General features: G+C 33.5%; 6 protein-coding genes, 1 non-coding gene and 1 pseudogene across 14 annotated transcripts; 7 read left to right on the top strand and 1 right to left on the bottom strand.

Moving 5' to 3' along the window:
• Window positions 1–3,984: 3,984 nt before the first annotated feature.
• LOC127252892 (beta-amylase 1, chloroplastic-like) lies at window positions 3,985–6,827 on the top strand. Its single transcript, XM_051277266.1, has 4 exons — window positions 3,985–4,702; window positions 5,239–5,449; window positions 5,524–5,634; window positions 5,730–6,827. Exons 1-4 carry the CDS (start codon window positions 4,086–4,088, stop codon window positions 6,522–6,524), a joined length of 1,734 nt encoding a protein of 577 aa, XP_051133223.1. The 5' UTR covers window positions 3,985–4,085; the 3' UTR covers window positions 6,525–6,827.
• Window positions 6,828–29,916: 23,089 nt separating this feature from the next.
• On the top strand, window positions 29,917–42,791 carry LOC127253085 (wall-associated receptor kinase-like 22). 4 transcript variants are annotated; one of them, XM_051277516.1, is made up of 3 exons: window positions 29,917–30,119; window positions 38,777–38,870; window positions 40,408–42,791. In XM_051277516.1, exon 3 carries the CDS (start codon window positions 40,438–40,440, stop codon window positions 42,655–42,657), a length of 2,220 nt encoding a protein of 739 aa, XP_051133473.1. In that variant the 5' UTR covers window positions 29,917–30,119; window positions 38,777–38,870; window positions 40,408–40,437; the 3' UTR covers window positions 42,658–42,791. The 4 variants fall into 4 exon arrangements, 2 of the variants coding, with proteins under 2 accessions (XP_051133473.1, XP_051133474.1); XR_007839205.1 differs by lacking the exons at window positions 38,777–38,870; window positions 40,408–42,791 and adding an exon at window positions 30,209–31,523; XR_007839204.1 differs by lacking the exons at window positions 38,777–38,870; window positions 40,408–42,791 and adding an exon at window positions 30,204–31,523.
• A 4,514-nt stretch (window positions 42,792–47,305) lies between these two features.
• LOC127252921 (secreted RxLR effector protein 161-like) lies at window positions 47,306–47,898 on the top strand. Its single transcript, XM_051277310.1, has 2 exons — window positions 47,306–47,490; window positions 47,610–47,898. The coding sequence occupies exons 1-2, from the start codon at window positions 47,306–47,308 to the stop codon at window positions 47,896–47,898; spliced, it is 474 nt and encodes a 157-aa protein (XP_051133267.1).
• A 9,388-nt stretch (window positions 47,899–57,286) lies between these two features.
• Window positions 57,287–58,543, top strand: LOC127252920 (putative wall-associated receptor kinase-like 11; annotated as a pseudogene).
• A 7,533-nt stretch (window positions 58,544–66,076) lies between these two features.
• On the top strand, window positions 66,077–66,183 carry LOC127253131 (small nucleolar RNA R71). Its single transcript, XR_007839224.1, has one exon. It is a non-coding gene; the product is annotated as a small nucleolar RNA R71 (small nucleolar RNA).
• Window positions 66,184–69,598: 3,415 nt separating this feature from the next.
• LOC127253115 (wall-associated receptor kinase-like 22) lies at window positions 69,599–71,946 on the bottom strand. Its single transcript, XM_051277556.1, has one exon. The coding sequence runs from the start codon at window positions 71,878–71,880 to the stop codon at window positions 69,790–69,792; it is 2,091 nt and encodes a 696-aa protein (XP_051133513.1). The 5' UTR covers window positions 71,881–71,946; the 3' UTR covers window positions 69,599–69,789.
• Window positions 71,947–98,145: 26,199 nt separating this feature from the next.
• On the top strand, window positions 98,146–98,858 carry LOC127252919 (late embryogenesis abundant protein D-7). Its single transcript, XM_051277309.1, has 3 exons — window positions 98,146–98,250; window positions 98,560–98,694; window positions 98,775–98,858. Exons 1-3 carry the CDS (start codon window positions 98,203–98,205, stop codon window positions 98,856–98,858), a joined length of 267 nt encoding a protein of 88 aa, XP_051133266.1. The 5' UTR covers window positions 98,146–98,202.
• A 9,970-nt stretch (window positions 98,859–108,828) lies between these two features.
• Window positions 108,829–142,729, top strand: LOC127252883 (uncharacterized). Of its 5 annotated transcripts, XM_051277249.1 has the most exons (19): window positions 108,831–109,252; window positions 112,355–112,413; window positions 112,744–112,825; window positions 112,921–112,988; window positions 113,328–113,397; window positions 113,633–113,714; window positions 121,197–121,261; window positions 121,644–122,849; window positions 122,975–123,037; window positions 123,123–123,169; window positions 123,947–123,992; window positions 124,091–124,170; window positions 127,051–127,095; window positions 128,095–128,205; window positions 140,132–140,213; window positions 140,592–140,717; window positions 140,984–141,064; window positions 141,964–142,089; window positions 142,161–142,729. In XM_051277249.1, the coding sequence occupies exons 1-19, from the start codon at window positions 108,956–108,958 to the stop codon at window positions 142,224–142,226; spliced, it is 2,802 nt and encodes a 933-aa protein (XP_051133206.1). In that variant the 5' UTR covers window positions 108,831–108,955; the 3' UTR covers window positions 142,227–142,729. The 5 variants fall into 5 exon arrangements, with proteins under 5 accessions (XP_051133210.1, XP_051133211.1, XP_051133206.1 ...); XM_051277251.1 differs by lacking the exon at window positions 127,051–127,095 and having other exon boundaries at window positions 142,161–142,727; XM_051277252.1 differs by lacking the exon at window positions 112,355–112,413 and having other exon boundaries at window positions 109,125–109,252.
• Window positions 142,730–144,179: the final 1,450 nt, after the last annotated feature.

Genomic DNA, 144,179 nt, shown 5'->3' with positions numbered 1-144,179 from the left:
CCTTTCGAAAATGGGTGCATTGACTTGTATTGTAAGTGAAGGAATTATGCCACTTACAATATGATCTTCCTTTAATCTCTTCTTTGGTAGCCAATCTTTGCCCTTTTGGAATTCGGATCTGGCCATCAGTCAACAGAATATCAAAGATTTCGTCAGCCTTTGAACTGTCGAATGTGGGTTGGTCTCTTCCTTCAGTTCCTGGCAATGGCTTTAGTTTGGGGCACACCTAAGGCTTTCCAGAGATGATTTCGGCTGCCATTTCCTCTGTTTGATCCAAATCAAAACCGTATGTTTCTGTTTCCATGCTAGGCATATGTTGAATTTTATTACGTCTGAAATTCTGATCTTTCTCCCTGAAATGAGATTCTACACGTCCAGCCTTGGATGCGAGACTTGCCAAATCTTCCACATCATGTGCAGTGAGCGTCTCTCTTAGGCGACCTTGCATATTTCGGACCACTAAATTGGTCATCTCTTTTTCGTTGATTATCATAGGACATCGCCCTTTAATCAATCGTATCCTTTCGATACACTGTGAGGCTGACTCTTCTGGATATTGTGTCATTTCCAATAAGTCGGTAAGAGAGACGGTTGGTACAAGATTGAAAAATCTAGTATGAAACGCCATCTCTAAACCTTCCCAAGTTTGTATTTGCCCAGGGGGCAGATTTACAAACCATGAAAAAGCTGTTCTGGTAAGAGACAAACCAAATAGCTGCAGTTTATAAAAAGGGTTATTACCAACTTCTCCTAACTGCGCTGTAAAATGACCCACATGCTCTATGGTAGAGGATCCATCTTCTCCAGAGAAAGCATGAAAATTTGGTGGCCTGTAATTCCTCGGGAGAGGATACTCATTAATGATTCTCTCTGGAAACGGCCTTTGATAGGCCGGGCGGTTAGCTATCTGAGGATTCAGACCGAAATGAACCCTCAACACGTGCGCAATTTCCTCAGGATCTAAATGAAGGTGTTGATGATCAGGGATATGGATGGGATCCTGCACATTTCCTCATTGCCTTTCTTCCCTTATAACGTTCTGCTGAATGTTGTCAACTCTTGGTCCCAAAGGAACATTATTTGGGAAAGTTAGCGGAGTCTTTCCCCTATCTGTTCGATTGAAAGTTGTGGCTCTTGGAAATGTAATATCAATGTATGATGGCCTTGCAAACGTTGATCCTGGAAAAGTCGCCTGAAAACGAGAAGGTGACAAGGCTGGAGGCGTATTTTAATGAAATGTGACTTTGGCCAACGCCTGATCCAACATGTTCTGCATCAAATTCTGTTGATCGTGCAACATTGTTTGCATAGTAGCCATTTGTTGATTGTTCAATTGCTGAACATAAGTTAACCATTCAGGTTGCACTTGAAATGTTCCTCCTGTAGTCGTAACAACTGTGGTCGGATTTGATGTTGTTGCAGAAACTCTAACACCGGTGGTGTTGTTCTGAGATTGAGTGATTGCCATTGTGTTTCTACTTATGATCCACCTAGAGCGTAAACGTATGAAATCGTTATTGAAAGTAGGATTAGCAATCTTGCTTTCTTCTCCCACTGTGGTCGCCAATTTGTTGTTGTAATTTTTCAACAATAAAAAGTAAAATCCGAAAATAATTTCGAACTTGAATAAAAATCTATTTGTAGCTAAAACAGTAAAATACATGAAAATTGAAATTTGACCCCCAAAAGAAATCTGCAAACAAGTTGATTTTTCTGAGATTTGAAGATTCCTTCTACCATAAAATCCAAATCCTTAAATATTCCTTTAAGAAGATGCTTGGAATCGTCATCTGAACGGTTACCATAACTACTCTCAAACACCCACCAATTCCTCCTTCAATGACACGTGTCTTTAACCGCTCCGCCAACCGCTTATACCAGTTCCAGAATTCAACTGGATCGACCGACCACCTCTGGGCGCCTTACTTCTTTAAATGGACGGCTAGTCCTGAACGAATGCTCTAAACGCCCAACATGCTTCAGACAGACTGCAGGCCGACCGACTGAACCTACTGAATAACTCAACAATTTACCAACCGACTGGTCGCTAGACCAAACGACTACTCAGTTGCCCACTCGAGCGACCACCAATTAGTCCTCTCAAATAACTGGACAACCATCCGTCCAGACGATTCACTGAGCGTCTGATCTTCTCTTGTCCGACCTTCATATCAGCCGTCTCATCCTCTTTTGCCCGACTTTTGTCCGACCTATGTGCCATCTGACCTGCTCAACCGACCGTCCGACCTCATTTGGTCTAACCTCTGTATCAACCGACCAGCTCAACCGACCGTCCGACCTCATTTGGTCTGACTACGGACCAACCGACCTCGGACCAAATCGACTTCGAACCAACCGACCAGCTCTGTTTGCTTTATCTCCTTAGATGATGGACAACTGGTTCAACAGAGTATCCTTAAAAAAACCCCTAATCAATCTGGTGGGCCCAACGACGGGCCCACATCTCATCTTATCTTGGGCTTTTTATCCTAATTATAAAATTGGTACGTAACAAATATAAAGAACCAATAGAACATATGCTAAATAAAAGAAACTTGAAAAAGGACCATTATTTTTGCATTGAAGAGCAAATAGAATTTGTGAAAAATACATTTATTCAGTAAACAATGATTTTTCTCTTTACATATTTTAAATTTAAAAAATTTGTAAAAAATAGTAGTAAATAACAAAAATAAATAAATCACACAAATAGTAGCCTGTAAAAATATACATTCATTCAGTAGACAATGGTTTTTCTCTTTACATATTTTAATTTTAAATAATTTGTAAAAAGAAAAAATAGTAAATAAAAAAATAAATAAATCACAAAACTAGCCCGTCACACTAGCCATCCTTACGGGTTGTTGATTTGGTTCATTGGTTTAGCCACATGTGACGAGACACGGGGGAATGGGGAATAATTAATAAACAACAAATACCAGTCAATTTTTATAAAATAAATAAAAGTATTACATTATTCAAACATTTTTCTCTATTTATTACATAGATAATTAATACATTTAAATTTCACCTACAACTTCATTTCATATTTATTATTTGTATTACATGAGAAATGTTAATAGGTGCTGAATTTAGAAATCAGCGGCACACATAAAATATAGAAGCAACACACGTTTTTATTATATATAATATATTTTATTTGTAATAAAAGTATATGCTGTTAGTTCATAATTATAGTGTACACTGTATGAAAATATATCGAGTATTAAAATCAAATATTAATTGTGTTGTTAGATCATCTGTTTGTATTTATATTATATTAAAATAGATTTTATGTTGTTTATTGCAATACTTTGTGTTGTCACGCAGCACGATGTCCTATTTTGTACAGCACTAAATTTAGCCGCTGCCTTGTATACATACGTAATATATGTATTTGTGTAAAAGATACCTTTATAATAGAAACTGAATATGCCACTTTCAATAGATTTAGGGATATTGGGACCCTTAATGGCAATGTAAGGAACCATATTATGCTTTGTTTGATAAGATATTTTTGATACAAAAATCCCAACACTCTCTTGTGGCCATTACGGAAACAAATACATTAATTAATCAATTAATTAGTACATCCCACACAAATATGTATGTAAATATGTTTGTATGTATGTATTATTGGCATTTAGTTTAAAGTAAAATATGAATATCACGAAATGAAAAGACACTTTTGTGGACTCTATCTCAGCCATAGAAAGCAAACAGCCAAACACGCCCTAACTCTGGGCCGTACACATGGCCACTAATTTGTCGCCACGTTTTCCTACGGGAAGCTTCACAAGCAATCATATCTCCACCGTCCCCTTCACGTGAACCCAATATCACAGCCGTCGCTGACTGCACCGTTGGAATTTCGACACGTAGCATTATGACACGTGTCGAGATCCTACTGTCCCTTATTTGGGGATATCTTATCGTTTTTGGACTCTCGGCTACTATATATATGTATACATTTCTGCTCGTTTAATGTCTTACAAGTTAAAACTCTTGGGCTATATTTTCTATCAAGGCGTAACCGATTTCTGTTAATCTTGTTTTAGGAGTGTTTGATTTTTGTGTGTGTAGCGATGGCGATGAGTTTGCCGCATCAGATCGGAGCGATTTCTGGATCTCCTTTGCCTGCGGATTCGGGGACGATTTCCGGCGAGGCGCCGTCGTCGGCAACCGTCAGCGCGGTGTGGAGGCCTCCGGCGGCGACGAATTTGCGTGTTTCGGTGCGCAGGAGTGGCGCGGAGATCGACCGCGTGTCTCCTTCGCCGCCGATGAGTCCGGTGCGCGGCGGCGTGAGGGCGGACTTGTCGGTTGCGGCTCAGGCGCTGGTGTCGGAGGCGGTTACGAGCGAGGATTTGAAGGATAAGGAGTACGCCGTGGGTAGAGGCGTGGCGCCTGTTAAGGAGAAGAAAGGTGTGCCGGTGTACGTCATGATGCCGCTGGATAGCGTGACGTGGAATCACACGGTGAATCGGAAAAAGGCAATGAACGCGAGCCTGCAGGCGCTGAAGAGTGCTGGCGTGGAGGGGATAATGATGGACGTGTGGTGGGGATTGGTGGAGGGTGAGAACCCTGGCGAGTATAATTGGGGCGGATATTCGGACCTCCTAGAGATGGCCAAAAAGCACGGCCTAAAAGTCCAGGCGGTGATGTCGTTCCATCAGTGCGGCGGAAATGTTGGGGATTCCTGCACGTAAGCTAACTTTTCATTTTCACCTTTTCCAACTCCTAATTACGTAAATTCAATTGTGTTAGATGAATTATCTGTTGTTGATTTTGCTGCAAAACCGCTTCATCTCAATTCTATTATGCGAATTTGTTGAAATTGTTGGTTAAAGTAGTCCTCTAATGGTAGTACGGTCAGAGTCATTATTTTGTTTCCAATGTGATGTGTTCACGAGGATTTCGAGATCTGAAAAAGGAGGTAGATAGCTTGCTTTATGCGTGTATACTTTATTCTTCATTGATTCATTGGATCTGATGTTGGGAAAGGTGAATGAATCTTCTTGATGAAAAGGCTACACAGAAAGTACAGTAAAATAATTGGGTTTGTATATTTCCCCAACTCCTGTTGGCTAAGTAAAATCTAATTATATATCTGGCAGATAGCTTTGAGATTAATTAGTGAATCAGATTAAATGACTGATATACTTTCTTGGTTAGCAAAATATTAATCTTCTATGCTGGTTTAGCAATAAATCATTCATGCAAAACGGTTATTTTGTGCAGAATTCCTCTGCCGAAATGGGTAGTTGAGGAGATCGACAAGGACCCTGATCTTGCCTACACAGACCAGTGGGGCAGGAGGAACTATGAATACCTTTCACTTGGATGTGATACCCTCCCAGTGCTCAAGGGGAGAACCCCTGTCCAGTGTTACTCAGATTTCATGAGGGCATTCAGAGACACATTTCAGCATCTTCTTGGGGATACCATTGTAGTAAGTTCCCCAGCAATGGTTTAACATGGATTATGAAATGTGTTTCTTTCTCAACTGACCCCTATTTCCACCAGGAAATTCAAGTCGGCATGGGTCCAGCCGGTGAGCTTCGCTACCCATCGTATCCCGAGCAAAACGGTACCTGGAAATTCCCTGGAATCGGCGCCTTCCAATGCTTCGACAAGGTAAACAAACCACCCCCGAATAAGTGTATCATCCTTTAGTGTATGGAATTTTGAAATGATTTAGGCACAGTCACTCATAGCAAGTTGTTTTGCAGTACATGGTGAGCAGCTTGAAAGCATCTGCGGAAGCTTCGGGCAAACCTGAGTGGGGACACACCGGCCCGACTGATGCCGGCCACTACAACAACTGGCCGGAAGACACCAACTTCTTCAAGAAAGAAGGCGGGGGATGGAACTCCCCGTACGGCGAGTTTTTCCTCTCGTGGTACTCCCAGATGCTCCTCGACCACGGCGAGAGGATCCTCCAATCCGCCAAGACCATATTCCACGACACCGGCGTTAAAATCTCAGTCAAAATTGCCGGCATCCACTGGCACTACGGGACACGGTCCCACGCCCCCGAGCTCACCGCCGGCTACTACAACACCCGCTACCGCAACGGCTACCTCCCGATCGCCCAAATGTTGGCCCGCCACGGCGCCGTATTCAACTTCACCTGCATCGAGATGAGGGACCACGAGCAGCCGCAGGATGCACAGTGTATGCCGGAGAAGCTCGTGAGGCAGGTGGTTTCGGCCACGCAGGAGGCCAAAGTCCCCCTGGCCGGGGAGAATGCGCTGCCGAGATACGACGACTACGCCCACGAGCAGATCTTGAGGACTGCTGCACTGGATGCCGGAGAGGGGGAGATGTGCGCTTTCACGTACCTGAGGATGAACCCGGATCTGTTCCAGCCGGAGAACTGGCGGCGGTTTGTGGCGTTCGTGAAGAAGATGAGGGAAGGGAAGGATGCGCACAAGTGCTGGGAGGAGGTGGAGAGGGAGGCCGAGCATTTTGTGCACGTGACGCAGCCGTTGGTGCAGGAAGCTGCGGTTGCTCTTATGCATTAGGTGCTGAGGATGGAAATAAGACACGCCTAAAAAGCTTGTGGTAACTACTAATGAGTACGATGAACAAGTGTCTGTGTGTGTAGTTGTATTTTGTGGTGTTGTGTGGATCTTTAATTGTAATGTAATGTAATGTGATGTTGTAGTGTGTGGTAGAATTATAGGTATCTGTCTGTTTGTATTGTTTCGTTTTGATTACCGACTGCTACCATCGAGGCGTGTTTTTGGCCTTGATGACGAACGAACTGGGGACAAATGTTATCCTTGTATTTGTATTATTGTTTGTATAAATTTAGAATTCTGAAAGTACCGTGTTACAGGTATAGTGTGAGGCTGAAATTTAATGCTGAATTTTAAATTATAATAAAAATTAAAATACATTATTACGACTAACATCCTTTTAATACCATAACAATTACATATATAAAATAGAATATGGGAAATTCTTATTTATAGGATGTTATGTGACATGCTAACTCAACACATTCCTTCTTAATATACGTTTTCTTGAATTTAAGTTTTTTCTTAAAAAATGCGAACTTGTCCTTTGGAAGTGTTTTTGTAAAAATGTCCGCAATTTGATTTTTGCTACTACAGTGCTCTATCACAACTTCATGGTCTTGAACAGCGTCCCTAATGAAATGATGTTGAATGGCGATGTGTTGTGTTTGACTGTGAGGAGCAGAATTTTTTATCATTTCAATTGCAGACGTATTATCACAAGCTATCGGTGTTGGTCATTTCTGCATGTCACCAACATTCTCCAATATCCTTTGAAGCCAAATCCCTTGTGACGTTGCCAAGCTTGCTGCAACAAATTCAGCTTCCGCAGATGACTTTGCCACAATTTGTTGTTTCTTTGACACCCAAGAAACGAAACCTGTCCCAAGGGAGAAGCAATGGCCGGATGTGCTTTTCAAATCATCAAGACGTCTACCTGAATCGCTATCGCAGTAGCCGACCAAATGGACGAAATTGATGCCATAATTTACTGTCCATTTGATGTACTGTAGAACTCGTTTTGCGGCACCAAGATGTGTTTGGCTTGGATTCTGCATAAATCTGGACAACAGGCTTGATGCAAACATGATATCCGGTCTCGTAGCCATAAGATAAAGAAGATTTCCCACAATGCTTCTATATAAAATGTAATCACACCTTTTTTCTCCATCACCCTTAGTAAGTTTTCCACTCACAACAAGAGGCGTCGACACGGGATTACAATCAAACATACTGAATTTTCTAAAAGTAAGAGTCAATTTCACTATACCATGTCTGCAGTGCTTGCTTTAACCCATACAGTGCTTTGTTTAACTTATAAACTTTATTTTCCTCGCCTTCTTTAATAAAGCCTTGAGGTTACTCTACATATACGTCTTCCTTCAATGTGCCATTTAGAAATGCAGATTTGACGTCAAGTTGGTATAATTTCCGACCATTCTAAGCTGAGAAAGAAATAATTGCCTGAATTGTGTCAAAACGAGCAACAAGTGGGTTGTTGTGAATACCCTTTGCCACAAGTCTTGCCTTTCTTTTGTGAATTGATCTATCTAGATTTAACTTGGTCTTGTACACCCTCTTGATGCCAACAATTTGCTTATCTTGTGGTTTTTCTACCAATTTCCACGTATAATTCTTCTTAATTGCAGAAATTTCAACCTCCATTGCCTTTCTCCACTCCGTATCTCCAAATGCCTCGTCAAAATTTTTCTGGTTCAAGAACACAACATATTTACAAGTAGCATAAACATCACCTAACCGTCGAAAGTTCTGCGAGGACAAATCTGGAGTGCTGGAAGCTGAAGTACTCGATGATAGAGTGCTTAAAACTAGATTGCTTGGAGCTGAATCTGCTTGTGATGATCCATCACTCCTATGACCATCATTTTCCACTCCATTTGTTGCAATTTCCAGTTTGTCATCTCTCCATGAAACTTGTCTCACAACTTTGTTTTTAACCTAACTCCATATGGCTTCTTCATCGAATACAACATCTCGACTAATGATGATTTTGTTAGTTTTCAGATTAAACAATCTATATCCCTTAGTTTTGTGAACAATAATCAACAAAGAGACATCGATCACTTACTTTATCAAGCTTATACCCCTTCTACTTGGGAATTCGAGCATAACACACACTCCAAAGAATTCGTGAGTGCTTCACTGAGGGCTTCTTTCCACTCCATGCTTCAATTGGAGTTCAATTCCAAACAACCTTTGTTGGGCATTGATTAAGCAAGTAAATTGATGTATGTATAGCTTTAGCCCAAAATTCTGTTGGTAAACCTTTGTCATGAATCATCGTTTTCTCCATCTCCAACACTGTTTGATTTTTCCTTTCGGAAACTCCATTTTGTTGTGTTGTGTAACTCACTGTTAATTGCCTTTTGATCCCCTCTTCTTCAAACAACTGCTGAAATTCATTCGATGTGTATTCTTTCCCAGGATCACTCCTCAATATTTTAATGAGTCGGCCACTTTGCTGTTCCACCATACTCTTGAACTTCTTAAAGATAGAAAATACTACAGATTTTCATTCATGAAGTATACCCAAGTCATTCTAGAATGATCGTCAATTAAAAGAATGGAGTATTTGTAAACCTCCATGAGATGTTGTTTTCATGGAACCACATACATCCATATGTACAGGCTCCAAAATAGTTTTGTTCTCTCCATACAGCTTCCTTCGGAAAAGGTAGACGATGCCCCTTTTTGAGCGCACAACCCTCACACACCATTTTTTTCCTCAATTTGGGTAACCCATATACCATATCCTTTTGTTGAATCACTTTGAGACCATGAAAATTTAGATGCTCTAATCTCCTATTCCATATCCAAGAGTCACCTTATGTTGGACTTTCAGTGCTTGATTTTCTCCATCAACAAACTTTATTGGGAAGCTTCTATTCGGTTGCATTTTAATTGTGCCCAATAGTTGTTCCTTTGTCATAGATATGACATTCATTATTGTCAAAGTTGACCGTGTAATGGTGCTCCAGCAGCTGTCCAAGGCTTAAGAAATTTTGGCCCAAGTCAGGTACGAATAAAGCATCACGTATATATTTTCTACTTTGCTTTGTTCGAACATCAATTGTCCAATCCACGTGGTGCTGTTGTAACTCTATTTCCCATTTTCACTTTTGTTTGTACAGATTCATCCAATGGTACAAAGCTTGACTTGTCTTTGGCGATGTGATTGCTACATCCGCTATCAAGGTACTAAACATTAAGGTACCAAACATCGTCTTTTACGTTGGTAGCCATATGATATGTATAAAATAAGGTACCTTCCTCCTTTTCATCCAAATATTGTGCATGCTGATTTGTTTTGAATTTGTCATTTCTCTCAATATGGTCATATTTTCTGCAATATTTACACTGAGGCCTATCTTTTTGCTAACAGTCTCGATCAACATGATTGATTAATTTAGAAAAACCACAAGGTTGTGAATTTCCAACATGAGAAAAATCTTCGAGGTGTTGTTCTTCCTCGTCCTCTTGAATTTCAACCTCTGCCTCGGTCTTGTGTGTAACGTCCACCTCGTTGTGTGTCTCCTCCTTTCTGATAGAATATGAGAGGTATTCGCTCCATATGATTTGGAATTTATTGATGCCTTTGATTGAAATGTTCTTTTAGTTGTCTCCTTACTATGCCGAGCTATTATTTTTTTTTTTATGAGCCTTTAACAATCCCATCAAGTCCTGAACTTTTAAAATATTTTCAGGACTATATCTGAATAAAATATATGTAATATGAATATCATTTGGTAGATAATAAAATTTTATATAATACAAATAAATAAAAAAATTATATTTATTTATTTATAATTAATTTAAAACTAATTCTATAAAAAATGAAAAGTTTTAAATATAGATAAAATATTTATTTATTGAAGAGAGATAGAAATAAAGAATTTTTGAGTGGGCCTTACATGTAAAAAGTTATAAATTTAATTAAATTGATTTATATTTGTTAAGTATCACTACAAAAAAATATCAATTTTGTAACCAGATTTTTTCGTTGTTAAATCCACTTTTTCTGTTACTAATGATATTAGAGACGGAATTTGAGATGGAATTACGTTAGCTACGTGAACTTTAGTAACGGAATTTCGTTACGAATAAACTATTTTTTTGTAGTGTATAGTTAAAATGAATAAATTTACTAAAAATAAAAGAATAAAAAAGAAAAAAGTGTTATTATTTTTTACAATAAATGTTATTATTATTATTATATTTTTATTTTTATTTTCTTTAATTTTAGTTAAATTTGTAAAAATACATTAAATTATCTTTTTTTTTTTATTACTTTTTAAATAAGATATTCATTTTATTTAATTTATGTGCCGTATTCAAATATTTTAAATTTACTGCACAAAAGTGTACATTAAAATTGAAAAATAATCACTCTCAGAGTGTGTTTGTTTGAGGGTTTTGATTTTAATTTGAGATTTTAATAGTATATATTTTGAATTTGAGTAATTGAATAGTATGATATAAATAGGTATTGACCAAGGTTGTTACGGCGAGTATTTATGCATGGCGCTATTAGACTACCACATCGCCTAGGCGTGGCGCCCAAAATGACGACAATATGGCGATACGGCGACATGCTTATTATAAGTTTCTAAAATTCAATTATACAATATAAAATTATAATATCAAATCACTAAATTTTAAATCAAACATCAAAATACCAAACATAACAATCAAAATACTAAAATACCAATATGTCAATATATGAAAGTTCCAAAACACAAAAAAAGGCCCTCAATTTCTCAAATTCACATTAGTCTTTAGTGTTCATATCATCACCATCTTCATCATTTTCTTCATCCTCATTTGCCAAACGTCTGTTAGAAGGGCCATGACGACGATCATACACGATGGGCGGACCTGAAGATTCACCAACACCTCTACTACGAAGGTTGGAACTATTGAGATTACTTGAAGTACCTATGGCTTCATCAACAAGATGTCACTCAAGATCTCCATCTTCATGAACCAAATCTTTAGAATCATCAACCCATTCATTGTCCCATTAAAATTCTTCAAGAATTAAGGGATTAAAATTGCTTCTTTCTTCCCGCTGCATTTGACAGGGATGTGCAATCTTCCGATTATATTGAACATACACCAAATCATTTAGCCTTTGGTGCTCTGGTATATTTCTTTTCTTGGTATGAATCTAGAAATAAAATTTTATATCCAAATTTGAAGATTAATAGAAAAATATTAATATAAGTAAATTTTGAATAAATTTACTTACAAATTCAAATGTGCTCCAATTACGCTCACAATCGGCAGAAGAGCAACATAGACTAATAGTCCATACGGAAAGTGATCGAAGTTCTTCTATTACGTATGAAATTTATAAATTAGGTTAAAAAGCCCAACTTAGAAGAAGATGTGGGCTTGTAATTGGGTATGTTAGACTTTTAAGGGGTATTTCAAGATAATCGGGTGAAGTGGACGTTTTTCTGAGGAAATTGGCGAGTCCGCAAGTCGGACGGTCTGCGGGTCGGATGGTCCGCAAGTTGGACAGTCCGCAGGTCGGATGGTTCATAGGTCGGACGGTCCACAGGTCGGATGGTCCGCAGGTCGGACGGTCCGTAGGTCGGACGGTTCACAAGTCGGAAGGTCTGCGGTCGGACCAACAAGTCGGATGGTCTGCAAGTCGGAAGGTTTGCGGTCGGGCCAACAAGTCGGAAGGTCTGCGATCGGACCAACAAGTCGGATGGTCTGCAAGTCGGAAGATTTGCGGTCAGACCAACAAGTCGGAAAGTCTGCGGTCGGACCAACAAGTAGGATGGTTTGTAGTCGGATGGACAAGTCGGTTGGTTCACGATCGGACAGGCAGGTCGGTTGATCCGCAGTGGAATGAGCAAGTCGGTTGTTGTGGAGGTCGGACGCTGCGGAGAGTGAGTGAAAGGAGTAGCTTGGTCGGTTGGGCTGCGCGGGTAACAAGACGGTTGAGAATACGTGTCAGCAGAAGAGGAATTAGCAGACGGTTGAGAGAAGGCGTTGTAACCGTTCGGGCGACGGTTCCAGGTACTGTTTCAGAAGAATATTTAAGGATTGAGATCTGCAACTGACAGGGCATCTTCAATCATCTTCAAACGACAACAAAGTCAGTGATTCGGGGATCATCATTTAATTTTCAGTCTATAGCATTTATTTTTCCAGTATTTTCTTATGTACCATACAGTGTTTAGAGATTCCTAATCTCAGGCACTAATTATACCAAATTCGAAGATAATTTCCTATTTTCGGATTTTACTTTTTTATTGTTGAAAAAACACATCAACAAATTGGCGACCACAGTGGGAGAAAGGCAAGATTGCTGATCCTACATCAACAGAGAATTTTATACGACTGAGGTCCGGCCTAATCATCAGAAAAATAAGTATGGCAGGCTCACAACCTCAATCATCATCAACACAGTGGGAGAAAATATTTCACCACCAGTCATGCTGAATCCAGGGGAGATTCCCCAACCACCTACCGATTGGTTGTCTTATGTTCAACAATTGAACAATCAGCAAACTTGGGCTATGCAGAATATGTTGCGTGAGCAACAGAACATCATGTTGTGCGAGCAACAAAATCTCATGCAAAACATGTTAGATCAAGCTTTATCCTTCAACCCACTCAGACGCCGCTAGGAATATCACCATCAAGATTGCAAGCAAATTTCGCAGAGCCATCATACGTTGACAACACATTTCCAAGCGCCACAACGTTCAACCTAACAGATAGGGGAAAGACTTCTCTAACTTTCCTTAATAATGTTCCTTTGGGAACAAGAGTTGAAAATGTGCAGCCAAACACTGTCAGGGAAGAGAGGCAAGGAGATCATATACAGGATCCCATCTTTATCCCTGATCATCAACACCCTCGTGTGGATCCTGAAGAGATTGCGCAAGTTTTGAGAGTGCATTTCGGTTTGAATCCTCAGATGGCCAATCGCCCTGCTTATCAAAGACCTTTCTCCGAAAGAATCATTAACGACTATCCACTTCCAAGGAATTATCGACCACCTGATTTCCATACTTTTTCAGGGGAAGACGGATTCTCCACCATAGAGCATGTGGGTCGTTTTACAGCACAGTTGGGAGAAGTTGGAAATAATCCTTTTTATAAACAGCAATTATTTTGATTATCTCTTACCAGAACAGTTTTTTCATGGTTTGTAAATCTGCCACCTGGGCAAATACAAACTTAGGAAGGTTTGGAAATGGATTTCCATGCTAGATTCTTCAATCCTTTACCAATTGTTTCTCTTACCGATTTATTGGAATTGAAGCAATATCCAGAGGAGTCAGCCTCACAGTTTATTGAAAGGGTGCGGTTGATGATAGGATGTTGTCCTACTGTTATCAATGAAAAAGAAATGACCAATTTAGTGGTCAGAAATATGCATGGCCGCCTAAGAGACGCACTCACTGCTCATGACGTGGAAGATTTGGCAAGTCTCGCTGCCAAGGCTGGACGTTTAGAGTCTCTTTTCAGAGAAAAAGATCAGAATTTCAAGCATAATAAAGTTCAGCATATGGCGAGTATGGAAACAGAAACATACGACTTTGATTATGATCAGACAGAATAAATGGCGGCCGAAATCATTTCAGAAAAACCTTATGTGTGCTCTAAATTAAAGCCAGTGCCAGGAACTGAGGGAAGAGAGCAACCTACATTTGACAATTCAAAGGCTGATGAAATTTTTGATATTTTGCTAACTGACGGCCAGATTCGAATTCCAAAAGGGCAAAGGTTGGCTACTAAGGAAGAGATCAAAGGAAGACCGTATTGTAAGTGGCATCACTCTTTCACACACAACACAAGTCAATGCAAACTCATTTTCGAAATGAGATCCAAAAGGCCATTAAGGCAGGTCGGCTCAAATATATTACTTTGGGTGTAGAGCAACAACCTTTTCCAAAAGTAACCTTTTCCAAAAGTGGCCGACCAGAAGAAAAACTCAAGGTTTATGAAAAAACAGTGGTTGAAAAATGGGATAACCAAGATGGTTCTTTTAATGTAGAGTTAAAGGAGCAAGTTTTGGTTCAGGACCACCCGACTAGAAGGACTGGCTTGGTCGGAAGCAAATGGGCTCGAAATAAAGAACCTTTACCAATTGATGTGGATCCTCGTTTTTCAAGCATGAATCGTACTCAGATTCGGAATGCCAAGCGCAGGTATGCTGCGAGGTACAGGGATAAGGTCTCTTCATCAAAGCAGCCGAATGATAATCAAGGTGCTATTAATTCTCCGGAATGAGGTCGATCCATACAGGTCGCCTCATCAAAGCAGCCGAACGACATCCGAGGCGCTGCTAATTATACTGAAGGGGGTCGGTCCATTAGGGTCGTCTCATTTGAGCAGCCGAATGATGTGCAAGGTGCTATTGATTCTCCGGAAGGAGGTCGGTCCATAGGAGTCGCCTCATCAAAGCAGCCGACCAATATGCGAGGTGCTTCCAATTATCATGAAGGAGGTCGGTCCATAAAAAACTCCTTCACAAGGCAGCCTAAGTATGTGCAAGGCGTATTTGAGTGCAATGAGGGAGGTCGGTTCATACAAAAAAGGGGTAAAGGGGTATCATATGAAAGAATTGAAGGTTTCAGATGTCAGTATTATGAGCGGATTAACATCAATCCATCTTTGGAGGAGTTTCGTTTGGAATCTCTGATAGTTCAACTTGAAATTGATACCAGGGACGAAATTCTGGAAGATGATTCAAGGTCTATCAAGTCTCGACTAGGGCCACAAGTTCCCTTCCGAATGACAGGAATTAATTGGATTGAAGAAGAACCCTTGTGGGCAAGTCTGGTGGATGATTATATATAAGGGCCAGAATGGGCAAAGATTTCAGATACTGATTTACAGTCAGAGGTTCCTCCAATAGTCTTCCCTCCCATTCCAAAAGGCACGGCGTCTCATTTAAAGCCTCTGTATGTTAATACTCATATTTGCGGGAAACCAATCACAAAGGTTTTTATAGACAATGGAGCAGTCTTCAATGTGATGCCATTAAAGACTCTCAAGAAGTTAGGGAAGGGAATTCACGATTTATGTCCTGTGGATTTTGAGATGACTAGCTTCACAGGGCAGCCGACCAGACCAGAAGGTATGATGGTCGCCTCAATTGAAGTCGGTCCTAAAAAGATTTCTTCTATTTTCTTTGTGGTGGATGCGGATACTACATACTCAATCCTACTTGGACGAGACTGGATTCATGCATCTAAGTGTGTACCATCGACACTGCATCAACAATTAATGTTCTGGGAAGGCAATCAGGTCTTAAAAATGGAAGCAAATGACAACCTTTTTCGGAGCATCAGAAACAACTTGAAGAATCAGTTTTTTATTCCGGTCATGTACCTCAAATTCTCAGTTTTTAATGGCTAATGAATACCCAAAGAAGGGTTTTAAATTCATCAGCCAGAATTCAATGTTATTTTAAAAGAACAGTTTTACTGTATGGCTCTTGAAGAAGCCAAACCTACTTTTTATAATATATCTTTTATGGAATGTGCAAATTTACAAGATTGTAGTGTACTTATTAATCAGTTTTATTTAGACCCGCTTTTGAAAAAATTAGAAAAAATCAAAAAGATTTATGATCTTCATTTCCAAGAAGATAAACAATTTCATTGGCCTGACTTATTAGAGAAGACAGAACCAGCTTTTTCAGCATAAGATCCTTTATTGGAATTTAATTTAGGAACCGACTTGGTTCCAAAAACAATCAGGATGAGTGGTTATTTGTCTGAAGAGCAACAAATATTGATGCTCGAGGTTATAAAAAACAATATTAGCTTAGGATTATTCAGAGATGCCTGGTCTAGAACGAAGTTTGATAGAGCCTCGGTTGCCTATAAAAAAAGATTTCAAGCCCTATAAGCAACCTCCAAGGCGCATGAGTCCTGATTTGATGCCTCAAATCAAAGAGGAGATTCAAAAACTTCTTAAAGTAGGTTTCATCCGACCTTGTCGTTATGCAGATTGGTTGGCGAATATTGTACCAGTGGTTAAAAAGAATGGTAAGATCAGGATATGCATTGATTTCAGGAATCTTAATATGGCCACTCCTAAATATGAGTATGTGATGCCTATGGCTGACATGTTAATTGATTCAGCAGTAGGACATAAAATTCTCAGTTTGATGGATGGTTATGCAGGATATAACCGAATCCTTTTGGCAGAAGAAGACATTCATAAGACAGCATTCAGATGTCCAGGAGCTTTAGGTATTTACGAGTGGACGGTCATGCCTTTTGGTTTGAAGAATGCAGGAGCAACTTATCAGAGGGCTATGAATTCAATCTTTCATGATCTTATTGGTAAATCTATGGAAGTATATATAGATGACGTTATTGTCAAATCTTCTAGTTTTGAGAAACATTTGAGAGATCTTAAAGAGGCCTTCAAGCGGATGAAAAGGTACAAGTTGAAGATGAATCCAACTAAATGTGCTTTCGGTATATCAGCCGGGAGTTTCTTGGGATTTTTGGTACATGAGAGGAGAATAGAGATCGATGCTAATAAAGCCAAAGCAATTCTTTCCAGCCGACCACCCAAGACGGTTAAGGAAATACAAAGTCTTTTGGGGAAGGTAAATTATCTCAGACGGTTTATTTTCAATGCTACTGGCAAGGTCAGACCAATCACTAAATTATTGAAGGCTGGAGGAAATGCTTTTGAGTGGGGACCAAATCAACAAACAACTTTAGAAGCTATAAAGCAAGCATTGGCTCAACCACCTATGTTGATGCCTCCTAAAGAAGGTCGGCCCCTCAAACTCTATTTAGCAAATACATATGAAGTGGTCAGTTGTCTATTGGCACAAGATGGAGATGATAGAAAGGTAAGGGCAATTTATTACTTGAGTAAGACTCTTACAGGACCAGAATTAAATTATACTATGCTAGAAAAAATGTGTTATTCATTGGTGTTTGCATGCACCAAACTTGAGCATTATATGCTGCCCAGGAGAATTGAGGTTATTTCAAGGATTGATCTCATCAAATTAATTTTGCAAAGACTTACTATGCAGGGCAGACTTATTAAGTGGGCCATTAAATTGGCTCCTTTTGATTTATGTCACTCTCCTTTGAGGGCGGTGAAAGGCCAAGCAATAGCAGACTTTTTGGCACACTTTGCAGGTTATGAGCAGGAACCGACTGGATACGTGTCTTATGTAAGTACCCGCAATTGGTTAATGTTTTTTTATGGTTCTACTTCAGGAAACAGATCGGGTGCTGGTGTTTTGTTGGAAGGACCGGATGGTCAAAGGATCAAGTTGCAGTTGCAATTAGAAGCCATGACTCATAATTCGGCAGAGTATGAAGCTTTAATCTTGGGATTAGAAGCTTTGATAGCCAGGAACGTTCAGTCCGTGATCATAAGAGGGGATTCTCAATTGGTAATCAACCCAGTAAACAAACAATATATTTGCAATTATCCTCATCTACACAGATCCAAGGATATTGTAGGTCGGTTGCTATAAAAAATCTCCGAAGTAATAATTGAGTTCATCCCTAGGAAAGAAAACCAATTTGCAGATGAGTTAGCTCAAAAAGCTTGTAAAGGAATCCCAATAGATATATGTGCAGAGGGCAGCTCTGAAGCAAAGGCTGGAGCCAACTGGAGAACGGAAATTAGTATGTTTCTACAAGATCCGGGAACGAATGTACCGATAGGAATACGGCTGAAAGCTTTGCGATTCCAGTTGATAGAAGGAGTATTATACAAAAGGACATTCAAAGGATTACTTTTGAAATGCTTGGGGTTCGAACAGGCTTTGGAAGTGATGACAAAAGTACATAGCGGAATTTGTGGAGCTCATCGGGCAGGTTTGAATATGAGATGGGCTATTCATTGTATGGGTTTCTTTTGGTCAAAGATTTTCGAAGATTGTATACAATTCGCTAAAGGTTTCCAAGAGTGTCAGAAACATGGACAATTGAATCACTTTCCAATCACTAAATTGCAGGCTATGGTAAAACCATGGCCCTTTAAATCTTGGGCTATGGATATCATTGGTAAAATTCATCCTCCATCATCTAAAAATCATTGCTTCATTCTGGTTGCAACAGATTATTTTACCAAATGGCTCGAGGCGGTTGCTTTGAAAAATGTAGATCAAAAAGAAGTGATAGATTTTGTGTTGAATCAGATCATCTATAGGTATGGTATCCCTCATTCAATAACAACCGACCAAGGTCTGGTCTTTACTGGGGAGAAGTTTCTAAGCTTTCTGGCAGAGTTTGGTATTAATTTGAACCATTCTTCGCCTTATTATCCCCAAGCTAATGGGCAGGCAGAGGCAGCTAATAAGATTATTATTGGAATTATTAAGAAAATGATTGAAGGGAACCCAAGAAAATGGCACTTGTTGTTATCTCGAGCTTTATAGGCGCATAGGAATAACATAAATTCTGCCACAGGGTTTTCACCATATCAACTCACCTTTGGCCAAGATGTTGTGTTACCAGCCGAAATTCAAGTGTCATCTGGACGTACAAGTCTTACTACTGACGAGTTTACTGAGGAATATCAGCAAGTTATGTTGTAGCGATTGGAAAGTTTGGATGTCAATCGACTCCATGCGATAGATCAGATTGTGAAGCAAAGTGAGATCAGGGCTAAAACTTATGGAAGGAAGGTTTTTTATAGAACATTCCAAGAAGGAGACCTGGTCTGGAAACTATCCTTCCTACATATAAGAAGATTGATCAATTAGGGAAGTGGTCTCCGAATTGGGATGGACCATTTATAGTTCAAAAAGAGATCGGAAATGGTGCATTTATTATTATAAAACAAGAAGGTAAAAGGGTACACGATTGTATTAATGCTAAATATCTGAAAAGTTATTTTCCTGCCTTTTCAAATAATAAAAAAGCATGAAATAGTAATTTTATTCAGAACCCGATTACTAAGGGTTCGGACCTAAAAAAGGGATCACTTATTATCAGATGTTGAGTCATGCAGAGGATTCCTTTCTTCTGAGTCAGAATCTTCATTCCAGTGATTAGGGATTAGTTTTGGTTCTTCATCAATAAGGTCTTCTAAGTCGGGTCGGTACTTTTCCCATTGATCTTGCATCTTCTCTAGATCATAGTCGGTGCGAGCTTTCATGTCTGTCACGACTTAACGCTCACGATCAACAAGAGTGCGTAATCTCGAAAAGACTACACACTGGTTGGAGAATGTATGATCTCAGCCAAGGTCTGGGAGTATGGCTGTCACATGGTGTTCAATCAAATCCATATGTTGATCAATGTCAGGAAGACGATTCTGTATATCCCGAAGAGTCTCATATCCTTCCAGTATGTTTTCCATCAGGCGAATAACACGATGAATGGTTTTTCTGCCTCGTTAGGAAAATCTGAATTTGAAATCTAATTGCTTGAGTATGTATAATAAGTCCTGATTACCCACGAAGAAGGGTTGAATAACGCCTTGACAATTGTTTACAGGAACATGAGGACGATTGTGTGGCATTTTAATAAATATTTCAGGCGTACCCAAATTTCAGTTTGTGGTTAAGCGTTTGTTTGTTGATTTGCATGGGACTGCAAGTGTTTAAAAAAGAGATAAATTTGATCTGTTCCCTGGAGGGTCGGAGTTTTGGAAAGTGATCCTTAAAAATATGAGAAAAATTTATTTACTAAGTCAAGGTTTCCAAAATTTTACAGAAGAGACTCTAAAGCGGGTTTTATCTGGGACCATCTATCTTCTGTCCAGGAAAGTCACCTGGTGTTAGCAGCCGACTGATACCGTATTATGAGTTGAGATCGGGCATAATCTTTAGTTCTTGGCCCAAGTCGGCTTCGTTCTTCTTGTACCGCTCAATGAGGCGTTGCTCGTTGCTTATGTGGTCTTCCAGGACAGACTTTTCTTGATGAAATGCTCTCAATTCTGCCTCTTTCTGTTGAATTGATTCTTCTATTTGTGTTTTGGCGGTTAGAGAGACTTTCCAGTCTTCCAGTCGCTTGTTGAATTGATTCCATGGTTTTAGTCAAGGAACCCTCCAGATTTATTTGATCCAAATTGGGCAGGGGTGTTTCAGCTGTCAGAAGTTGAGCGAACAAGATGTCATTTCGGAGTTCGGACAGTCGCTCCATCAGCCGGTGAAGAATGGGGGTAGCAGCCGATTCTAGAGAAATTTGAAATAGAAGGCCATCAATGGCTTGAAGAAGACTGTCAAGCAAGTCTGATCCCAGGTCGGGAAAAGGTTGGTTAACAACCTATGCAATTATAGTTCGGACGTCCGTCGGAATTGGAACAGCCGGCAAATGGGCTAAATCAGGACATCCCTGGAAGAATGGATGTTTATTTTAGATTACATGAAGCACAAATATCAAGAATTAGTTGTGAAAGTTGTACTTACTTCTGGACAAATCGTGGTCACAGAAGGTGCCAGGATTGTTATAGGTCTGGAAGGATGGGCGACTGGTATTTCAATGGCCGACTCATCGGCTTCTTCAAATGGATGTTGTGGTACGGATCTGGGTCCCTGAATGATGGAGATATAGTGTATTTAATATCATGTAAACACTAGCTTGTAATTTGGAAAAGGGAGTTTCAAGCATCTACCAGGTTAACAAAGGTCTCTGAATCAGATGAGGGGATTTCTTGTAGCTCTTGTAAAAGACCCCTCGGTCGAGTAGCTGCGGGTTCTTCTTCCCGTCTGTCTGCTTCTGGGGGAGGATCTGCTGCCCTTGGGTCGGCAGCCCTCAGGTCTGCTGCCCCTAGGTCGGCTGCCCTTTGGGCGGATGCGTCTAGGGCGGCTGCAGCTGCTCCGTCGGGAGCAATATAGACGGCCGTATCAGAGATATCAATGTCAATTGGGGCAACCGCTGCACCAAAGGCGACTGCGGCAGAGGTGGATGCAGGCGTGGCAATTGGCTCCATGTTAGGAAGAGATGGGTCTGAAGCGACATTAGGCAACCTACCCATCTGTGAGGCAGTCGCCTCACTGTTGGATGAAATCCATGTTGTTGCCAGTTCAGCTGGTGAAGACGCTTGCATTAAGGTCCGTCGTTTGGTCGGGGGTTCAGGTTCGTGAAGTTGGTCGGTTGGTCTCTGGTGATTTTTTTGGGTTAGAAGCAGCCTGGACGGTCACTCTAGCCGGGGTCGGACCTGAATATAAGAATGATGACTAATAAAATGTTAAGGAAAAAATCAGATTAAGTTAGAATTATGGGAACATACCTGGATGAGGTCGGGTCCTTACAGGCGCCGGACCTGATGAACGGTCTCTCAAAGTCTGTGGATTGTCTGCAGAGAAGGGGATAACTTGAGTCTGGGAAGCTCTTCTTTTCCTCTGTGGGGCGCCCGATCCAGTGCCTGGGGTGACTAGTTTCCTTCGGGTGTTGGTCAATGGGGCCGCCCCTAATATCAACGCAGGCTGGGGTAGGAGAATGCCCAGCAGGCGATCCTTGTCAAGGGCAATTAAGGCCCAGGTGATTGACCACCATTCGCGGAAGGATTCAGTTGAAGCTGAAGAGGTTCGGAAAGGAATGTAGGAGTTGGAAGTTATGTAATTGGTTAATTGGGATATGTAAAGAGAAATCAATTCAGGGATAACTCTCCCGTCCGGACTTTGGATTATTAGATGTGGACAGGCGATGGGGCCAGGTAAACCTTGTTGGCATCCAAATTGACGTGCCAAAAACTGAGGCTGATAGCTGAAGGTATAAAACGTTTTGTGGCCTTTCTTGTCAATTTTCTTACTGACAAACAAATACCTGGGTTTAAGAGCAGCATCCCAGGAGAAGGAGTAAGTTGGATGTGGAAGTGGGTCTGGTTCAGTCAAAGGTGAAGATACAGGGAATGGCCAAAACAGGCCGGACGTGTAACCGACGTACTTTCGGTACATGTAAAATCGAGAGTTACTACGGTTATCGGTTAGAATAGCAATTATGATAGGGTCGGATGCTTAAAGGTTATTACGACCTAAGCAGAGTCGGTTGAGGGCTATTCCTAGAGATTTATCAGGTGTTGGAGCAACAGGGGGTTGGCCAAGTTGGAACGCTTCGGGGAAATAAAGACGGAACCACAATTCCAAGAACCAAAAAGGGCCCGACGCAGCGGTATCTAATTTTTTGCCATCCTTATCAGTAAGGCGGGTTCTAACCCTAGATAGCCCTTCAAAAAGATTGGCAAGAAAGAGAGTACCCGGAGAAAATAAACGACCTGAGGCTATATGTATGACCAAGTCAAGTGAGAGGGAATGACGCATTTCGAAGGGGAAATTATGACATACCGACATAGCCAAAAGAGTAGGAAGGCAGTATGCTCACGGTCGGTCACAGGGGTCCCGTCTGCTCCCTGCTGGTCGTTTAAAAATTTGGTCCAACCCTATTCCTTAACGCCAGCCAGAGACCAGCCCAAATGGTCTGCACTGGGCTCTTGCCCATCTAGGGCACCCATTACAGGGTCTTCTCCCACAATTGGCAGATGTGCGATCATGGCCACATCCATGAGTGTGGGGCCGATGGGGGCTGTAGGAAGGAGAAAGGCGCACATCTCAGGGTGCTAGAACGTCGACATTGCTAAAAGAACTTTCTCATGTAAATGACATGGGAGAGTAGATAGAAGTATAGCCTAGTCGATTTGTTGGCATTTCCATTGATCTTGAAAACGTTCTGCTACCCTTTTGTACCAGGTGTGGTAGGAATCTTTGGGATCCATCAGATGCGTTTTGATACTATCGTGGAGACGGATAGCGTTGTAGTTAGGATTGTTGACAGCTAGTGGATTTCCTGCCTCCAAGACCTTTCTCATTCGATTGGAGTCTTCAGGAGTGGTACAGTATGGGCGAATGGTAGGAGTGAGCATTTTCGTCACTACAAAAGCTGTTTCAGGAACTGATCCGTCGAAGGGAAGTGCAGGTATGTATTGATTTGCCATGATTTGGGTTTGCAGAAATTGAGAATAGCGAAAGCCAGTAGTTAAAATGGAGAGTTTTGTGGCACACAATGTGTTGCGGTAACTGGCCGCAGTTGCAGAGGCGGTTCCACAGAAGGGGTATTGTTATATATAGATTACGAACTTCCAAACGGCGATTGAGGATTGGCGTTTGAAAGTCCGATGGCGGCGGGCAAGTTGTTACATATGAAATTTATAAATTAGGTTAAAAAGCCCAAGTTAGAAGAAGATGTGGGCTTGTAATTGGGTCTGTTAGACTTTTAAGGGGTAATTCAAGATAATCGGGTGAACTTGACGTTTTCCTGAGGAAATTGGCGAGTCTGCAAGTCGGACAGTCCGCAGGTCGGATGGTTCATAGGTCAGACGGTCCGCAGGTCGCATGGTCCGCAAGTCGAACGGTCCACAGGTCGGACGGTTCACAAGTCGGAAGGTTTGCGGTCGGGCCAACAAGTCGGAAGGTCTGCGGTCGGACCAACAAGTCAGATGGTCTGCAAGTCGGAAGGTTTGCGGTCGGACCAGAAGGTCTGCGGTTAGACCAACAAGTCGGAAGGTTTGTAGTCGGATGGACAAGCCGGTTGGTTTGCGGTCGGACACGCAGGTCGGTTGTGTAATACCCCGATTTTGGAATGTATAAAATAATATTATTATAACAAATAAATATTTTTATAATATTTTGGGATCAAGAAAATTAATATTCTGGAATAAATTTTATTCCTATTTTATATATTGATTATGATTGAAAAAACTGTTAAACGGATAAATATCGATAAAAATAAAAATAAAATATAATATATATATATAATAATATTATAATAATAATAATAATAATAATAATAAGGATGGATGATGACGAAGATATAATAAAAATAATAATAATAACGTTAATAATAATAATATAATATAAATAATATATATAATAATAATATAATTATATATATAACAAACCTTACGCGAAGGAAGGCAGAAGACGAAACGCGAAGGAGAAGAAAAGAAGGAAGAAAAAGATTTAGCTGTTTGATTTCGATTCCGATTTCGGTATTATATTCCTTGTTATACGTAGAATTTAATTATGGATTTTAATATGAATTTCAATATTGGGAATATTAAATTAGAAATTCTTCAAAAATTTATAACTGGCTATTTGGCTATTTAATCGACGAATTTCTTTAGCTAATAGCATATTCGTAGTTCTAGCATTATATTCTGAGAATTTCGTATCAATTTGAGCCGAATCGAAAACGGCAGTGTACTGCACCTGCCTGTTTGTTCATATCTTTAAGTATTTTTATTTAATAATCAGGCGATATAAATATTATGAGGTATAAGAGTTTTATAGCTAGAATATCGTAGTCTACTAAATATAAAAGTTTGAAACCCAACGAGCTAACTATAGAAATTAGCTTTTGAATAAGCAAGTAGCTCTTATGTATAAGCATATAGCTTAGCTGATTTGAGTAAATAATGGGGCAGGTGTACGTTGGAAAAGATTTGGGTGAAATTTCGGAAGCTAGGGAGTGTCGATAAGAGGTAAGCAGTAGGGAATTAAATCTAATTTTAAGAAATTAGGTATGCATGTTGCATGCGATTCTGATGAATATGTTAACGTGATATTATGTGAATCATTTTGCTAATGCAGGTATATATTTATATATATGTGTGCGTATGCATGTGGGAGACTTCACGGTTTATGATATTTGATATACGTATTTGATCGCATTGGTCAATTTATGAAAAGGAGGATAGGTGAGTTGTCTCACCATTCCTTTTCGGTAAATTCACTTATTTGGCATGTTGCACACATGTTGCACGGTTTATCGGACATGTTTTATGGATCTATCGTTTAGTCGCCGTGTGCGGTAGTGCTAGGCGAGGGCATCATTTGGGGTTAGGATATTCGAGCCCGATGTACCGTAACACTTTGGCGATAGTGAACGATAGTAGTCGGACAACTGGGTGACTTAGTCGCACGGTCATTCAGGGATTATACCCATTATAGTTGAGACGTATTTTCTAATCATTCGTGTTCGGTGTTGTTCCACTCATTGGACTGATCACTAGTGAGGTCTACCGGTAGTTTAGGATTATATGCCAAACTCCAAACGTGATCCCGTTAGGGCGCGCGAGGAGGAGTAGAGTTTTCGGGTTTCCCTTGGGTGATTCCAGGTTGCACGGATTCTACTACATTACACGGGATAGGGCTAGTCTGGGGGTCCTATCTTCAATATCACGGACTATGGGGCGTCTTGTGGTTAATGGCGACAACGTTCGGCTATCCATGTATTGATTGTGGGAGTCGTATGGTGGGTATATGGAAGTGACCGGATGACCGTTATATTATTATGGGTTTATCAGGTCCTTCCTTGAGCCGAGGATTTTCCGGCTATTTATTGATGATGGTCTAGTGAGCTTGTTATTACGGGGCCGAGGGTATTCCGGCTGCTCACTTAGACAGATGTAGTGACCCTATGATTATGGAGCCGAGGTTATTCCGACTGCTCACTTTGGCGGATATATATATGGGTGTGCATTGTTGTCGAGTTTGATATATGTATTGCATCATTTCACTATTGGCATGACATGACACGTATATTATGATTAACGGGAATTAGACTTTATTTTAAAAAGGTGTGAAATGACATATTTCACGTTAGTTCTTAAAATGGATTTAATTATGGATTGCTTTTAAGGAAATATTTGTTTCAGGTATGCATGGCACATCCGAGACAGGGGACGTCTCGAGATATAGAAAGATGGGCTGAGTGAGTGAACTTACGTCTATTGTATTATATGTAAATTTTTAATCGTAAAAACCTCTTGTTAAGAGGTGTGTTTTGTAAATATTTATAAATCAGATTCTGTTATATAATAATGCGCTTTTATGGTAATTTTAGCCTTAACACTGTATTGTGGGGCCCGAAGTTGGAGGTGACGACCTCATGATGCAGTGTGGCGGTAGCATTTCCAGTCTGAGCCAACTAGGGGTGTTACAGGTTGATCCGCAGTGGGATAAGCAAGTCGGTTGTTGTGGAGGTCGGACGCTTCGGAGAGTGAGTGAAAGGAGTAGCTTGGTCGGTTGGGCTGCGCGGGTAACAAGACGGTTGAGAATACGTGTCAGCAGAAGAAGAATTAGCAGACGGTTGAGAGAACGCGTTGTAACCGTTCGGGCGACGGTTCCAGGTACTGTTTCAAAAGAATATTTAAGGATTGGGATCTGCAACTGGCAGGGCATCTTCAATCATCTTCAAACGACAACAAAGTCAGTGATTTGGGGATCATCATTTAATTTTCAGTCTATAGCATTTATTTTTCCAGTATTTTCTTTAAGTACCGTACAGTGTTTAGAGATTCCTAATCTCAAGCACTAATTATACCAAATTCGAAGATAATTTCCTATTTTCGGATTTTACTTTTTTATTATTGAAAAAACACATCAACATCTTCATTATAACCACTATATGAATCCCGCCAATCAACTAAAAAATATATATAAAAAGGAATATATTCAATATTTAAAATTAAATTTCAAAGAAAATAAATATATATATATATATGTTAAAGAAACTTACGAGGACTCTTTGCATTTGATGTTTTATTGCCAATTGACGGCCAAAGTTTCCTTGCATTTTATCGTAATCATATGTTTGACCACTAATCTTATCCATCAACTCTTCACCTTTAACCATCTTTTCTAGAACATCATTAAACAGCTGACATTGCTTACGAGCAAATACGAGATCACTCCTATTCAATTCAAAATATTTTGAAGGATTTAGGAATAGTGTAGCCACATATAACTTCACCTCCATTTGATCGCTCCATCAATCCTCAATTATTTCCATCAACTTGGCCAACAACCTTGTTTTGTTATTCCTTGTAAAAGATTTAGTTATTTTCTTCTTCGTGTGATTCATAGCCGAAGAAAGCTCAAGCATGGCTGGTTTTTCATCACCATCAAATAACCTCAAAACAATCATATGAGGAAGTGTTGCCCGTAAACAATTTTCTACCTGATCCCAAAATTTCGATGAAATAATGGTTTCCATCACTTTTTTGCCTTTTGGCGTTTTCGAAAGTTTATTATCGCTTCAATCATCACTCACAAATAACCGCCTCAATTCATTCTTATGTTTGTTTAAACTCTGAAAAATGAGAAATATGGTAGCAAGTCGTGTAGTCGCCGGCCTCGCTAGATCTCTACCACCGGTCTTTTCCCTCATTGCACTGAGAATTCTCCCATGTCGATAAATAAAAGTGGTGACATCCCTAGCCTTTTGAATGTAGGGTTTAAATTCATGCATTTTTTCAATGTTTTATAGCATGAGATCGATGCAATGAGCTACACAGGGTGTCCAAAAAAGACCAAGAATGCGTTGTTCTAATAATCTTCCCACCGTTTTATAATTTACTCTATTATCCGTCACAATTTGCACAACATGCTCCTTGCCAATTTCTTCAACCTTTTCTTCAAGCAGGTCAGCCAACATTCTTGCATCATGTGACTAAGCTGATGCATCAATAGACTCTAAGAAAAAAGTTTCCTCTGGACTATTGACAAGAAAGTTTATCAAGTGTCGCCCTCTTTTGTTTGTCCACCTATCTGACATAAGGGAACACCCATATTGCTTCCAAGCTTCCATGTGCCTTTTTTTCAACTTAGTTGTTACATTTACGGAATCCTTAAGAAATGGTTCCCGCACTGATGATAACTAGTAGGTCTCAAACCGGGATCATATTGTCCGATGGCCTCAACCATAATCTCGTAACTTCTTGATTTGGACGAATTGAAAGGAATGCCATTTTCATAGAAAAAGTTGGCAATACGCCTTTGCACTTCTTTTGTTTCCCCTTTTCTTTTTGTAGAAGCTTCGATGGGTTTTTGAACATAACCGCTTATATGTCTTTCTTCAACAATCTCTTCAGGAGTCTTTCGAATCATTGCAACAATTGACTTACTTTGTTTTCCAACTCTGAGATTCAGAAAACTTTAAAGTTGATTGAGCCATCTTTCTTTTGCTACTTGTTCCTGAACTTGGATGCACTAAAGACTTGGAGGATGAATCCGTAGCACCTGTAGATTGATTTTCTTCTAACTCCTCATTGTCTTCGGTATCCTCGTAATAATCAAATTCGGTAGTACCCCGCAATGCTTTATTCATCACTTTTTTGCTCATAAATTGATGTATTTCCTTACGATTTTCTTATGTGGTGTTAGGGCATTTAACCACATCGTCGTAACTCTCAACTAAATGTTGTTTTAACCTCTTGACCCCAGAATGCATTTGTCTATGACAAAGAGCGCATTCAATTAAATCTTTGTTATTTAAATCTGGCCAAAATCCATATTTCCATCCCCGATAAGATGATTTGGCCTTTCTTGCTGGATCCTTTGATAAATATTAAATATTTTCGTTATTAACCATTAAATTAGAATTAGTAAAAAAAAATATATATAAAATAAAATGCATAAATAATAAGGCGATTATTAAAATATGAATAGAATTAATACAAAAACCAACTTACTTAAAAATAAATCATTAAAATGAAATAAGTTAAATTAGAATTATAAAATCCATTCACAAAAAAATAGTTTTATATAAAACACTTATTTATATATATATATAATTGCCTACAAATTCAATACATATATATAGTTGCCTACCAGTACAATCCAACTAATATATTAATATTATATATAACACACCAACGAAACAATACATTATATATATTGTTTGGTAATTGAGTAAAAGATATAATCACGCACTTTGTTATTCTATAGCTTCAACGTAATATTCACTAGCATAGTTCATGAATAATAATAAAAAAGTTAAACTATTTTTTTAATCCCATAACTTGATCCCTTTATCATTTTAGTCTCGTAAGTGGAGTCTGTCGCAAACTAGTCCTATAAGTGAAAAATTTTCGCTGTTTTAGTCCTCCGGTGTCGGAGACCCCCACGTGGCTCGCCGGAGGTGACGTGTTCGCCAGGTCAGCGACATCTGACGGACACGTGAATTTATTTATTTTTTCATTTTTTTTATTTTTTTAATTTTGTTTTAATTAGACAAAATAAAAAAATACAAAAAAAATAAAATAAAAGAAATGGACACGTCACCTCGCCACGCAGGCATCTCCGGCGCCGGAGGCCTAAAACAGCGAAAATCTTTCACTTACGAGACTAGTTTGCGACATGCTCCACTTACAAAACTAAAGTGATAAGGGGTCCAATTACGAGACTAAAAAAGCAATTTACCCTAATAAAAAATTCTGAACTAAATATATACACTCTTCACGAGAGAAGAATAATTATTAATATAAAGTACTAACCACTAAATTCTGCATAATATATAATAAAAAATTGTATGTATATAAATATATATATATATCATATACTAACATAACACTATGCACTAGAAACTAATCTAACACACAGCACTAGAAAAAAATAATAATATAAAATATTGCACTAACTCCTCTCCACTAATTCCTCACCAGCACTAGTTCATTAATAATAATAAAAAAATTATATATATATATATCATATACTACCCTACAACAAAATTAAACCCACAACTTAAGGTTCTTATCCAACGATGGAAGCCGGACGGAAGACAGAGGCGGATGGCAGCGGCAACATAATCGGGTGGGACTAAGCTAACAGAGGTAAGATTGGATTTAAATAAAGTTGAATTTAGGGCTTGGTGAATTTAGAATATATTTAAACTCTAATATGGGTTTAAGAATTAGATTAGGTTGAATATAGTGCCTTAAGCTTGGGCTTGTCGATATATGGCGATACGGTGTCGCCAAAGGGACGCCCGGATGCTGTTCGGTGAGGCTACCTTTTATGGCCGGGATGATACACCGCCAAGACGATTAGGCATCGCCATGACAACTTGATATTTTGTATATAAAATTAATATTTAGTATAATATTAAAAATAAAAATAAAAATAAAAAATATTTAGTTTGAACGACAAAAATTGAAGGGGTTTGGATTTTGAGTTGGGATTTGAATAGTAAAAATTTTGAATTTAAACATAAATAAGTGTTGATGTTATGGTTTGAATGTAAAATTGATTTTTAGTATAATATAAAAAATAAAAATTAGGTGTCTGATTTGATGTTTTTTTAGAGAAAAAATTGAATGAATAGTGTAAATTAAATCTAATTCCCCCGTGGATTGAATTGATTTTGCCAAAAAAAAACGATGTGTTTCCTCTTGATATTTGATTTTCGATTTTACTATTTTAATTATTTTTTAAAACAAAAATATTGAATCTACTATTTATTTTTTATTTATTATATTATATTAAAATTAAATTTTATATTCAAAATATCATATCAATACATATCTATATCATATCATACAACTATTTTAATTCACATTTTACTATTCAAAATCAAAATCCAAAACCAAAATCTTATAAGTCACACATGCATGTGTTTTTGGGATAACAAGGTATTTGATAATGAATTGTTCATTGATTGAATATAACTAGCATGTCTCTTGTGCATTGCACAATTTATATAAATTATTGAAATAATATAAAATAAATAATTGATTATATTGATAAACATTTTATAGAAATATACAAATATTTTTATGATCAATCAACAATTAATACAAAATTTCCTATGTAATAATATATATGTAAATTTATAAGCACAATTTATAAAAATGTCAATAAATTTCAGTATTAATGTGTATCATATTCTGTCGTATATTTAAAGAAGATATTAGTATCATTTTTTTTGTCATGTAATTAACAATTGAGATATTAGCATGTTAAAATAATTAATAATGAAATACTTCATCCGTCTGCCTCACATTTAACTTTTACATCATTGTACTTAAACATTAAAAATATTCTTATATTTGTACAATTTTTTTGTACAAATATCTTTTTATTAGTATTACAAAAGATATTAACGGAAGTATATTTTTAATTTTTTTTTTTAATTTGTACTACGTTTAAATATAATAATTAATATTTAAATATCAACACGTAAAAAGTAAATGAGATCCTTAGAGTCGGACGGACATAATAATATATATATATATATAAATTTATACATGTAAAACATGCATGATCAGTTGTTTGTACGAAAACTTTAAATTTGTACGATTTTTTATTGTCAAATTAATATAATGTGTATTTTTTGTATTTTGGTTTGAAAAAAAAATGTAAAGTATAGAAAATTATGTAAATAATATAAAAATAATAACTATATGTAGTATATTAATTTTTTTTTGAATAATATATTAAAATTTTTTTGTAGAAAAAAAAAAAACTCCTTAATATCTATATTGAAAATTGTATTTCTATATAGATGAATGATATATTTGCAGTGCAAACATACAATCTTTGTAAATTGATTTTCACATAAATTTATGCAATTATTACATATAGAACTTAAAAGAATTTAAAAATCAATATGATCAATTCGCCGAACAATATAAATTTTTTTTTGCATTATATAAGAAATAGAAAAATTAAAATTATGAGTTGAAAATCTTAATTATAAAGTAAACATATGTTGTATGATAATCATATAACAGTTTATTTAATATAATTATTCAAAAAAATATCAGATATAATTAATTGCACACAAGAATAACCACTAAAGTAAAATAGAAAATTAGTTTTTAAAGTTTACTTTTAATATATTTTCAAATGAGTAGATAATGATTTGTTTTAATTTCATATTGAAGATTTTATGAATACGTAAAAAGTGATTTAAATATAATATTTCTTATCTTTCGATTATCGTGTTTCGTTTACTCTAAATACGAGAATATAAGAGGAGTATAATTAATAAATAATAAAAAATGTATTAGTAAAAATAATTATCGTATAATAAAGATAATTTTAGATTAAAATAATTAATTAGTCTAATTAAAACTAAAAAAATTAAAAATTTAATATGTGATTAAACTATATAATTCTTTTTTAAAAAAAGTGACAAAATAAGCGAGACAGATTAAAATTAAAAGATAGATACGGTGAATGGTACAGAGGGAGTAATTAGCATTTATAATCATAAAAATATCAACTACAAATTATTTAAATTTATTCTTTTAAATGAAATTATAAAATAAAATTATATATAAAATTATTACTCCCTCGTCCCATAACAAGGTGTCAATTTACTATTTACATCATTATATTCAACATTAAAAATATTCTTATATTTATATAATTTTTTTTAGAAATGTCATTATATTAGCATTATAAAACACTAATAGAAGTATTTTTGTCATTTTTCTTTGATTTGTAATACGTTTTGATAATAATTAATATTCAAATGTCAACTCGTAAAAATAAATGAATACAAGAGAGGGAGTATATGTTTTTTAAATTAAAAACAGACTATTTTTAAAATTTAAAAAATTGACTAAAACTGCTTAAGAGTATTCCAATATATATAATTGAATATGATATACATGATAGATAAAAGTTAATAAATTTATATTAAATATTTCATTCGTCCTCTTTTAAGGATCACATTTACCTTTTGCGTCATTGTACTTAACATTAAAAATATTTTTATATTTGTATAATTTTTTTTACAAATATCATTCTATTAGTATTACAAGACACGTATTTTTGTAATTTTTTTCTTAATTTGTATTATATTTTGATATACAAATTAATATTTAAAAATCAACATACAAAAAATAAATAAAATACTTGTAGCCCAACGGAAGTAGTATAAATCAATAAAATAATATATTTTAATATTATCGGATTGAATATCTTTCAAAACAACGATAAGATCCAAAAATTCAGGAAAAAAATCATATAAAAAAAGAAAATGAGATTTGAATAATTTAGATATTAATCATTATAAATATTAAATTTATCAATAAAAAATATTACATGTAAAATAACTTAGATCTTGCAAAATATAAAAAATATCATATTAAATTATTTATATCGCAACTTATACAAAAATATCAAAATATAAAAAAATAAAAAATAATTTCCAGTAAAAAAAAAATTACATGCAAAACAAACAAAATTCACAATATTTATAAAATAAAAAGTAAAATAAAATTATATCAAATTATTAATATACAATAAAAGATATAAAAAAAGTCTACAGATTTTCTATATTTTAATACTCATTATACTTGAATATCTTCTCCAAAATGATCGGATCAAACAAATTTGAAAAGCAAAAACATATAACAAATATAAAATAACATCAAATTCTGCGCCAAATTATTTATATGTAGTAAAAGTAGAAATTAAGACTAGATCGATTTCTTATTTATTTAATATTGTAATTGAATATCTTTTTTAAAATATTGAGATGCAATAAATTTGGAGAAAAAAATTTATATAATAGCGCAATATGAAATTTGAGTACTTCAGAATTAACATCAAATAAATACAAATCAAATTAAAAAGTAAAAAATGCTAGAGAACTAATTAAATAATTTTTTAAACTTATAAAAAAAATCAAAATAGTAAACTTACACTTACGTTCTCCTTCTTTTGCTGTGTATTTTTTTGAAATCAAAATAATATAAAATAAAAAAATAATAATTTATCGAATTTGATGATTGATGTTATCTTCAATAGCATATGCTATAATTGACTGTTTCGATGAACATATTTGGACATCCAAATTGTAATTTTCTCCGAGAACTGTCAATTAATCTTGGAAATACAAAAGTATTAAATAACATAAATAGATTGAATAAGCTCAAACACAAAACAAAAAAACAAAAAAATGAAAAAAAAAGATTTAAAGATAAATTAAATTAGCAATATAATTTTCGATAAACATCTTTCAGCAGAGCGGCAACAATATCCTCAACTAGTAACAGATTCCACCTTTAGATGTATTGCACTTGAATTAAAAATCATGTATAAATAAAGTATATTGCAAAAGAATAGTAGAAAAAATAAATACACGTTCCGTCTCGCAAGAAGGTTGTCATGGTCTTTTTGCGTGTTGATATTTGAATATTAATTATTATATTAATATGCAACAGAAATTTAGAGAAAAATGTAAAAATACGTTTATTAGTACTTATAATACAAATACAATAATATTTGTCGAGTAAATTATTTAAACATAAGGATATTTTTAATGTTAAGTATAATGACGTAAAATCAAATGACAACCTTCTTGCGAGACGGATGAAGTAAAAGATTTCAAATATTAGAGAAAAATTCAAGAAAATATGAGCAACAAGAACGATCAATTTGTGAAGAATATATAAAAACAATAAGAACATGAGTTTCCAAACGGAATAAAAAATAAATTATAAATAAAGTGTATAAATCTAAAAACTGTATATACCCACTAAAACTATTTAAAAAGAATCGTAAAAATTAGTATTAATTGCAAAATACTAAGATCCCGTTTGAATTGACTTCTGAAAAGTATCTTTTTGCTTATAAGCAATTCGATTTTGTGTTTGGATTAATCATTATAAAAACAGTTTTTGATAAAAAAAATTATTTAAATGTACTAGAGTTGAAAGTTCTTTTAAACCGGTTAAATTACTCAAAACATGCTGTTAATATAGTTGTATTTTTCAACAAAACTTTTATAATTTATTTTAAATTTTATTAATTATATTTAAATATTTTAAATTAATGTATAAAAAAATATATTTTTAAAACTAGGTTAATTATTTTAAAATTTTATAAATTATATTTAACACTTCTGGTACAATTAAAAAATTTAGATATTGTTGTTTAAATTTGGTATTTTCAATTACAAATTTAAATTTTAATTCAATTATAACATATAAATTATAAAAAATGTAATATAATTATATTTTTTATTTTTTATTAGAATATAATACATAAATTAATTATTTTTACATTATTATTATTATTATTATTATTATTAAGGATAAACCAATAATTTTAACTAAAAATGCTTAAATTTATTTAAGAAGTTATCCTCAATATGCTTATGGAAACAAAACAAAAAAAAAAAAAAAAAAAAAAAATTCAGTGTCAAAGTTATCCTCAATATGCTTATACAAACAAGTACAAAGTGTTTTTTTAAAAAATAGAAATTAAAAGAATCTGCCAAAATTCAATCCAAACGAGGTAGTACTTTTAGACAGAAATCAATGCAAATAAGAAGTGTTTTTTTAAGAAATAGAAATCAAAAGCTCATGCCAAAAGTTAATCCAAGACTTTCAGGTACAATTTTACTATTTAAATTACAAATTTAACCTTAATAATAATAATAACTAATTAAATAAATAACATAAAATAAAGATAAAAATAATTCATTTATATAAAATTTAATTAGAATTGTATTTTAACTATTCATTTATATATTTTATTTTAATTAATTGAGAAAATTTATAATTGAAGATACCAAAATTTAAAAATATAAATTTTAATTATATAGTGGATAATTTAATATTTTTAAATATAATTTATAAAGTTAAAATAATTTTTAGAGTAAATTTTTTTTTATATTTAATTATATTTTTAATTTTCATTTTTATAAAAATAAAAATAAAAATATAATTTATACATAAAATTTACTAAATATATTTTTAATTATTTTAGATAATTTAAAATTTTTAAATACTCCTATAATTTATAACATACTAAAATAAATTATAAAAGTATAATAAAATATACATACTTTACTATGTCCTATATGGTAATTTAAACCGTTTAAAAGTACGTTCAACTTTATTATGTCGAAACAGTTTTTTACAAAAAAAAAAAAGTGCTTTTATAATTATATATTCAAATATAAAATGCTTGTTTTTGGCTTTTGATTTTACTTTTCACTTATATTTATTTTTTAAGCCAATCCAAATAGCCATGAATCCCCAACTATCATATAAAAATAGTAAAACAAAAAGAATTATCAAAAAATTAAAACTTATGTGTAACTTCAAAACTATAAATACCTCACTAATATATGCAATAAAAAAATCGTAAAACAAAAAAAAAAATCGCAAAAATCAAACAATGTAGTAATTAAATATTGACGTCAAATATATATATATATATGTATAGACATATAGATTATAATTTAGGCCAATCAAAAGGATCTTGCAAGATAGCGGACGGAGACTGCTTAGACCATCCGCATCCATAAAACTCTTTATGAGCTTCTTTTATCACTCTCCTCTCTTCCACGTCATATTCTTTCTCTGCCAACTCATGTAGAAATTTTTTATATTCACATCAAAGAAATTCTTTATACAAATTTTAATTTCCTTTTTATCTATATTATTAAGTTATCAATTTTTAAAATAATTTGAATAATAATAAGTTTATCTAATATACATATTTATAAATATTTATTTAATAATTTAATTTATAAATTATAACAAATATTTATTAATATGATTATTATTATTTTACTATTATTATTATTATGTTCTTGTTTTTAATTTTTTTCTAAGATTCAATTACATATTTAGTAATTATATATATTTTTAATTATTTTTGTAATTTATTGGATAAATTATAAGGTCATTACAAAATTAAATTATTTTTAATATTATTATTAAATAAGTATATTTAATTAAAATTTATTAAATAAAAATATATTAATATTTATTTATCATAATAATTAATTAGATTTGATTAAAAATATATATATATATTCAATATTGGTATATTTTTTTAAAAAATTTAAATTTTATATAATATAAAATAATAAAATGTTAATAATATAATTTAAATAAAATACATAAAAAATAATAAAGAATATATTAATTTTCTTTTTGTCATGTGTCCCAATTAACAACAACAACATTAACCACAACAACTTGGTGTCAGAAGTGCTGGACAAAGTTCCGGTGCTTTACTTCCTTATTTTGAAATTATTATTATTATTTTTAATATAAAAGATGACGTGGGACTTTTTCTGCTACAGAGAACCCCCGATGCAGATGCCCTTAAGAACATATGCAATGATTTTTATGCTCTTTGAGTTTTCTTTCTCCGTCACATCATACTAAGAACTCATCGATAATTTACCTAATTTTTTACTTACATTATAGAATAGAACTTTCACATTCTCCAATTTTTTTTATTCCACATTTATAAATTTATTATTTCATTTAATACAAATTTATATAATATACTTTGTAATATTTTATTTAATCGAATAATTTTAATATATTATTTAGTTATATAAAATTTTATGCTTATTTTATTATTAATGCAATATTTTAATTTATTTCTAATTAATGTATATTTTATACATTATATTTTATTAAATTAAATATAATTATTTGATAATAACATATATACATTGATAAAAATAAATTTATTAAAGTTATTATTAAAAGGTATAATTTTTTATAATACAATATTTAAAATTTAATAAGTTATATTATTTATTTGTAAAATTAAAATAATAAATTACACAATTTTATATATTATTTAATATGTTATCTAAATAAAAATTAATTAAGGATTCCTTATTTTTATTTACACATATATTTTTGTATTGTTTCTAAATATTTTGGATATCTTTATGCATATACCTATTTGTATAGATAGTTACAACATTGGAGTCCATGATAACTCATATAAATTTATATGTTACATTCCTATCAAATCTATAAAATATTATATAAATTAATAAAAAAGTAAATCAAACTATTAATGAAATTTATGAATTTTTTCGTTTGTAAGATTTAGATTAAATCTTACTATTTATCCAAAAATTTCCCTCTAAAAATATCAAATCAAACACTTATTTTTCATTTTTTATATTATATTAAAAATCAATTTTACATTCAAAACATCACATCAACACCTATTTATATCACATCATACAACTATTCAAATTCAAATTTTTTACTATTCAAATCTCAACTCAAAATCTAAAGCCCCAAACAAACACACCCATCTACCGGACGTTTTAAAATAAAAGAAATCAAATAAAATTTAATTGAATACTTTAGTCCACACGTCATGTAGGCTTGATTGGTCTTCTCACGTGTTTTAATTTATTTTTTTGATTATATGAAAAAACAAATATAAGTTGGAAAAAAAATAATAATAAATTCATCCCAAAAAAAAAATTCACAAATTGATTAGGTCATCTCCAACCTATTATTTTATTTTTACAACAGCTACATGTAGTTGATTTTAAGTAATTTTACTCCAAACACAATCTTTCATTTTTATTCTAAAAAATATATTATCTCTATATTCCTCTTTTATATCATTTTATATAACTTTTTATATTTATAAATTACACCATAAATTTAATTTGTTTTTACATTATCACTAAAAAAAATATAAAATTCATATTTTATTTATAAATTATACTATTACTTTTTATAAAATAAACAAGTTTTGGGGATGAGACGGCCGCGCGCAAGGACCTCAATTCTCATTAGGAGGTCAAACCAAGGACCTATGAAAGTCGTAGGTTGTCCACCAAGAAGGTGAAGTTCCCTTGATTGAAGGTTTCATTTGTTTTATGTATTGTGATTTTCATTCGTAAAAGACAAAGTTGTACTAATTTGGAAACATTGGGCAATTTACTAGCCTTGCCAAGGCTGAGGTTGAGGGTTCAAGTCCCTCCCCTCCGTCGTCCCACATAATTTGTAATTTTAATTATATTTTATCTAAATTCTCAAATTCTCCTATCTACAGTAATATGCCTATCTCTAAGAATCTCATGTAAAAATACATGTTGTAATACTAATAGGAGAAAATTTGTAAAAAAAATTATACAAATATAAATATATTTTTAATATTAAATATAATGATGCAAAAGATAAATATTCTTTAAAGGTGGACGGGACGGAAAGAGTTTAACTTTTAAAAATAGAAAATTACACAACACACTAAAAAAAATACAGAAAATATTCAACTCCAGTGGAGCTACAGTGTTACTCCAAAAATAAAATAACAATATAGCTATCTTCCAAAATGGGGTAAAAAAATGGGGTTGGATTGGAGCCCCAATTCTTTATAACTTATTAGAATTTCAAATCGGTTCTTTTTATATCCAATAATATGATTTTAAAATTAGAATGACTTCAAATTACTTAGCAATATGATTTTTTTTTTCTCACAATATATGACATTAAATACGTAAATATTACTATTTCGAAAAAATTTAAAAACTCTTGAACTTCCAAAATTTTTATTTAAAGAACCTAAATTCCTAAAAATAAGCTCAATTTTCTATCAATAGAGAGGGAACATATATATATATTCCATTAACAGTGATATGGAATTAAAATAATGGGTTGATAAAGATTACCATTATCCTAAAAAAAAAAACATATATTCATATTACTCAGCAAATTTCAATTCCTCAAAAATTCTAGTTCATCCGAAAATTTTATTTTCTTAAAATTAAAATATCTAATATTTTCAGTAGCATACTTATGTAACTATAAACCTTATCTAAGATAATAATATATTTTGTCCAGTAATAGAAGATATTGGGGTGTAAGAGTGGATTTGTAACTGTAGCCATGAGTTAAAATCCTAAAGCATTCGCAAAGAGGACAATTCTACTATTTGGCATATTGATTTCAAATTCACACAATATATATCCCTCGCCAAAAGGGAACATTTTTTTAAATAACAGACAATTAAAAGAAAAACGAGTACATTTCTGCATGAGATAAGGAGTGTTTGATTACCAAATATCCAATCAACCAAACATAATTTAGATATTAATTTCAATTCCTCTGAGAAATTCCAATTTCTTAAAAAAACTTTATGCGAACCAAACGGGCCTATGACTTCCTTCACACCTTAAATTCTTGCAAAATGTGGAAAAATATGATGAAAGTGACATAGGAAGCACCAAACTAGTGTCATTATTTCAACTTCAACATTCAGTGTGATGACCAAGTCTATCATTGATTAATTATTTCTAATATGCATGCAGACTGTTTTTTTGTTATCAGTTTATAATCTCTTTGATTTGTAGTTTTTCAATGGCTTCCACTGTTTCTGCAGTCTAATTTTTTCGAAGAAATTTGCCAAGAAATGATGGAGATGAGGAGGCTGCCCTTCACACATGGAGTTTTTTACATTTTGTGTCTGTCTCCCGCCATGACTCAATCAATCTCTTTGTCCAAACATGGCTGCCAACAAAAATGCGGGAACGTCACCATTCCTTATCCTTTCGGAATTGGTTCGAGATGCAGTGCAAATTCATCCTTCACAATGGTGTGTAATAACTCCACCCATCCTCCAAAGCCAATCTTGAGCAGTATTGATAATCTGGAAGTGCTGCAGATCTCCCTTAACGGCACAATCATTGTAAACCAACGTGTGTCGCCGCTAAATTGTTCTTACAAAGACTCAACACAACACGCTCAATCAATATCACTTTTGGGAAGTCCTTTTTACATCTCATCGAGGTATAATGCATTGATTAATCTGGGCTGCAGAAAAACAGTCTGGCTACTGCTCACCAGACCCAACAATACCATTAGAGGATGCATTACCCGTTGTCGAAGAAATTCAGCAGATACCACTTGCAATGGTGACAACTGCTGCGACATACCAATTCCTGCGCGACTCCAGGAGCTTCAGTTTGCATACCAAAGCACTCAAACTGTCGATGGTACTTTCTGTGGGTATGCCTTCCCTGTACAAAAAAAGAGGTTCTTGCGTAATGATCCTTTATTGAATTTATTCGACACTGATATAGGCTTTGCACCTCTAGTAATTGAGTGGGAATATTATGATCCAGTTGGTGCAATCTCTGGAACTATTTGCAATGATTCTGTCGATGTTGGTGAATACCTTGTTCCTTCCTTATCTAGATATTGCTACTGCAAGAATGGGTATGAAGGTAACCCATATTTACCTTGGGGATGCACTGATATCGACGAATGTAGCAATGCAACACTAAAGGAGAGGTACTGTGGAGGGGGAACTTGTGTCAACACTAATGGGAGTTACAAATGCTACAGGGAGTGGGATCATCATAATCTTAGTCCAGCTAACTTCAGAAATCGAATCACGATCACATTCACTGTGATTGGTAGCGTTTTTGGAGCACTCTGTTTGCTCTATGGGGTGTGGAGGTGTGGCAAATTTGTGAGTGAGGCAGTAAAAGGCATCCGTAGATACATGTTCTATAAGCGCAATGGCGGGTTGTTATTGGAGCAGCACTTGGCTTCGACTGAGAATGGGCTCGAGAGAACCAAGTTGTTCACTTCAAAGGAGCTCACACGCGCCACAGATCATTACAGTGAAAATCGTATACTTGGCCGTGGTGGTCAAGGAACCGTCTACAAAGGAATGCTGACTGACGGAAAGATTGTGGCTGTGAAGAAGTCGAAAAAGGTAGATGAAGGTGATGTTGAGGTGTTCATCAATGAGGTTGTTATTCTCTCCCAAATAAACCACAGGAATGTGGTCCGGCTGCTTGGCTGCTGTCTCGAGACAGAAGTACCTCTTCTCGTCTACGAGTTCATCCCAAACGGCACACTCTTCCACCATATCCATGAGCGGAGCGACGACCTCCCATTGACATGGGAAATGCGTATGCGAATTGCATCTGAAGTGGCCGGAGCACTTGCATACTTGCACTCTGCTTCATCTGCACCTATCTATCATCGCGATATCAAGTCGACGAATATACTCCTGGATGAAAAGTACCGAGCCAAGGTTTCAGATTTCGGGGCATCGAGGTCGGTCTCTATTGATCAAACACACGTCACTACAAGAGTGTTGGGCACATTCGGTTATCTCGATCCAGAGTATTTCCAATCGAGCCAGTTCACAGAAAAGAGCGACGTATACAGTTTTGGCGTGGTTGTGGTGGAGCTCTTGACTGGGGAGAAAGCAGTGACCTCAGTTAGAGCAGAATCGGGAAAGAGTTTGGCCACACATTTCTTGCATACAATGGAGGAGAATCAATTGTTCGACATCCTTGATTCAAGAGTCCTCAAAGAGGGTAAGGTACAAGACATTGTGGCTATTGCTGAACTTGCAAATAAATGTTTGCACTTGAATGGCAAGAAAAGGCCAACTATGAAGGAAGTTTCTGCTGATCTCCAAGGAATTCGAAGAGGAATGAACGACGACACGGTTTCAGTGCAACATCTTGATCACAACAGCATACTTAACCAATCAGTTGAGGTTTCGGATGCGTCATCCGACTTCTCGTTGTCCATCTACGCGAGCTCACAAGTCGATACGATCACCAATTACACACAACAGGTTGAAAGTCGAGTGCCTGATGAGCCTTGAAGAATGATATATGTTATATATATATATATATTCTATACTATAGCATGTTTAATTTCCATTTTTAAATTTTGTCGGATGCTGAATGATTGTCTCACCTAAAAACTCAAACCGGTAGGAAAACTTACCGTTATTCATATATCCGCAAACGGGAGTCCAACAGATTTGTTCTTTTGGGCTTTAAAGTGTTAGTATAGGTTAATTATAGAATGGCTTCTGTTTCAATTTACAGTGCCTTTGTGTAGGGACGGCCCTAACCGGGCAAAAAGCGCGCTCACTCAGCACCCACCATAAATAAGGGTCATTGTACATATATTTGCAGATATATATACATATGTTGATATAAATTTTATATATATAGAATTTATTTTAAATTTATAAGAGAAATTCATGTTATAATTTATATAGCAATTAAATAATTATTATTTGTTATGTTTTAGTATAATAAACTTTATTTCTACAAGAAACAACACAATTAAATTTAAAACTTTTGTATTGAATTGAACCAAAAATAACACATAAATGTAAAAGAAAGTTTGACTCAGCCCTTGACACAACTTTAGGATGAAGATTGAGATTGTAGAAAGGAAATGCAGGCACGAGCTCGGCCTAAGAACAACTATTACTAACCAATTAACTCCTCTAATCGTTTTTTCTAATTAGACTTCCGAAAACCACCTCAATATATCACGAAACTAAATCACACTTATATCACCCTAACTACCTAACAAGCCAACTAATGGGCCAAAGGTTAGGACTTAGGGTAAATGATTTGGGTGAAGGATTTGGGTTAAGTCCGACGGGCCGGGCTAAGCATGGGCCAAACACATTATATCTTCGAAGGATCGGTTGGGTTAGACCTCCAACAGCTACAAAAATCAATATACTTCACCTATTTAGGTTGTTATTTAATCAAATCCCAAGTATATTTTTATATACACGAAGATTTATTACATGAGTTTGGGGTGTTTCCATGCATCCGAGAGAATGAGATATAGGGAAATCATTGGAAGAATTCTTGTGAGTTCCGATAACCTTCGAGTGAAATAAAGAGAGTTTTCGATGGCCTATTTTCGGTGGGTGTCGAGGTTTAGAGTGAAGCACCGGTTTCTATCTTGCGCCGTGATGACCATGTACCTTAATTAGAGGTCCCTTCTTTGGTAAAGAACAAGGAGGAAGATCGGAGAAAGAATTGGGAAAATTAAAGTCCATCGGAGGTTGTTTGAGTCCTTCCAACCTGTTGTCAAATATAATTTGCAATACCAAAATAAAAAGAATAAGGATTCCAACGCACCAATTCTCAAGGCAGTGAAGATTCAAGAACAGACTTTTACTATTCTCAATGTGTTAATAAATTTTACCTACTACAAATAATTTTCCTATAAATACCCATGTAGTATGCGCATTTGAAAAACAAGAAAGCATCAACGTTTCTTTCAAATAAAATTTCCCTCTACTATAATTCTCTTCAACAACTCCTTATTTCCAACAAATTTGGTATCAGAGCATTAGGTTTTATTATTAAAAAAAAGAGAAGATGGCTTCATCATCAAATTTAATTTTCAATTATACCGGTGCCCAAATTCCCATTTTCAATGGAGAACATTTCGATTACTGGAGTTCGCAGATGGAGACCATTTTCATCTCACAAGATTTGTGGGATGTTGTGGAAGATGGTTATGAAGAACCACCAGATGCAACAACCGAAGATTGGACAGAAGAAATGCAGAGAAATTATAAGGAAAATGTGAAGAGAAATGCGACAGCGTTGCGGTTTATCCAGCAAGCTGTTGGTAAACCTATCTACCCCAGAATTTTTGGCATTAAGAAAGCGAAAGAAGCTTGGGAGATTCTAAAAACAGAGTTTCAAGGATCAGAAAAGGTGATTACCATAAAGCTGCAATCTTTGTGGAGACAATTTGAAACATTGTCTATGAAGGAAAATGAAATGGTACGCGATTTCTTCTCAAGAGTCGGTGAAATAATCAATCAAATTAAAAGTTGCGGAGAGGAAGTTCCAGAAAAAAAAGTAGTGCAGAAGATTCTGAGAAGTTTGCCGCAGAAATTTGAGCACATCATTGCTGTCATCATTGAGACGAAAAATCTCAGGACACTCACTCAATTCGAACTTATGGGAACCTTGGAAGCCTATGAGCAAAGAATGAGCAACTACAACAACCAACCATTAGAACAGACTTTTCAAGTAAAGACACACATTTCCAAGAATTCATTGCAACAAGGAAGAGGGGGAATCTTCCTTCGGTCAAGCACCCGGGAGAGGGCGAGGCCAAAAATTTCAGAACAGGGGTAGAGGGAAAGGTGAATTTGAAAAATCAGATGTAGAGTGTGTTACGTGTGCAATAGAAAAGGCCACGAATCAAGAAATTGTTGGTGGAGATGCAAGATATGCAAGGTGCCAAACCATGCCGACAAAGATTGTTGGCATAAACAAAAGAACAAACAAGGAGAAGAACAGAAAGAGACACACTTCTCAGCAGGGGATGAATCATGTAAGCTATTTATCTCCCGATCAGATAGTACAAAATCAGCCACGATGTGGTACTTGGACTGTGGCTGCAGCAACCATCTATCTGGAAATCAAGAAGATTTCCATGAAATTGATAGAAGCTACTCCTCACATGTTGAGCTCGGTGATGGAAAGAAGGTGATGATTGAAGGAAAATGAATTGTTGCCGTTCAAACCAAAAAAAGTGACAAATTCATCCATGATGTAAATTTCTCGCCTAATATATCACAAAATTTTTTGAGTGTTGGGCAAATGATGAGAAATGGATACAAGCTGATTTTTGACAATGGAAGGTGTGAAATTTTTGACAAAAATTATGGAGACTGTGTAGTACAGGTGGAGATGACGGCTAACAATCTTTTTCCTCTCAAAATGGAGTCGCATGTCGCATTGAAGACTGCTGCCGAGGATGACACTTACCTTTGGCATTTAAGATATGGACATCTCAATTTCAAAGGCTTGTAGCTTCTACAGCAGAAGGACATGGGTGTCGGTCTTCCAAAAATCAGAAATTATGAAAAATTTTGTGAAGGATGTATATATGGAAAAATGCATCGGCTCCCATTTCCGAAAGTTGCAGGGAGAGCATGTACACCTCTTGAAATTGTGCACGCAGATATTTGTGGTCTAACAAGAACACCGTCATTGGGAAATAAAAAATACTTTCTTTTATTTGTTGATGACTTTACGAGAATGATGTGGGTGTACATCCTAGAGCATAAGTCGGAAGCATTTCAAAGGTTTATGCACTTTAAAGCACTTTCTGAAAAACAAAGTGCCTTTGCAATAAAGTGCTTAAGAACTGATAGAGGAGGAGAATTCATCTTCAAGCCATTCATGAAGTTTTGTAGAAAAGAAGGGATAAAAAGGCAGCTCACAGTCCGACACACACCACAACAAAATGGTGTAGCAGAAAGGAAAAACCGGACGATTGAAGAAATGGCGCGAAGCATGCTTATTGGAAAAAATCTCCCGAATGAATTCTGGGCAGAAGCTGTTCACACCGCTGTGCATATTCTGAATTTATCTCCAATGAAAGCTGTGCGAGACAAGACACCGTACGAATCATGGCACAAGAAGAAACCCATTGTAAATCAATTGAAAGTTTTTGGCTGCATTGGCTATGCTTTAATTCCATCCAAGAATAGGGAGAAGTTCGATGGAAAAGGAGAAAAACTTATCTTCATCGGATATAGCGATGAATCAAAGGGATATCGCTTATTCAATCCATCAACGAAGGAATTGGTACTATCAAAAGATGTTGCCTTTGATGAAACCGCAACATGGAAATGGGATAAAGAAGAAACAAAAGAAACCTTCATTGAGCTCGACCCACTTCTTCCACAACAATCATCCCAAAGAATTATTGATTCATCAAGCAGTAACTCTCAGCAAGAAGAATCGGATTCGGATGAAGAGCCACACATGTATCGTTCTTTAGATGAAATTTATAACTCATCTAATGTTGCATTATTTGCATGCGAGCCACAATCTTTTGAAGAAGCTATGAAAGACGAAGCGTGGAAAAATGCGATGGACGATGAAATGAAAAGTATCGAAAAGAATCAAACATGGAAGTTGGTGGATATTCCCGAAGGAAAAGAAACGATTGGATTAAAATGGGTCTTCAGGACCAAGTTCAATGAAGATGGAACTATACAAAAGTACAAAGAACGACTTGTGGCAAAGGGATACACACAACAGCCTGGAGTGGATTTTACGGAGACATTTGCACCTGTAGCTAGAATGGAAACAATAAGAGCTATTCTTGCAATTGCAGCACAATTGGAGTTGAAAGTGTTCCAACTTGACGTAAATTGCATTTCTGAATGGTGAACTAGAATAGGAGGTGTACGTCAAACAACCACAAGGATTTGAAGCGAAAGGCAAAGAAGAAAAAGTGTACATGCTGCACAAAGCATTGTACAGGCTGAAGCAAGCGCCAAGATGCTGGAACAACACGATTGATGCATATTTCCGGCAAAATGGATTTCTGAAAAGTCCTTCCGAACCATCTCTCTATGTGTAGAAAAGTGAGAATGATTTTTTGATGGTTTGCCTATATGTCGATGATCTAATTTATGCAGGAATAAATGATGCAATGTGAAATTGTTCAAAGAAGCGATGATGAGAAAGTTTGAAATGACCGATCTCGGAGTGATGAAGTATTTTCTCGGCATTCAAGTAAAGCAAGAAAATGGAAATATCTTCATTTTCCATGAAAAGTATGCAGCAGACATGCTAAAGAAGTTTAGAATGGAGAATTGCAAGCTTGCTGCAACACCCATGGCCCTGAACGAAAGATTAAAGTTTGATGATGTGGTGCAGAAAAATTCGACCCAAGCATTTATCGGAGCCTTGTCGGATGGCTCATCTACCTAACACACACAAGACCGGATATCTTACATGCTGTAAGTTTGATTTCCAGGTTTATGAGCAATCCAAGCAAGTCACATTTTGCGGCTGCAAAAAGGATTCTCCGTTACATTCAAGGGACAAAATGTCTTGGCATCAAATATTTGAGGGACGAGAACAATGAGTTGATTGGATTCACAGACAATGATTGGGCTGGAAGCCAAGATGACAGGAAGAGCACATCGGGATACATTTTTTGCTTGGGATCAAAAGCAATTTCGTGGAGTTCGAAGAAGCAAAATTCAGTTGCTATGTCATCCGCGGAGGCAGAGTACATTGCTGCGAATGAAGCAGTTCGATAAGGAGTTTGGCTTAGAAGAATTTTGAAGGATTTGTTACAGAGAGTTGATGGACCCACTCCAATTTTCTGTGATAATATGGCAGCAATTTCCATGACAAAGAATCCAGTGTTTCACGGAAGAACAAAACACATCGAGCTCAGACATCACATTATCCGTACAAAGGTGCAAGAAAAAGAAATCTTTTTGGAGCATGTTAGGACCACAACACAGCTTGCCGATGCACTCACGAAGGCAGTCACCGAAGAGAAGTTTCAACAATTCAAGAAAGATATTGGAATTACAAATTAAGAGGGGGTGTTAAATATAATTTGCAATCCCAAAATAAAAAGAACGAGGATTCCAACGCACCAATTCTCAAGGCAGTGAAGATTCAAAAACAGACTTTACTATTCTCAATGTATTAATAAATTTTACCTACTACAAATAATTTTCCTATAAAAACCCATGTAGTATGCGCATTTAAAAAACAAGAAAGCATCAACGTTTCTTTCAAATAAAATTTCTCTCTACTATAATTCTCTTCCACAACTCCTTATTTCCAACACCTGTTTAGGGAAGAAGTTGCTGCCTGAAGCTGCTTGAAATCGATGTCAATTATGCGATGCGTTGCTGGTCCATCGAAGAAACGCAATTGTTGCTGGAGGAGATAGATTTGGAGTTAAGTTGTGTTGCTACTTGAATCGGGAGTTGATTTTGTTTGTTGTCATTGTTTATGCTTTGAAGTTGGATATTTGGTGTATTATTTTGATGCTTTGGATTTTGTGTTTAGGATTTAAATAGTAAAAATTTTGAATTGAAATAGTTATATTATGTGATATAAATAAGTGTGATGTGATGTTTTGAATGTAAAATTGATTTTTAATATAATATAGAAAAAAAAAGTTTCAAATTTAATATTTTTGGGAGAAAAAATTTGCTATGTTGTTAATTTTAATAACTGTTTGTTTTGATTCCATATTTTAATTTACAGAATATGTGTTTGAACTTTATTTTCAATCCGAATAATTTCAATTTCGATTCAATTTATTGTATTAAATTGAGTTTATTTGATTATTACTTTCGCTAATTAAATCATATTTTGTTTACAAAAATTTGTTCCATAAATTCAACCATCCGCAATATAAACTACGATATTATTTATGAGCAAAATTTTTAGTATTAACAATTAAATTATCTTTGCTCAAGACTATTATGACAAAAGGAAGAGTAAATGATAGACCAATTTTCTATTTAACTTATTATTTAATTTTTTCAATACTATTTTACCGTTGTGAACAGGGGTGGCAAAAATAGGCTCGGCACGTAAAAAATCGTACTTTGGCCTTAAAAAATAGTCTCGAATTTTTTCGGGCTATGCCTGGCCCGGCCCAATTTATCAAAATTAATACTACGTCCGGCTCTAAGAGTCTCATTTACTTTTTGCGTCTTAATTTTTGAATATTAATTAGTATATCAAAATATAGTACAAATAAAGAAAAAATTGCAAAACTACTTCCATTAGTGTCTTATAATACTAATAGAATGACATTTGTACAAAAATATTATACAAATATAAGAATATTTTTAACATTAAGTAGAATGATGCAAGAATTAAATGTGACCCTTAGAAGCAGACTGAAAGAGTATATAATATTTAAAATATTTATATATATATTAACTAATGAAATAATTACAAAAATTAAGACATAACTTGATAGTAAAATTCTTAACATGTTATATATGTGGTAATGAGTTCAAATTATTTTTTCGGAACAAGAAGGCAAAAATAATATTTGAAATACATATAATGTCCTAAATTGCAAAAGTAAAAAAAAAAATAAAAAATTCCACATCAGCAGTCCGACGACCACGCAAACAACAACATAGCAACAATGACGTCCACGTATGCGCCGGCCATGCCACGAAGGCAGACGTGAAGGTCACGTGCATTTTTCTTGCAACGGAGGACAAAAATAATGGCCGGAGTACACATAATGTCCTACATTGTGAAAGTAGAAAACAAATGTTCGAAAATGATTATTGGACCTACATACAAGACATTTTTTTGCAATTTTCCCTAAAATTTTTACTAAATTAATTGGGTAAATTATATATTACCTACCTGTGTTTTATTAAATTAGCGTAATATCCCCTCTATTAATAAAATCATCTTAAAACACACTGTATTTAATTTTGGTTGCATACGCTCTACAATTAGATTAACTCTTAACACCGTTAATAATTTACACGTTTGGACCGTTATATCCCTAATCCACCAGATTCCACTTCGACTTCAACATTCTCACAATATTCCACTCTAACTTTAACTTAGGGCAGGATTTTATCGATTTTTTGTCGTTCACTGCCAAGTTCACCGTTTCGTCACTCAGATTTCTGATGTTCCCCTTACTCCTTGACGGAGGATTCAAAGGTTCTAACCAGCAAAAGAAATCGCACTGGCCAATCTTACAATTGCAAAATAATTTACCTTCGGTTTCTTTTGTAGATCCGACGACTTTTATAGCAGCATATCTTCCACACTTACATAAAGGATTCTTGTATCTTAAGTCACCCTTCTTGATATTCCATCCATGTTTCGGCTTTGAAGAATTGGTAGACATAGCTGATTTTATCGATGGTACACTGCAATCTGCACCCTATAACATCAAAATACACTGCAACCAAATAGTATAACACGCAAATTACGATCCAAATTTGTTTATACATTCTGAATAGAACGAAAATTTCACACTATATACACAATCATAATAATATCAAAGTTGAGGGAATATAACTGAGATTGTATACACCTATAAATAACAACTAAAATTTTCTAAAATACCCAATATTATATAAGTGACACAGGAAGCACCAAAATAACTCACCCTAGTTTTCTTATACACTTGTATTGTCGAATTGTAAATGGCAATACATATACACTCAATGATTAGTATATAAAAATCAAAATATCTCTTCAAACATATTTTTGTATCATTCATAAAAAATTAGTTCTCTGAAAATATTTTATTATTTATTATTTATTTTAAAATATTACACAAAATATATATTTTATGTTTTAAATATCATATTAATTCAAATCTTATTTATAACACATCTATTACGAAAAAAGAATGGACCACATGTTTTTTTAACTAACTATTTGCAAAAGATTGAAATCCCTCACTAATTTCCTAGCAAATTTCGTTTACAAGGAAAGACTTGTTTGCGAGAGAATTTTCCCCAGCAAATTAATAGTTTACTTGTAATCTCTTAGAAATTTTGGGGGAAAATAATGAGATTGTCTTATTGATCAATAAAATAAGGAGCCTATATATAGGCAATACAAAACAGACTCGATAGACTCAAATCTAAGTAATCTAATCTATGAATATGATCAAATCTAGATATAAATCTACTAAATCTAAATTTGAATATCTAAAATATCTCAACATCCCTCATCAAACTCAAGTGGTATAACATAAACCAACTTGAGTTTGATGAGAAATTTGAATATAAACGCAAAAAGAAAGCATAAATAAAATTAGCAGTTGACTCTCCATCCACCGGAGCAAAAAACGAGATGACTTTCCACCGGAGTTGAAAACGAGATGACTATCCACCGGAGCAAAAAACGACATGACTCAACCAAAGCCAAAAACGATATGACTCCACTGAAGCCGAAAACGACATCCGGAGCCTAAAACGATATGATTCCACCGGAGCCGAAAATGATATGACTCCACTGGAGCCGAAAACCACATAACTTCACCGGAGGCGAAAATGAGATGGCAAAATATGACATGACTCCACTGGAGCAAAAAACGAGATGACTCCACCGGAGCCTAAAATGAGATGACTCTCCACCAGAGGCGAAAACGACATTACTCCACTAGAGCAAAAAACGAGATGACTCTCAACTTGAGCCTAAAATAAGATGACTCTCCACCGTAGTCGAAAACGACATGACTCCACCGGAGCCGCCGAAAACTAGATGACTCTCCACCGGAGCCGAAAACGAGATGACTCCACCGGAGCAAAAAACGACATGACTCCACCGGAGCCGTCGAAAACGAGATGACTCCACCGGAGCCGAAAACGAGATGGAAAACGAGATGACTCCACTTGAGCCAAAAACCACATGACTCCACCGGAGCTAAAAACCACAGGACTCCACCGGAGGCGAAAATGAGATGACTTCACCGGAGCCGAAAACGAGATAAATCACAAACATCGGACAAATCAGATGGCACGCAGGCAACAGACAAACAACGGACAGATGACAGATAATAGACAGATTACCGGCAACAAATAAGCAACGAAAGATGGCAGATCGCACGCAGGTAACAAACAAGCAACGACAGATGGCAGATCGCATGCAACAACAGACAGACAACAGACATATGACAAATCGTTTCAGATCGGTCGCAGGCAACAGACAAGCAGCGAAGATTTCAGATTGCACACAGGCAACAGACAAGCAGCGGACAGATGGCAGATCGAAGACGAGACGAGACAGATTTGCAAAAAGACAACTTGCAAATGCATGATCTTAAAATCACAAGACCTCCGGGCACAATCTAGGTTGAATGTACCCGGAAAAACGCAGATTGATAGACTATATCTACGGCATGAGAAAAATAGGCTCTGATACCATGTTAGAAATTTCGGGGGAAAATAATGAGATTGTCTTATTAATCAACAAAATAAGGAGTCTATATATAGGCAATACAAAACAGACTCGATAGACTCAAATCTAAGTAATCTAATCTATGAATATGATCAAATCTAGATATAAATCTACTAAATCTAAATCTGAATATCTAAAATATCTCAACCAAACGCCTATTTTCGATTTAATCTTTCAATGTTTTCAAGCCAAACCAAAACTTCAAAACATATCTAAGGTATTTATAATTAAAAAATCTCTCGAATGAAGTAATTTTTATTTGTCCATAAATTTTCAGCCATAAGGATATTTATTCCTCAAATATCTTATACCCCACAACTTAAATGTAGTATATGGAATATTAATGCAAAACACATAGTAGTCTTGTAGTTAGCCCAAACTCCACTCCATCTTATAACTTATAGTCTTGAATTTTCATTCAAAGATTACTTAGTGTTGGAAAGTGTTCAGAGAAGTCACAAGCAATGGAGGAGGATGTGATGAAAAAATTATATTGAAGACTAGTTGCAGCAAACTTGCATCTTCATAGAGACATATGTTTGAACTTATCAGGAATTAAACCTTAAACCTAGGATCTATCGTGTTAATATAATTGAGATAAGAAAATAAAGCAAATAAACTGACCTTATTCCATTAGCGCAAACATATTCGAATTTACGAATTAATTGAGAGTTTTGTGTTCTTCAAGCTTATGACGCACCCCCTCCTGACAAAACCACTACGGTTTCTACCATTACTTTCACGAAAGGTAAGGATGTTGTGCCTAGACCTGAGATCACAAACCTAATTTATATCCCTAATTATTAATTGGTCTCATCACTCAATTAATAAGTTACTGGTTTCTGTACATAGGAGGCCCGCATTTACTAAATACATTTAAGCCCAATAAACTTATAGATCACTTAATATAGGTTTAATCTGACTGATAGTCCAAATCGTTATATTTAACCAACAATTGGATTTTTAATCCAACAATATCCCACTTCGGTATGTATACTAAATAAACTTATGAGCACATGAAAACTTTGCTATAAGATTCTTTAATGTATTTTACCAATCCTATCTATGAATCACATCAATGCGGATCAAAGGGGTTATCACTACATTTATCGCAGTGGAACCGATAAGTGGTCACAACACTAATATAACCTAAGATTCGATCAAGTGCGGATGTACAACATGAAAATTTCATCTAATGTGATTTTAACATGCCTATTTTCAATTGATCCACTTTAACTTTAATTCAGAACAACTAAATATTGAATTAAAGCTAAATATTGAACAGTGCATACTGAATATTGAAGTATAAAATAAAGTAACTTTAACTGTATTTGAATATTACTAATTAGCTCACACTAAATCAAAATATCATGATATGGTTCCACTTTCAAACGAGCAACATGTTCACTATAAAACTTATGTGAAAACCCTTTAGTAATTAAGAGGATCCGCAATCGTGGAAGCTATATGAATATGTTCAAGGGTTAATTCATGATGTGAAACCGTACAATTAAAAAAATAACGATTATTATCATCAAATAAGGTACCGGTTCAACTCGATTTTAAATTCATGAAGAGACTAAAAATTTATTTCTGATTGAAAAATAACATCCGAATATGTTCAAAACAGATATTAAAATTAAATTTCGAGTAAATATGGTACCCAAAAATTTCTCATTCAAATTCAAATAATAACCAATAATAACAATTTCAAATGGTCAATTGCTTCAACTTTAACTTTCTTGTCATCACCCATATAGATGTATCTTTCAACATCAATTAATTTTCGGCAATGAAGATAATCTTGCATAGAGACACTGATGTAAGTTATTATACTAAAATCCACCCCCAAGTGTGTCTATGAACTGAAACTAAACCAATGTCCAGCCTTCTTACAAAAGAAGCAAGTCTTCTCCTAAGGACGAGCTTGATGAGCTAGAGATGAAAGTGAAAGCAAGATCAATAGAACCAATATGTCCTTCGTAATGTCTAATTTAAGTGCCCTCAATTTGACAACAATATTGAACATGTTTAGGATATATTCCCTTATGTTTCATGCCATTGTACCTCATGGTAATTAGACTCTTGAGAAGAGTACTCATTTCCGCCTTATGGTAAAGTGTTTCTCAGTTTCGACAAAGAACCCCTTGGTAGTAGTGATATCATCATATTTCATATTCCGAAAAATTTATGAAGTGTTTTTCTTAATGATCATCAGACTTAGGTGTTGGACCTATCCCACTTCTCAAACAACTTTTTTTCATATGCAGTGTTTTTAGCCGTATGAGTGGGTTGGTCTACTCTTAATACCAAGTCAAGATTCATATACAGCCTAAATGAATCAATATTGATTCTTTCTAGTGCTTACATTTTTTCCCACACTATGTTGGGACCAAAAATATATATAAATATTTATGAAACATAATGAAACTCAAGAATAATGCATTCTCATCCCAAGATACTAAGTGTAACATCAATGATCAATATTTGAATCAATAACATTGATTGCTAGCAATCATCATGTTGCAATAATCATATACAGATAATAAGTAATATCAAATAATAAACCACTCTTTGGAGTGGTTCACTATTCACATAAGTTAAAACCATATAATCATCTCATACAGATTATTGCAGATGTATATTTCATTTTGTAAATTACCAACGGTCTTCGGGCCGAAGAATAATTACATGAATTAAATACACATATAAACACAACAAACATTATTAATGAATTTTAAATTTTCTTAAACCAAATTAGAATCAGAATTACATTCAATGTATAAGAATCTGATTCTATAAAAATAGAGAATGTGTATAAGCAAACTGAATGCTCTGTATGTGAATTTATAAAATAAATTAGCAATTTTATCATAAGTTATCGAGCAACATCAACAATTGTCTTCGGACAAATTTATGACTCGCCGGTGATAAACTTGTTTTGACAATTCAATAAAGTAGTGCGTCAAACAATATTCTGTCTTTGGACAAATCTATTATTCACACACAAATAACCAAATTACTATCACTATATTCAATGTCACTAAACATGCATGTAAATACTTAATCGTTGACTTGCCTTTGGATCAATTAGCACTCTTATAAATCACACACAACCTTCCAATATATAAAATAAACTAATCTACACAGCGGAGGCTGTCTTGGAAATATAACTATTTCAACCAATTCATAAAATTAATTATATTATTCATTGTTAATTAAATTCATCTTAAAATAAACTATGTATGTCCAATACATATGAAAACTATAGCAACAATAATTAATTTTAGGACTTGTAAAATAATTAAGTAGTTAAATGAAACACTAGATGCAGGGGAATTATACAGATAATAGATATGCCAGCCAAAGAAAAAAATAAATTAAATACAGAATTATAGTGGAATTTGATCAAACGCATAATATCGAAAACACATGCTATATCCCAAATTTAATTGGATCATCAAATAAATCATATATTCAAAATTCGGCAATAATAAATAAGCAAATATTGTTGGCATAATTGCAACTTCAATTATATATTAATTAATAATACCAAATACTTTATTAAGTTGCCAATTAGTTTCGAGTATGATCAATCCAAATTTCTGATTCCAATCACAAGGCACAAACATGATTGCAGAATCATCTAAATTTATAAACGACACTTTTAACTCATAATGAAAATTGAAGCAAACAAACCAATTACGAATTGCCAAAATTTGCCTACAACTGAGTCCAACAGGCAAATCTAGTATCAATTGCAAACTTCACCAAAATTATCAAATGATAATAACATTAACGTTTGATTAAACAATTAGATGGCTTAATTAAGATACCCAAAATTTAGTCGTTTAAATTTAATATATATAGATACATATGCTAAATTCAATGAAAAAAATCCAAATTTTTGCCGTTACTCTCACAATGAGATATGAAAGGTAAAGATGTTGTTCCTAAACTTAGGATCACAACCCTAATTTATATCCCTAATTATTAACTGGTCTCATTACTCACTTAATAAGTTACGAAGTTTCTGTACATAGGAGGTCCGCACTTACTAAATACATTTAAATCCAATAAATTTATAGATCACTTAATATAGGCTTAATTTGAACCAAAAAGGTATAAGGGTAAGGTTAATTCTAACTTTCTTTCACCCCTCACTTCGTGCCATCATCATGCTTTTAATTGTGATCCAAATCATTCTCATATTGGTAAGATATTTTGACAAATTAAAAATCTAAAACTAGACGTCCCTGAGTTGTATTTGTGTTTGCTTGCCACTGATTCTGCAGACTATTTATTACTTATAAAGTAATAAGAAGATAAAGTTGTCATTGCCCTTCTTAGTCAAAATCATTTCCTCTGTGTCTCTGGGTGCACTATGGTTCTGTCAATCTCTTTATCCATGATTTGCTGCCCGGAAATTTGTAGGAATGTCACAATTCCCTATCCTTTCGGAAATGGTTCTAAATGCAGTGCAAATTCCTCATTTACAATTTTCTGTAAGAACTCCACCAATCCTCCAACGCCAATCTTGAGCAGTGCTGGTAATCTGGAAGTGCTGAAAATCGGTGCAATCATTGTAAACCAGCGTGTGTCCCTGCTAAATTGCTCTTACAAATACTCTAAACAACACGATACTCTACCACTATCATTAATTTGGGGTGCGATATAACTTTCTGGATGCACACCAATATCACAAATTTAATTAGGGTATGCATGGCCCATTGTCAAAGAAATTTAACAGGCACCACCTGCAATGGTGACAACTGCTGCAACATTACAATTCCTGAGAGACTTCAGGAGCTTCAATTGGAATACCAAAGCACTCAAACGAGCACCAATACTTTCTGTGGGTATGCTTTCCTTGTAGAAGAGAAATGGCTCGTCCAAAATCATCTTTTATCGAATCCATTCGACACAGATTTTCACTTTGCACCTCTAGTACTTGAGTGGAAATATTATGATGGTCTAGTTGATGCATCCCCTTAGCGTTTTGCAGAGATTTTCAAGATATTTACAATGAAATCACCTATGTACCTACGTCTAGATATTGCGAGTGTGACAGTGGGTATGAAGGTAACCCATATTAACCTTTGGGATGCACTGATATAGACGAGTGTAGCAATGCAACAGTAAAGGAGAGTTACTGTAGAGGGGGAACTTGTCGCAACGCTAATGAGAGTTTCTATTGCAACACTCGTGGGTATGAAGGTAGCCCATATATACCCTGGGATGATCAATGGGTTCATCAAATTTCAGGACGCTTAACCCGAATAAAGAAAACATTCATTGTTATAGGAAGTGTAATTGGGATACTCATTTTGGTTGGTTTTGGGGTGTGGAGGTTTGGAAAATTTGTTAGAGAGGCAGTAATGGCGATCCGTAGATACATGTATTATAAGCGCATGGTGGGTTGTTATTGGAGCAACACTTGACATCAACTAATAATGGGCTCGAGAGAACTAAGTTGTTCACTTCAAAGGAGCTCACACTCACTACAGATCATTATAATAAAGATCGCATGCTTGGTCGTGGTGGCCAAGAAACCATCTACAAAGGAATGCTGACAGATGGAAAGATTGTGGTTGTGAAGAAGTCCAAAAAGGTTGATGAACGTGATATTGAAGTGTTCATCAATGAGGTCGTTATTCTGTCCCAAATAAACCACAAGAATGTGGTCTGGTTGCTTGGATGTTGTCTCGAGACTCAAGTCCCTCTTCTCGTATATGAGTTTATTGCCTATTAACATGGGAAATGCATATGTGAATTGCATCAAAAGTGGCATGAGCACTCGCATATTTGCTTTCCGCTTCATCTGCACCTATTTATCATCGTGATATCAAGTCAACAAATATACTTCTGGATGAAAAGTACTGAGCCAAGATTTCAGATTTCGGGGCATCAAGGTCTGTTGCTATTGCTAAACTTGTAAGGAAATGTTTGCGCTTAATGGCAAAAAAAGGCCAACAATGAGCAAAGTTGCTGCTACTCTGGAAGGGATTCGTAGAGGATTGAACGACGACATGGTTTATGTGCAACATCTTGATCACAATTCAGTTGAGGTTTCTGATGAGTCTTCTGATTTCTCATCCATTTCCACGATCACCGAAGTCAACACAATCACCAGTTACTCACAACATGTTAAAACTACAATTTCTAAGTGAGTCTTGAAGAATTATGTTTCTATCATTTTTTTCTTCCATCAAAGATTCTATATTTCCATTTCCTGATGTGTCCACAAAATAAACCAATAGTTGAGTGTTCTATATGATCTATGTTGGAATATTATTTAGTTTGTTTATTTTATTGTTTGTTTGATCCGTTTTGTACTATTCCTATAATAGACCTTAACTTTATGATTCATGAATAATACAATTTTCACAATTTTCTCAAATTCTAACATAATATCAGAGTCCGTTTCTAAAAATGTAAAACCCTAGCCGGCGTTGTCACCTTTTCGGCGTCAACTGCCGATCACCTGTAGACGCCGTTGCCACCGTTCTACCATAATTTTCTCAAATTCTAACATAATATCAGAGTCCGTTGCCACAGTTCTACCATATGGAATGTTTTTAATAGATATTATATTTTTATAGTATTTGATAGTAATTTATATATATATATATAAATAAATTATTAGGAAAAATTGCAAAAATTGTCCTTTATGTGAATTAAATTATGGTTTTTAATCACTTTTTTTTTTTTTCGCAAGTACGAGAATATGTCTTTCGTCGGCCTTATTTTTGTCTTATGGTGCTAAAAAAAGTCATGTGCCGATCACGTGCTCATACTTAAACTTGCAGGTGCTGACATGTACTCAAATGACGTAGACATTATTATAATTATTTTTTTTTAAAAAAAAAATCAAATTATTTTATTTTTAAATTTCAATTTGACCCAATTGGACCAAATTAAAATAATCACATTGATTAATCACCCAACCCCACCCCACCCCACCCCACCCAATCGATCTATCCATCTCTCTCAACTACAAAATCATCCATCTTCCCAAGAATCCTAAAATTCTTCAATTCGATCCCTCAATTCGTTCACTGCCGCCACCTTGTCCGATGGACAGCAATAAAACCCTAAAATTAAATAATTATTTATGTTATCGATCAGATAATAATGGGGAATTCACTAATTGATAGAGGTGGGAATAAATACTCATATATATGTATATATAACTCAAGTTGAAAGAAACAGCAACTATATGGAAAAGATGAAGAGAATGGGGATATAACGACAGACAACAAACTCATGGAAGCTGAGGACGTGTTCGCCATTGAGATCGAAGGAAACTATCATTCATCTGCAACCTTGGATAGTGATGGTGGCCTTCTCTCCCACCCCCAGCTTGCTCAGCATTCTCCGTAGGGACGATTTAGGCGTGAAGCACCCATCGCTGCCGCCAATCTCCTCGTACATCCAGATGCCGCTTTCAAATCTCCGATCTTCTTCTCTGCCTTGGTCCCCTTCACTATCCCCAGAAAATCTTCCAGACACAGCAAGCTATTCCCGTCAGAGTCCATGGTTGCCACGGCCACGGTCGCTGCTGCCTCTTACTCTAATGGAGCCCAAACACTAAAGCAGCTCCGACGACCATATCTTGCCGTTCTTGTTCACGTCGTAGTGGCTGAATACTCACTCGTACAATTGATCCTCCATTAATTGATTTATGTATGTAACTGTTGGAAATTAACTAAATTAATGGATAATTAGATGGATGGGGAAGATGAAGTTGACTGATTGTATTGTAAATTGAGGTGTGTTGTTGAAGAAGGGAAAGATGTCTTGTGAGGGTTATCTATATATAGTCAGTTTAGTCCCGTCGGAGAAGACGACGGTGGTGAGCGGCGCCGGTGGACAAAATCGAGGATCGATTGGGGATTATATGTATTAGGACTCTTGGGGAGATGATGGTATTGTGGTTGAGAGAGAGATGATTGGGTGAGATGTGGTGATTATCAATGTGTTTATTTCAATTTAGTCCAATTGGACCAAATTACAAATAAGTTATTTTGGTTCAATTGAGTCAAATTAAAATTTTTAAAAAAATAATAATAAAGGATTTTTTTTTTTTTTAAAAAATAGTTATAATAATGTCAACATCACTTGCTGCCGACGGGCCACTTTATAGTATATGTCAGCATCGGCAAATCCACGTCCATAATGACATGTCCACGTACAACCACATGACCGGGCACATGACTTTTTCTAATGCCAGAGAATAAAAATAAGACTACGAAAAAACATTGTCTTACTTTGCAAAAATAAGTTGTGATGCTATATTTTGAATATAAAAATAAATTTTAATATAATGTAATATAATATATAAAAGAAAAACATATATATCTTCTGTCCACAAACTAATGTCCTATTTTTCTATTTGGGTCGTCCAACAACTATTGTCCTATTTTTTTTTTAAACACAAATTTTATATTTTTACCTTTCATTCATTTATTACTTTTAATCTCTGTCCTACGGTTAAGGCAAATTTGTCCATTCGTAACAAAAAGACAATCACCTAAAAAATCGTCTAAATATATTAGAACAATAGAAATTGGACGGAAGAAGTATTTTTTTTATCGGATGTGTTTTAAAAAAATGATTAATAATAAAATATTGATAAAATTCTTCAAGGAACACACCCGCACGTGGATAGTATGTCTGGCACGCTAGAATTGCAATTGAAATAAATGATTTCATTCAATCATATATGCAAATTGAGTTGTACTCATAAATTTTGAGATATTTTTTTAATTAATTTTATTCGACGATAAATTTTACTTAATTCGTTCAAACTTAAAATATTATTTTTATTATTTTTGTTCGTCTTACTATAAAGTATCAATTTTTTATTTTAATAAAAATAATCATACACTAATATCAAAATACCTTTAATTTTTATTTAAATTACAAATATATCATTACAAATACGTAAAGTCCGAGAGACATACATTCCCACTCACCAATAAAATACTACTGCTTATTTTTTAATCTCCTGCAAAACCCCCCAACTGACCATACGGATGGAGTAAGTAAAATTTTACAAATCACAATTAAGTCTCATGTAATTTTATTTAAAAATAAAGCAACCTATATAATTTTTTTCACCAGTTTCAGTTTCCACATATTCGTCATTGTATAAATCCTAAGTGTATTTCTCGATTTTGACTATAGGTTTTTGTTTGAATTATTTTACTGGATTTTGATTTTAAGCTTTTGTTTGAAGCGATAGTCTGCTGCCAGAAAAGCTAAGGCAGACGCCACAAGTGACAGCCACCTTCGCTCGCAAGCGCTCAGAATACATCCTGAAAATACTAAGGCTGAGAGGCAAGCGGTAGCCTTTACCGCCCGCAAGCGACAGCCTCTCCCTCTTGCAAGCGACAACCTAGACACCAACCGCTGCAGACTATCACCAGATTCCAACTAAGTGTTCCAACTGCAGCGGTACAACCATTCTATTTCCAGCCAGCACAAGCGAGCCTAGCTCCGCTGATGCCCTCCAGCCCTTCGGCAAGCGAGGAAGATCTGCGTCCCTACAGTTCAAGGCAATCAAAGCAAGCGCCCTGGGAGTTATGGCCAGCAACTATCTCAACAGAATAACTACCAGCAACCGCCTAACTGCCCAGCGGTTGGAACTACCCAACAACTGATTGTAACTGTCCCGTTTCACCTGCTATAAATAGGGCCAGATATCTTTATGTAAAAAGAATCGATACTTCGATTTTAAACACTCTTAGCAAGTATTATGCAACAAGTCGTCTTCCTGTTTTCGAGAGCTCTAACCCTGTAAGGTAGTTCTCCACATGAATGGCCAAGGGAGTAGGAGTTTTTCTTCTCCCTTGGCCAAGTCTTTACAGCTTTCTTAGATTAGATTACTGTTTTCGTTTTACAGCTTTGTAGCGTTAATCTTTTCATGCTTTCACAGTAGATATCGAAATATCATTCAGTTCTTCATCATAAATTCTTCCACCATTTTTTACACACTTATATATAGTTTGAATTTAAAGAATTCCATTTCACTGGTTTAGAGCTAAAGAAGAATTGATTATTTAAGCCTTGTTATGCTCCAAAAGCAGTCTCAAGGTAGTTCAATGTAGTTAAGTACGCGGGAGCCTTGTCGACCTGCTTAACTGCTGTTCTTAATTCAATTTTGATTAAAAAGAGGTAACAGAAGGGTAAAGCCACTAATGAGGCAGATTTTGGGAAAATTAATTGGACATAGGCGGTGGTCTATTAGGTCACAGAGATTCCTAGTGACAGTAGGGTTTCTTTCTTATAATATCTTGAATCTGGGTGTCATTGAAGTCTTGTTGTAAATCCCTTAAGGTCAAAAATTCCAGTGTTATGAATTCTTTATATTCAGTTTATATAATTACACTATTTCCTTCTTGCCGCTTCCGTAAATACATATAATTCCAATAACACAAATTCATCGCTCGCTCATTGCCTCTAGGGACATCTAGCCATTTAGTAACGCACAGTTCAGACACAACATCTCTCCTTCACTCTCGGTCGCTCATCTATATATATATATGTATACATATAATGTGCCGCTCGCTCATGTCCCGTTCACTCGGTAACCACCACTCAACCATGTCCCATTCATCTGGTCCCCGCTTCCGCTCATGTCCCGATCATCTGGTTACCGCTGGCACTTCATCTTCCGCCTTCGCTTCGCTCACTTCCGCTCATTCCATCTCTATCGCTTTCCTTACCGCTTTTTTTAGTCTAGTTATTGGATTCGCTGTAAGCGGATCCCTTTCCTGCATTCTTATCGCTTTTCCAAGATCTTCACCGTTGAAATTAATGACTTAAAATCCTTGTGTTCGACCTGAAAACTCACCAGTAAAAAGAGTATAAATAATTGTGATGACTACTCAGGGTCTACAACCACAAAAATTGCTATATCTGATCGTTTTTTATAAATTCCCACTCACTGATTTTTCAATTATAAATTTCCTGTGAATTGTGTAAAAACAAAAACACATTTTTAGCATCATCAATTACTCTATCCCCACACCTAAAGCAAACATTGTCCTCAATGTAAAAAAAAGTAAAATAAGAGAAGAACTTCCTTGGAGTCCGTAGGATGGTGCGACTACATGTTTTTGCTTTAGATTCCAAACTTCTTCAAATTGATTGCGCGTCTTTTTTAGCCAACACCAAAATTGATAGCTCAGGGAAGAAAAAGAAGAAAAAAAAAAGTATTCTTGGTTCAGTTCTCCACCTTAATGATAGAAAAAAGGATTGATCAAATTCTAGATTTCAAGAATTCCTTCATTTCCTCAATGCTTGAAAGCAAAATCAATCCTCGAATATTTTAGGCCAAAAGTATCCTGGGTATTTTGGTTTGATACTGCATCTCAAGAAGGTTGTGCGTGCACAGGTATTCAAACACACGGTTTGCCAACTTTGTTTTGGATGCCCTAATTCATAGAAAGAGAAGGGGAAAAAGCGGGGTAGAGGAAGCAAACTCTTAGTATCAGATTGAGAGCTGTGAAAACAGCGGTTTGGTGGATCGCCATTTAGAAATTAGGTTTTTTTTTCAAAATTCTCCAAGTTTCCTACAAAAAAATAAATAATCCAACTAAAATAGGCGATCTTTAAAAATTAAAACAATAAAACAAAAACTAAAGAAAATAAAAGAAACAAAACTAGAAAACTTGGGTTGCCTCCCAAGAAACGCCTTTCTTTAACGTCTTTGACTAGACGCAGTTACCATGTTAGCTATTAGGTGACACTACCTCGGATCGTCTTACCCACTTCAGTTTTTGTCTTTTACCTCCATGTTTAAAACGATGATTACTCACAAAAAATTTCTCTGCAAGATTCACATCATCATTATTTAAGTGAGCAGGCTCCAACTCCAGCTGATTCGAAGGGGGCTTCGATTTTGTATCCAAAATAGATTTATCATGCAATCCCAAGACCTTCTGCATACCTTTGTCAATAACATTCACACTGCAGAACGCATTAGATTTTTCAAGGTATTTCATAGTATCGGAAATATTAAATTGCACTTTCTCACATCGAATTCCATATAAAGTATACCTTGTTTCACATCAATTTTAATTTGTGTGGTGCACATAAATGGTCTACCTAGTAAAATCGGTGCAGGATTTGGAGAATTATCATCATGCATATCAAGCACATAAAAATCAACCTGAAAAATTAATTTGTTAACTTGAACTAAGACATCTTCAATCATTCCTTCAGGGTAAGCATTTGTTATATCAGCTAGTTGAATAATAATTCTAGTTTCCTTCAAAGGTCCAATATTCAAAGACTTATAAATAGATTTAGGCATCACATTAATTGCAACTCCTAAATCTAACATTGCTCGTTTAATCTCCAACTTACCTATTTTATAAGGAACCGAGAACATACCTAGATCTCCACATTTAGGAGGAAGCTTACGTTATAAAATGGCAGATATGCTCTCGCCAGCAATAATGCATTTGTCTCCACGTAGTCTCTTTTTTTTGACACAAAGATTCTTCAGAAATTTTGCATACTTCGGCACTTCCTTGATCGCATCTAGTAGGGGCATGTTCAATTCCACCTTTCGAAACATCTCCACCATCTCCTTATTTTTGTCATCCTTCTTTGATTTCGCCAACCTGCAAGGAAACGGTGCAACGTTAGTTTTAGTATTAGTAGGTGTATCGAAAGTTACCTTGTTTGATACTTTATTGGCAGCTTTCTCTATTTCTTTCTCAATGGCATCCTCATTCTTGTCCTTTAGAACTTCAGCTTTTGATACTTCCAAATCTTTGCCATTTTGTATAAAAATCGAGCTTACATTCATCAGATTGGCGTCGGGTTGTGAAAACAATCTGCATTTTTCTCGACTTTATCTCACACATCTCGTTCGCTATTTGACTTACTTGTTCTTCCAAGTTTCTTATGTTATTCTGAGTCTCCTGTTGAAATTGCAACATGTTAGACACCATAGTTTTCATCATATCCTCTAAGGAATTACTCGGAACCGTTTGAGGGGGTTATAGAGGGCGGTTAGGTGCTGGGAATCCTCTCGAATGATCTTCAAAGTTTGCTTGTTGGTTCCCGTACTTTAAGTTCGGCTGATTTTTCCATCCTGGATTGTAGGCATTCGAGTAGTGGTTGTATGCTCTTGGGATGAATCCTGCAGCACTGACATCTACTTCTTGACTCAAGGTAGGACAAATATCCGTAGGATGTTCTGAACTTGTGCAGATTCCGCAAGCCTTAACTTGTGTCTTTCCGACAACAAATTTTCGAACAAATAAAGTCAGTTCAGTCATTTGTTGTTGAATAGAACTCACCTCGCTTGCTTCTTTAACTGCTACTGCTTCTCTTGGTCCGAACTGTTGTGAGTTCATCGTCATATTATTCAGTAAGTCCCACGTCTCTCTAAGAGTTTTGTTCATCAAGATCCCTTCACTTGTTGCGTCTATGATTCTCCTGTCGATGGAAGTTAAACCTTCATAGAAATATCGAATCAGTAATTGCATGGGGATTTGATGATGGGGACATCAAATAAGTAAAACATTAAAGCGGTCCCAATATTCAAATAAAGACTCCCATGTATGTTGTGTCATTCCGCATATCTCTTTCCTCATGATTGCAACTTGTGAAGCGGGAAAGTACTTTTCGAGAAAATTCCTCTTCATATCAGTCCATGTAGTAACGCTTCCGGCAAGTAGATTGAATAGCCAATCTTTTGCAGCATCTTTCAGTGAGAAGGGAAAAGCACGAAGCTTGATTTGATCTTCTGTTACTTCTTGTGGCTTCATACTTGTGCAGACGACATCAAATTCTTAAAGATGTTTATGTGGCTCTTCTCCTAACAAACTATGGAAAGAAGGTAACAAGTGTATTAGTCCTGATTTTAATTCAAAAGCATTGTTACCGTCTACCGTCAGGTATATGATGCAGAGATGTTGCTGGGTCAAGTTAGGAGTTGTCAGCTCCCTTAGTATCCTTTGATCCATCTCTTATTCTAGCTCTATCTCGTCAGAACTAAAATCGCTAGATGATTCTGAAGCTAAATCTTTTTGGCGACGCTCCTTAGTTTCTTTTCTCAATCGACGCACAGTCTTCTCAATTTTAGGGTTGAAAATCAAGTTTCCTGTGCGATCAGATCTCGACATAAACCAGAAAAAGTCAGATTTTTAAAAATAATATAAAACAACCAAAGATATATCGAACCAATTAGAATTCTCCGGCAATGGCGCCAAAATTTGATAGGTGTTTGTCACACGCTGCAAAATTTAAATAAAATAAACCTACTTCTGCAATAAAAATAACGTAGTATAGATGAAGTAGGGTCGTCTCCTTAAGGAATTAAAAAAGTTTTATTTTTGATTGTTTGATTTTTAAATATAATAAAATGGGGGGTTTTAGAAGTAGAAAATAAAAATAAAGTAACAAACTAAAAACTCTACGACTAAAAGATAAATTCAATAAAAATAAGTTTCTAGTTTATGAATGAAATTGACAACTTGGATAGTGGATTTGATCATCAATAAATATTTAATTTTATTGGTTTCTAAATAAATTAGTTATAGTTACCGACACGTTCCTAATAACAAACTCTTCCTTAATTTCTTGACAGTTTAGGTACGTCTGTCAACTGCTTCCCTAGTTAGACTAGAACCTGGTGACGCCACAAACAATTTGCTAGCCTAACCACCTTGCGAACTATAAGAGCCTAATTCAATTTAACAATTAACTATGCGAAATTGTTTAAAATTGATTCCGTGATTTTCTAATGGTGTTTGCCACTAGTTGCTACTTGAACCAAATTAAAACGTAATTACGGACGCCTAATTTAGTTTAGCAATTAATCCTTAATCCAATTGAAATACCTGGCCACAATACCCAACCAAATAAAAGATTATAACTCAAAGAAATCATAAACCACATAAATACTTAGGAACCAAAGAAATATCATAAATCAAAGCTCCTAGACTAGAAAAGAGTAAACTACTCACTAATCATAGGAGGAAGAACAAAGGAGACAAAGATAAACATCACCTGAGAATGATGTTGGTAGGGGTTGAACTCGAAATCTTCTTGGAGGAATCTTTCTCCTTCTTGTCCTTGCACGGTTTCTCACTGGGACTGTTCTGCACGGTGTTCTCCTCGGCAAGTGGCATAAAGTGGCGCCTCCCTCTTCTTTCTTTCCTTTATATTTGCCCTATTTTGTAACAATTGGGCCTTGGACCTTTTTGTTCTCTTTTCCCACTAATTATATCAATTTTATTGTTTTTATCCTGCAAATTATAAATAAATAATATATGCCCAAATCAGGTAGAATCTAATCAAAATCAACCAAATATCGCAAATAATATAAATATTTAACGCATGCGATTTATGGCTATCAATCCACGTTATCAAAGGACCCCCACCTCTATATCCGATCTGCTATGATGATACTTTTTCGGTTAGGGATAGTACTGGAGATAATTACTCGATCCTAAAACGAAACATATTTCACATAAATTTTTCTTTACTCGTGATCTTCACAAAAATAGTGAAATAGATATACTACAGGTTCAATCTAATGATAATTTAGCAGATTTATTGACCAAGATTTTACCGACTGCAACATTCAAAAAATTGATAAGAACATCGGGATACGCCAGCTGTGAGATTTCAAGTAATGTCTACATCAGCGGAAGTATTTTTAATGCATGAATTACGTACTACTTTTTGTTCACTAGGATTTTTGTCCTATTGATTTTTTTCTTGATAAAATTTTAATGGAACATATTCGTTGCAATTAATAATACATAAAGAAAAGTGTTATGATTCATCACATTATAAATAGTAGGTGTCATTATAATAGTATATATGTCAATAATATTATGATGACATGATATCAGGGGTAATGACTAAAGGACTTTTGCATCTGACTAAAATTTTGTATTTTTACCTATAAATAGGCTATTGTATAGAATGAATGTAGGGACCTGTGCATCTGATAAAGTTTTTATTTTTCATTATTTGTCTATCTATACTTTGTCTATTTAGAATATATTATATACACACAATGTTTACATACAAAGCATATACATGCATATACTTAACATATCATATATATATATATATATATATTGCACATCCATGTATTTATTTGGTTATATATATATATTGCACATCCATATATTTATTACTACATATTATATTATATTTGGTTATATATTTTATAGGTTAAATTATATTACACCCTCTTATTTTTTACCGAAATATAATTATGTGTTTTTAGTTAATTTGCCTTCCCATCCCAATTTTTAATTATATAACATAGAAAATCATAAATTTTTTATAATTTTGTTGATTTACACTTCTAGCTTTTATTTATTTTTTTGTTTTAGTAAAAAATATTAAATTTTATGTAATTTTTTGAAATTTCCTTTTTATATTTAGTCCGATACTTCTTTTTCATTCTTCTTCATATAGTTGTGCCGAGGAAATCGAAAAAGGCAATATTGAATCGGATTTCTGAATCAAATAAGATTTTTGTATTCTTCAAGCCTATAATACAATCCCCTGGGTTTCTATTTTACTTCCAAGATGAAATATGAAAAATAATTGACGTAGCGTATAAACTTCGGATCACAACATTAATATATTATTCGTTACTATTAATTGGTCTCATAACCCAATTAATAATTTATCGGGTTCTTGCACATAGGAGACAGACATTTACTAAATATATTTTAAGTCCAATAAATTTAATAGATGACTTAATATATGTTTAATATGACTGATAGCCAAATAGTTTACATTTAACCCACTTTTTAATCCAACAATCTCCTATTTTGGTAATTATATACGGCATAATCTTATAAGCTTATAAAAATTTTGCTATCAGATCTTTTAATGTATTTTACCAATCTTATTTTTAAATCAAAGTGGTCATTACTATATTTATCACAATTAGATCGATCAGTGGTCACAACACTAATATAACTTAAAATTCGATCAAGTGTAACATTGAAATTTTATGTAAAAATGATTTTAACATTTTTATTTCCAACTGATCCACTTTACTTTAACTTTATTTTAAAATAACTTAATATTAAATATTGAATACTGATAAGTGCAGTGTAAATCAAAGTAACTTCACATCAAGTTGACGGAATATAAACACATGGGTCACTAATGTCTAGAGGGGACATATAAAAGCTTTGAGATTGCATTTAACTGAGATGGAGGAGAAATCAAGACTCATCAGAAACGTCAATTGAATGGTGATCGAGATATTGCAAGGAAACCAGGTTGTTGTTCAACCCTCTACTAATCCCTTCTAGTGTACCGGCAACTTGGATCATAGTTGGCCTTTTCTTGCCATTCAAGTGCAAACATTTATTTGCAAGTTCAGCAATAGCCACAATGTCTTCTACCTTACCCTCTTTAAGGACTCTTGAATCAAGGATGTCGAATAGTTTATTCTCCTCCATTGTATGCAAGAAATGGATCGCTAAACTCTTTCCGGATTCCGCTCTCACAGAGGTCACTGCTTTCTCCCCAGTCAAGAGCTCAACCACAACCACACCAAAACTGTATACATCGCTCTTTTCTGTGAACTGGCCTGATTGGAAATACTCTGGATCAAAGTAACCGAATGTGCCCAACACTCGTGTAGTGATGTGTGTTTGATCAATAGCTACAGACCTTGATGTCCCGAAATCTGAAACCTTGGCTCGGTACTTTTCATCCAGGAGTATATTCGTTGACTTAATATCCCGATGATAAATAGGTGCAGATGAAGCAGAGTGCAAATATGCAAGTGCTCCTGCCACATCTGATGCAATTCGCATTCGCATTTCCCATGTTAATGGGAGGTCATCGTTCGGCTCATGGATATGGTGAAAGAGTGTGCCACTAGGGATGAACTCGTAGACGAGAAGAGGTACTTCAGTCTCCAGGCAACAGCCAAGCAGCCGGACCACATTCCTATGGTTTATTTGGGACAGAATAACCACCTCATTGATGAACACTCCAAGATCACATTCATCAACCTTCTTGGACTTCTTCACAGCTACAATCTTTCCATCAGTCAGCATTCCTTTGTAGACCGTTCCTTGGCCACCACGCCCAAGTATCCGATTTTCATTATAATGATCTGTAGCGCGTGTGAGCTCCTTTGAAGTGAACAGCTTGGTTTTCTCGAGCCCATTCTCAATTGAAGCCAAGTGCTGCTCCAATAATAACCCACCATTGCGCTTATAGAACATGTATCTATGGATGCCCTTTACTGTCTCACTAACAAATTTCGCACACCTCCACACGCCATAGAGCAAACTGAATGCTCCAAACACACTACCAATCACAGTGAATGCGATTGTGATTCGAATTCTGATGTTAGCTAGACTACGATTATCATCCCGATGATTATCCCCGTAGCATCTGTAACTCCCATTAGTGTTGACACAAGTTCCCATTCCACAATGGTCTATGAGTGGATCACTACACTCGTCGATATCAGTGCATCCCAAAGGTAAATATGGGTTACCTTCATATCCACTGTAACACTCGCAATATCCCTCAGAGTAAGATCCTTGAGAATCTCTGCAAATTGCTCCAGAGATTTCACCAACTGTATGATCATAATATCCCCACTCCATTACTAGAGGTACAAAGCCGAACTCTGTGAGAAATGGATTCGATAAAACATCATCCCGAGAGAACCATGTCTTCTCAACAGGGAAGGCATACCCACAGAAAGTACCATTGCTGGTTTGAGTTATTTGGTATTCTAATTGAAGCTCCTGAAGTCGGACAGGAATTTCAATGCTGCAGCAGTTGACAGTATTGCAAGTGGCCGTGTCTTCTGAATTTCTTTGACAACGGGTAATGCATCCGCTAATGATATCGGTGGTATTGGTGAGCAGCCAGACTGTTTTTCCGCAGCCCAGATTAAACAACTCATTATGCGTCGATGAGATGTAAAAAGGACTTCCCGAAAGTGATATTGGTTGAGTGTGCTGTGTTGAATCTTTGTAAGAGCAATTCAGCAGCGACACACGCTGGTTTACAGTGATTGTACCTTCTAGGGAGATCTGCAGCACTTCCAGATTATCAATACTGCTCAAGATTGGCTTTGGAGGATTGGTGGAGTTATTACAGACGATTGTGAAGAATGAATTTGCACTGCAGCTCGAACCAATTCCGAAAGGATAAGGAATGGTGACGTTCCCACATTTTTGTTGGCAGCCACGTTTGGACAAAGAGATTGATTGAGTCATGGCTGGAGACAGACACAAAATGTAAAAAACTCCATGTACGAAGGGCAGCCTCCTCATCTCCATAATTTGTTGGCAAAATTCTTCGAAATATTAGAGTGCAAAATCAGTGAATTAAGCCATTGAAAAGGTACAAATCAAAGAGATCATAAGCTGTAATAAAAAAAAAAACAGTATTGAATCAAAAATCTGAATAATTAATTATCAATGGTTGACTCAGTCATCACTTTGAATGTTGAAGTTGAAATAATGATGCTCATTTGGTGTTTCCTATATCACTTTCATCGTCCTTTTCCACATTTTGCAAGAATTTAAGGTGTGAAGAAAGTCATGGGCCCGTTTGGTTCGCACAATGTTTTTTAAGAAATTGGAATATGTTGAGGTATTGGAAATGTAGGCTGAAGTCTTTTTTATGGTTGTTGTTAACTTTCAAACGTTGTGTTCACGATACACTCAATATGAACAGACAAGATATAAATCATAAGTTCGCAGCATATAATTTATATTAATATGAATATGACAAATGAATACAATACATACTATAATTAATCTCAGCACAAGTCATATTTCAAGTATATGTATAAAGTATACCAATTTAACATTGTCTTTTTCAATTCTCTTAACACTATAGGCTATAGCAAAGGGTGAAAGAAAAATAATTAAAATAAAGGGATACGAAAGTGGTAAACTTTAATATTTTAAAGAATAAATTAGCATGATTATATGTTAAAAAAATTATTTTTACACTAAAAAATAAATTTTGGGCCCAAGTCTCTCCTTTGATCCACCGCTGACCGTCAGCACATACTTTCAACTAATATATGCGTTGTTGCTTAAATCCTTTTTGATGGCTCAACGGATCGAGCCTGTCGAAATTGATGGCTTCTCGTCTACCTCAAAAAAGGATCCCAAAGAGAAATAAATCAAATCAGGTGAAGCGTTGAAAAATTGGATCAACAGCAGTGTGAATGAAATTACATAATGTAATGCACAATTGGGAGGAGAAGAAAGAAAACGTAGAGTAACAAAATAAATTAATAAAGTTTTATTACTATAATTTTTCCAAGTATATTTTTAAGTAAATATTTTTTGCTTGTTTTAAATGAAATATGATTGAATGATAAATAATTAGAGGGAAAAGAATATACAGAACAAACTTATGTCTCAAAATTTTTGCCACTTTTAATTATCTGCATACAGTTTTCCTGTGTTTACTATTTAAATATACTTCGTAAATTTATTGCAAAAAAAAATAATAAATTAATATAAAAACTATCAAAATTATACTATGTAAAGCACAAATGCATTTTATGATCACAAAAAATCAAAGCAACTCGGTCATAAATTTATTTATATCCATATGTTATTATTTTCAAATTGAAAAACACTATTCACTTCATGTAGTTTTCATTAAAAACATATTTTTTCTTCTCACAAAATATTACATCAAAATACTATTTAAACAAAAAAATTCAAACCAACATCTTATTTCAAATAAATTTTGAACCACAATCAAACAAACCCCGCAGCCTCCAAATTGATTTCTTTAATCCATTAAGAAAAAGTTTTTAGAGTTTTGAATTTATAAAAATTAATAATTAAAAATTTAACAATTTGATTGTTTTTTTTTTTTTTTTTTTTTGTTAAAGTAGGTAGATATTTAATGTAATGTGTTTTTGAAAATTATTATTATTACTAAAAAATATACAAGTAAACAAAACTTAAAGGTAATAAAAAACTACAAAATAATTGTCTTTTGAATCAATGCATACAGAACATCTATCGACCCAAAGAAAACTCTTCTCGAACACTGTAATGAAATAAACGCGGAATAAATTTGATTTTATTAAAGAAAAATCAACGAAAATACAAAAACAAAGTTTGAACTATGATTTAGTTTTAGGCTCAACCCCCAAATCACCCACCAAAACACAAAATCGACACAAACACACATACAACGCGACATACACAACCAAACCGGCCCAAGATCCTTAACCTAAACCGAAAAGCCACCCCACAAACAACAGAAGAAAAGGCTTACGAAAAACAGTAGCAAAAAGATAACACCACAGTAGAAATTGTCAAGCAAACACGAAGCGAAACCCTAGAAGTTTGCTTCGACGCACAGGGGGGTTTGGATCGCCACGAAAAGCTCCATAGAAAATAAGAGAAAAAACCGTAGGAAGGTCGCCGGAAGATCGCCGGAATATCGCCAAGAGAGAAAAGTATGTAGAGAGAGGCGAGAGAGATTAGAAAGAGAGAGAGTGAGGGTGAAGGTGTTTACGGCTCTCTCTCTACTTGTATATATATGTAGGTTTAAAGAAAATTCAATGGATATGAATAAATCCCTAAATCCAACGGCTCATGATCAATCTGGCAAGGGAAGCGGGTCATGGGTTAGGGGTGCGGGTCGCGGGTCCGATTTAGGGCCAAATTTAATTGGGTCACAGAATATATATGTGTTTGTATTTGTGTATGTATTCAATAATTATCTCAAAATATTATCAGCAACCAAAATTTTATAACAATCCTCTACCTAATTTTGGTTATGGGTGACTTGGGTCATCATTGCCCAATAGTTTGGATTACTTATCTGAACAAAGAGAAAAGATAAAAACAAGTTAGTCTAAGATACCTTAATTTAGCCTACCATCTACACATATGTAGAACACAAGTAATCAAATGTATCAAAACATATTATTTTCAAACAAGATACAAATTTATTAACTTTCCAGAATATTGTATCTACAACAGCAGAAATACATTCAAATCTAAACATTGACAGAACTACATTACATTGTAAATGTGTTATACAACCAAAACATGTAGCACACAATATACAAACAAAAACAGTAGCTGCAAGTTTCATATCATTCACAACTAATGATAACATAAGACAGAGAAACTAATAGCAAACCTTAGGAACTGTTTTCAAACAATTATTATTGACTAATGAATTATTATCTTCATTTAATACCAAACAATGAGACTTATATTCAGGATTTAGTATTTTCTTAACAGCCATAAGATTATCCACATAAAAGCTCTCAAACATATAACATGGCAAAGAAGATGAATCAAAATTACCAAACATAGATAATACTTTAGGACTATTAATAACCTCATCTCTAACCAATAGGTAATTTTCAATCTCGGTAATTTTCAATCTCATTACTATTATTTGAAACAATTCCAACATTGCTTTTAATTTCAGAAACTGTATTTTCTGATTTACTCACAACAGGCTGACCAACAACAGATAAAATTCGAAAATCACCAACGAAAATATCAGTTTCACTATATAAAGCAAACTCCACCTCATTTTGAACACTATAAAAAATAATATTAATTTCTCTATTAAATTTTATATTATCAGTTTCAACATCAATTTTGCACAATTTCAGCAGATTGAACAATATTTTCATCAGAAACAGAATTAATATCATCACAATTAAACTCACAATCTCTCATTCTCTCAACATCTAAATTTTTGTTTCTTCGAATACACACACTTTCAGCAACATTACAATTAATTACAGAATCAGTCTCTGCAATTTCAGTGTCAAAAACTTGCACATTTTCGGATTCACAAACAACATGTTGAATATCAGTACATTCAAAACGAAAATAAAATTTTATAGGTTTAATTTCTCTGTTTTCTATATGAATCAAATTATGCTCCACCTTTCAGCAACCCCACTAAATTGGAATGCCTTGGGGCCAAATTCAAAATTGATACAATTTTGCACACAAAAATTACTAAACCAGGTGCTACAAAAATTTTAACCATTATCAGTATATTTAATTTTTTCTGCCAGTTTCAATTTCAATTTGTATTTTTCAATTCTTAAAAACCTTAAACAAATCATGTTTATTTTTCAATAAGAAAATCCAAATTTTTCTACAAAAATCGTCAACTACAGTTAAGATATATCTACTCCCACCATGAGTGGATTCATTAAAAGGTTCACATATATCTATATGTATACATTCCAAAAAAATTTTTGAAAAAAATATAATTTTTAGGTGTTTCAATTTTCCAAGTTTGCATATATTACAAAAGGGAACAATAGAAAATTTCCCGTTTTCCAAATAACCAGATTCATGCAGAATTTTCGGGCCATTATTGCTAATATGATCCAACCTCTTATGTCATAATTCATAATTATCAATTTCAGAATTATCTATATCAGAACATACATTCACATGTATAGTAAAGGTTACATATAAGTCATTTTTCAATTCTGCCCTAAAAATCACTAAAGACTCTTTTGTTATTTTCATGCAATTTAAACCCTACTTTCTTTCTAAACCTAAAGTAGATTATCTAACACATGACAACATATTATTATACAATTCAGACACATATCTCACTTCATGCAATTTCAGCACATTTCCAGATTTAAAATTCAGATTAACAACACAAATTCCCTCAACTTTACACACACCTTTATCAGCTATAGTCACACAACAATGTGTTAAAGTTTTAAATTCAGAAAAATATTTTTCAGATGTGTCATATGGTATGTGCAAGCAGAATCAACTATCCATTCATTGCACTCAAAAAATTCGAATTCAAATTTGGACAAACAACAAACACGTTCCCTAAATCATTATCAATAGCAGTCATATTGGCTAACTCACTTGTTGGATTACTATTATTCTTATTACCGTTATTATTATTATGTTTCTTAGGGCAATATCTAACAAAATGTGAAGGATCACCACAATTATAACATCTCTTTCCTTCTTTATTAGGTGTTTTAGATCTATTTCAATTTCTGTTATTATTATTCTGATTTTTTATTTTATTATCAGAATCTCCAAAATTATTATTCTTATTAGATCTAAACCGACCTATAATAAACATAACATCACCAGATTCATTAGATTTATTTACATTTAAATCTAATTCTTTACTTTTTAAACAATTAATAACCACATCTAAAGTCACAAAATCACGCTCATATTTAATTGTTGATTTTACATTAGAAAAAGCACTTAGAATAGCATTCAAAAGAATTATAGCACTATAATCATCTATATTCTTATCACCAGTAAGCTTAATATCTTGAATTAATTTTTTAAAAATATCAAGATTTTCATCAATAGTTTTAGATTGATCAAGTTTAAAACTAAAGAACTTTTCTAACAAATAAAGACTACTACGTAAAGAAGTTTGAGTATATAATTCATCCAATTTAGTCCACAATGCCACAACAGATTCTTGTCTACCAATCTTACGAATTACATTATCAGCTAAATTAAGAATTATACAAGATGAAATCATTTCATCCAACTCAGCCCTCTTTTCGAGAGGGAGAGTAGTTGCTTGATCCGGCTCCACAAAGTTAATTAATCTTTGAGTAACAAGTATACTTCTCATTTTTTGTTTCCAAATAGCAAAATCAATTTTTTCCATCAAAAGGTTGGATATTAAAAAATGTTTGCCCAGCCATGATTATCAATTTTCGAAAACAGTTTTAAAAAAAAATATTTCGAAAAACACAACTTGTTTGGCAAAAACTGTTTGTTTTTTTTAAAAAAAAAAACTTTATTGTAAAAAGAGTTTATAGAAATACAGATTATTTTAAAACAAATTGAGAACCAAACAAACACCCAGATCACAGCAATTCACAGAAGACAAACACAACAACAAATATATCACAGAATATTGCAATCACTGGCAATTAATAACAAAAAAAAACCTATCTATTACAACATTCACTCATGACTATTCCACTGAAGATACTCGAGAATCACTCACAAGAGTGAGGATCGGAGTTTTGCAACCTTGGTATCACAATAGCCTTTACAATCGATTGGACGTAATTTAAATGCGGATATTAAACTAAGGAAAAATAAGAAAAATAAAATAGTTAGGGTTATAGAATTTACCCTCAAAATACAGCAACAATATATTCCCTACAAAAGTACAAGGATATATACAAATGACCTATTCTTTTTCAAGAATAGCGGTTAGCCAACTAATAACAACAAACCAGAAACAATGTTTCTCCTCTAACCAATGTTAGAGTCACCGAAACTCACGAACAGAAACACTAGGCCACAAAAAGATCCTTGAAAAACAACTTTAGTTTTAAAGATTTTAACCCAAAAATAGTTACGATTTTCAAGATCTTAAACAGTTTTAACAAAAAACTTTAAAGATTTTGGACAAAATTTTAGATTTTAACCCAACAAGCATATATCTAAACGTAAATAAGGCGAAGCAACAAGTTTTATGGTTTATTTTCTTAAAATAACAACGGACAAAATCAGTTTTCACCAAATCGTAACGATTTTCAACCGTTCTAACCGAAATGCACTCGAACTTAACCGATCTACACAAAACAGTAGCGATTAAGTCCAAACCCAACATTAATAGTTAGACCGCATCTATATTAGCCAGATCGAAACTAAACGGACCGATTTAGACACAAAATAAAAAGAAAAGAACCAAACACAATAAAATTAGTTTGATTCAACCAGATTCTTTTGATTTCTAACAGATCGCTTTGGTTTTGAGCAGATCCTTACAAAATCAAAGAGTAAATACGATTTCGTAAATGAAAAACTCAATCAAGGCCTAAAAACAAGGAACAAAATACAATGAGCCGATTTTGATGATGATCTAAAAAAAAAAAAGAATCGAACTCTTCAAAAATAGGCTGATTCAACCGGATCCTTTTAGATCTTAAAGATTTAAACCAAAATCTTTACAGAATAAAAAATAAACATAATTTTGTAAAGAAAATCTTCACCAAAAGCTCTGATACCACTTGTGATGAAATAAACACGGAATAAACTTGATTTTATTAAAGAAAAATCAACGAAAATACAAAAACAAAGTTTGAACTATGATTTGGTTTTAGGCTCAGCCCCCAAATCACCCACCAAAACAAAAAATCGACACAAACACACATACAATGCGGTATACACAACCAAACCGGCCCAAGACCCTTAAACTAAACCAAAAAACCACCTCGCAAACAATAGAAGAAAAGGCTTACGAAAAGCAGTGGCAAAAAGATAACACCATAGTAGAAATCGTCAAGCAAACACGAAGCAAAATCCTACCAGTTTACTTTGACACGCAGGAGGGTTTGGATCGCCACGAAAAGCTCCACAAAAAACAGGAGAAGACACCGTCGAAAGGTCGCCGGAATATCGCCAAGAGAGAAAAGTGTGTAGAGAGAGTTTAGAGAGAGTGAGTGAGGGTGATAGTGTTTACAGCTCTCTCTTTACTTGTATATATATGTAGGTTTAAAGACAATCCAATGGATAGGAATAAATCCCTAAATCCAACGGCTCATGATCAATCTCGAAAAGGAAGCGGGTCAGGGGTTAGGGTTGCAGGTCGCGGGTCCGGGCTAGAGCCAAATTTAATTGGGCCACAGAATATATGTGTTTGTATTTGTGTATGGATTCAATAATGGTCTCAAAAAAATTATTATCAACCAAAATTTTATAACAAACACAAACATGTATTTGTGTTCTTATTTTGTCTATATATGTATTCTTTGACTTCTTATTCAAAATATTATTCTATGCGTAGAGATAAATATTCATATTTCAAATTATTTGAGTAGAAATGCAATATGGTAACCCTAAAGAGTTGGATGTGTTTCTTTTGAAAAGGTTTGGCCGAATGATTGTAAATTTACTATACAAACCAATTTGAATCTTCTCCTGCATTGACCATTCTTCCACCCTACGAGGTAGCCCTGCAAAAAGACTATTGAATTTACTTATTTATTTTTATTTGTCATATTTTACCTAAAAAGCAAGGGTTATTACCCACCCTTCACACCCACCATTTGTTTTGAATGTCTGCACGGTTGACGGTGTCGCAGCAAGATATGGCGATGCGGCACCATGGTGAGAGAGAGGACGGCCGAACACCGAAGTTTTGAGTAGCAGTTGCAATGACGAGAAGGTGGAAATATATTTTTGTACCGAATCAAACAATTTTCTCATTCTACGTATGTTTGGTTTGGGGGATTGGATTTTGATTATTCATCCCATTTTTTTCATTCAAAAACTTCAGATCAAATATCTATTTTTTATTTTTATTTTTTATGTAATACTAAAAAATCAATTTTACATTCAAAATATCACATCAATATTTATTTATAACCCATCATATAACTATTCAAATTCAAAATTTTTACTATTCAAATCCCAACTTAAAATCCAAATCCCCAAACAAACACATCCCGGGCGGAGGCAGGATTGTAGGTCTCTGAAAAATATCACTACAAAATTCAATCAATTTATTTTAAAAATAATTTATTTTAAACTTCAAAAATAAAATATATAAAATATAACTCATTTTCTATTTGTTAGCACTTTTTAAATTTTCCAAAATAAAATAAATAAACTACTATATTTATATTTTTACATTAATACAATCACTACTTATCAAATCACTACAAATTAAAACTCTTAAGCCTAAACCAAACATAAAGAAACATAAAAATTTAAACACATTAAAATTCAAATTCAATCCAAACCTAAACTCAATTTCCCAAACCCTTCAAAACACACCTTTAAAAACAATGGTGGAAGCAGGATTGTAAATTGGCGGGGCTGTTCATTTTTCAATATATAATATAATAATAATTTAAAAACTAAGTAATATGATTAAACTTGAAAAAAAATTACAAGCAGCAAAAAGTACAATTTTGTGGCTTGATAACTAATAATATAAAACTTCAAAGCCAAACTACATTATGAATTTCCCTGCAAAAAACAAAATATTTATAAAGATAATTTAAAATAAATTTAAATTAAAAAATTACCTTTGACATTTGTAATCGTACTCGTCTTTCTTTTATATATATAAAAAAAAAAAACGATCAGTAATCTTTTCCATTGAAAAACCGTCAGCAATATCTCTTTTAATATAGAGAATCAAACAATTTTTCAAAAATTATCATCCATACTATTTCGAAGCCTTGTTTTCACAATCTTCATAGCAGAAAAAGCTCACTCCGTTGTTGCAGTAGAAACAAAAAGAGTCAATACAAGGCGAGACAATCCATCAATTAAATGATATATTTCATAATTTTTTGTCTCTCTTAGTCCTCTACATAATTCAGCAATTGTAGAAAGATCTTTCAATTTCGAATGTTGAGGCACATCAAGCTCATAATGTTGCAACTGAAATTTCAAGTAAGTTTTTTTTTGTTCAGTAAAATTACAAGGATAAACCTTTCCACTAGCTCACATATGGCTCCAATATCAAAAGACTTATAAAATTCCTTAGGATGCAAAGAAATACTAAGAGATAAAAGCCGTCACCTGGATATTAAATCGGGATTTCAACTTTTGCAATTGGTGATAGTAATAGCAACAAGCACATTGTTAAAACGTGACTTGGATTTAGCGGTCTACCCGATCCAAAACCAAAGCGAAAAAGTTGTTTCAATTAGCAGGATTCTTTTTGGGCTTATCCTAATTAATAAAAAATAGGCTTAGGTTTTAGGGTGTTTTGGGGTGCTTAAATAGATAGCTATGGTTCCTAGTCGTATGACATAATTGTAACTCTTTTAACTAGTATAATAAAATCTCTCCGATTCCTACCCGTGGACGTAGGTTGACACACCGTCACCGAACCACGTAAAACCTCTATGTTTTTTATTTGCTTTCTTTTTCGTTTTCTCAGAACAAGTGGTATCAGAGCCATATCTGATTGATTGAAGATGTCCTCATATAAGTTTGATCTAGAGAAGTTTAATGGGTCAAATGACTTTACGCTCTGGAAGGTCAAGATGAGGACACTTCTGGTTCAACAAGGATGTGCGGCTGCGTTGGAGGGGGAAGACAAGTTTTGGAAGAGATGAATAATGAGATTTTGGCAATGGCTCATTCCGAGATCTTGTTGTCAGTTACTGATGAGGTGTTTCAGCAGGTTGTAGATCAGACGACAGCTTTGGGGCTATGGAATAAACTGTGTGAGAAGTATCAAAACAACTCTCTCACGAACAGGCTATATCGGAAGCAACGTCTTTACACCCTCTGGATTATTGAAAGTACTTGGGTAAAGGATCATCTTGATACATTTAACCGTATTATTCTTGATCTTCAAGGGGTTGAGGTTAAAATAGATGATGAAAATTAAGCCTTAATTTACTGTGTTCACTACCTGGTTCATATGAAAATTTTTTAAATACTATGCTATATGGTAAAATTACAATTTTTGTTAATGATGTGAAAGATGTCCTTATGTCCAAAGAATTGAAAATAGAGGTTTCTTTGGAAGAGGGTTCTGGTTCTGGTTTGTTTGCAGGTAGGAGAAGACCACAAGAGAAGGGTAATGGGAATGAGAGGTCGCATTCAAAATCAAAATCCTCTAACAAAGTTAAGTGTTATCTTTGCAAGGAGAAGGGACACATTAAAAAGGATTCTCCACAGAAGAAGGGAAATACAAAATTTTATTCTAGTAACAGTGACAGCAGTGCTGCTGTAATACAAGACAGTTCTGATGATGGGGACCTTTGTGAAGTTCTGACAGCATGTAGTGCTAATACTGTTGATTCCTGGATTATGGATACCGGTGCTTCTCACCATATGACGTTCTCTCATGAACTATTCACTTCTTTTAAGGAGTGGAATGAAACAGTGAAGTTAGGTGATGATAGAGTTCTAGTCATAAAGGGGAGCGGGATAGTGCATATAAAATTGCATGATGGTACTGTCAGGAAATTTGACTGTTGGTATATTCCTGAACTAAAAAAGAATTCTAAAAGGTTTCTTGCATTAAGGGAACTAATCAAAATCCAATACAAATCCATCATCGATTTAGCCACAAAAACTTTATTATAACTTGCATGAACTAAAATTTAGAAGTTAGTGATGAAGGAAGCGAAATTTGTTCCTTCACATTTCATGCACTACAATTTATATCAAAGCAATGTTGTGCTATTCCAAGACTTAAATGAAAAATATATATGTATATATAGCTCTACAATTTATATTATAGGAGGATGGTTGCTTCTTCATTTTAGTTATAAACCATTAAATGCAATCTCTATCAATTTTGCACCATTGATTCCAACACTCTAACCACCAAATTACAGGCAAAGACAATATAAGGTGTTCATGCTTCACCTCTTTTGATTGAGAAGTATTGGTAGGTGCTAGCTACCCTAAGCATTTATAGGATTTTGTTGATAAGTGAATAAATATACCTCTTATGCATGTTGTATATAAATGAATGATAGAGTCTTCTCAAATAGCATACTTTTCAATTCAAAATCTTTATCGGTTTTTCTTAATTTTGCTGGGAAAAATATTTGCATTTGTTGAACAAATCTTCCCAAGGCTCAACCCTCGACCATCTCAATAAGCACAATGTACACCACTTAATAATAACACAATTTCTTGTTTTTTCGGCACAAGAGAAACAGCAAATGCACCAATGAGACACCTACCCCTACCCTAACCGAAAGTATATCACTGTAATAAAAAATCTCAAAGTAACAATATGGTGCCAGAGGATGAAACACCAGGAGGTGTCAAGATTCTTGAATACATCATTTTGTTTCAGAGCACAAATAGAGACTGGTATACAAGTGTACAAGTATTTTTTAATATACTCCACCACCTTAATCACATCAAAACCTAAGCAACTACGTTTGCTAGAGAAAACAAGATATTTTCAAATAAACCTTTCATTGAACAAGTTTAAAAACCTCCTCAGAAATGCAACATTAATACAAAATAAATAAATAAAGGAGCAAAAGGGCAGCATATATGGCAGAAGCAGCAAAACTCAAATAACACGACAATAGAGAGGGCACCCAAGACATTATCGAAAGAAAGAAGAAATAAAAAAGTAAAAATCACTCTAACCCCACTATGGAAAATTACATCAATGTTTAGAACAATTCAAACCCATAAAACAACAAAAAAAAAAAAAAAAAAAACAGAAGTGAACAAAGACTGGAACCAATCAAAAAATAAAAAAAGAAGCAAATTCGGTGACTTGTATATGACGGCCAAAGCAAAGCCAATGATAAGCAAGACCGTCGGGCTGGTGCCGTTGTTGCTGGCAAGACTGTTGTTGCTGGCAAGACTGACGCGAAATCGTAATAGTAAAATCAGTAGTCTTATTTACTATTTTTGTCTGTCCCAAAACAATAGTCTTATTTTCATAAATAATCATAACAATATAAAACTATCCATACTTTTTCATTTTTATTACACAATTGTCACTATTTTACTCACAAGGACAAAAAAAATTTTTATCCATATTTTTTACCAACTATCAATATAATATCAATATTCCTTAAATCTCGTGTCCAACCCAATTAAGACTATATTTATGAGATGGAGGGAGTATTTTTTTCGACCTAAAAAAAATAATACTCCATCCGTCTCACATACCATGTCCACGTTGCCGTTTCTGTCCGTCCCACATAACATGTCACTTTCCTTTTTTGGAAAATGATTACACATTTTAATCTCATTTTAAACTTTTTAATTTTATTTTTTAAAAATTTTAATTAAACTAATTAGTTATCTTAATCTTAATTTATAATTATTTATATTATCGGACAATTATTTTCACTAATACATTCTTAATTATCTACTAATTACACCCCTCCTAAAATACCGTGTCTGCAGTGTAGCAGACACGGGTACGTGGGACGGATGGAGTACTTTTCTTAACTTAAGATTAAGAAATTCTAATATTAAGAAATAGTACTTAAGAGTATTTTGGTATTAGTATATGATTAAGAAATTCTGATATTTTTGTCATTTGACTTTTTATGTATAAATAATTGTATATATAATCATATCTTTTGTAATTTAGATAAAAATTAATGATATTTTGGCATTAGTGTATGATTAATATAAAGTTAAGAAAAGTACTTCCTCCGTCCCACATACCATGTCTGCTAATAGACATGGTATTTTAGGAGATGTGTAATTAGTAGATAATTAAGAATTTACTAGTGAAAATAATTATCTTATAATATAAATAATTATAAATTAAGATTAAGATAAATAATTAGTTTAATTAAAATTAAAAAAAATAAATTAAAAAGTTTAAAATGAGATTAAAGTGTATAATCATTTTTCAAGAAAAAAAAGTGACATGGAATGTGAAACGGACAAAAACGATAAAATGGACATGGTATGTGGGACGAAGGGAGTAATGCTTTTGATGGGATAGATAAAAATAATAAAAGAATAAATAATTTAAGTTTGAAAAGATGAAGTATAATAAAAATATATATAATATATATAATTAAGAAGATATTTAAAGAAAAAACAAAAAAAAAAAGAAAATTGTTGAATTGCTTTCCACAACAATCCAACAATAATTTTATTTATTTATTTATTTTTATTTTTTTTTATGTTGGATGGTAAGGTTCTCTTAAACTTGAGAATTTTAAAAAAATTGGCCTAAGTTTAGGATTTAAAAGTCTACCCTTCAAATGAGATTTTAAAATTATTATATATAAATTATAGGAGTTTTCAAAATTAATATATACAAAATAATAGAAGTTTTGAACACATCCGAAATATTAAATATAGAGATTTTCAAAAATTTTATTTTCCTTCCCACTACCCCGTATCGTCATTGAATGTTATCAATGTAGGAGAATTATAAAAGTTATCAAAACTCCTGTAATTGCTAATTTAAGAGTTTTGAAAACTTTTTCATATAAAGTATTTATGAGAATCCTTATATATCTTTAGGTCTTGGATCATATGCTGATTTGTAAATATGCTTAAATATATCACAACCTTTAGTTTTAAATTGATGATCTTTAAATTAAATTTTGAAATTAAAATTAAGGGCTGAGATTAAGGGTGCGTTTGACAATTAGCTGATAGCTTTTAGCCTTTAGCTGTTAGTTGATTCAATTAGCTGGTTTGACTAGCTGATTCAATTAGCGGTTTGTATTAAAGTATTTGGTAAAACAACTGTTTGACATTAGTTGTTTATACATAAAATGATTATTAAGGACATTGATACGTTATTTTTCAAAATATTTAATTTTGTTCATTTTGATTTGAAATGTATGAGAATTTTTATTATTAATTATTGAAAATTATAAAAATATTATAAAATATTTATTTTTATTTTTATTATTTAGATTTGAAAAAATTATTTTTACTAAAAAATAATGATTTTTTATTAAAATTATGTAAAATATAGAATAATAAATCTTTTGTATATATATTTTTATTATTTTAATATATATAAATAAACTAATAACATTTGTTTTTTCTATTTGATTTAGTTTTAAAAATTTATATATTTTACAAATAAAATAATTTATATGTAATAATTAATAATAGTAACTATTTTAAATTTACAAAAATAAAAATATAATTTAATAAATTAAATATATTAAAAATAATTAATAAATACTATTATAAAAATATATTTATAAGGGTAAATAAGGAATGACCAAAATTAAAATGAAAAAACTCTTTCAAAACGTCGGGTAGATGAGCTTTACAGAAATTAGCTTTTTGGGTCCAAAAAGTTCTTTCAAAACGCTAATTTACCAAACACCTAAATTAGCTTTTTAACTGGTCAAACAACTAAAAGTTGTTCAATAAACTAAAAGTTCTTTAATACGTTGTTTCCCAATCACCCTCTAAATTCAATTTTGCTGAATTAATCATTTCAGTATATGATCCACTTTGATATTTTTATTATACGAGTTTTGATAACATCTATATTTTTAAATTTTAACTCTTAAACTACCGTATTCCAAATTTTGTGTATAATATGTTCGTTTCTGAAGCAAATTTTCTCTTCAAATATCCAATTTTCAGGTATTATTATTATTTTTTTATACTAAATTATTTTATAGTTTTTATACGATAATTTGTTTTATATTGTTTGTAGGCAATATTTTGTTTTATATTTTATATAAAATAAACAATTAATACAAAACATAAGCAATATATAAAAGTAATATATTATAAAAAAATCCACATAAATGCATTATACATTTAAGTAATACAATAAATATAAATTTAGAAATTATACCAAAATAAACAATAAGATATTACAAAATACAATGCACAAAATCTAAACAACTAACTTATTAAAACTAATGCCAAAATAAATATCATATAAAAGTAATATTGTAATCAAACAAAAAATATACATTATATAAGATAAATAGCTTACTAACAATATAAACCAAAATATTGTATAAAGATTATAAAATAATTTAATCCAAAAAATAATACCTGATGTAGGATTTTTTGAAAAGAAATTACACTTAAGAAATGAAAGATATGTCACGTACAAATATTTGAAATACAACAAAATTATTTTAAGAAAGTTTAAAAAGTAAATTATACTACATAAAACTCCATTATATTTTAGTTAAAATTCAAAAAACACCCCGGGATGTTTTATTTATTGCGTAAAACTTCTTTGTATTAATGTAAAATTTGCACAAAATAATATTTTCGTCAAAAACTGATATTTGATTGTAAAATATGAACTCAATAATGCAAGTTTTATACAAATAAAAAAGATAAAATATCTTAAATATTTTTTTGAATAAAATAAATATATAAATAATTCATTAATATTTCATTTTATAGTTTTTTGGAAACAAATTGCTATGTGATTTTTACAAAATTATAAAAATAAATAATTGATCAATTATTTATTTATTTATTTTATTAAAAAAAGTTATTTAAGATATTTTAGGTATTTTATTTGTATGAAACTTGCATAATTTAGATCTATATTTAAAACAAAACATCAACTTTGGGTAAGGAGCGTGTTTTGTATAAATTTTAAATTAACACAAGGGGATTATCACGCAATAAATAAAATAAGTAGTATTGTGTATATTTTTACTAAAAATATAAGAGAGTGTGTTATATAATTTACCAAAAGTTAAATCAAGACTAAAAGTGTATGGGTTCTCAAAACTCCTATAATTAAAAATACAAGAGTTTTTAAAACTACTTTAAATAAAAAAAAAAAAAAAAAAAAAAAAAAAAAAATTCTATTATGGTATGATATCATATAGTTGGAAGAGAATAAAAGTTGAAAACTCTTACATTTTATAGATATAAAAACCTCCTTTCAAGACTAGATCTTTAAAACAATGTTTGACTTTGGTCATGTTTTTAAAAAATTCCTTAAACTTTCAATGTGGCTACTATAAAGTACTCCATCCGTCCCAAACACCGTACAACATTTATATTTGCCACGAGAATTTAGGTGGGGAGTATTAAGTATGGTAATTTCAAATAATTTGGATATTAATTAAGTGATGTGATTGGAGAGAGAAATAATTATTTAGTTTTTTATTTAATTGATATGATGGGATAAAGTGAAGTATATATTAATATATGTATATAAATATTATTAATTATTTCTAAATTTGAAAATATTGTAGTGAGTTTAGGACGGAGGGAGTATTAAACACTCGTATGTGAAGGTGACACTGGCTGAATCAGTATTATATGAGAACTTGTTGGCTGTAAAGTTTGTTCTAGCTTCAAAAACTTTGCCGATGTTTTTATGAATATCATACAAGATTTGTCTAACTTAGCTTATCCAACGAATTATTATCTATTGTTATTAAACTGGTTCTAACAGTTCAGGAAATATCACTACAAAAAAATAGTATATTTGTAACGGAATTCCGTTTCTAAAGTTTACGTAGCTAACGTAATTTTATCTCTAATTCCGTCTCTAATATCATTAATAACGGAAAAAGTGAATTTAGGAACGAAAAAACCTCGTTACAAAATTGATAATTTCTTGTAGTGTAGTATATGGACTCAAACAATAGTCACTGATTATTACTTACAATAAAAACAGACACGATCTTTTGAAATTAGTCATCTCATCATTCTAATCATAGCCTGTTACCTATTCCCAAATAATATATACCCATATTTCCATATATATATATATACCCATATTTCCATATATATATATACCCATACGTGAATATGCATGTGCAAGCTTGCATGCATGGTGACCATTATTATCTTGTACTCCCTCCGTCTCAAACATCGTGCAACATTTGTGTTTGACATAGGAATTTAGATGGAGAGTATTAAGTATGATAATTTGAGATAATTTGGATATTAAGTGATGTGATTGGAGAGAGAAATGATTATTTGTATTCTTTATTTGAATGATGTGATGGGATAAAGTGAAATGTATATTAATATATGTATATAAATATTAGTAATTATTTCTAAATTTTGAAATATTGCAGTGAGTTTTGGACAAACAAAAAATGAAATGTTGCAAGGTATTTGCGACGGAGGGAGTACAACTTAAAGATTATTTTAATTTGTTAAAATTTTAATTATGTAATTGTTACCAATTATTTTAATTTTTTTCTCTTTTTAGTATAAATAATATATAAATTCTTGTAATAAAATCAATCCTTCAATTTAATTTAATTTAAGTTTTTATGTAGATGCTATAAAAATTGAAAAAAAAAACAAAAATACCATGTAATTGCTTCAACAAGTTTTATAAATTATTTCACTACATATTTCTCTATTGCATATCTACATTATATATATATATATATCATTTAATATTTACATAAATCATAGTCTTTTCATTCCATAAATATAGTCTTAATTGTATTAGGCACGAGATTTAAGTATCAGATAGGAATAGACCAGACCGTTTGTCAGAGACCTACAGCTGGTCTACATAAGGCCTAGCGTGACCTAATCTATTTACTAAAAAGTAAGGTTAAAATTTTTTTTAAAGTCTTTTTATTTAAATAGAACAGGCTTAACTTTAAGAAAAGTCTTTTTTAATTAACAGGTCGGCCTATTTATTATTATTTTTATTTTGTAAAAATATTTTTTTATTATTATATATTTAAAATAATTTCTATCTAATAATATTATTTATTAAATAATTTTTAATTATAAATTTATTAAAAAAAAAAATTGGATTTTTTAACTTATATGTATATATTAAATAATTGTATGTATTTTATTTTTTTATTTTTAATTAAATTTACAAATAAATAAATAAATAAATAAAATATTATGGAGTCTTTTAAATAGGCTTGTAAGCCAAGTCAGACTTTTAAAAAGGCTAGGCTCAGGCTTTTAAAAAAAAAAAAATTTCAGGCTACCAAGCCAGGCTGAGACCAGATATATTTAAAACATGTCAGACCTATTTAGCCAAAGTTTGGCCTGGCTTATTTTCACCCCTAAATTTAAGGAATATTGATATTATATTGGTAGTTGGTAAAAAGTATTGATAAAAAAAATTTTTGCCCTTATGAGTATATTAGTGTAAAAAGTAGTGGCACGCAATTGTGTAATAAAAATAAAAAGTAGGGGTAGTTTTACGGTGATATGATTATTTATGAAAATAAGACTATTGTTTTTAAACAGACAAAAATGATAATTAAAACTATTGTATTGGAATAGATGAAGTATATCATATTAGTAGATAATGGCAAAAATAATTGATATTTTTATTTCAATTTTATATCACATTTTTTTACCAACATAAAAAGGTAAGCAATAAATATATATATATATATATATATTACAAAATTATCATAATTGTTTAATACTAATAGATATATACATATGAGATTGTTAAAATATTATATTTTATGATAGGTTTTAAAAATATTTTATATTAAGTTAAATCAAATCATTTATATATTAAAAACTTTCATATTATGTTAAACTAATTAATCAATATATATCTACGATACTACTGTCTTTTGTAACTGTTTTGACAATGTCGTTATTTTTTTTAAAAAGAATTTTTTTTTATTCATTTTTCATTGTCTATTAATTTTTTTCTTCTAAAATTTATTGAAAAATCTATAAGAATATACCTATTTATTTTTTAAATATTTTTTATTAACAATTTTTTAAAAAAAAAACGATTAATGATATTTAAAATTTTGAGTCAATTTATATTAAATATTTATTTTTAAATATTTAATATTTAACCTCTAAAATATAACTATTTTTATATTAAATATATAAAAAATATTTTTAATATTTTTTAAAAGCCCGTGGATTGACTTGCTTGGCTTACCTCCTACTGGTGGGTTGGGTTGGGCTGCCTAAATTTTAGCCCGCCCCGTTGCAGTTTGACCCGCAAATAATCTATTTATTTGTAGCTTATGTTAAGCTGTGGACTAATTCGCCCCGTCAATCCATAGCCAATGAATGTGGAAATGCTCGTCGAGTCCATTCGTCACGGAAAAACAATTATTAAAGGCAATAATATTTTTAGCCAAAATAAAACAAATACAATGATATTTCTCCGCCGTCGTAGCGGTGAAGTGTTAAAAAATGAATATATTATAAAATTAAGAACCCTATTGAGTTGTGGAATAACTTGAAAAATAAAATATGATCATCTAAAACTGATTGTATTGGCCAAACAGAGAAGTGAATGTCAAAATTTAAGGAAAGACTTTAAAACGGCTACAAGATGTTATTACACTATGTTTATAAATACTTCTCATTTGAACGTATATGGTCAGAATATTCTTGACATTCATATGACGGGAGATATATTTTTTACATTTCATAGCTCAAATATAGTACTCCCTCCGTCCCAAACACTCTGCAACATTTTTTTTTTGGTATGTCCCAAACACCCTGCAACATTTCCAAAATATGAAATAATTAATTATATTTAATCTCTATCCCATACTTTATCTCCTCACATCATCTAAATAAAAAAATAAAAATATATATTTCTCTCTCCATCACATCACCTAATTTCTAAATTATCCTACTTAATACTACCCACCTAAAAACCCGTGTCAAAAGCAAATGTTGTACCTTATTTGGGAGGGAGTACTACAGAAGCGTATCATAAAAAGCCTTTAAAAAATATTTAGAGATTATTGTATGTCTTCTATTGGCATAACAAGCTAATGAGTCGTTGCTAAAGAAAAATTGCAAATCTAAACATACTAGTTCAAGATTATTTCTTGAAATTTGACTTAATCTTCCAAACTGAGCAATGATCATTAATGTATTTTTTTTTAAATAAAAAATATTTTGATTCATTATTTTTTTATTTCATTACATTCTATTTTTTCAGCTCATATTTAGTCTTGTTGTCTCATTTATCCTTCAATGCTCAAGCCCTCCTTTCCCCTCTCTCACGTTACTTTCCCCGTCACATACTCTACCCCTTCACATCTAAATTTCTAGTTTTGCCACTGCAATATAGTATATGACGATGGAAGTGCTGAAAAATCTGATTTTTTATAATGAAATAAACTAGAATTGAAGAATAAAATACTTATCCATTTAATAAAAACTTTAAATCAAGTTTTCATCAATTACAAAATGTAAGAATACATGTGATAAATATCTTGAAATACAATTAGACAAGAAGAAATTAAAGTTGAGTCAAGGAAGACCTCTTCCCGTTAAATGAAATTCGACCGGTAGTATTCCGGTGTATCCGTATCGTCTTCAAAGATAAAACGGTTACATCTTCTGGAAGTAGCACTACTGTCGAAAAGCCTATTGAATAGGAAGTTTCCTTAGTTAGAATTTTAACAGAAATAAAATAATTATTATCAAAGAATACACCATAATTACGAATTATGAAATGTGAATATGAAAACAATTGTAATCATAATAATAACCATAATTAGAATTATATATATAGAAATTCTTAATTAAGATAATAATAAATATGAAAATCATACATATGGTAAATTATATCTATTCAATGTAGATAGAGTTTTTTTAGATTTCTCTATCCGACACGTGAGCACACTGAGTTGGTCCAACATCTGTCTGAAAGCCCGCGGCTTGTTTCGGTGAATCATTAAATAATGTGTACATATAATTATATTTTACTATTAATTTATTTATTTTTCACTTATCAGAATTCGATTTGAAGTAGAGATCATTTAATTTTTAATTAAATATTAATTTCATAATTGATTTTCCAAATACTTTTAAAATGAGAATTTAAAAAATCTTCTATGTAAGTGAAAATAGCCAAGGCATGATCCTCCTAAAAAAGATGTTATTGTATATGAAAATATAGCTTTTGCTTGAACCTTCTCATTCATGTGATTTACAGGAAGACTAGTAAATTTTTATCTTCAACTAGCGTATACTGAGACAAATCTAACAAATAAATATCATATCTCTCGTATGTTCTTACGTTTGTTTTTATTTTAGTTTGGACCCTAAAAAACAAATTTATTTTAACAAGTATTTCATTTGAAGCGGCCACCACTTTGCACTTGTATAAGTGACCTCTTATGAATATCCTATCATACTATATTGTCGAATAGTAAAGAATTATTAAAATCTCAATGTTTAGCCTACAATACAAAAGAAATATCAATACTTGTTTCTTGTTTCTTTCCTACTTTATGAATGATCGAAGACATGTCTTCTAAGTGTGGCAATGCGAACTCATGTATGTTGGTTTTCCCATTAAGAAAAGTTTGTGAGATCTCCATCATTAGGATTGGATATCCACTAAACCTTCTTAAATGTACTTCTTCAAACTCATTCCTCCAAACAACTTTTTAAATTTATCTCGCTTTAATCATTTGGTTACCGAATCTACTAGGTTATTTTTAGACTTTACATAGTCTAACAAGATTAGCCATCTTGATATCAATTCTCGTACGGTATTATATTAACGAAAAAATATCATAATTTAACGTTGTACATCATATTTCATGCCCTTTCAATTGACGCTAGGCCCTCACAATGTATCATTGTTGTGGACACATATTTCTTCCACCATGGAATCTTTTGTTACGAGTTGTCGAACCCGCTCGGCTTACTTGCCCACTTTATCCAAAATTATAAATTCTAATTTCATGGACAGTTACATATTTTATTCATCGATTTCTATGAAAACACATCCTCCAATTGTGAATACATATCCATCCATGGAACACGAATAATTACGAATCCAATATCTAATTGGCATCAGGGTATCCTTCAAGCCATGAAGGATTTTTTTATAAATCATAGTCCTAAATTTTGAGCATATTTTAAATATCTCGAAACCCTAACAGTAGCATTCCAGTGATCTTAACTTGGATTACTAGAGCATTTACTCATTTTATTCACTGAGTATGCAAGATCAATTAAGTAAGATCCATTTAGAATGCATAACTCTCTGAGATCTTTATGTATTCCTATTGAGCTACAGGGTTACCCAATTTTTGTTTAGTCTGACGCTTGGGTGACTTGGGGTTTTCACCGAAGAGCTAGCATATGCTTTAAATTTTCTCAACACATGGTGAGATTGAATTAGTATAATTGTCTTTGGGTGTATAGTTACTTTGGTCCCAAGCATCACATCGGCTAACCCTAAATCCTTAATGTCGAAATTTATTTTGAACATTTTTTTTGTCCATACAATGAATCGTTGATCAGTTTCCATGACCAAAATATAAACTACATACAGGCACAAGGTTTTTAAAATCTCCTTTGTAGTAAAAATATTTATCACACTCATTATATTTGAAACTATTTGTCAATATCGGTTCGTCAAATTTTAAGTTCCACTGATTAGACACTTGTCTGAGACCATACAATGACTTAGTATTTTTGCACACCTTGCCTTATTGGATAGTAACTACAAAGCTTTATGATTGTTCCAAGTATATCTCATTCTCGAAGTCATTTTTCAAAAGTGCAGTTTTGAACCTCCTCAGCTTCAATATCATTGAACATATAGGAAAACTAGTGAATTTTTTGTCTTGAACTATTTATACATAGCATATACCAAGACAATATTATCAAAATAACAACCTATATCTCGTTTAAAGTGGCCCCCACTTCGTACTCGCATCGTGACCTCCTATAAGTATTATGTTATACTATATAATTCATATGTTTATTGTTCTTATATTATGTGTTGTGTGAGACTATATCATGTGTTACTAGTTATATGTTATATTTGTACTATATTTATATAATTTATATATTGTCGGTCTTTATATTGTGTGTTGTCTGTCTTTATATGTTGTGTTATTTATCCTTATATTATGTGTTGTCAGACTTTTTATTGTGTGTTATCTATCCTTATATCATGTCTTGTCATTTCATCTGTTGTTTTTATATTATGTTAATAGAACTCTTGTGTTGTTTATTTTTTCTATCGTGTGTTATCGTGTTTATATTATATGTTGTCAGTTGGGTCGAATTTTGTATCTCAATATAGTAATCACAATTTATAACACATTATGTTTTTGTTGGAAAATATAGGGCAATATTAAGGCAACGGGAATGAAGCCGAGTCGAAGAAGACCTCTTTCTGCATAGCAAAATATCGTCAGTAGTGCTTTGGTATATTCATATTACTCCTAATGTAAAACGGTTTATATCCTCTCGAAGTACCACCAGTAGCAAGTGGCCTAAAAAAATACGGAGAGAGTATGATAGTTGAAAGAGGGAAGAGGTGAGAGTATCTCAGAACGAGAGTGTGTAGACTAATAACAACAATTTTTTTATTTAAAGACATGGAATTAATAATGAAAATAGAGTGAAGTGTGCAATATTGTGTATGGCCAGATTTGGATGAAGAAATAAAGTTGTAGACTCTGAATCGCTTATCACAATTATTTACACTACTCCCTCCGTCTCATATCTATATATCCATTTGTTTTTCGTACGGAGTTTTAGAAATATTAGTATTATATTAGAATAAGTAGAAATTAAGGTAAAAAGACTAAATTAACCCTATTAGTATTGTATGATATAAAAGTAATGGCATTTGTGTAATATATTGTAAATTGGAAGGGTATTTGTAAAGTTAGGTAGATGGTACAATTACTAAAAAAAGAAAAAGATACTTTGTTATGGGACGTACCAAATGGAAAAATGGATAGATTGTTAAGGGATGGATGGAGTATTTTACTGGTGAGTTTTCAGGTCGAACACAGGGATTTTAAATCGAGAAATTTAATCAAGAAGATGAACTAGTGATATGTATCGGAAAAGCGGTAAAGAGGCTCGCCTGCGCGTGAGCTGAAGAAAAAAATTGCTCTAAGACCGAATTAAAGAAAGCGAGTAAATGTGAGCAGCTGGGTGAGCGAAAGCAGGGGCGGTGAATAATGGAGGCAGCGAGAGCGGTAGATGAGCGAAAGCGAGCTGGTGAAATAAAAGCGGTATATGTATACTAAGTGAGCGGTAGGGGGCGACCAGATAGTGTTTTGTGTAATCTCTACGTTCCTTAATGGGTAGAATTTCATGGATGAAATGAGCGAATGATGTTAAGGAATAAGCAAAATTTATACATATACACACGTAAACGACATAATATGTGAATGTAATCATACAAACAGATTTACATAGAACTTGGATCGATGATACTTGACCTTAAGAGATTTACAACAAGACTTCAATGGAACTCATAATGAAAACATTGTAAGCAAGAAATGCTACTGTCACTAGACATTTATGTGACCCGATAGACAAACGTCTATGCCCCTTTAATTATTATAATTTATGTCCCATTAGTGACTTTACCCTTTTGTTACCTTTCTTTAATCGAAAATCGAATTCAGGACAGTAGCTAAGCAAGTCGACAAGGCTCCCACATACTTAATTATATTGAACTACCTAGGATCTGTTAATGAATACAATACGAAACTAGGCTGGGATAATCAATTATTCTCTGTTCTTTCTCAGCGACACAGAATTCCAAATTAATTATGCCAATACAAATATGAAAAGAGGAAATGGGCGAATATGAAGAAATCTTGATATTGCAGTACTTACTAAAGAAAACAGTAAATATTTACATAAAGAAAACTGTACAAAAGCAGTAAACAAAGCTGTAGACTTAAACTACAAAGCAATAAAGTGAACGGCCAGAGAGGGAGAACATCTCAACCCCTCTAGCCATTTCTACTAGGGAACTCTCTTATAGGGTTGGAACTCTTGGAAAGGAAGAAGGCAACAAAAAGTAAGAACTCTTGTAGTATTTGCGGTGTATATTCTGATATGAGTATATTTTTACAGAAGAAATATGACCCTATTTATAGCTTAGAGAAGACAGCAGTTGCGGGCAGTTGAGAAGTGGCAAAAATCGCTGAGCAGTTAGGCAGTTGGTGACAGTTATTCTATTAGAACAGTTGCACTGGCCATAACTTCCAGAGCGTTCGCTTTGCTTGCTTAGTAAGGGCGCAGACCTTCCTTGTTTGCGTAGATGCTGGAGGGCATCAGCGTAACTAAAGCGATATTTTCGTCACTAGCTAGTATTGGAATGACTAGACCGCTGAGAGATGAACACTTAGTGGATTTATGGAATAGTTCACTCTCGCTTCGCTGCGGTGGATGTCTTGTCACTTATATAAATGTCATTGTATTTATATTATAAGATACTAATATAAGTATTTTTATTTTTCTCTCTTAATTTATACTGATATAATAAATAATATTAAAAAATTAATATGCAAAACGTAAATATAATTTTTATTACTGAACGGAGGTAGTATATATTTTTTAAATCTCGTTACTCTAAAATACATAAACAACAAGCTTGTACTTTAGAGTGGTCACTAAATTTTATAAGTTAATTTCCAATGGCCACTAAAACCTCATTAATCATTTAATAATAATAATAATAATAATAATAATAATAATAATAATAATAAAGAATTAAACGATCGTTTAGTAGTTTTATGAAGCATAAATTGAAATTTTGAAATTTTTGTTTTGATTGCGATTTTGTTTTGTTCCAGTATACGTTGATAAATAAAATAAATAAAAAGATCTAATAATTTTAATGGTTGGCCGAAATTATTGTACAAATAAATCTAAAAGGTGCCACATATATCTTTAGGAAGTAAAAGTAAAAATAAAAAATGAGTGGATTAGAATCATGGTTCGCCATGATTGGAGAAGAAGAAGTGGGAGGGAGAAATACAAAAATTAAGAATAATTCAAATTATAATTGAATTCAATTATTTAAATTTTAATTTTTTAAAATTGATTATATTTAATTATTTTAATTATTTGTTATCAGTTATAATTTAAAAATATAATCGATATTTGACCGATACATTAAAACGATACCATGCGATGTATCTGGAACGATAAAGACCGATCAGCCATGATTAAAATAGAAATTGATTTGAATGGGTAGCGGAGGCATGTAATTCGTTGCATTGCATGGATTAACACAAATTGCGCGTGCAACACACTAGCTTGGTACTTACAATATTCACCACCACAAATACCAATATTCATATGCTATGTTACTATTATTAGTCTTCCTCCCGACATTATAAATACCCTTCAATACTCCAAACTCAATTCATTCACCAATCACTCCATCACCTATTCTATTCATTCACATTCACTTCTCTCAATATCTTCTATACTCTTCTCAACACATTCACTTATTCACCAAAAATGTCGAGCGGTCAGTTCAATGCCGGACAATCCCAGGCCCAATCACAGGTAATTATATATATATATATATATAGGCGGCAGTGGCGGCTACAGTATTGAATATAAGTGTGTTGAACACCATAGGGTATAACCACAGGCAGCAAACACACAATATGCGTTAATATAATACAAATACAACACAGAAAATAACAACACATGATACATTCTCATACAACAGTTGATTTTTGCACATAACATACGAACAAACAACGCATGTCTTTATTACAAACGAACATGTGTTATATTTACGTATTTGTAAACTGTATACGATGATATATATATATATGTATATGTATATGTATATGTATACATATATAGGCCAAGACTGAGCAGTGGGTGGATTCTGCGAAGAGCACCGCAGAACAGGCTCACGACAAAGCCCACCACGCCGTTGGCCATTCAGATCAACACACCCAGCAGACCAAGGAGGAGAATGCTGGAATCCTTCAACAGGTAATTATTTAATTCATTATTTAATTAATTTACCCAATTTCCATTTTAATAATATTAATTAATTTATTGTTATTCTGCAGACCGGCGAGCAGGTGGCTCATATGGCTCAAGGTGCAATTGATGGCGTCAAGAATACCCTGGGCATGGGTGAAAAGAAAAATTAAATATATTTATTTATTTACAGCTAGCTAGGTCGTAGCTAGCAGGCCAGCCTAATAATGCATTTTGATGTAATTTCTTATACATTGGGACACTTAATTAATATTCTTCTATTAGTTTGTTCCAATGTATATATTTTTTATTTATTTATTTATTTTTAATTGTAGTCTGTAATAATGTAGTAGGATTTCCTACCCGTTGAGGATTCATGTATGTAATTCTCTTCAAGTGTAATAAAATGGATAATATTATTATAATTAGAGAGTATGCATGCGGATTGCAATTTAAATAATCCATCATTTTCATTTTAATCTGTGAGTCATTATTTTCTATTTTTGGAATTTTAATTATATTTTAATTTTATACTCCTTTCGTCCAGAAAATTTAATCTCACTTCTTTGCAAAAATACAAAGAAAATAGGCTAAATTTTCTAGATTGGAGGGAGTAATTTATAATTTATTTGTCTTTTTATTAAACTAATTATTTATTTTAACTTTAATATAAAATTATTAATATTATATTATACTCTCTCCGTCCCAAAATAATAATATTATTTTGTCATTTTTATCTGTTCCGTAATAATAGCCTCATTTCTATATTTTTGGTAACTAACTCTCTACCTTTTTACAAAAATATTTTCTTTTTTACAATAATTATATAAAGTAAAGGTATTTTGAATTTTTAAAAATACTTTTACGCCCACTATCAATATAATATTATTATTTCTTAATTTTTATGTCAATCTCAAATGTCCCTATTGTTTTAAGATGGAGGGAGTAATTAATATTACTAATACATTTTACTAAATTGGCAGATTGTGCCCAAAGGTTACAGTTTTACTTTTCATGCTGATAAATTTTACTTTTCATTTAAAATATAAAAAATATTTTGTAACAATTATATTTTTCTTGAATAATCGTATTTTACACTTTTTAATAGCAATTAACAATAAATTATGTAATTTTATTTGTTCTATTTAAACTAAGGGCCCGTTTGGATTGACTTAAAAAATAAGCAGAAGCAGAAGCCAAAAGTTCGTTTTGGATAAATCATTATAAAAGCAGCTTTTCGTAAAAAACTGTTTGGACGTTATACATTTGAAAGTATTTTTTTTAAACTGTTAAAATTACTTAAAAGGACATGCGGTTAATATAATACTAGTTTTTCTATAACATTTTTATAATTTAATTTAAATTTTACAAATTATATTTAAAGAAATTAAAGTATAAAAAATGTACTTTTAAATTTTGATTATTTATATTTTAAAATTTTAATGTAAGGATAATGTATCAATTAAACATAAATTTACAATATAATATTATATAATTTGTATTTTATAATTAATTTTAAAATTTTATAAATTATATTTAGTAATTTAAGTATAATTAAAAAATTTATATACTCCTATTTACATTCGGTATTTAAATTTTAAATTTTAATCCAAATATAGTACATAAATTAAAAATAATAAATTAATCATATTTTTTAATTTGTATTAGAATATAATATATATAAGTTATTTATTTTTATATTATATTATAGTATTTATTATTATTATTATTATTAAGGATAAAACAGTAATTTTAACTGAAAAGTATTTTTTTTATTTCAAAAGCTATTTTTCAACTTCAAAAGCTGCTTTTGCTTTTAGACAGAAGTTAATGCAAATAGATTTCAAACTGTTTTTTTTAGAAGTAGAAGCCAAAAGCTCCTGCAAGAAGCCAATCCAAACGGGCCTAACACTCCCTTCTTCATTTTTAAAATGTCAATATGTATATCAATATAGAAAATGTTATATACCATTTATTTGGTAGTTATTTATATATATAAAAAAATGATCAATACGAAAATATTCAAATGCAAACTCTTGTTGATCTAAATTCCGAACTTGATATTGAGTTTGTTAGTAAATTTATTGATATTTTTTTTCAAGATAAATAAATTTTTTTGAATATTTTTTTCTCACACATACACGTTTTTCTTCTTATTTATTTATTTTTTTTTATGTCATACTTCTCTTTAAATTTTTGCTGAATTTATATATGTTTATTTGAATTTATTATTTATAGTATAGTTGTCTATATATTATCTAATGAATTTATAACATCTGACAATATTATTTATTAAAAATAAAGAGATTGTTTATTAGATAAATGTGAAAATTAATTATTTAATGTTACTAATATTTATATTATTAGATATTAGAAAAAAAAATATAGTTAGAAATATTTTTGGAGGATTGTTAGTGAAAAGACGGTAAAAATATATATATTTATGAATAAGATTAGAGATATGTAAAAATATTATTAATAGTTAGATATTTTTTCTTCTTATTTTATTTTTTCAAATACATATATAAATATTATATTAAAATAAATAAGAATATAAAATAAAAAATATCGAAAAAATTATCTCAAAAAATAACTAAACACACGTTTTACTTTCAGTTGAGATAAAAAATTAAAATTAAAATTTTCAGTAAAAATAAATAAATAAATGTATAATAGTTTTAAAAATATATTACCCCCCCCCCCTCCCCCAAAAAAATAACAAGACTTACAAAAATAAACTAATTATGAAACCATTAGATTTCACATCTTTTGGAATATTTAACAACAAGACCAATAAAGGTAAAATTTTTAAATAGTCCCTTCATTTAAACAATTTTGATCATTTTATTTTTAATATGTATAGAATATTAATTGATTCTATATTGATCAATAGTCTTCGTAAATAACATATTTTATTTTTTAATAGCAATTTTTAATTAATTTTTTAAATTTTATTAGTTCTAATAATGCATTTTAGTCAATATTAACGTCACTTACCATAAAAATTATATTATTATTATTATTATTATTATTATTATTATTCTTAAATAGTCTTAATTTTATTTTGATACTGCTTAAAATTAATAGTAATAATGTATTAAAAACTTGTTAATATTGATGTAAATTTAGAAGAAAATCAAATTGAGCATATTGATGGATCATGTACAAGAATGATATATGATAGTTATGAAAGTTTCAATACTGTAAAGAGTACGCGAGAAAGTCTGAATTTAGCATTTTAAAGAGAGCATTAACAAAAGAAAAATATGCATATATAGCATATGATAAATCACAAGTACCATCTACAAAAGATTTCCAAAAGAGTAGGATGTCCAACTCACTCAGTGCCATAAAGAAAGAAGATGAATTATGGATTATTCTGAAAACAATTACAACATACAATCATGATCTTAATCCAAATATGTCGATTTTAATGCCGACTCATAGAAAAATTGGTGTGCACATAAAGAGACAATTGGAGGCTAACAATATTGCGGGTATAAGGCCAAGTAAGAACATTCGATTGTGTGAAGTTCAAGCTTGTGGTCCTGAAAACATTGGATGTCGTCCAAAAGATTGTAGGAACTTTATAGAAAGCATGAGAAGATTGAGATTGGGTAATGGAGATGCAGAAGTTATTCGAAAGCTTTTTGCGAGATTGCAACATCAAGATAGAAATTTTTTTATGTGATAGACATTGATGATGAGGGAATGTTAAGAAATGTATTGTGGATTCATCTGAGAAGTCGAGTTGCATATGGAGACTTCAATGACCTAGTGAGCTTTGATATGACATATCTTGTCAATAAGTATGAAATGTCGTTTGAAGCTTTTGTTGGGATAATCATCATGGTCAATTTATATTACTAGGGTGTGCTCTGGTGACACGTGAAGACTCAACTTCATTTAAATGGCTTTTCGAAAATTGGGTTCAAGCAATGGATGGGGTGCAACCTAAAGCTATATTGATCGATCAATGTGAAACATTAAAATAGCAATAAATGAGGTGTTTTCGGACACTATACATCGATATTGTTTGTGGCATATAATGTCGAAATTGTCTTTAAAGTTTAAGGGTATTCAGGAGTATAAATAGGTGATTGTCGAATTCAAAGAAATAGTATATGACAGTATTACGATTCCTAATTTTGAAAGAAATTTGGCTGATTTTTTAGTCAAATATGGATTGGAATACAAAGTCTGGTTTCAAGATTTCTATGCTAAAAAGGAAAAGTGAGTTTCAGTTTATTTGAATCACATGTTTTGGGTTGGTATGATTTCAACGCAAAGAAATGAATGGATGCGCGCATAATTTTATGATTATATCCATTCAAGATGCACACTGAAAGAATTCATGGAACAATATGAAGTGGCAATTGCCAAGAAAATTCAAAAAAAAAAAATATGGTAGACTTTGATTCAAAGACAAAAATTAAGACATGTAAAAGTTCAAGAAGAAATTGACCGAATGCTACCGGAAGATGATGTTGTTGAAGTTGGTATTGAGAAATTTTTTGTGATGGAAATGAGACTTCGAAATGATTTCTTTATGAATGAATTCACTTATAAAGTTGAATATCGTCCGGATGGAGAATATTTTGACTGTGAATACAAGAGTTTTGAGTTTAAGGGAATAGTTTATTCTCATATATTTAAAGTAATAACAGTGAAGGACATACACTTTATTAATGGAAGATACATTTTAAATAGATGGAGAAAAGATGTGTAAAAAAGACATACTTCGATATTTTTTAAAGGAGAATACTTACATATGACGGAAGAGTTCAAGAAATTTCAACAAGTTGAAAAATATTTTCAAGAATGTTCTGATATGGCTATGGACAATCCTCAGAAGATAAATTTTCTTGAGGAAAAATAAATTGAATTGAAAGAAGAACTTGTGAATTGGGAGCCTACAATATATGAAAATAATTTTTCGGCACCAACAATCGAAAGTCTTGACGTTAAATGTGCTTATTTATATGATCCTCATGTTACTCTATTGCGGGAAATGCCGAGGCATAATCGTAGAATGCCGGCTTATGAAGTTGCTTAGAGAACTAGAGTCAGAAGACAACACGAGGAACGGAAACTACCGGTATGAGAGAAAATGGAAACAGAGGAAGAAATAAAGGTCGGGTTTAAAATAATAGAGAAAAGACAATCAATAATCAAAATATCAATAATTTTGATTTAAATGATCGTCCAATATTTAGTGACGTTTTGGAGACAACATTTGGAACATGACTAAGATCTAATTAGAAGAAATTATTTTATTCACGATTTGGTAAGTATTTTTTATATTTATTTTCAAAGAATATATATCATATTTCAGTTTTATATAATAATATTGTTTTTAATGCAGAACAAGAAATATCTTATAGTGTTGATCGTCAGAAAACTTAATGTTCAAATTTTACAATATTTGTGTAAGTATTTTTTTATTATGTTTTTTTTTTCATATTATTTATTATACATACATCTAACATTTTGTTCATTTTTATTCTATCCAGTTTGAAATTTTACATTCATCCATGTAGCTGTACTTATAGCTGCTTTTGTTGTTTTGGCTTTATTCTTTTTCAAAAAATTAAAACAATTTGTTAAATCAAAATAGATTATCACAAAATTTACCATATATACATATATATTTATTTTAGTATTAAATATTTTAATAAAATCAATTAAATGATCTATATAATAAAGGTCTGTACTATCTAAAATATTTTAAAATTGTATTTTAAATCAAAATTTATCTATTGATTGAAAAAATAATATCAAAAATTATAAATTAAATAGAATTGTTTAATTCTCCTATATTATCTAACGGTTTTATAAATTTTTGTAGATATGTTCATAATAAATTTTTAAAAATATATATTTCCTAGTAACTCAATCCAATTATAATTAATTAATTATAATGTAGATATTTATAAAATTATTCATAGTATATTAAATGCAGCCGTAATATATCTAAAAATTTGTATACTCATTAAAAATCAGCTTAATTTTAATTTTATTGAAATTACGCATAAATATGAAAGGTTATGTATTTGTTTTAATTTAAATATTTTAACATATTTTTAATATTTCATATATATACATATATATTTAATATTAAACATTTTAACACATTCAATTATATTTTTTATATAATAGCATTTGTCCTATCTAAAATATATAGAATATTTTGTTAAATCAAAATTTATCCATTGATTGAAAAGATAATATCAAGATTAGAAATTAAATACAATGGTGCAACTTTCCCGTAATATACGACGTTTTATAAAATTATACATAATATATTAAATGCAGTCGTTGTATAGGAATTTGTACATACACTAATTTATTAAGAGATATTAAATAGTTGACATTTAAATTGGACGTGAATATTATATTTTTTTAAATCCAAAGCTAAATATTGAAATGTATATAAATTCATTCTTTTGTTAACAACAATAATATATCTTATTTTCTAAAACTATGGCCGGGACTCCAAGCAAACAATCAATCCTTCAAAAATAATGGACAGTGTATTTATCTCCAAAAAAGTTGAAACCATGTATGAGTGTTCGAGGATTCAACATTTTGATTTGAAAAAAGATATTTTAGAGTTATTGAACTGGTTCATTTCATATTGTGGGAAGCAGTTTGTGAGCCAAATTCTTCCGGAAGAAGAGCCACTCATGAACGCTTATGATTTATATCTCGAGGTTGTCGAAGAGAGAGAAAAAAAAAAAAAAAGAAAAAAAAGACATTCTTGTTATTGTTCTATCTTATTCTACCAGTTTTACTCCTAAAGTTTCTACCAATCGCGATGATATTCCATGAAGAGTTGTTGGAAGAGTTTCTTAGTTTATTTTATATTGTTCTTGTTTTCTAATGTATCGGAATATTTGTTAGAAGGGTTTCTTAGTTTATTTTCTATTGTTTTTGTTTTCTGATGTATAGTTTTCCTATGATTATGAATAAAATTTGTTGTTGTTAATGTTGTTGTTATTTTTTTTCAATTTTTTTTTATAGAATAATATGGGTAAGAACAAATAAAATTATACATTTCGAAAAAGAGTTTGGAATACACGATGAATGCAATTAATTATGAATAAAACTATGAAGGAATCCACTTCACTTTTATCAATATTGAAATTGAAACATCTTCACTCCTATCAAAACTGAGTTTGATTCGTGAATAGAAGCTAAGTCTTAGTCTTTAGAACTAGAACTTTGTAAAACTTTGAGAGCATACAAAATAATATTATTTTCACTAAAATCGGAAACGGAGAATATTCCTTTCTTGGCGGTTTCAGTTCCAACCGGAACTATCATCTAGGTTAAATCGATCTTTTTTCTCTGACCGTAAACCGCCAGTTCAAAGCGGCGGTTTCAGTTTGAACACATGCATATTGTATTTTTATTTTTTATTTTTGAAAAGAAATATATATTAACTTGGTGTGTCGATGGGACGGTGGGTGAAGATGAGGGGGAAAAAGGAAGAAAGGGAGATAGAAAATTAGACAAGATTAGGGAAAAAAGAGGACATAGAGGAAGAACCTGGGTGTGAGTTGCTGCGGCTTGGATGTGTAATGAATTACGATAAAAACATTCATTATAATATTAATTTTTTATAAAATTATAATAATATTAATATTAGTAAAAATAATTAGTTATAGTGATGCATATTATAAATTTTATTATATAATTATATTTAATTTAACTTATTTAGAACGCGGGTTTGTGGATTTTTATCTAGGTTTGATTTTAATTTTTTATTTTTGTTTATATTTATGTAACTGACTCAAAGATGTAAATAAAAATCCTAATCATATTATTTTGAAATTGTATTTCTACAATATGATAACTTTGGAGTATATAAATAGATAATGTAAGTTTATACTCTCTCCATCCCAATTCAAAGTATTATTTTTGTTTATCCTACTTTATAGTACTTCTTCCATCCGTCTCTGAGGGTTATTTGCGTTTTGCATTATTATACTTAATATTAAAAATATATTTATATTTATATAATTTTTTTTTTGTACAAATGTCCTTTTATTAGTATTATAAGACACTAATGGAATTATTTTTGCAATTTTTTTAATTTATACTACGTTTTGATATAATAATTAATATTCAAATATCAACACACAAAAAGTAAATTAGACCCTTTAGAGCTGGACGAAGGTAGTATCTATTTTCTATTTTATACAAAATTATTATATACTAATACCAAAATACTCTTATGGTGTGTTTGTTTGAGGGATTGGATTTTTTTTCCACTATTCATCCAATTTTTTCCCCCAAAAACATCAAATCAAACACCTATTTTTCATTTTTTATATTATACTAAAAATCAATTTTACATTCAAAACATCACATCAACACCTATTTATATCACATCATACAACTATTCAAATTCAAAATTTTTACTATTCAAATCCCAACTCAAAATCCAAACCTACAATTTGACAATCAGTTGATAGCTTTTATTTGTTAACTGATTCAATTAGAGGCTAACATTTAGCTGATTCAATTAGAGGTTAGCGTTTAACTGATTCAATTAGCTAGTTTGACTAGCTGATTCAATTAGTTGTTTGTATTAAAGTGTTTGGTAAAATAACTGTTTGATAATAGTTGTTTATATGTAAAATAACAATTTAGGACATTTATATTTTAACTTTTAAAATTTTTTAATTGTGTTTTTTTAGTTTTAAAATTTTTTAAATTTTCGTTATTAGTTATTTGAAATTATGAATGTGTTATAAAATATTATTTTATTAATTTTAGATGTGAGAAAAATAATATATATTTTTATTAAGAAATATGAATATTTTTTTATTAAAAATTAATGTAAAATATAAAATAATAAAATTTTTGTAAATATATTTATTTTATTAATTATTGATTAATTTATTATATTTATAATTTTTAATAAATTTATTCTATTTTATTTAATTTTAATATAAAAATAAATTAATAATATTTATGTTTTTATTTTTATTTTATTTTAATAAATATATATAATTTACAAATAAAATTAATTATATATAAAATTAATTAATTTGATTTTATAGAAATAAAATTATAATTGAATAAATAATATATTAAAAATTTATAATTACCACAGTAGAAACTATATTTATATGTATGTGAAATAAATAATAACATTTTAAGGGCAAATAAGGAAGTTATATATTTACCAAACACCTACATTAACTTTTTATTGGTCAAACAACTAAAAGGTGTTAAATAAACTAAAAGCTTTTCAAAAAGTTGTTTGCCATACACCTCATAATTATTTGTAAAATTATAAATATATCGTTACATATACAATTACTTTATACGTATAAAAATATCAAAAACTCGTCTCTATTTTTACTAACCAATAAAATACTATTATTTTTTAATTTATTATAAAATTTCAAAAAATCTCGTTCAATGGCGGAGAGAGTATAACATTACTGGAAGTTCATAAATTAATCATTGATATTATAGAGGAATTTCAAAGGTAAAATAAATAGTAAAGAGTAGAATATAAATAAAAATGAAAAATAAAAATTGCAGTGTTATCTTAGTAGTGGAGGAAATGAAAAACAAAAATTGCAGTGTTATCTTAGTAGTGGGGGATTGAACTTAAATTTCATTTACCTAATCCAAGTTATCGTTAATTAAATGAAACTTGTACAAATTTTCTTAGGCTAATCAACGACGAAAATGATAGTCCATTGCCGAGTATTGTCTCATCACTTAGCTTTGAAATTCTGATACTATCCTGTGCTGTCTGGTGTGGGTCGTAGTGTTTGAAGGTGTTTGACAAAAAAATTTTTGAAAAGTTTTTAATTTATTGAATAATTTTTATTTATTTGGTAAATTAGTTTTTTAAAATAGTTTTTTTTGACCTAAAAAATTAATTTATGAAAAATTAATTTACCTAGCATTTTGAAATAGTTTTTTTCAGTATATGCTCAATTGTCATGTATAAACAACTAATATCATAAATTTATTTTATCAAATATTTTAATACAAATAATTAATTAAATCAGCTAACAACTATTATCAGTATATTGAATTAGAGGACGCCGTCTAATTGTCAAACACGGCTTTATTCTCTCAGTTTCGCGCACATTCTTTCCACGTCTATTTTATTCGTAGTCATTCTACTGTACGTGCAGCTGTAGAACTGCCACCAACTCCAACACAAACGTCGCATTCCTCCTCTTCCAATCCTTCCTTTACCTTTGCTTTCTTGGTTATTTTCTCCTCGCCTACGGTCATGGCCGCTCTGCAAGCCCACGTCCTTTTTCTACCCTCTACCGCTCCAAGTCTCGTCCATTTCAAGAAACCTCACCATCCATCCTCCTTCTCTAAGATAGTGTTCCTCGGAAGGAAGTTTAATGTGGAAGTGGGTTCCAGAGTCGGCGGCTGTTGTAGAGCGATTGCTAGTAGCAGCGGTGAAGCTGAGATTGAGAAGTCAGTTGCAGTGGACGGTGTAGATGTGAGGCCTCCGTTCGACATCAATTTGGCGGTCATCCTTGCTGGCTTTGCGTTTGAAGCTTACACCACTCCTTCTGTAATGTTCTCTTGTTCTTCAACTGCACACAAGTTTATTTTATTCTATTTTTCAATAATTCTGCTTTCTTCTAGTTGTTTGTTGTGAGGAGGCGACGGGAAAATGGCATTGGGAAATATTGTGTTCTTGACTGATGGGTTTTTTAAGTTTTGAAGTGAAATTGTATCTGGTTTCTAGATTTCATTAGTTCTTTTTTCGCCTGTGGTACTTTTTCTTAGTTTGGAGTGATAGGTCTGAAAATATGCTCTGAATCCCGCAAGCAATCACTCAAAATGATAAACTTAAATTCTACTAATATGCTCTAAATCCCACAAGAAATCACTCAAAACTATAGAACTTAAATTCTACTGAAGTACATGAAGTTCAAAACTTGCAAATCCTGTGTGACGTGATACTAATATGATGGATATGCTTACATTTCGTTGTTAAATGAGTTTCATTAATCTACAAGAGAAGATTGGTTCCATTATCCAAATACAGTGTCCTCCCTTATTCATCTGATATTTGTTTGTGGAACATCTACTTGTGTTAAATTGGGATCTCCATTGATAGATAGCTGTACCACCTGCAGTTCCATAACAACTGCTAGAATGGGACTGTGGAAAACAAATTTCACAAATCAAGAAAACTAACAACTATTCTGTCACCCATTTTGATCACTCAACAGGATCTAATCTAGGAACTCAAGTCCAAAATTGTTACTATCAATTATGTATCTTGTATGTACAAGAATTGATCTCATACTTGAGTAGATGTTTATGCCTTTCCAGCCTTCCATAATGCAACATCTTTTGTCCTAATGCATTACTTTCTTGGATGCAAAACAGCTACCAATCGTGTATGTGTGATATTTACAGTTTTTCCAACACATTAAGTATATAAATCTATCAAAATCATCCAGAAATTTACGAGATTAAGGCTAGAATTTTGACATTAATCTAGCAAAGAATGTCTCCAAAATTTTGAACGAAGGAACCCGTCACCTTCTTTGATCTTCATGGCATCGATCAGCTTACTTCTTCATGGGTGCCTTTTGTTTGTTTTCTCTATATAGCGATGTCTTTTAGGGTGTATGAAAGATATGACATTCTCAAGCTAGACCCTTTGCAACCTCCCTTGTTGCTTATTTTAAGTTGTTTGAAGCTTGTATCCCGAATTTCGAGGAGTAACAAGATTAAGGGGCTAAGGTTTCTTATTGAAGTGTTTTCGGTAGCTTGAAGTTTTTAATGGTCTATATTAGGCTAGATTTGGTATACTCTGTGTAGATTCAAATAACAAAATTCTCCTTGTATAGCTATTAAATAGAAATTAAAACTAATTAAAACAGAATTTAATTAGCAATAAAACAAGGATTAAACCTAAATTTATACTAAATAACTGACCCTAACTTACAACAATATTATTTTGACCATATAAATATATTTTTTCTACACTCCCCCTCAAGTTGGTGCATAAATTTCAAACATGCCCAACTTGTTTACAAGCAAGTCAAATGATGATTTAGTCTATCCCTTAGTTAGGATATATGTTGCTTGGTCTTCAGATGAAACAAAGGGAATGCAAGTATTCCCGCTTCCAAGTTTTCTTTATACAGAAATTAATTAGTTAAATTACAGAAATTAATTAGCTAAATTACCAAAAATTAACTAGTTATTGAATAGAAATTAAAACATAATTTAATTGGCAATAAAACAAGAATTAAACCTAAATTTTATGCTAAATAACTGACCCTACCTTACAGCAATATTATTTTGACCATATAAATACTTCCTCCGTCCCAAACACCCTATAACATTTCTTTTTTGGTATGTCCTAAACAACTTCTAACATTTCATAAATAGAAAATAATTAATTATATTTAATCTCTACAGCACACTTTATCCCATTACATCACCCAAATAAAAAAATAATATAATATATACTTCTCTACCCACCTAAAAACCCACCTAAAAACCCACTTTATCCTACTTAATACTACCCACCTAAAAATCCCTGCCCAAAGCAAATGTTACACCTTATTTGGGACAGAGGGAGTATATTTTTTTCTAAACTCTGTGAGCATTGTGAATAGTTATATGTACAATCCTAGTATGGCTCACTAACTTGTGTGCAAGTGGATTTTGAGTTACCTAGGTGGCACGTTGGACATTGGACATGTGTTTTCCCAGCAAGAAAATTTTGATGGAATAATATGATTTTGTAGGCAATCTAGACCGGTGGTCAGTTTAAAGCTAATTTTTACTCTTGGAAACTGCAATTACTTGGAAGGCCTCACTTTAGTTTATTTCTATTTCACATGCAATTGAAGCTGAGTATGTGACTGCAATGGAATGGATCAAAGATAGCTCACGGCCTATTAAAGTGTTGCACAGTGTTCTATGGCAAAGTGTCCTTCATTTAACGAAGAAAATTCGGTATTACAAAAAACAAAACCAAGTATATTGGCATCAAGCATCATTTCATTTGTGATGTTATTACTTGTGGCAAACTTGAAGTTTATGAAGTCAACTTATCAAAAAATCCAACAGATGTTTTGACCTAATTGCTTACTCAAGCTAATATGCATACTGTCTACACGTGTGCAATTTGGGCAAGGGATAACTTATGTTGTCTATTTTTGGGTGGTATTATCAAGTTTTCAGTTTGGGTGTTCGCTGAAAGTTTGGAAAGGTAGTGATGGTTAAGTTTCTTTCGATATCCTGTGCTGCAATATTTTAATCCTTAACAATAGAATGCTATTAATGGGTTGTGTGGATTGTGTTGACTATATAGATAAACATTGGTATTGATAGAGTTGGATTAGGATATGATATTAGAGTTTTTCAGTTTGGATCTATATAATTTGTTATCTCACCTTGTGGAAGATTAAGAATCATATTCACAGATGGCTATTTGGGTGCAAGCAAATTTTCCTTTTGGGTGGGGTGATTGTGGTTTGGATTGAAAAGACATTCATTTGCTTTATGTGTCTTTCTATGAACGGGCAGTATATTTCAGAAATGCCATATTTGGAAAAGTATTGTTTTTACTTTCAATGGAATGCACTAAAGACCGCTTCATACATTTCTGAGGGTCACCCCTACATTGGAAATTTTCTATCAGGAAAAGTACAGAAAACGTGAGACGGATGCTGCAAAGTGCCAGACTGTGTTCCTTTCAGAGTATGTGGTTTCTGCTTTTGTCAATATAACAATACTCAGTGGAAAGTGCGGATTATGATGCTAATTAAGATGATTGGCTAAGTCTGTTCAATTGAAAAATGTATGGTTGTTGGATGTCATGAGCTGTCAGTTCAAAAATGATAAGTTGCACTTAACTTTTAGTGAGCCTGTTCAATGCAATAGATCCACCTTTTCTTTGTTTTTTTCTTTTAATTTTTGTTTTTAGTTATTTATTTATTTATTTTTATGTATATTTTGTTTTTCCCGTGCTCTTACCACAATGCTCAAAACCTTATATCTGGATGCCTGAGATTCTACTGACATATTCAGGTCATTTGTACGGGAAATTTATGATGGCCAATTATTTGTAAAGCTGAAGAGAGGTTTCGATTTTCCTGCCATGGATCCATGGGTAAGGCAATGTACTTAAGAGGCTTCATTTCTTTTGCACCCCAAAATATATGCGACAGATTGTTAGTTGTATAACAATTTATATCTCATCTTCAGGGAACTAGCGATCCTTATGTGGTCATGCAATTGGACTGTCAGGTAGTCAAAAGCAATGTCAAATGGGGGTAAGTTGCAGTGGTGTTTTCCTTGTTAGATTTGTTAGTACTGTTACTAACATCTGAATTTTTGTAATTTCATAATTTCTAAACTCACTAGAATGACATTCATTATCCCGTAGTTACAGCCTAGAAAGTGCTGCAATTTTATGAACTTAACTAGTTTGGCCATTCTAAGCAATAGAGCTGCATTCCTAGTTCAGTTTTTGTCCGCTGTCACTTGTCACTTGATTCCGTAAGTTAAATAAAAGATATTAGATATATTTGTTCCTACCTGGAAGTTCAAATATAAATGATGCGAATCGAAATTTGAAGGTGATTTGATGGGTTTGTTGATAAATGTGTCAGGACAAAAGAACCCACATGGAATGAAGAGTTTGCCCTGAATATCAAGCTGCTGCCAGGGCACATTCTTCAGGTTGTTGAAGATTTCAACGTTTCATTTCATCATTTCTTCTCCCAGGCAGTTCATCAAATTCCTAAATTTGAAAATAGGATATGAAATATTTAATCTAATTACTTTATGCAGTGAATTGATTGATAGCTGTTTTCGGTGACGTGATAAAATAGCAATGAATGCATACTTGGTAGTGAAATTTCTTTGTTTTCTTATTCTGTTTTCTTCGCGTTTATAAATGATATAAAATATCTAGGCTGCTGCTTGGGATGCAAATCTTGTGACTCCACATAAACGCATGGGAAATGCTGGTATCACTTTGGATAATCTTTGTGATGGTATGTATGATCATCCTGCATATGTATGTTATATAGATATCCTGAATATGATTTAAGGTAAGACCATATTTAGATTAGACGAAAAAAGAGACCCAGTTCATTTAGATTTGATTGTTGCGTAAGTTGATGACTTGAGTGGGCTTTTATTTTGTTTTACTTTACTTTATCTTTGAGTCTTTTATTTAATGTTTCTTGAGTCCATGTAAACGGGCTTATATATACAAGGGGTCCATCTATGTCAAATACAAGTAAGAGTTTATCTAGGTTAGGGAATTACAGGTTTTTGGTTAAAGTGGGCTTCGGCTTGGTAGCAGGAAAGTTGGTTTTAATCTACAAGATTAATTCATCAAATCCTTAAAGTTTCAAACAGAAATTTTATTCTAATTCTCATAATTTTACAAGAGTTAACCCCTACAATATATAAAAAAAAAAAATTTTAAATGGGTCTACAGTATTCTTAATACAAAATTAGACCTATATACAATATATCCAGTAATATTTTTCCTTAAATTGGAGCATACAAATCCGCCATATGCAAAGCGGCTTGATTGTGGCTTGATTGTGTCATCTCTGAAACATCAAGTATCTTCAGTTCATGAAGGAGTTTAAATATTGCTAATGCCATAGCTCGATATCTTGTTTCTGCATTTGATCGAGCAACTATATTTTGTTTCTTACTTTTCCAAGATATGGGATTATCTCCCATAAATATGGAATACCCTGAAGTAGAACATCTATAGAATGAGGATCTTGCCCAATTAGCATTCGACTAACTTTTATTTTGTGACCTTGATTCGTATACAATAATCCTTTACTAGGAGACCTTGTGATATATTGCAAAATTCGAATTGCATCATCCCAATAAACATTGCATGGAGATTGAAGGAATTGACTCACTATACTCGCAACAAAAGAAATATCGAGTACATGTGAGATAGTTAAGCTTACCAACCATTCTACGAAATCTACTAGCATCAGCTAAGGACTCTCCCAGTCTTGGAAGAACCTTCAAATTCGGATCCATGGGAGAGCCCTATTGGCTTGCAGTTATACAAACCAATTTCTTCAAGAATAACCAGCTTACTTTTGTTGTGAAAGAACATGTGATTGAGCAATTTCAATACCAAGAAATTTTTTTAATGGTCCTATATTTTTAGTTTGAAAATGCTAAATACGTAATGTTTTAACGGGGTAACCATGTTCATTTCCGAGACCAGACTTCCCTGAGCTACAAATCCCGGAGGTTGCTCTATAAGATTTTGTTCTGAAGTTAGCTATGAAAGACATTTTTGATATCTATTTGATGGAGAGCCAAGAGTGCATAACAACCAAACTAATAAAAAGACGGATTGAGGACATCTTGGCAATATAGTAGAATGTGTCAGTGTAATCCTCGCCAAAGACCTGCATGAAGCCCTTGGTCACTGAACGGGCCTTGAGATGAGGAACCTAACCACCCAGGACAACCTTAACTATAAACTCAAACAACAGGCCACATGTGACTTGCCTAAAGGCATTCTAAGTACCCTTAGCATGTAAAATAGTCATTTTGTCCATCATTGTGTGTCGCCAACGTGGATAAGAAAGGGCCTTATGAAGGTTTAATGAAGAGAAACAAAAGATGGGTGCGACACAAATGTATAGTATGCGGGAGAAATGGTGAAAACTACAAAATATTGTAAATGGAATATTGATTGTAACAAAAATAAGTACTTTGGTGTAATGATGCAGGATATGGTAAGGAAGGAGCCGTATGTGGAGAAGAAGATGATGAAAAGTCTCAAGAGCTGGGACAGTCTAAAGAGGTTGTAGTGACATGATCAGTAGGAAAACGATGATAAATGTGAAAAAGTGGACGCATAAGAAGAGGGCAAGAGAAATGAATAGGTAGGATATGGCTGAAATATGTTATCGTAGATAAAGAAGAGAAATGTGAAGGACATTAGGTTTATATTTTATTAATTTAATTACAATAATAATTACAGTACACATATATATACAAACCTAATCTATATTGGGTTATGGTCGCACAATGGAATCAGGCTCACAATGTAATTAGATACTAATATATATATATATGTATATATCTATATATCAAACACTCCCCTCAAATTGGAGCATAAATATTGATCATGCCCAGCTTGTCACACATATATTTGAGATGAGAGCTTTGGTTAGTAGATGTCCAATTTGGTCTCTTTTTTCACGACCTGCGACCACCACTCCGTGTTGGATCTTCTTCGTAATAAAATGACAATCAACTTCAATATGTTTTATGGAATACAAGATTTGATGCAATGTGAAGAGCTGCCTGATTGTACACCATAATTGGGTTGGAGCTGAGATTTGGAAGCTCAACTCTGTCAAAAATTGACGAATCCAAATAATCTCACATACAAAATGTGTCATTTCTCGATATTCTGACTCGGCACTTGATCCTGATACCACATTCTATTTCTTGGTTTTCCAAGAAACCAAATTGCCACTTATAAAGCCACAATATCCAGAGGTTGACCTACGATCAACTTTTGAACACGCCCAATCAGTATCAGAGACATATTCAATCTGATCATGCCCATAGTTTTTGTATAGCAACCCATGTCCTGTAGTACCTTTCAAATATCTTAAAATTTGTTCCAAAGCCTCCCAATGTTGAGCGGTTGGTGCACTCAAAAACTGACTTACCACACTGACCGAATAAACTATATCTGACCGGGTCACAGTGAGGTAATTCAGTTTACCTAATAATAGCCGATATCTTTCAGGCTCCTTATTGGCTTTTCCTCCATTCATAAATATTTGATTTAGTGTCATGGGTGCACTAGATGGTTTAACTCCAACCTTTCCCTTTTCAATCAATAAATCAAGAACATATTTTCGCTGAGAAAGGAATATACCATTCTTCTTCTGGAACATTTCAATTCTTAGGAAATATTGTAGCTCACCAAGGTCTTTAGTTTGGAATTGCAAGTGGATAATTCTTTTAACGCCAGGATTCCACTCGTATCGTTGCCGGTGACAATGATGTCATCCACATACACCACGAATAGTATAACGCTAGAATCTGTACAATGATAACACACCGAATGATCCGATCTGCACTTTATCATCTCAAAATTCTCAATTGCATAGATAAACTTGCCAAACTATGCTCGAGGACTTTGCTTGAGGCCATATAATGATTTTCTCAAACGACATACTTTTCCCGACTCCCCATGAGCAACGAACCCTGGAGGTTGTTTCATATAGACCTCTTCCGCGAGGTCGCCATGAAGAAAAGCATCCTTCACATCTAATTGCCACAACCACCAATTTTGACGAGCAACCAAAGAGATCAATATACCGAACCGAAGTCATCTTGGCAACCAAAGAAAAATTCTCAAGGTAGTCGACACCATAAGTTTGAGCATACCCCTTAGCCACAAGGCGCGGCTTGAGGCGAGCAATAGAACCATCATAATTAAACTTAACTGCAAAGACCCACCGACAACCAATCGATTGTTTCCCGTCAGGTAAAGGAACTAACTCCCATGTACTATTAGAGTCTAGCGCATTCATCTCACCAATCATAGCAGCACGCCAACCAGAATGAGATAAGACCTTGGAAAGAGACTTAAGGATAGAGATAGAGTCAATAGTGGAAACAAATAAAACAGGATCGATGCGATAAATGGTTACTAGAACTAACTGAGGCAATGGGATAGGTACACTGACGTTTATATTTGAAAAGAGCAATAGGGAGGTCCTCAAGAGCATCGAAAGGTGTGGGCGGAGAATTAGTAGACTCTGAAGGAGTATCAGGAACTGCGGGCAAAGAAGAGATTGTGCAGGACACGACTGGGAGGAACTAAGACGATGGAGTAAACCTGCGGAAAAGGGATAGGCTTATATAGTGTTGGAGACTGAGGCTTAGACATGGTATAATTAACTAGTCATCATCTACAAGGGGTGTAGAGGTACTATGGCCAAAGGGGAAGTTAGTGGACTCAAAGAACCAGAAGACACAAGGTAACAATTAAGATCTAGATAGTAACATTGATAACCTTTTTGAACCCGAGAGTATCCAAGGAAAAGACATCTATGAGACCTAGTATCGAGTTTAGTCATATGTGGCCCACCATCCTGGACATAACACAGACACCCAAAGATTTTAGGAGAAGGGGGAAATAATGACTTTGACGGGATGAGAGTTTGATAAGGTGTCTTACCCCCTAAGACGGATGACGACATACAATTAATCAAGAAACACGCTGTAGACACAACATTTGCCCAAAATATCTTAGGAACCTTCATCTGAAATAACAAAGCACGAGCAGCCTCAAGGAGATGCCGATTCTTGCGTTCAGCTACCCCATTTTGAAAGGTTGTATCAAATAATTGATGAAGTATACCATGCTGACACATATATTGATATAATTGATAAGAGAAGTATTCCTTGGCATTATCGCTACGTAGGCAACGGACTTGCATATTAAACTAAGTAATTTCAGCACAAAAGGAAAAAAAAATGAGAAAAAACTTCAGAACGAGATATTATAAAATATATCCATGTCATTCAAGAAAAATCATCCACAAAAGTAAAAAACTACCAAAAACCCGGTTTTGACACACTACAGGACAAGGACCCCAAGCATCATAGTGAATTAACTCAAAATGACTAGTTGACCATTTATTTGACCGAGGAACAGACGCTAGCAGATGAAGCTTAGCAAACTGACATGACCACATTATAAAGACTTGATGTAAGAGAACCTAGGACGTAACTGCTTCAGTAAGGACAGTGAGGGATGACCAAGTCGGCGAAGAATTTCAAAGGAAGAACAGGTACTCGAACATGTGATGTGGGGCTTAGCCGTGGTAGATATAGGGATATCAAGGATATAGAGCCTCCCTAATGTGTGTTCACTACCAATAATCCTCTTCGTTGCACGGTCCTGAAACAGACAATGATCAATGAAAAATGAGACACCAGTTTAGGGCATGTTAATTTGCTAACAGAGATCAAATTAAACGCAAGGCCAGGAATATGCAACGCAAAATGTAACGGAAGACACAGTGTAAGATTAGCAATCCCTACCCCAATAGCTTGTGCATTTGAACCATCCCCAAGGGTAACAGATGAATTACTAGAGCAAATAGAAGAGAAAAGGCTCGGGTTACCTGTCATAGCAGTTGCTCTAGTGTCAATTCCCCACTTAGAAGCAAAGGAAATGAGGCACTTATCAGTATTACCTGATTCAGCTACCGCACTGATAGACTGAGATGAGTTAACCGAACTGCTCTGGGACACAATGAGCCGAGCATACTCATCTGCATAAATAGTAACCAATTGGAGCCGGTTATAAGTGGTAGTGACATTTGCAATATGACCTTTTTATTCCGATTCTTGAGTTTTTTGCCAAACCTTTTAGTATGTCCAGGCTGATGATAGTAATAGTAGATAATTCCTCCACTAGTAGGGGTACCCCAAACATCTTGTGGGTTACCTCTAGATTGACGAGATGTTGTTTTGTCACGCTGCCCCACTAATACATGTATAGGGGTAGTAGTAGGAGAAGTACCAACGTCCATACGACTTAAACGTTAGAATACGGTAGGTAACTGAGGAACATTAGAAGCCGCAAGTAACTGAGATCTAACGTTATAAACGCGAGAGTACAAGCCATTCAAAAAACTCATCATTGTCATTTGGTCAATTTGCTGTTATTGAACTCGCACGTCTGGACTAAAGGGCATTAGCATATTTAACTCTTCATAAGTTCTTTTAAAACTCATAAAATATGCTTAAAGCGATTGATCTTGCTATTAAGCTCGATAGAAGCTCTGAAAAAAATCATAAATGCGAGGAATGTTACCTTCCCCTGAGTATAGAAATCCAAGATATTCCATCAATTACTTTACAGTATCACAATGCGTGATTAAATTCACTATGTCGTTTTTAATCGAATCCTTAATATGGAGAAATAGGCGAGGAATCATCTCGCAACCAATCATCATAGCAAGCACCAGTAACCAAGGGAGGATCCTTATCCAAATGAATAGCTTTACCAATGCTCCGGAGATACATCTTAATGGTCTTAAACCAATTAAATAATTTGACCCATTCAATTTGTATTCGGTAACTATGAATGATGGGTACTCCATCGATCACAATCTTTTTTGTTCCTCTTAAATCAGATTTCTTATCTCCCATTATATGTAAAATATTATATATAAACACAGCCAAAAAACACCCCCTAACAAAACCATCTTACGCATCCAACTTTGCATCTTGCGCATCCATCTTTTCTTTGATTTCATTCTGATCTAACTTCAATCCAGTCAGACGTTTCTCGTGCAACACAACCATCCCGACGGAAATAGATCCGGCAGGTCGGACCACTTGTTAAGAATAGATATAAGAACAACAAAGTGTTCCCCAATTTCCCTTAATCAAGGGTAATTCATCAATACTTTATTTCCTCCATATCCCCAATAGTCCCAAGGTAGGCATTTAAATACTCTACTAAACAATTCAAATTCAAAATATAAATAAATGACAATAACTTAACATTAAAGACAATAAATTAAATTTTGAAATTTGAATTTCAAATAAAACATAACCCATGGAAGTTGGGTTTATGCCCGTTTTCGTCGATGGTAAACCTGCAAAGGCCGACCCCCTCACTCAACATGAGGTCCATCAAGGTCAAAGATAAATAAGAGTTCATCTAGGTTAGGGAAATTATGAGGCTTTTGGTTGATGTTGGCTTTGGCTTGGTAGCTCGGAGTATTGGTTTCCCTCTTGCATAATTAATTCACGGCTTCAGCTTGGTAGCAGGGACTGATATATTTATTTATTTATACTGTACTCTGATATATCAGAATCATATTTCAGTAACATTTAGTTGATGTTTGAAGCAGTTTTTAAAAAATGAAAAGAAAAAAAAAAAAAAATGAAATGAAACTCTTGCTTACTTCCACCAAATAATAGTTTTTTAGGAATTTAAAAATTTCTCAGTTGTACTGTACTAAGTACTTAAAAATTAGTTTATAATCAAAAGCAGGTACTCTCAATATCTTGTTTTCCCAAATAAAATATTTTTCTCTTTGACAATCCTAATATTATTTTTATTAACATATCTCTCCAACATCATTTCAATGAATTTTTTTTTTTTTTTTTTTTTCTGTTTTTCTATTATTAAGGTTAATAATGCATTCTAACAGGAATGTTGGTTGGGGAATCTTCTTTTTCCAATAAGTATGATATTTTTTGCCAACATGTCAAACTACTAATATTGATCCTTGTAAAATTCTATTTTTGATTATAGGTACAAGTAAAAAGCCAAATTATTGCCTTATTTAACTAGTAAATAAATCAATATCATTTGATATGGAACTTTTTTGGGCCATAAGCGGCATATTCTAGCATTTGTTGCACAGAATACACAAAGATTAGGAAGGTTGGGCTCAGTTGTCACTAAGGAACTCCCCTTTTGGTAGGAAATGCTCATGAGGTGCTTCTTGAGCTGGAAGGCATGGGTGGTGGTGGAAAGATAGAAGTAGAGGTAAATTCTGAACTTCTGATCACTGAAGAATATGTGGTTCATGGGCATATTGATATGGAGTGTTCTACATTTTAAATATATTTTTTTGCTTTTTGTTGTTTATTGATTGATCCATTGGAATTTGGAATCCACAAGAAAGGTTAAATATCTAAATTGGAGTATGTTGTAAAAAATGCGGATGATGCTGCCAGTTGGCGATCTTAAGAGAATAAAATAGCAAAATTTATGTTATATGTGATTTGAGCTTGTCTCCAATTCTTGTTATACATATATATATTTATATATTTAATAAATGCTCTTAACCGCATGAATAGATTGGAATGTATCTGTCATATTTTTCAGAATGCATGCAACATTACCTTTCTTCTTAAATGTGTTTCAGATAAAGTACAAGAGTTTCGAGAAGATTGATGAAGAAAAGAAATGGTGGAAGATACCTATTGTAACTGAATTTCTAGAGAAACATGGTTTTGAGCCTGCCCTCAAATTGATTGTTGGGTCAGAAACAGTTCAAGCACGGGAATTTGTGCAGTTTGCTTTTGGACAGCTGAAATCTATTAATGATTCGTACCTGCAAAAGGATTGGTTTTCTAATGCCAAAAATTCTTTTGATAATATTGTCAAGGCAGACAAGATTCCAAAGCCCGAATTCAGTCATGAGGACTCAAAAATCGAGTCAAGCCAAATACAAGGCTCTGATAAAGGGGAGCCTGAATTGGACAATTACCCCTCTAAAGATCAAGTTAGGAAAGATTCAATTTCTGAAAATCAATTTTTGAAGAAATTGGCTGATTCTGTTAATCAAAATGTTGTTCAGAAATTTGTTGCAGACAAGCATCCAGAGTTGGAAAGTAATATGGAGGAGTCTGTGAATGGGAGAAGCCTAAATGATGCTACCACTAATGGAACAGATAATTACATAATGGAGAAATCTCAGGAGACACACCAAACTACAGAACATTCATGGTCTGACAAACATTTCTGGAAAAAGTTAGCCAATTCTGTTAATCATAATTTTGTTAAGCATTTGGACATTCCTGTCCCTGAAAAAATCAAATGGGATGGATTCGACTTATTGAAGAATATTGGTCTTCAGTCTCAAGAAATGGCTGAGGCAAGCTACATTGAGTCTGGGCTTGCAATTCCAAATAGTGAGAAGTCAGCAGGGGAAGATGCGGAGAGCAGATCTGAGGCCATTAACATAATGCAGACATCTTTACCAGACATTAAGAAAGTGACACAAGATTTATTGCGACAAACTGATTCCATCTTGGGTGCAATGATGGTTGTAAATGCTGCAGTTTCTAAATTAAACAAGGAACTGAAACTAAATGGAAAAAGTGAAGATACTCCAACCCAAGTGAAAACTGAAGTCTTAGAGGATGAAGAAGGTATTATCATGAGTGGTCAAACTGGTGGATTAACATTGACTGAGAAGGAAGAAGAGGAAATGAGAGCTTTGTTTTCAACAGCAGAGAGTGCTATGGAGGCCTGGGCAATGCTAGCAAACGCAATAGGCCATCCTACATTTATTAAATCTGAGTTTGAAAAAATTTGCTTCTTGGATAATTCTGAAACAGACACTCAGGCAAGCTTCTAAATGAGTTATCTAATATGGTATCTAGTTTTAAAATGTACGATTCTTTTTGTTGATGTTCTATTTTGTCAAACTGTCATTGAATTGAGAAAGGGATTCTTAATGACTGTGTGCAGGTAGCAATTTGGCGTGATCTTGAGAGAACAAGACTTGTTATTGCTTTTAGGGGAACAGAACAAGTAGGTTACATTATTTCTCTAGTCTATGCAAGAAATTTTCATCTGTGATGTTTTGGTTAGCATGCCTAACATTCGATTTCTCCAGTCTAGGTGGAAGGATCTACGGACAGATTTGATGCTAGTTCCCGCAGGGTAATGTAATTTGTCTATAGATTATAATCTTGCATTGCTTTTCTTTCTCAATTCCCATGTGAATCATTCTTAGTTAATATTTTATATAATTGCTAGTGATTTACTTAACAGTCCAATGAAACTATACCATATCTATTGCTGGTGATAGATGTAAGCATCTGTTTCATTTGTTGTGCACTTCACAGGAAATATACAGACAAGTAATTTACTAAGCAAAATTCTAGGATGTAGTTTCCAAATTCTAAGATAATTCAGAACAACCCATGCATCTGTATCAGTTTGCGGTGTCCTTAGATTCTTTTGTCGATTAGATGCACAAGGCCTCTCTTATAATTTTCACAGTACCCAGATATGTAAGTAGAGCCTTATTCTTTTCACTACCTTCTACAAGCAGCCATGGCATGCGTGCATTGTCCAAATTCTGAATTTGTGTTGTATATGTGATTATTCTTACAGTTCTCTTTCTATGCTTGCTTCATTGCCTGCTTCAAACTCAGCGTGATACGGTTGAGCATGTGTACATGGCAAGAAATTACTGCATAAACTATTTGTCTCAAATAAATCAACTAATGTTGTATGTCATAAAGTGATGGTATTTTCTGTAGACTCTAGCATGTATTGGGGCCTTTCCTTTTTCATATATGCTGGCCACATTCTCAAGAGATATGTGTTTTATCCATATGAATTGCCTCGCATCCCTTGTCAGCTTTTGTCCCTTTAATTTTATTTAGGAATTGTATGTGGTAATTGTTTTCCACTTCTTTTCTGCTAGTACAGGCTAAACCCTGAAAGGATAGGTGGTGATTCTAAGGAAGAAGTTCAGGTACAGTTTATATTTTATTCATTTAACACCTGCTTTATACTACCATGGATGTTGACTTGAAACAAAATCATTTACCACCTTTTTCTCAACTTTAACAGGTCCATTCTGGTTTTCTGAGCGCATATGATTCTGTGAGGACAAGGCTTATAACTCTCATCAAACAGGCTATTAATCACAGGTACATCGAGCGTTTAGAGTTGATCTTTTTCATTAATGTAAAAACTGAAAACTACAATATACAAAACAAACCCTATATAATACAACTATCCAAAATACATAAATGCCCTTATACTATTATAAATACGAAATTACCCCTATATACAATATATCTAACACCCCCCTCAAATTGGACAATACAAATCGTATCATTTAAGTTTGTCATAGAAATTTAATTCGAGGGCTTCTAAGAGATTTAGTAAGAATGTCTGCAAGTTGATCATTCAAAGAAACATGGTGATTGGTGATGCATCCAGATAACACCTTCTCCCGAATAAAATGACAATTAATCTCTATATGTTTAGTCCTCTCATAAAATACCGGATTAGACGCAAATGAGAGCCAGCTTGATTGTCACAAAAGAGTTTCATTTTGAAACTTCTACTATATTGAGTTCATGAAGAAGCTATTGTATCCAAATAAGTTCACATGTCACTAATGTCATGGCTTAATATTCTGCCTCCGCACTTGATCGAGCAACAACATTCTGGTTTTTGCTTTTCCATAAGACAAGATTACCTACCACAAATATGCAATGCCCCCAAGTAGAGCGTCTATTAACTTGGGATCTTGCCCAATCAGCATCTAAGTAACCAATTACTTATGTGCGACCATGATTAGTGTACAATGATTCTCTATGAGAAAACCCTTTGATGTACTTCAAGATTTGAATGGCAGCATCCAAGTGACTATCGCATGGAGACTGAAGAAATTGACTCATGACACTCATAGAGAAAAAGATATTAGGTCGAGTAACTGTGATATAGTTAAGCTTACCAACCATTCTACAATATCTTTCTGTGTGAGCTAATGGCTCTCTTTGTCTCGAAAAAAGCTTCAAATTTGGATCCATAGGAGAGTCTACTATGTTGTAGTTAGACAAACCAGTTTCTTCAAGAAAATCAAATGCGTACTTCCATTGTGAAGAACAACACATTTACATGATTGAGCAATCTCAATATAAAGAAAGTATTTCAATAGTCTCATATCTTTAGTTTGAAAATGCTTAAATAACTGTTGCTTTAACTGGGTGACCTCTTTTTGACAATATCATCAACATACACAATGTGTGCTTATTAAAGACAGAATAGTTTAATGCATTTCGGATCATGCCAAACTCATGTATAACAATGCTGAATCAACCAAACCAAGCATGCGGAGATTGTTTCGATACATATAACAAATGGTGTAGTTTGCAAACGAGAGATCAGACCCCTCCTGAGCAACAAATCCAAGTGGTTGCTCCATATAAATTTACTCCTGAAGTTCACCATGAAAAAATGCATTCTTAATATCAAGCTTGTGAAAAGGCTATGAGTGGATAGTAGCCAAAGCAATAAAAAGACGAATCAAAGACATTTTGGCAACATACGAGGAGGTTTCTGTATAATCCTCACCAAACACCTATGTGATTCCCTTAGCCACTAAACGGGTCTTGAGCCGAGCAACTTGACCATCCAAACTAACCTTACCTGCATAGACCCAACGGCAAGCCACGGGGGACTTACCTAAAGGAAAAGGCACCAAGTCTCAAGTACCATTAGCATGCAAAGCAGCCATTTTATTTACCATTGCCTGTCGCCATCCTGGATGAGAAAGATCTTCATGAAGGGATTTAAGAAGGGAGATAGAGGATAAGTTTGACACAAAGGTATAGTATGTGGGCGACAAATGATGAAAAATAAAAAAACTGTAAATAGGATGAGGATTATGAGGAGAACTAGTACCTCAGCATAACGATGCAGGAACCGGTAGGATAGGTGCTGCAGGAGAAGACAATGGCAAGTCTTCAGAGCCAGGATAGTCAGTAGATGTTGGAGGAACATGAGCAGTAGAACCATCATAAGAGACATTAGCGGGTGAGGACGACGACTATAAACTTAAAGAGGTGGAAGAAGAGGAGAAGAGAAAGGAATAGGTAATATATAGCTCATAGACGGGATAAAAAATGACGTCGAAAAATAAGGTGTGAAGTAAAAAAAATAACATTGGCGCAAAGAGATAAACACTTATAGCCCTATTGAACTTAGAATAGCCAAGAAAAACACAGTTTAGATCATGTGAAGCTAACTTATCCCAAGAGTGATCATGAACAGATACAATACACCCAAAGACATGGAGGAGTAAATGATATAAAAGATATTGAGGGAACAAAATCTCATGAGGAACATTGTTACGGATGACCGAAAAGGGCATGTGGTTGATAAGGTAGCAGGCAGTAAGAAATTGTCTATATAAAATGCTAAATTATAGGTAATTTATAGTTAATGAGACTAATTTATAGGCTAACTTAATGGGTAGACAATCTAATTATAATTAGTAGGCTAACTACAATTAATGAGAGGATAAGCTAATTACAATTAATGAGAGGCTAATCTATAGGCTAAATTAACCTATACTAACACAATTATGAGTTGTTTGATATTTGATCGGGATCGCTCAATCTCACCATATTTTATGGTTGGAGTTTTTGCCGTTGGTTCCGTTAACATTCTTTTTCCGCCATATCAATTCCGATGGAAATTGGATGGGTCAAGTCGATTCCTCTATCTAAATTAAAATATGGTGTTTTTTAATGCTTTTAGTTGATTGGAGTTCCTTTATTTCATTCCAATTTCAATTAGTATAGATCCAATTCTTCCCTTCTATCTACAATGTTTCCTATTTACCTGTGATTACCGATTGCCAAAGAAATGCTTTATCACAACACTTTATCACTCTCTTTCCCGGAAAAATGCACCAAGTTTTTAAGTTTTAGGCTAACTAACAAACATCATCTTCCTCTATGCCGTCGATAATCCATCAAGGAACTTGACGGTTTGTTGTATTTCTACCTCTTTAGGATTACCTTGGATGTTAGATTCCATGGCTACAACTCATGTTCCAGGTAAGAAAGTATTATTTACTCACTTCTATCATTTGCATCTTTATCAAAATAATCGTCTAATCATCAATGAATCATCCACTTCAATCCAAGTAGTTGGCACTTTGCCTGTTTTTTCTTCACTCATACTTCTATCAATATTATTTGACCCAAAATTTGCTTCAATCTCGCATTTTTGTGTTAAATAACTTGCCAACTAGATTGTTCTACATCGTTTCCTAATTAGATTATTGTATGGAGTTTGAAGACTTAGAAGGCAATTGGAGTAAAGCGCAAGTCAAACAAAACGTATTAGTTTTAGCAATTTACAATCTCTCTACAATCATGTTTCCTCCCTCTTTCCTCTTGCACTCAATGACTTTAAATTGATGCTGCTGCCATGTCTAAAGTTAGTTTCTTTTGGTTATGATTTCTCCCAAAAGACCTGGTTAAACTTCATGAAAGATCGTTCTAAAATATTTTCCATTTTTTGTTTTTGTGATGAAATTCAAACCTTGTTTGGTTGCATGTTCACACACTTTGTAGCCATAATGTTTTCAATACTTTTCTATGTCCATTTCCAGTTACCTTGACGTGCATGGCATTCAACATGAACCCTCATATCCTCATACAAAATGAGGAAGCGCAACGGAAATTCCTACATCGAAACATTTCACACCATATTGCTTCTTATAAATGTACCAAAGAGTTATTTAGCGATGTTATTTTGACTGCCTATTTATTATTAACAAGATGCTGTATTCTAACTCAGTTCAAATCTCATTTTCTGCCGTATTCATTTCTGTATGTCCTCACATATTTGCATGTATGTTTTTTTCACTAATTTTTATGTGATATTAAACAGATTACACTATGCATCCCTTCATATCAATCTTAGTAACCTAATATACTTAAAGAGGGAGCCGTTCTTTTGTGATTATTGTTATGATATACTTAGTAACCTATTTGGTTGTGAACTTATGTTTCTATGATATCATTGTTAACTTGTGTGTTTTTCCGCAGAGGAGAATCATTGGATCTCCCCAGATGGCATATTTATGTGACGGGACATAGTTTAGGGGGTGCATTAGCGACCCTTCTGGCCCTTGAATTGTCATCAAGTCAATTAGCAAAGTGAGTTCTTGCAATTTGATGTTGCTTTTATCATGTCACTTTTTACGTAAACATTATATTTGTGTCCTTGGTAATCATGTAGACATATATACTTGTAATCCTAGTACTCTTGCTTTTATGTTTCCAAATATAAAGTTATCAAGTTTTTCAAGGTTGCTTAGTATATTGAAATAATACCATGATAACTGATAACGTAGTGATTTTTCAATTGGATTTCTCAATCTCAATTCTAAGGAGTACAAATTAGAATATATACAACATTGATGGGCTTATACTAATGGGCTAATCTATTTACCAACTATAATCCCAATTAAACAAATATAACTATATATTATCTAACACTCTTCCTCAAGTTGGAATATATAGCTCATATGTTCCAAGTTTGTTACAAATTGTTGGGTTTTGCTATATATATTGTTAAATATGTGTAAATATAATTACTTGGATCTAATTGTATATTATGGGCCTAGCCAAAATAGTAGCCCAAAGTAGACTAGATTTATGTAATTATATTTGTCAAAGAACAGTTGAATTATAATGTTGTTGAGATATTTTAGATATTCAGTTTTAGATTTAGTAGATTTATATCTAGATTTGATCTTATTCATATATTAGATTACTTAGATTTGAGTCTATCGAGTATATTTTGTATTGCCTATATATAGGTTCCTTATTTTGATGATCAAGTATACAATTTCATTATTTTCCCCCAAAATTTCTAATATGGTATCAGAGCTTTAGGAATTTTTCTAGGGTTTTGTAGTCTTATTCAAGCAGCCTTCATCGTTGTGTTTTGTTCTGGCCTTAATTGCTGTGAATTTTTCTTCTTCGCTAAGTCATATCTGAAACCATCTCCAACCCTTTCGAAGAATTTAACTCTATTATGAAAATTGGAGAACTGCAGAATATTCGGGCATCCAATAGGTTCAATTGGAAGAACTATCTCAAATGGTCCCAAATTGTCCGAACATACCTCAAGGGCAAAGGGAGGTTTAATCACCTCCTTGGAACCGGACCAGAAAAAAGGGATCCAACATTTGAAACATGGGATGAGGAGGATTCTATGATTATGTCCTGGCTATGGGATTCAATGGGCCCAACAATCAGTGACACTTGTATGTTCTTAAATACTGCAAAGGAAATATGGGACTATATCAACCGCACATACTCAAAGGCCCGTGATGCTGCCCTTGTGTATGAAATCAAAGAAAAAACCAGAGCCACCAAGCAAGGAGACAAATCTGTAACAGAGTATGCAACTCTGTTGCAAAATCTTTGGCAGGAATTGGATCACTACTGGGTAATTGAGATGAAATGCCCTGATGATGCTGCCACTCTGAAGAAGTTCATTGAGAAGGAGCGGATATATGATTTTTTGGCAGGATTGAATTCTGAATATGATCAAGTTAGGATCCAAATCCTCGGCAAGGAGGATACACCATCTCTAGAAGAGACAATCTCATTAATCCGAGCAGAAGAAAGTCGGAGGCGTGTCATGCTAGAACCACATACTATGGATGGGTCAGCCTTAGCAGCAAAAAACAAATCAGGAGAAGTTGAAGAATGATATGCCTAAACACTTGGGTAGAGATAACCAAAGGAAAGAAAATAAAGACAATCTTTGGTGTACTTATTGCAAGAAACCCAGGCATACAAGGGAGAAGGGTTGGAAGCTGAATGGTAAACCTCCAAGCCGAGAGCGGGGCTACCGTGGGGGGCAGCAGCAAAGGCCTCAAACGCATATGGCAGAGCAGCCCAATATTGAGGAAAATCCAGCAATAGGGGGGTTCAATAGTGAAGAAATTGAGAGATTGAGAAGTTTGTTGGGGCGTCTTGAGAAGCCTTCTGGAATATGTTCAATGGCTCTTTCAGGTAAAACTGTGTGCATGAATGTCTTAGACAAATTATGTACCAACTCTTGGATCATAGACTCCGGTGCTACAGACCATATGACCCCCACATCTCAACTCTTCCACACCTATACCCCATATCCAAGTAATAGAAAAATTATTGTGGCCAATGGTTCCTTAGCCACTGTTGCAGGGATTGGAGATATACATATCACACCTAGCCATATCCTTAAAAATGTTCTCCATGTGCCCAAACTCATGATCTTAAATGCTATGCTGTTTTTTGCTCTTCTTAGTGTGTTTTTCAGGACCAGGACTCGGGGAGGAGGATTGGACTTGCTAAGGAAAGGAACGGTCTTTACCACCTTGAACCATCTAAAAAACCTAAGTATAACTTGCCTTCTTCTTTCCTTTGTTCCTCGAATAAAGATGCCATTTGGCTATATCACCTACGTCTTGGTCATCCTTCTTTTAGGATTTTAAAAATAATGTTTCCTCATTTGTTCCAAGGATTAGATATTTCTGAATTTCATTGTGACAATTGTGAATTGGCAAAACATATCCGTGCATCTTTTCCTATTAGCAATAAAAGAAGTTCTCATCCTTTTTAGTTGATTCATAGTGACATATGGGGTCTTTCCACTATACCTAATGTTTCTGGGGCTCGTTGGTTTGTGTCCTTAATTGATGATTGAACTCGGGTCACATGGCTCTTTCTTCTTGAACAAAAATCTGATGTTAGCACTGTTATACCTAATTTTCATTCAATGGTTCAAAATCAATTTTGGGTCAAAATAAAAAGCTTTAGGACAGACAATGCTAGAGATTATTTCAATCAGATTCTGTCACCTTATTTTCAATCACAGGGGATTATCCATGATTCATCATGTGTGGAGACACCCAAACAAAATGGGGTAGCTGAAAGAAAGAATAGGCATTTACTCAACACCACCCGAGCCTTACTGTTTCAAAGGAATGCTCCTAAGTCCTATTGGGGAGAAGCCGTTCTTACTGCCACATATATGATAAATAAACTTCCTTCCCATGTGTTAGAAAACAAAAGCCCCATAGAGGCCCTTCATAGCTTTTATCCTCACTTCAGAACCTCAAATGGCCTCACTCCTAGGGTATTTGGGTGTACCGCCTTTGTTCATGTCCAGAAACAACATAGAGGGAAGCTAGACCCTAGAGCCATCAAATGTGTTTTCCTCGGTTACTCATCCACTCAAAATGGAAACAAATGTTACACCCCTTGACCAAAAAATTTTACATCTCTGCGGATGTCACTTTCACAGAAAATAGACCTTTTTCCAAGTCCTCTCTTCAAGGGAGATTTCAATGATGGAAGATAGTACTTGTGAGTCTTTCGAACCACTTAAAACCCTTGACCTTCCGCATGTGCCACCCCGCAGTCACTAAGAACAAAACCCTCCTCATATTTCGGTTGAACCTGAGTCCTCTGAACCACTCACATCTGAGTCACCCGATTCTGTCACTGAACCCATATCATCTCCTTCTCCAACCAGCATCACTCACAATTTTCCAAAGTTCCCTTAGGTGTATTCAAGGACAAAGACCGTCCTGAACTGACACAAGTCCAAGAATCCAATCCAAATTCTGAGAAAAAAATGACGGTAAGATCAGATCTACCTTTACACACACAATCTGTTGAACAGTCTACTGATTCAACTACTGTTGTGGATCTTCCCATTGCTGTTAGAAAATAAACCAGAGAATGCACTAAACGACCACTCTATCCTATATCTCTCTATGTCTCTTTTAAGCGCCTATCGCCAGCCCAAAAGGGATTCATTGTGAGTTTGAACACCATTGCCATCCCTCACAATGTGTTTGAGGAATTGTCAAAACGGGAATGGAAGGATGCTATGAGAGAAGAGATGAATGCATTAGAGAAGAATAAAACATGGGAGATCGTTAATAAACCAAAGGGAAAAAACATTGTTGATTGCAAATGGATTTTTACATTGAAGTACAAGGCTGATGGATCCCTTGAAAGATATAAAGCGAGGTTAGTAGCCAAAGGATACACTCAAAACTTATGGGGTGGATTATCAAGAAACATTTGCTCCAGTTGCAAAACTGAACACAGTAATTGGTTGCTCACTTTAATTGGCAACTACTACAATATGATGTTAAGAACACATTCATCCATGGTGACTTAAATGAGGAAATCTACATGAACATTCCACCAGGATTTGAAAGGGACGCCGGTAACAAGGTGTGCAAACTGAAAAAAGCCCTTTATGGGTTAAAACAATCTCCTAGAGCATGGTTTGGCAGATTTGCAAAAGTCATGAAGGAATTTGGGTACAAACAAAGCCAATGTGACCACACGCTTTTCATTAAGCATTCAGCTGTAGGGGGAGTGACTGCTCTTTTAGTGTATGTGGACGACATCATAATGATTGGAAATGATGAGAAAGAGAAGCATGAATTAAAGCTGAGACTAATGAAAGAATTTGAAATAAAAGAACTAGGGAAATTGAAGTATTTACTCGGTATTGAGGTGGCATATTCTAGACAAAGGATCTTCATATCTCAACAAAAGTACGTGCTTGATTTATTGGCAGAAACAGGGAAGATTGGGTGTAAGCCGATTTCTACTCCAATAGATCCAAACCAAAAATTGGGAGAAGCTAAAGAAGAACCAGCAGTGAATAAAAGAATGTACCAGAGGTTGGTTGGCAGACTTATATACCTTGCTCACACTCGACTAGACATAGCATATTCTGTAAGTTTGATCAGCCAATTCATGCATGATCCAAGAGAACCTCATCTTCAAGCTGCTTACAGGGTACTGCACTACTTGAAAGGCAATCCAGGGAAGGGAATCCTGTTCAAAAGGAATGACACTCTTACTTTGGAAGCCTACACCGATGCTGACTATGCTGGCTCCTTAGTGGATAGAAGATCAACTGCGGGGTATTGTACTTTTCTTAGAGGTAACCTAGTGACATGAGGGAGCAAGAAGCAGAATGTACTGGCAAGGTCATCAGCAGAATCAGAATTTAGGCCAATTGCTTAAGGATTATGCAAATTACTTTGGTTGAGGATCATTTTGGATGATTTGAGAGTCAAATAGGAGGGTCCTATGAAGCTTTACTGTGACAATAGTCAGCTATTAATATAGCTCATAATCCTATACAACATGATAGGACAAAGCATATTGAAATTGATAGACATTTCATCAAAGAAAAACTGGAGGAAGGGTTACACTACAAAAAATAATATATTTGAAACGGAATTCCGTCCCTAAAGTTCATGTAGCTAACGTAATTTCATTCATAATTCCGTCTTTAATATCATTAGTAACGGAAAAAGTAGATTTAGAGACAAAAATATTTTGTTACAAAAATAATTTTTTTTTGTAGTGTTAGTATGTATGTCTTATGTTCCATCAGAGAGACAATTAGCCGATGTTCTAACAAAGGGGCTGAATAGTTCGAGTTTCCATGATCTTGTATCCAAGTTGGGAATGGAAGACGTCTATTCCTCAGCTTGAGGGGGAGTGTCAAAGAATAGCTGAATTATAATGTTGTTGAGATATTTTAGATATTCAGTTTTAGATTTATTAGATTTATATCTAGATTTGATCTTATTCATAGATTAGATTACTTAGATTTGAGTCTATTGAGTATATTTTGTATTGCCTATATATAGGCTCCTTATTTTGATGATCAAGTATACAATTTCATAATTTTCCCCCAAACTTTCTAATAATATTTATGTATTTTAGTTTTGTTTTGGAGTAATATGATAATAAGAGATTACATGGTATCACAGCTATTGACCTAGGGTATAGGGATCGGACTTTTGGAGGCTAATCTCATAGGAGTTTTTTCCGTCTACGGTCGCTGTCATCGCCGGAGTCGACACTATCGCTATCAGCCTCCAGTCCATCCATCCGCTGCCTCACACCTTGCGCATAGCGTGAGGCGTTCTGGAGACGGCTTCACTGCCATGTTCGTCACCATCAACCCCACAGCCGCCGCCGGTATTCTCTATAAGTCTCTGGATAGTAATAGGTTGGCTATGTGATTAACTTAAGTGCAATTCTGGTGCAATTTTTGGTGCAAGTTTGATGTTTCCATAATGCAGGATAAGAAATCAGATTTTGGGACGGAAAAGATTGTTCTTGATGGAGTACCTATTATTCCGAGGATCACAGAATACAAATTGAATGATCGAACTATCTTGATTGGTTTAAAACTATCAAGATGTATCTAAAGAGTATTAGTAAAGCTAATCATCTTGACAATGACCCAACCTTAGGTACAGACCCCTTTTACGATGATTGGTTGAGGGATGATTCCAGATTATTCCTCCAAATCAAGAATTCAATTGAGGATGATATAGTGAGTTTAATTACTCACTGTGATACGAAGAGTTGTTAGAATACTTAGGTTTCTTATACTCTGGGGAAGGAAATGTTTGGCATATTTATGATATTTGTCAGAGCTTTTATCGAGCTGAACAACATGCATTGGTTAGCTAGCGTGACAACATTTCGTCCCGTCAAGCTAGAGGTAACTCATCAAATACATGTGGTACTTCCATTGGTGGGGGGCATCATTTGCTATTACTATGATGAGCATGGACATACTAAGCGATTCTGCAAGAAGTTGAATAATGTGACTACATCCGACAATAAGTCTCACATGGTTACTATCTCTTCCGATAAGTATGCTTGGCTTGCTGTGTCCCAAGACAGCTTGGTGACTTCATCTCAGTCAATCAGCGCCACAGCTTAATCAAGTAATGCAGATAAATGTCTCATTTCCCCTGTTTCCAAGTGCGTCATTGACACTTGATTAACTGACGATATGATAGGTAACCGGAGCCTTTTATCCTCTACTTCCTCTAGTCATTCATCTGTTACCCTTGAGGATAGGCCTAGTGAACAAGTAACTGGGGTTGGTGTCGCTAATCCTAGACCTTTCTTGAGTTACATTCTGTGTTACTTATTCCTGGCCTTGTGTTAACTAACTCAAGCTTTAAACTTTAATGTCTCATTCTTTCCTGATCATTGTTTGTTTCAAGACTGTGCGCAAGGAAGATTATTGGTAAATGACACATGTCAAAGGGACACTCCCTTTGACGTTCACTGCCAAATGGGTCATCCGTCCTTGTCCTTTTTGAGGAAGTTACACCCTCAATTTCATCATGTTAAGGCCCCGTTTGGATTGATTTTTTGCGGGACTTTTGGCTTTTGTATCTGTTTGTATTAGCTACTCTATCCAAAAGCAAAAGCACCTTTTGAATCTGAGAAGTCCTTTTTTCTGAAGCACATTGAGAGTCGTTTTTAAAATAAGAAGCACTTTTAATTTAAAATTATTATTTTCCTTAATAATAACAATAATAATAATAATAATAATAATAAATAATTGATTTATGTATTATATTTTAAGAAAAATTTTAAAATAAAATTGTATTATTATTTTTAATTTATCTATTATACTATAATTAAAATATAAAATTATAATTGTGATATCAAATCTAAAAATTTTATTTTTTTAATTATATAAAAATTATTAAATATAATTTTTTAAAATAAATTTTAAAATACAAATAATTTAATATTGGATTATAATTTTATGTTTTAATTATATATATTACCCTTAAATTAAAATTTAAAAATATAAATAATCAAATTTTAAAAATAAAATTGTTATATTATAATTTAAAATCTTTAAATATAATTAATAAAATCGAAAAATAAATTATAAAAGTTTTATAGAAAAATACAGTTATATTAATAGTATGTCATTTTGAGTAATTTTAACGGTTTGAAAACACTTTCAATTCTATTACATTCAAATAGTTGTTTATAATAAATTTTTTTTATAATGATTCATCCAAACATAAAATCGAATTATATATACTTCTCTTTTTGGCTTTTTGCTTATTTTTTAAGTTAATCCAAACGGACCTTATGTCTTTAGATTGTGAGTTATGTCTGTTTGCTAAGCTCCATCGGCTAGTGTCTGTTCCACGGTCTAATAAAAGGTCAAATAGTCCTTTTGAATTAATTCATTATGATGTTTGGGTCATTGTCCTATAGTATCAAAACTGGGCTTTCGGTATTTTGTTACTTTTGTGGATGATTTTTCTCGAATGACATGGATATATTTTATGAAATCTCGTTGTGAAGTCTTTTCTCATTGTTCTGCCTTTTGTACTGAAATTCAAACTCAGTTTAATGTTCGAGTTCGTTGTCTACGTAGTGATAGTGCGAAGGAATACTTCTCTAAACAGAAATTCAACAAAAATATGTGTCAGCGTGGTATACTTAACCAGTTTTCACTTGTTGATGCACCTTATCAATATGGGGTAGATGAGCGTAAGAACTGGCATCTCCTTTAGACTCCTCGCGCTTTGTTGTTTTAAATAAGGTTCCTGAGATGTTTTGGGCGGATGCTGTCTCTACAATTTGTTTCTTGATTAATCGTCTGTCATCATCCGTTAAGTTCCATTCTAATGGCTCTATTGCTCGTCTCACGCCTTGTGGCTAAAGGTTATGCTCAAATTTCCGGTGTGGACTATGCTGAGACGTTTTCTCCCGTTGCCAAGTTGATCTTTGTTCGCATATTGATTTCTTCGGCTGCTCGCGATAATTGGCCATTGTGGTATTAGATGTAAAAAATGTTTTTCTTATATGGCAACCTTGTCGAGGAAGTGTATATGGAGCAACATCCTAGGTTTGTTGCTCAGGGGAGTCGGGAAAGGTATGTTGATCTACTGACCAAGGCTTTGCCTAGCCTTTGACTTAAATACCATTGTAACAAGTTGGCATGTTCAACATTTATGCTCCAGCTTGAGGGAGAGTGTTATATATATTGTTATATATATGTAAATATATTGTTTTTGGTCTAATTGTATATTATGGGACTAGCCTAAAGTAGTAGTCCAAAGCAGACTAAATATATTTTTTAGTTTTTTCTTGGAGTAATAAAATAATACGAGATTACAGATTTATTAGATTAATATCTATGTCCATATCTATATCTATTTTTATATCTATATCTATATCCATATGTATGATTTAGTTGGATGTAGTTTGTTAGGATAAATTTTCTAAATGGCTATATAAATGTATTCTTCCTTTTTCTTTTTCTTTTGAATAATATAACAATATTTTTCCCTTTATTTCTCTAAACAACTAAACTCAGTTTGAGATCCTCGAAGAGCCTTTGTTAGTATGTATGCAAGTTTCGGTCACTTTTATAGAACTTTGTCTTGGTTTTCCTTCACGATATACTTATATAATCGCTCGTGGGAAGTCCATCTTGGTCATTTATCTCGTGTTCTAGCAATTTTTCGGGAAAACCAACTAACAACAAATGCTTTTTTGGCTGCACTTCGGTGGAATACTAGGGTCATGTTGTGTTGGGAAGTGGAGTGACAATGGACCTGGAGAAAGTTATATTAGTGGTAGATTGGCCAATTCTTGAGTCGGTGAGGGATGTATGGGGATTTTTCGGCCTTACGGGGATATTATAGGCGATTTATTCGACATTTTGGAACCATAGCCTGTTTGCTTACACAACTACACAAGAAATCAGCAACGCCATCCTAATTGACAGCCCCTACACAGACTACATTTGATGCCTTAAAGGCTGCTCTTACTACGGCATTCTTACTAGCTATGCGTGATTTTCATAAGCACTCTATAATAGAGTATGATGCATTCGGAACGGATATAGAAGTTGTTCTTATGCAAGATGAAAGTCCCATCGCTTTTTTTAGTAGGGAGTTAGTGGGTAGAGCCCTCGTACGATCAACCTATGAGAATGAATTGATGGGTCTACTTCTTGTGATTCAGCATTGGTGTCCTTATCTAATTGGTCGACGGTTCACAGTACGTACAGATCACCATAGCATGAAATACTTGCTCACACAACGAATTGCTACCACTTGACAGCAAGCGTGGATGGCAAAACTATTAGGGTATCTTTTGATATCGCCTATAAACTGGGTTGTGTCAATTTTGAAGTTGATTCTTTGTCTCAACACGGTGAGGTGGAATGGGAGTTAGAAGCCATTCTCACACCCACATGGCTAGGTTGGGATGAGATACGCGCTGAGCAATATAGAGACCCTTCCCTCCAAGCAATCCAAGAAAAGTTACAAAGTGAAGAAACAACGCAAGGTAACTTTGAGTTGATTGATGGTCAGTTGCGATGGTCATTTTGGAGGGTTCTGAATGGATCCGGAGGTTTCTGTGTGAGTTTCACTCCACCTTTGGTGGAGGACATGCAGATGTTTATCACACATATTGTTGTCTTGCCTCTAGTATGTATTGTGGGGGTATGTACCGTAAAGTACAGGATTATGTGGCAAGTTGCATCATTTGCTAAAAAGCAAAATATGAAACATCCTCTCCAGCAAGTCTTCTACAACCATTTCCTTCCAACAATGATTTGGGAAGGCACCTCATTGGACTTCATAACTAGGGTTCTTTTTTGTAATGGTAGCAGTGGACTGCTTAACCAAGAATGTGCACTTTATTGCTTTACGCATGTCCTTTTCAGCCCATTCCGTCATTGAAATATTTAATAAGGATGTGGTGCCGTTGCACGGTGTACCTTTCTCAAGAGTATTGATCTAGATGCGGTATTTTTAAGCACATTTTGGAAGGAGATTTTTAAGCTCCTGGGATCCAATCTCGAATTTAATTCAGCATATCACCCGAGATTGAAATATATCTTTAGCGTTTGTGTCGGAGCGACCATGGAAATTGGGGGGTTTCCTTATGTGGGCACAGTGCTTTCGACACAGCAGTTAAGATCATCCATTTGAAGCAGTTTATGGACGCCCGGCACCGAATTTACACCGCTACCTTGGAAAAGAATGTAAAGTAGCAGTTGTGGCTGAATTTATTGGTGGTCGAGATGCAGCGCTTCGGATGCTACGGTTCAATCTAGAATGGGCACAAATGCAAATGCAAAGGTATGCCAATGCAAACCGTCAAAAGGTGGAATTTGATGTTAGGGATGCAGTGTTTCTGAAGGTTCGATTGTATAGGAAAACCTCGATTCGAACCACAGGCCACCACAAATTGTTTGCACGTTATTATGGCCATTCCCAACTAGGGAAATATATTGGTGCTGTAGCATATCATTTGCATCTTCTGGAATCCAGCCAGATTCACTGTTTCTCATGTTTCCCAACTGAAAAAAGTAGTCGGGGACCATTTAGTAGAATCCGAACTGCCCTGTAGTTTAGATATTTGTGATATCCCCATATTTGAATCGGAGCGTGTGTTGGAAGAGCGAGTACAACAGCAAAACAGGCGAGATGTAACCAAATTTTGATCAAGTGGCAAGGGCTTTCTGAGGATAATGCCACCCGGATGAATATTAAGAATCTGCATGGCCAATTTCCAAATTTCCGTCTTGAAGACAAGGCTTTTTTTAGAGGGGATAGAGTTGATATGGAACAATTGCAAGTGCAAGCACTGGCAACAATTGTCCTGGTATTGCTTCGTGTCTATACACAATGCGGAAAATGACACTTTAGTCTACTCATGATATTACCGTAGTGTTATTATGTTAGTAAAAAGGTCAATTATTTGGTATTTTGACTTTAGTCCTTAATCTTATTTATAATTGTATTTATTAGTTGATATAAATAAATGGTAATCAGGATTAGGGGGAATTATGCAAATGATTAGAGTGAGGTGGCTACGGCCGGGGAGAGAAGATTAGTTCTTCTTCTTAGTAATAAACTAGTTCTTATTGCTATAAAATTGTGTTCTTATTTCTATCACATACTCATTGGACGTCAGAATATTTCAAATTTTAGTTTTCTTTCCTTTATTTTGGTCAGCTTTCAGTTCCTCTCAAGTCATGGTATAGCATTACAGGGGATCCATGATAAATGTCTGGGTACTTAGTTGATATCTCACTTTCAGTGGTATGTAGACTTGGAAATTTCCCATGCTTGCATTGACCACACATATATATTTCCAAAACTTATTAGCCAATGGTTTTGAGTTTGGTATATTATTGCTGATGAATTTAATTTTGACACCTTATCTTTGTTATCTATCACAGACGAGGAGCTATTAAGGTGACCATGTATAACTTCGGATCACCAAGAGTGGGAAATAGAAGATTTGCAAAAATCTACAATGAGGTGATGCTGTTGACAGTAGCTCGTAGTGACATGTTTGTGTTTTGTGTTTAAGGTTGGATCACGTAGAATGGATAGTTTTCTTTTTCTGTTACATTTATTCACAACTGCAAATGTGGACTACCAAAGGCCGACTGACTTATTGGCAGTAGCATAGAACGAATTAAAAGAACCAAATGGCCCTGTTAAAGAACAAGTCCTTGACAATACACTCTTTAAATAAAATCTAGTATGGACAATTTTCGTCTTCTGCAACAATTCCTTGAATAGTACATGACAAAGCAATTTCTATACTATCAATATTTATCTTATTCAAATTTTTGCATAGATTGCAATTGAGATATTTGTGAAGATTTTGACTAGTTCGTGTGTGCTGACCAGAAAGTGAAGGACAGTTGGAGAGTTGTAAACCATAGGGACATTATACCAACTGTACCACGGTTGATGGGGTACTGTCATGTAGCTCAACCAGTTTATTTGGCCACTGGAGATCTCAAATATGAAATGGTATGAAGTCATATCAACATTCTATATAATTTAAGAAAGTCAAATCTACATTTATAAGGTGAACTTAATGATAACACTGTAAATCATTCCTTTTTCTTTCTTTTATTTATTTTACTTTTTTTCCACTTGTATTCTTATCTCAACCTAATATTATTTGAGTTATAGCCGAATCCTCCTCCTCTATGAAGAATTGTTCTCTTTCCATACCTCTCTTGATTTGCAAAATAGTTTCTAGGTTTCACAAACTTTAAGCTATCCCATTGCAGGAAAATATGGATGTTCTTGAGGATGGATATCAAGGTGATGTCATTGGAGAAGCAACTCCTGATGTTCTTGTCACCGAATTCGTATGTTCCTATCCATTCTCTATATCATAAGCACGAATCTTATTTCGTTATATCTCTATTATATGAAACAGTGATGATCTATTGTGTAGCAAGTTGTTTACAAGCGTGTCATCACTAGTCTAAAGCACCTCTCACGCCTTGAGCTATTTTCACCTTTTTACAGAAAGTATAAGTTTAAATTATTTATGTGGATACTGTATAAAATCCACAGAATTACTTGCAATATATAGATTTGAATTCATTCTTTGACCCATGGGCCCTGATGTACAATAGATAAGCTTGGTCTATTGCAAAATTGATTTTGTTGCATTAGCTAACATGTTTGTGCCTAAGTGGTGTTCTGAACAAAAAGATAAAAAATGATAAGATATAGTTTGCAGAATTGTTTCCATTTTCTGGAGCAGTACAGTATTACATGGGTGCATACTCCTTATTAGTTAAATGATAATTAGTTATTAATTTTCAGGTTATTATTTTTTTTATTATGGGCAAAATTGCAATATACTGCTGTGGTTTGCTAAGAATCACCATTCTCTCTTGTGGTTTAAAATTTGCATTGAAACTTATTTGTGTTTTTATAAGATTTTACACATAACCTACAGCAGTTAAAATTTAATGGATAATGTCTCACATAGCAGGACTGCAATTGAAATATACGGTCTGTTTAGTCAAACTTGAAATCTCAATTGTAGTTGTAGCATTTGGAGCATATTCTTCATTGAATTTTAATTGGTAGGAGATTTTATGTAGGGTTTTACAAATCACATGTAAATTACCCAATTTTTAAACCACATGGAAGAGAGATAATTCTTTAGTAAACTGCATGTTGGTTAGTAATTTGCAAGATTTGCAGTTATGATTTACATAAAGCTTGGTCCTTTTTTTATTAATGGTGGCAGATGAGAGGTGAGAAAGAACTTGTCGAGAAGATATTGAACACGGAAATAAACATTTTCCGGGCGATCCGAGATGGAAGTGCTCTAATGCAGCATATGGAAGATTTCTATTACATTACGCTGCTGGAGGTACTGCTCTATTTTCGCATCAATTTCAGTTTCCCTTATCAATCAATGTGATCTAATCTAATTGTTTTCAGAATGTGAGGTCCAACTATCAAATGCTTGGAGGATCAAAACCTGCAGATGAAACATTTTCTGTGTAGACTTGCTAAAGAAACCAAAGTTGATCTGCATTCATCTGGGGAGGTTGTTGTATAAAAAGTATAGCCGGCGCCGGCGCATGCTCACTGATTAATTTTACAGTGTCCGATCAAGCTAGCCACCCTTCAAAAGATAAAATTAAAGAGAGGTATTTTGGTATGGCAACTGGGCGGCAATAATGAGAACAATTTCAAGCCATGCTTTTCTCTATGCACTAAATATACGTTCCCTATGGAACTAAGGATCGAACACTTTAAATCAATATTGTACTATGAAATGTTGTGATACGAATATGAAAATGCTAGTCATGTTATATTGAATTGTCATAAAATGAGTATAGAACTTCTGATCCGTTTGCTAATAAGATATATATATATATATTAAAATATTATTTAATTAAAATATTGTATTCAAGGATGTTGAGAGGCGGATATGAGAATGCTACGTACTCTATTTAGAGTTGCTGCCGGATGAGTGAAAATATGCTTGTTTATTGTAGATTAAAAAAATATTAATTAATATGTATCTATGTATATACCACTCGTTGCTTCATTTGTTTGTTTCATCCCCTTCTTTTTTGCATCATTTTAATCATACTCTCGCATTTGATTTCTTGCGTTTGTTTGTGACCTTGCATTCTATCCAAATTTGTCCTCTAGGTTTAGCTATATCAAACTTGTTAAACCAGTAAAATCTTGTTTGTTTGTGGTTTGAAATTGTTTTGAAATGAGATGTTGATTTTAATTTTTATTTAATTAGTATTTGTGAAGTAATGTTTTGTGAGAGGTGTCAAATATATTATGTATAGGGGTATTTTTGTATTTATAATAGTATGAGGGCAGTTTAGGTATTTTGTATAGTTTTAATATATTAGGGTTTTATATATTGTAAAATCATTCTTTCTTTTGATGAAAAAATAATAAAAATATACAACGATATTCTTCATGGTATCAGAGTCACCTTTATCCCGTCATCCACCCTAACCCGCCGTGCTGCCCGCTACCGCGCCGCCCGCTGCGTTGTCCTCTCCTATTTCCTTCGGTCTGCTGTCTGTCAAGGGTGTTTTGATTTCTCCTCCTAAGTTGGATTGTTATTAAGTTGTGGCTTAGATTTCTCTTCAATTCAAATATTGTCCAACCATGTCTTCTTGTTTTACGGGTGTTCTTTCTCCAACCCCGGCTATTGCTACAGAACGATTGGTTGGGGGTTTTAACTATGGCTCTTGGTCTAAAGTTGTCCAAATGTGGTGTATGGGTCAAGGTTTTGGCAAATCACCTTGTTATTTCGTTCGCTCAGATTGCTGACACTGAGAAAGCCGCATGGCTCAAGTCTGATGCTTTATTATGCAGTTTGCTTTGGCAATCTATTGATCCAAGCATTCATCCAATTTTTACCAAATTTACAAACTATTATGATCTCTGGAGACATGCGAAGACTTTATATACCAATGATATTCAGCGCCTTTACAGCGTGGTATCTAATTTGGTCAATTTTCGTCAACTCGGATTGACAATTCCAGAGTATCTCGGTAAACTTTCATCCATCAAAGCTGAACTCAATTTAGTTTTACCTCCAGGGAAAACGGCTGCGAAGGAGCTTGCTCAGCGTGATACAATTCTATATGGTGTGTGCACTAGTTGGTCTTGGTCCAGATTTGAGTCTGGTTCGTGATCAACTCATTTTCAGCTCAACAGTTCCGACTCTTGATATGTTTATTCTCGCTTATTAAGTGTCTCCTCTGTGGCACATCCGATTATTGATTCTGGAGACAAGTCTGCTCTACTAGCTTCACATTTTTCACATATGCGAGGTGATCCTAGTCCTCATGGGAACTCTCGTGGGACCTCTCGTCCATGCTGCACTTATTGCAATAGGTGGGGCCATACTCGTGATAAATGTTTTAAATTGCATGGCCGGCCACCTCGGGCTGTTGTTGCGCAGGTTGAAACTCCTCA

This window comes from Andrographis paniculata, unplaced genomic scaffold (assembly GCF_009805555.1).
Source record: "Andrographis paniculata isolate CXL003 unplaced genomic scaffold, ASM980555v1 Contig49END, whole genome shotgun sequence".
Classification (NCBI taxonomy): domain Eukaryota; kingdom Viridiplantae; phylum Streptophyta; class Magnoliopsida; order Lamiales; family Acanthaceae; genus Andrographis; species Andrographis paniculata.
The sequence above is the reverse complement of the archived record's forward strand: the minus strand, read 5'-3'. Positions and strand labels throughout refer to the sequence as shown.

Bases quoted from the DNA above. Each gene is read 5' to 3' on its own strand.
- LOC127253085 (XM_051277517.1), top strand. From the start codon at position 40,438: ATGATGGAGATGAGGAGGCTGCCCTTCACACATGGAGTTTTTTACATT.
- LOC127252919 (XM_051277309.1), top strand. From the start codon at position 98,203: ATGTCGAGCGGTCAGTTCAATGCCGGACAATCCCAGGCCCAATCACAG. The intron at 98,251-98,559 runs GTAATTATATAT...ATACATATATAG, and splicing joins AATCCCAGGCCCAATCACAG to GCCAAGACTGAGCAGTGGGT. The intron at 98,695-98,774 runs GTAATTATTTAA...GTTATTCTGCAG, and splicing joins ATGCTGGAATCCTTCAACAG to ACCGGCGAGCAGGTGGCTCA.
- LOC127252883 (XM_051277249.1), top strand. From the start codon at position 108,956: ATGGCCGCTCTGCAAGCCCACGTCCTTTTTCTACCCTCTACCGCTCCA. The intron at 112,826-112,920 runs GTAAGGCAATGT...TCTCATCTTCAG, and splicing joins TTCCTGCCATGGATCCATGG to GGAACTAGCGATCCTTATGT. The intron at 123,170-123,946 runs GTAATGTAATTT...CTGCTAGTACAG, and splicing joins TTGATGCTAGTTCCCGCAGG to GCTAAACCCTGAAAGGATAG.
- LOC127252921 (XM_051277310.1), top strand. From the start codon at position 47,306: ATGATGAGAAAGTTTGAAATGACCGATCTCGGAGTGATGAAGTATTTT. The intron at 47,491-47,609 runs GTTTGATGATGT...TTTGATTTCCAG, and splicing joins GCCCTGAACGAAAGATTAAA to GTTTATGAGCAATCCAAGCA.
- LOC127252892 (XM_051277266.1), top strand. From the start codon at position 4,086: ATGGCGATGAGTTTGCCGCATCAGATCGGAGCGATTTCTGGATCTCCT. The intron at 4,703-5,238 runs GTAAGCTAACTT...TATTTTGTGCAG, and splicing joins AATGTTGGGGATTCCTGCAC to AATTCCTCTGCCGAAATGGG. The intron at 5,635-5,729 runs GTAAACAAACCA...GTTGTTTTGCAG, and splicing joins CCTTCCAATGCTTCGACAAG to TACATGGTGAGCAGCTTGAA.
- LOC127253115 (XM_051277556.1), bottom strand. From the start codon at position 71,880: ATGGAGATGAGGAGGCTGCCCTTCGTACATGGAGTTTTTTACATTTTG.